Consider the following 144,179-nt stretch of genomic DNA (forward strand, 5'->3'; position numbering starts at 1 on the left):
TCTGTAATTTCCCTGCAAATTTGCTCCTCTATATCCTTCCCAGTAGTTGGTGGCCTATAGAATACACCCAGTAGTGTAATGGCACCTCTTTTGTTTCTTAACTCTAACCAAGGATGGAGGTATGGCACCAAAAGACTTAGGAGAAAGAATTAGTCCAAGTGTTTCCTGTACAGGGTCCCAGGGTCCTGTACAGGCAGAACTAAATAGGCTGAATGGACTTTCCACACTTAGACTAGTGTTGCTTTCATCATTATGTGATAAAAACAGAACTTGCATTTATAAAGTGCCTTTAACATAAAAAAATGTCCCAAATGCATAGGGAGATCAGATGATAAGCCAGGAGAGATTAGCAGGGGTAACCAAAAGGTTGGTTAGGTTTTGAGGAGATTTTTAAAGCAGAGGTGGTGAGGCAGAGGGGTATAGGGACGGAATTCTAGACTCTAGGGCATAACCAAATGAAGGCTGTATCTATCAAAGGGAAGAGGATTGCACAAGAGGCCAGAGTCAGAGGAATGGAAAAAAGAAAGCCTTACATTCATATTGCTCCTTTCACGACCTCAGGACGTTCCAAAGTGCTTTACAGACAATGAAGTACTTTTTAAGTGTAGTCATTGTTGTAATGTAGGAAACATGGCAGCCAGTTTGTGCATAGCAAGATCCCACAAACAGCAATGAGATAATGACCAGATAATCTGTTTTTTAGTGATGGTTGGCTGAGGGATAAATATTGGCCAGGACAGCTGGGAGAACTCCCTACCTCTTTGAAATAGTGCCATGGGATCTCTTATATCCACCTGAGAGGGTAGATGGGGCCTCAGTTTAACATCTCATCCAAAAGACAGCATTTCCGACAGTGCAGCACTTCCTCGGTACTGCACTGGACTGTCAGCCTAGATTTTGTGCTCAAGTCTCTGGAGCGGGGCTTGAACCTACAAACCTGACTCAGAGCAAGGTTCTACCACCGAGCCACAGCTGACATCTAATGCAGACTTCAGAGGGGATACAGGGTTGAAGAAAGATGTGAAGACGGGGACAAGACCATGGAGGGACTTAAAAGCAAGGATGAGAATTTTAAATTTGAGGTAACGAAGGAAACCAAGAGCCAATGTAAGCCAGCGAGTACAGGGGTGGTGGGTGAGCAGGACTTGGTACGGAATAAGATACAAGCGGCAGAGTTTCGGATCAGCTGAAGTTTACAGATGGTGTAGGCTGGGAGTCCGACTAGGAGAGCACTGAATTGGTCATATCTATTTGCAACCCCTCAGATGACGAAGCAGTCCGTGCCCATATGCAGCAAGACCTGGACAACATTCAGGCTTGGGCTGATAAGTGGCAAGTAACATTCGTGCCACACAAGTGCCAGGCAATGAACATCTCCAACAAGAGAGAGTGTAACCACCTGCCCTTGACAATCAACGGCATTACCATCACCGAATACCTCACCATCGACATCCTGGGGATCACCATTGACCAAAAACTTAACTGGACCAGCCACATAAATACTGTGGCTACAAGAGCAGGTCAGAGGCTGGGTATTCTGTGGCGAGTGACTCACCTCCTGACTCCCCAAAGCTTTTCCACCCTCTACAAGGCACAAGTCAGGAGTGCGATGGAATACTCTCCACTTGCCTGGATGAGTGCAGCTCCAACAACAGTCAAGAAGCTCGACACCATCCAGGACAAAGCAGCCCGCTTGATTAGCATCCCATCCACCACCTTAAACATTCACTCCATCCACCACCGGCGTACCGTGGCTGCAGTGTGTACCATCTACAAAATGCATTGCAGCAACTCGCCAAGCATTCTTCGACAGCACCTCCCAAATCCGCGACCTCTACCACCTAGAAGAGCCAGGGCAGCAAGTGCATGGGAACACCACCACCTGCACATTCCCCTCCAAGTCACACACCATCCTGACTTGGAAATATATCACCGTTCCTTCATCGTGACTGGGTCAAAATACTGGAACTCCCTACCTAATAGCACTGTGGGAGAACCTTCACCACACTGACAGCAGTGGTTCAAGAAGGCGGCTCACCACCACCTTCTTATGGGCAATTAGGGATGGGCAATAAATGCTGGCCTTGGCAGCGACGCTCACGTCCCACGAATGAATAAAAAAAAAATCTGGAGGTAACAAAGGCATAGATGAGAGTTTAACTGGTAGATGGGCTGAAGGGGCCGAGGCAAGCGATGTTAATGGAGGTGAAAGTAAGCTGCCTAGACACCGAGCTCTGGAAATCCCTCCTTTAACCTCTCTGCCTCTCTCTTTCTTCCTTTAAGACGCTCCTTAAAACCTTCCACTTTGACCAAGCTTTTGGTCACCTGTCCTAATATCTCCTGATGTGGCTTGGTGTCAAATTTTGTCTGCTAACACTCCAGTGAAATGCCTTGGGACATTTTACTATGTTAAAGGCACTATATAAATGGAAGTTGTTGTTATCGACCTTGACTTTGTGCGATATGTAAAACAATTCGGCAGACCCTTTTACATCTCTCCCGATTTTTATTTCAATTGACATTCAATGAAAATAAAAATCGGGAGAGATATGATAAAGGCTGCCAACTTGCTATCACCCGTTTTACACTATCGCACAAAGTAAAAATTACCACGGGGGTAATTTGCACCTTCTCAACGTGGGCGGTAATTGCGAGCAGTCCATTATAAAACCTGCCCGATATTGATCCCATCAATGGGTGGGTTCTACAACGGCTGGCCAATCCGCTGTGCCATAAGGTGGAGGTGACCCCCCCCCCCGGCCTCTCTTGCTCAAACAGGGTAAGAGCCACGTAGATTTGTGGCACTTTACTGCCATCTAGTGCTTTGTGTGAGATACTGCTTGATAAAACATTCACATCGTCCAAAGAGACTGTGATTTTGTACAGGATGTGCCTGAAGACTCACCGAACTGTCATTGTCGAGGCCATTCCGCAATCTGGATCTTCCAGCAGACACACTCCCGTAACCCCTCGCTGGTGGAGCCCACTGTTGAGATTAAAAAATAAATAATGGCTGGAGAAGGCAATATCAATGAACCTCTTTGCGGGAATAAGCCACGGTTTCTGCAAGGCCAGCTCTGATCAGAAATTCAGGAGCGCTCTGCTCAATTTCAATGAGTGGAAAATTACCGGCAAATTTCTGATCCAAGTTGGCCACACGTGAGGTCTCACGGAATTTCACCCATAATTTTAAAACGAAAACACACACGGTGATAACAACTTTTCTGCTCGCTACGTGTTCCAACATTGTGAAGATTTCTTCTGCTCACTATTTCTAGAGAAATCTGAAACACATTCTTTTATACATGGGAAGAATTTGCACAAAGGATGATCCCGCAAACAAGTGTTTTAGATGGTGTTGGTTGACTGAGGAACATTATCCGGGAGGCTGACACTCCAGTGCAGTACCGAGGGGGTGCTGCACTGTTGGAGGTGCTGTCTTTCAAACGAGATGCTAAACCGAAGCTCTGTCTGCCCTCTCAGGTGGATGTAAAATATCCCATGGCACTATTCTTAGAAGAGCACGGAGGTCTTCCAGTATCCTGGCCAACATTTATCCCTCAACCAACACCTAAAACCAGATGATCTAGTCATTTGTCTCATTGCTGTTTGTTGGACCTTGTGTGCAAATTGGCTGCCACGTTTCCCTACATAACACTTCCAAAATACTTCATGGCTGTGAAGCACTTCAGGACATCCTGAGGTTATGAAAGGAGCTTATGTAAATGCAAGTTCTTTCTAGAAAAATGAGAAATTGACAGAACTCAAAAGGATCTGGATAAGTTAAGTTAGATAGGTTTTAACATGGATAATTCTAAGGGAATGCATATTGCTCCCAAGCTAAGGAAAGGAAAAATTGCCACGTATGCAGACGCCCTGCTGGAGAGTACACCTGTGTGGGGCATCAGGTGAGGGCATGATGTGACTCTGGGATGCCCACCATGTTCGAGCAGCTGGCTGACTAGGCTCACGCATGAAGAATGGCCGCTTAGACGAGGAGGTTACTGAAGGTTACAGGCAAAATGTAACAGCACTGTAGCCCAGAATTCTGGTGGCTCCCAGAACTGAGCTCCCCAACCAGCGAGCTGCAGTCCTTTGGAAGTGAAATGGACACACTTTATGTAATCATTCCTGTCAGCAAACGGTTAATCAAATGGGCCTGCTATTGATTTTTGTGTCCAGTAACTTTTCAATTGGAACAGATCTCACTAGCAGTTTGATTATCCCTTTGATGTGGAGATGCCGGTGATGGACTGGGGTTGACAATTGTAAACAATTCTACAACACCAAGTTATAGTCCAACGATTTTATTTGAAATTTACAAGCTTTCGGAGGCTTCCTCCTTCCTCAGGTAAATGTCAGGAACTCCTCGAAGCCTACGCATTTATAAATCACAGAACAATACATGGTGATTACAGAAGTCTTTGCAACTGCCCGTTGCCAAGGCAATCACCGTGTTCAGACAGAGAGGTGTTACCTACAGAGCCCCCGAATATACAGTCAACAAAAAAAAAACAGAAAAAAAGAGGCAGAAACATCCGGAAGGCAGAGAAAGCCAGCAAATGACCCGTTATATTAAAAACAGATAGCTTTTGTTCGCTGGTGGGCTTACGTGTAGCGTGACATGAACCCAAGATCCAGGTTGAGGCCATCCTCATGGGTGCGGAACTTGGCTATCAATTTCTGCTCGACGATTTTGCGTTGTCGTGTGTCTTGAAGGCCGCCTTGGAGTACGCTTACCCGAAGGTCGGTGGCTGAATGTCCTTGACTGCTGAAGTGTTCCCCGACTGAACCCTCCTGTCTGGCGATTGTTGCGCGGTGTCCGTTCATCCGTTGTCGCAGCGTCTGCATGGTCTCGCCAATGTACCATGCTCTGGGGCATCCTTTCCTGCAACGTATGAGGTAGACAACATTGGCCGAGTCACAGGAGTATGAACCATGCACCTGGTGGGTGGTGTCCTCTCGTGTGATGGTGGTATCTGTGTCGATGATCTGGCATGTCTTGCAGAGGTTACCGTGGCAGGGTTGTGTGGTGTCGTGGACGCTGTTCTCCTGAAAGCTGGGTAATTTGCTGCGAACGATAGTCTGTTTGAGGTTGGGTGGCTGTTTAAAGGCGAGTAGTGGAGGTGTGGGGATGGCCATAGCGAGGTGTTTGTCGCAGCAAATTACCCAGCTTTCAGGAGAACAGCGTCCACGACACCACACAACCCTGCCACGGTAACCTCTGCAAGACATGCCAGATCATCGACACAGATACCACCATTACACGAGAGGACACCACCCACCAGGTGCATGGTTCATACTCCTGTGACTCGGCCAACGTTGTCTACCTCATACGTTGCAGGAAAGGATGCCCCAGAGCATGATACATTGGCGAGACCATGCAGACGCTGCGACAACGGATGAACGGACACCGCGCAACAATCGCCAGACAGGAGGGTTCCCTCCCAGTCGGGGAACACTTCAGCAGTCAGGGACATTCAGCCACCGACCTTCGGGTAAGCGTACTCCAAGGCAGCCTTCAAGACACACGACAACGCAAAATCGTCGAGCAGAAATTGATAGCCAAATTCCGCACCCATGAGGACGGCCTCAACCGGGATCTTGGGTTCATGTCACGCTACACGTAAGCCCACCAGCGAACAAAAGCTATCTGTTTTTAATATAACGGGTCATTTGCTGCCTTTCTCTGCCTTCCGGATGCTTCTGCCTCTCTCTCTCTGTTTTTTTTTCTGTTTGCTTTTTTTTGTTGTCTGTATATTTGGGTGCTCTGTAGGTAACACCTCTCTGTCTGAACACGGTGATTGCCTTGGCAACGGGCAGTTGCAAAGACTTCTGTAATCACCATGTATTGTTCTGTGATTTATAAATGCGTAGGCTTCGAGGAGTTCCTGATATTTACCTGAGGAAGGAGGAAGCCTCCGAAAGCTTGTAAATTTCAAATAAAATCGTTGGACTATAACTTGGTGTTGTAAAATTGTTTATGATTATCCCTTTGATATGGACGGAACCTGTAACAAGACCTTGGGAGGTTTTTTGATGCAAGTAGGTATGTAGACGAAATGGCATCTTGTAGATTATTTGCCTTTTAACTTTGCTGGGACACAGGAGAGATCTGACAATTTTATGATGGTTAGGTGCCTGTAAAGTTGAAGGTGGTTGTATTGATACATTATCGGCTGTATGCAAAGGCCAGCCTGGAAGGCAAGATCTGTCAAAAGGAATACGGCCTAGGGTAAAGAAAAACTAAGACCTGCACAAGAGTGTTAGAGGGCCTTTGATAGTTCATGAATTTCTGTAACCGTCTTGATTGACAGATCAATCAGGATGTGTAATACTAAAGTCATTGGCAAGGGACATGAAAGGAATAGTAGGTAATGCTAAGACCTAACAGGATTGGAAAAACCTATCTAAAATAGTTGCTGGGCGAGATCTCACAATTCAATAAGGCCTGATCAGCTGACAACTTAACGTGTGTGCATTCTCCAGTACACTCACAAGGTTTTGCCACAAATGCTGCTGTTAAGTGTGTGTTCAATTATTGTTAATAATAATTAAAATATGCTTAATAAATCTGTGAATATCTACCTGTAATGCTATGAACCCTATTATTTTGAGGAGTAACTTATAAGAACATCCATCCTCTAACAATTCCGAGTTTGAGAGTGCACTGATCCTGCAGTAAGTGGTTTAAGAGCTTTCTCTTCGGGTGCCCAATGACATCACATACTGTCATCTCACAAATCAACTTAATCTGTCACATAGGTTGGAAAAAGTGTCTCTCTTGTGTTGCTATTGTCAGTACTGCATCCAGAACACGACACTTAATCTAAGAGGGACTTTCCCCATTCATTCTGGGTAAATCTTATACAAAGAAGTTATTTTCTCTCGAGTTAACCCCAATCTTAACAACAGTGCAGGAGACGAGTATAGGAATTACAATGAGCTGTTAGAAAACAGACAGTTATCCGTGTTTCTCTCTTATCCTTTGCACTGCGGGAAGATAGTCCACTGTTCCAAAAGGGATTCTTCTCCCTGTAGGCAGCAAAGTGAATGACTTGTACCATTTAATTGGCTAAAATATTGAGAAGTCGTGGCTAAAATTAGAGTTACGAAACACGCCCTGTGACAGTCGTAACAAATGTTACAAATTTTGTATGAAATTCATCTCGTTGCTGTTGTAATGAAGGTGCCGACCCATTTATTTTAATCGTCCTTCCTTAAATAGAGATCAGAGGAATTTCATACAAATAAGCATTTGTTACTGAAGTCACACTAAGGAAGGGGAAGATTTCCTGTTAACTAGGCATTTACCAAAATCAGAACCTCGTTTATAAAGAACAGGATTGTGGGTTTTGTTACAAATAGCACATGGGGTGGTCTTCTTTCCTCCTACTCCAGAAGTTTTCAGCTGGAAAAATAAATATCAATCTCACACAAAGAACAATTGCAAAAATCCATTTTATTATTTTTGCATCTGTTTTCAGATAAGGCTTGCAAAGCCATGTTTATTGCCTATCTCCAGTTGCCCTGAGGATTTCTTTTTAACAACAAAGTTTCTGTTAGAAGGCTGGAAATGTTGGTTTCAGTTTGATTTCCAGTGAAATGAAATGCAAAGACAGAGGTGACATGTAGCTGATGGAGTTCAGCAAAGGCAGAAGCAGATCTTCTTTGTTAGATGGCTGCATCGACCTCCATAGGTCTTGCAGCTGTAAGATAATTGACAGGTTAATGGCGCCAGCCATTTGAGAAGTTGTAGCTCGGATGGCCAACTCCTCCGAGAACACTGTTGAGGAAAATGATCAAGTGATAACTAAAGTATTGAACCTCTGTCTACAGTTGAATGACTGAACTGACAGTTCAGCCAAGGTGAAGGCTTAAAAAGGTGGGAGTTAGAATAGATACTTCAGAATTCCACAAGACCTGATCAACCGTTCCCCTCAAGCTCGAGAACTGTAACGTGTGAATTCTCCGGTAACTTATATTATCGTAAGTGTGCTCTTAAGTATATGTGTAATTGTTACTAATAATAGTTATCATTGTATGTTTAATTCCACTGATTGCCAATAAATGCCTTTAACCCCTATTACCTTGAGGAATTACTTATAAACTTGAAAGAACATCCAATTGCTAACACCTCCTCAACCTCGTTGCCCTCGCTGGAACCTCTGACACAATGAACCACACTATCCTCCTCCTTCCATGCCTCTCCTCCCTTGTCCATGTGGGGTTGCCTTTACTTGGTTCCACTCTTGCCAGCTTGAAGTCAATGGGGAGTAAAATTGGGTGGGGGATGTAAAACGAGTGTCTGATCTGGACCCGCCCCACTCCCACCAGGCAATTTCCATCATTCTCGGTACATCACAGAAAGGTCGGTCCGTTGTCTTCCTCTTTCTTGCCTCCCCATCCCCCCATTTTTCCAGCTCTCCTCTCCCGAAGGCACCAAGTCTTACTGGTTCCACAGGTGCCACTTCCCGCCGATACTTTGCCTAAGGGGCCATTCTTCACGTTTGAGCCAAGGAAATGAATTTGAGTTGGCTGTTCAGTCATTAAGGGCATCACAGCTGAGCCCAGTCTTCTTGTCACCCAATGTCCGCAAGCACTTTCTAGCCTAAATTAGAAATTAACAAGAGCGGGCTGATTTTTTTCCCCACTCTCCATAGCTCAGGCTTTCTGAGACCAATCGCAGCAACGCTACTGTTAGATGAGATCAGTTAACTAAGCACAGCCAGTGGATCTAACCAGGGTCTTTCCCGATCTGTTTGGCCTTGTTCCAGACTGGGCGGTGCATCTACCCGCTCTGCCATCAGGGGAACTTGTCCTATTAGTTCAATTAGATGTCAGCTTCACTTAGTTGGCAGCACTCTCATCTCTGAGTCAGATGGACATGGGTTCAAACCCCATTCCAAGAGTTAAGAACACAGTCTTAGACTGACATTTCATTTCAATGCATTTACTGACAGAGTGCTGCCTTATTGTCGGAGGTGCCGTCATTTCAAACACGGTGTTAAATCAAGGCATCATCTGCCTGTTCAGGTGGATAAAAAAGATTCCATGGCACCATTTTAAGAAAACCAGGGGAGTTCCCTCCCTATCCTGGCCGATAATTATCCCTCAACCAACACCACCAAAAAAAATGAATTAATCTCATTGTGCAAATTGGCTGCTGTATTTGCTTACAAAATAACAGTGACTATAGTTCAAAAGGACTTAATTGGTCAAGAAATGCTTTTTGTGGGACCTTGCTGCGTACAAATTGACTTCTGATCACAAGGACCTCATTGGCTGTGAAGTGCTTTGGGGACGTCATGAGGACATGAAAGGTGGTATATAAATGCAAATTCTTCTTTCCAACCACTGTTGAATGAGGCAGTGCTGCATATGGCGAGTGTAACCATAGGGTTAAGGAATTCGTAAACAAAGTTTCATGGTCAGAGTTCCTGAAGAAAGATTTATTTATGTCTTTGGTGTTAAAGACTGTCAAATCAAGGCTAGTGAATATTTACCTCCTGCTAACTCTACGAGTTTCATCAACTGATCCCAGTATCTGTTTAATATTTTTAAAAAACATTCTTCATTAACATTCCACGGGATGCAAAAGAGAACTGATTGGTCAGAGTCCGATTAATCTGATTAAGCTTAAAGTCTTATTTTTAGTTGCTGTGTCTCTGAAGACAGAAGCAAGGCAGGTAATGCGCTTAATCCAAAGTCTCTGAATCCTGAAGGTGGTGAGCAAGGGAACAGGGAAAGTGCAGTACTTCAAAAGGAAAAATACTCCAGAATCTGCGTGGAGTAACAGTAATGTTTTTATTATGTTCTGAAGAATGACCGTCAAAGACTCGAATGTCAAACCTGTCAACCCGTGAAGGTTTGGAGAGCAAGGGGGACAACTGAAGTCACGTTGAACAAGAGCATCTGGAGATGACAGCAGCTGCTGGGTAACACCGTTCTTTCTTTTTGCTGATTACTTCGAGGTTTTCTTTATTTTTTGCTTCGATAGGAAAATCAACAATGGGGTGCGCGCCGTCTCAAAGGGAAATAATCCAGCACCTCGCAAAAAATACGTTGAGGCCTCTGAAGAAAGCCAAGGCCCTCGCATCTCCGGATAATACACCCACTGAGAGCCTAAACCACTCGATCAGCGAAGGATCAGGCATCTCTGACAGCGAATCGAACCTGTCCGAGGATGTTCGGGAGAACATCAGCAGGCCAGGGAGTAAAGGGGAACGGTGGCGAGCAGGGAGGGGCCGTTGCCAGGATCCGCCTCTCTCGACGGTTCCCGGCCGCCTGCCCGAGCTTTACAACGAAGAGATGAAGAGAGAAAAACTGGCGGCCGGCGCCAAGGTGGCGGTGTCAGAGGTCATCGCTTCGCAGAAGTATGTGCCCCGGAACATGCCCGTTCAGAAACCCCACACGTACACCGACTGGCACGGCAACGCAGCTCAGCAACCTAAGAGAACCAGGAAACAAAAGGGTCGTCACGCAGCCAAGCAGACAAAGAGCGCCAAACTGAGGGCAAGAAGCCATTCGAGAGGTGAAGACGAAGAGAAAGTAGATTTTCCCGCGTTATTGGTTAAAGCCCACCAGGCGGCCTATGCTTACCTCAACCCCAGCCTTTCCAAGTACGACGCCGTCTTGAGTCTAACTGACCAAGCCGCAGAGACTCAACTAATCCTCCAACAGATGGTGAGTTTCTTGGCCCTTCGCTTCGAGGAAGTCAACCGGATCCTGGAGGAAATAGCTACCGAAGGCGAGAGGCTGGTCGAGGACGTTGGACCACATCTCGCGTGGTCCGTTGAGAAAGGAGCCCCAGAAGAGCAGCCAGACCTCCTGCAACAGTTGCTGCAGTACACGGTCAACAAGATGCAGGCAACGAATGGAAAGGTAACCTCCCTAACAGCCACTGCTCTGCAGGAAGCCTGTGGGTATCTGCAGTCCGCTGCAGACACTTTTCAAAAGAGACTCGCAGTGAAACAAGAAGTGGACAAGCGACTGCAGAGACTGATCATTCAATTGGAGGCCTGCGCGTTGCAGCAACCTCACACCAAACCAGGGGACACGGCCCTTTATTCCGAGGATAGTGGTATCGGAGCAGATACTGATTCCATGAAGGAATATTGCAATCCTGATAAATGTGGAAGGCGGGTAAGTTGTGATTCCCGTGCATACCATTTATGCAGGGATTCTCTTCCGCATTCTTCTCATAGACATGCAAACCTTTCGCATGCGATGGTTTGTACTTCAAAGACTCACGACTGCGCTCTCGAGCATCAATTCAAAGACATATTTTATTCACCTCTTGAGGAGAAAGCTTCGTCCGCCCATCCCTCCGAATCAGTGAATGCATCTAAATCTTCATTAATGAAGGCCAGAACATCGTTAGACTCCTTTGAGTCGGCTACGAGCGTTGAGTGCGAGGCCTTGCTTCGCACAGACTCGATGGACTTTTGCTCACTAGATGAAGAGGATGATGAAGAAAGCGAATCAGAAACAACTGCCGACGGAATGCACCGCAGGCCGAGGTCGTCCCCTCCAGAAACCGAAGCCGTGCGGCCCGCCCCAAGAAGGATTGATAACCCGGAGAACGAAGAGATGACCATCAAAATAAAAGATGCAATCAGTGGCAAAATCCAGTTTGTTCCAGTCACCCCGGGGTCTAACGTTTGGTCAGATGAGGACAGTAAATCGTACCCCGTGAGGCCTAGTACTGCAAACGGCTGCAAAACCCAAGTCGCCAAACAGCGCCGATCGAGGTCCGCCGAGTCGCTAAAGAGCAAGGCGGAGGACCCAACTCTTCTGGAACTTCAGAGGACGCAGAAAGATTTAAGCAGGCGGCTGGAGAAGATGTTCCAAGCCAAAGAAGTTAACCAGGGACCAGCGGAACGACAAACGATGGCAAAACCAAAGATAACGGCCAACCTGCCCAGTGCAGAACAGACCGCGCCCACAAACAAGCTCAAAGCCTCCCTCAACAAAAATTTCAGCATTCTGCCCAGTCAGGAGAAGGTGTTGGTGAAGAGGAATGACCTTGGTAAGGGTAGGCAGGTGGAAGACAGGAGAGGCAAAACCGGCCCAGCCAAGGTCACGCCTTTAAAACGTGACTCGGCCAAGGTCAAGGAAAATGAGGCGCCCAAGCCTTGCGCTGGAAAACCCGGCGTGCGTCCGCAGCGTAAATCCGTGCGGGGACTGATCGATACCTTCAGCCGGGGAAGCGGCGGCGCCAAACCTGGGGATCCGACAAGGCCGCTGGCTGCACCGGAGGGGACCGTGCGCTTCGACGCTCCTACCTTGCCCTCGGTCCCTTCAAGCCCGCCGCAAGTGCGCCCATCTCGCACGGCGCAAGAGGCGAGCGGCGAGCCGGCTTCGGCCGAGGCCACCACCTTTCTCCCTCCCGTGCCGGCCGACGAAGGGGCGGCGGAGAGCGGACTGGACGCGGAGGATTTCCCGTCGCCACCGTCAGCGCTCGAGCTTCCGCCGGGCGGTTTAACGGCCGTGGCCGGGACAAGGCGCGCGGGAGCGGGAGCGGGAGCGGGCACGTGCTGGGAAGAGGGCGCATGCGCGGCGGAGCGAGCCCCAACCGCCATCTCCGCCGTTTCCAAGGCAACGGTGACGCAGAGGCTGCTGGCGTCGCTCGACTCGGTGGCCTTGTTGCCGAGCAAACACACGGGGATCGGGACCGGGACCGGGGCCGCAAGAAGGTTTCCGAGGCCGGCCGAGCGAGAGGCTGAAGGGCGGTTGAGTAATAGCGGTTCTCCGAAGAGCCAGAAACGGGTCCCTATCGCGGAGTCTCAGTGCAGGCTAAAGGCAGCGGCGGCAGCGGGCCAACACTGGCAGCCGTACAAAATAATAAACCTGCGGTACGCCGGAGAATCCTGCAGCTCACCGGAAAGCGGATCGGCGCAGTTCGAGCCACCGGCGGACCACCAGCCCGACAACGGCAGGCCCGCGGCCGCCTCGCCTCCCGCGGCAAGCCAGGTCCGGAACGCGGGCGATTCGTCGCCGAGGGGAGAGAGCGCTGGTGAAAATGGTAGCGCGACGCCTCTCGCCAAAGTTACGCCCCTCGAGCGACAGTGCCAACGCCCCGTCACCTCAGCACTCAGCAGCCCAGCCGTCGTCAGGAAAACGCCACCGACCAAATTTACAGCTCACTCGCCCCCAACGGATAGGAAACTTGACAGTCCGTCTTCGCAACCCGGGCACCTTTTTCAGGCAAGCAGGTGTCCAGCTCCCTCACCCCCCGCAGAGAAGAGATTCCCAAGTCCACCTTTGCAGCCCAAGCATCTCTTTCGACCAACCGGTCACGCAGATCCCTTGCCCTCTGAGCCGAGCAGATGCTCAAATCCGCTTTGGGAGCCCAGGCACCTTTCTCAGGCTCTCGCCAACAGACAGCCAAGTCCGCCGAGCCTTCGTAAGCAGCTGAGTCCTCCGGCCAGTCCGAAGAGGCTGAGTCCACCTCCTCTGCCAAGGAAGCTGCCTAGCCCTCCTCTGCCAAGGAAGCTGCCTAGCCCTCCTCTGCCAAGGAAGCTGCCTAGCCCTCCTCTGCCAAGGAAGCTGCCTAGTCCTCCAACGCAACGAAAGCTTCCAAGCCCACCGTCACAGCGGAAACAAGCAAGTCCTCCCACGCACCGTAAGTTGCCAAGCCCCCCAACCGGCCGCAGAGAAGCAAGTCCACCGCCGAATTCTAACGGTGCTTCTCCGCCCATCTCGCCTGGCGTGGTGCGGAAAGGATCTTCCAACCATTTTGAGACTGGCCCGGAGTCTCAGTCACCTACGAACGTTGGATCCAATGCTTTATCTGTATTCTGTCCCTCGTCCGACTCCATGTTTGAGGCCAAACCGCCTTCTCCACCAACATGTTTCGGCACAGCTAATGCGGCTGGCCAATCACACAGCATCATCCTTGGGGACGGTAGCCCAATGATATCCAGAGTAGCATGGAGGAACAGCTTCGTGCTCAGGCAGCCGGGAGACCAGCAGAGAAGGTTGACATTGAGTGGTGTCCACCCACAACCATTTGTTAAGAAAAGTTTCTTTCCAGATTGTAAAACCAGGGCTCAGTTTAGACTCCCTGTATCAGGTTCAGCGGGAAGTGAACCCACGCTACACAGCATTGGGTAAGTATTGCCCTGGCTTCAATCAGTACTGCTGTGGGCATCATTCATGTGTGAGCTTAAGCTGTGAATATCTGCAGGCTATCCAATCGTCAGCAGGTAGGAAAGAAAGAAAGAACTTGCATTTATATAGCGCCTTTCACGACCTCAGGACTTCCCAAAGCGCTTTGCAGCCAATTAAGTACTTTTGAAGTGTAGTCATTGTTGTAATGTAGGAAACATGGCAGCAAATTTATGCACAGCAAGGTCCCACAAACAGCAATGTGATAATGACCATATAATCTGTTTTTAGTGATGTTAATTGAGGGATAAACTTTGGTCAGGGTACCTGGTAAAACTCCTCTGCGCTTCTGCAAAATAGTGCCACAGGATCTTTTACATCCACCTTAGAGGACATACGGGTCCTCGCTTTAACATCTCAACTGAAAGAAGGCCCTTCTGACAGTGCAGCACTCCCTCAGTACTGCATTGAGATATCAGCCTGGATTATATGTTCAAGTCTCTGGAGTGGGACTTGAACCCACAACCTTCTGACACCAAGGCAAGAGTGCTACCACTGACCAAGGCTGACACCAGAAAATACATTGTAGGTCTCAATGAGGAGAAATAAAAAAATAAATCGCAATAAAACACCAGAAATATTACTTTAGATCGAACTGCGCCTAAAATTTCAGGAGTAAATTACAGCCCGTTTAAAACTGGTTTCAATGCAAGAAGCTCGCGTTCTCTGTTATGGGGGCGAAGCTATGTTAATGAGCGGCAGAGGGTTTTCGTGACAGTTTTACTGAATTGGTGCAAAAGATTGAGCAAACTTGGGTGAAACATAAATACCAGCGTGAATCACTTAACACATATTTCCTCAATCTTTTGCACTGAAAATCGACATTACACCGTACTTAAGCTGTTGTTTCATTACAAGTTTTTAGGAAATTCTGGGCCTAGCCACCAGTGGAATTCTTAGCCCACTTCAAGCCCCTGCGTGGTAATTTCCTCCACTCTTTTCCATTCAATACCAGATGCTAGCAGTTCACTTTATCCCCAGTTGATCTTGTGATGGTTTAACAGCATAGTGCACTGTATTGGTCATTTCTAAGTTGCAGTGCACTGAATATTGTAATTCTTTTTAATAGCTTTTGTTGTATTAGTTCTAACATGCTTCTAACCCGACTGATTGGTATTACCTCCAGGTTAGATGAAGTAACAGACATGACAATAACTGCCACTTCAGTTGGTGTTACATGGGGAGTCAGTGAAATGAGACCAGGTTGCTTATGGTGGGGGGGAGGCTCAGTGTGGGGGCAACAATGTATAGGTGCCAGAAATTATGATTTTTTTAAAAATTATTTAAGATGAGATTTTTTAATTGGTGGATTGGTAGCAGTAGAATTGCAATATTATCAAATCTACCACAAATATAAGTAGAGATAATGAAGGCTGTTCAGCCCATTTAGTGCATCCTTTCAAATTCTCCCATCACAGTGTCCAACTACCTTTTGAATGACTCCAGAGTTTTTGCTTCTATTATCCTTACCCTATCCAGAAAAGTTATTCCAAGTATCGATCATTCCTTGTGCGAAGAGGTGCTTCCGACAACAGTCTAGAACTTGCCTTGTGCAGGAACAGGAGTAGGTCATTCAGTCCCTCGAACCTGTTTGGCCATTCATCCAGATCATGCTTGATCTGTACCTCAACACCATTTACCCGCCTTTGATCCATATCCCTTGCTACCCTTACCTAACAAATATCTATCATTCTCAGTCTTGAAAATTTCAATTCAACAAGCATCGACAGCCTTTTAGGGGAGCAAGTTCCAGATTTCCACTATCCTTCGTGTGAAAAAGTGCTTCCTGCTTTCACTCCTGAATCCCATAGCCCTAATTTTACGATTGTATCCCCTTGTTCTGGATTTCTCCACCAGAGGGAATAGCTTCTCTTTATCTACCCTATCAAATCTCTTTATCATTTTAAACACCTCAACTTTCTAAACTCAAGAGAATACAAACCAAGTTTATGCAATCTGTCTTCCCGGTATCATTCAAGTGAATCTGCGCTGTACCCCCTCCAATATCCTTCCTGAGGTGCAGTGTCCAAAACCAAACACAGTGCTCCAGATGGGGTCTGACCAAGGCTTTGTACAGCTAAAGCATCATTTCCTCCCCTTAGTATTACAGCCCCCTTGAGATAAAGGCCAACATCCCATTAGCCTTTCTGATTACTTTCTGTACCTGCGCACTAGCTTTTAGTAATTTATGTACATCGACATCCAAATCCCTTTGTTCACCACAGATCCTAGTGTCTCACCATTTGGAGTACTGTGTTCTGTTTTGGGCACTGCACCTCAGGAAGACCTCCTCTTGGGAAATAAGGAAGGGCAGGTGACAGAAGTGTTAGTGAGGGATCACTTTGGGACCAGTGATCATAATTCCATTAGTTTTAAGATAGCTATGGAGAATGATAGGTCTGGCCCAAAAGTTAAAAGGAACCCTCACAACATTCAAGAAGCATTTGGATGAGCACTTGAAATGCCATAGCATACAAGGCTACGGACCAAATGCTGGAATATGGGATTAGAGTAGACAGGGCTTGATGGCCGGCGCGGACACGATGGGCTGAAGGGCCTCTATCCGTGCTGTATAACTCTATGACTCTAAATTGGGGAAAGGCCAATTTTGATGGTATTAGACAGGAACTTTCAGAAGTTGATTGGGAGAGTCTGTTGGCAGGCAAAGGGACGTCTGGTAAGTGGGAGGCTTTCAAAAGTGTGTTAACCAGGGTTCAGGGTAAGCACATTCCTTATAAAGTGAAGGGCAAGGCTGGTAGAAGTAGGGAACCTTGGATGACTCGGGAGATTGAGGCCCTAGTCAAAAAGAAGAAGGAGGCATATGACATGCATAGACAGCTGGGATCAAGTGGATCCCTTGAAGAGTATAGAGATTGCCGGAGTAGAGTTAAGAGAGAAATCAGGAGGGCAAAAAGGGGATATGAGATTGCTTTGGCAGATCAGGCAAAGGTGAATCCAAAGAGCTTCTACAAATACATAAAGGGCAAAAGGGTAACTAGGGAGAGAGTAGGGCCTCTTAAGGATCAACAAGGTCATCTATGTGCAGAACCACAGGAGATGGGTGAGATCCTAAATGAATATTTCGCATCGGTATTTACGGTTGAGAAAGGCATGGATGTTAGGGAACTTGGGGAAATAAATAGTGATGTCTTGAGGAGTGTACATATTACAGAGAGGGAGGTGCTGGAAGTCTTAACGCACATCAAGGTAGATAAATCTCCGGGACCTGATGAAATATATCCCAGGACGTTATGGGAGGTTAGGGAGGAAATTGCGGGTCCCCTAGCAGAGATATTTGAATCATCAACAGCTACAGGTGAGGTGCCTGAAGATTGGAGGGTAGCAAATGTTGTGCCTTTGTTTAAGAAGGGCGGCAGGGAAAAGCCTGGGAACTACAGACCGGTGAGCCTGACATTTGTAGTGGGTAAGTTGTTAGAGGGTATTCTGAGAGTCAGGATCTACGGGCATTTGGCGAGGCAGGGACTGATTAGGAACAGTCAGCATGGTTTTGTGAGAGGAAAATCATGTCTCACGAATTTGATTGAGTTTTTTGAAGGGGTAACCAAGAAGATAGATGAGGGCTGTGCAGTAGACGTGGTCTACATGGACTTTAGCAAAGCCTTTGAGAAGGTACCGCATGGTAGGTTGTTACATAAGGTTAAATCTCACGGGATCCAAGGTGAGGTAGCCAATTGGATACAAAATTGGATTGACGACAGAAGGCAGAGGGTGGTTGTAGAGGGTTGTTTTTCAAATTAGAGGCCTGTGACCAGCGGTGTGCCTCAGGGATCGGTGCTGGGTCCGCTGTTATTTGTTATTTATATTAATGATTTGGATGAGAATTTAGGAGGCATGGTTAGTAAGTTTGCAGATGACACCAAGATTGGTGGCATTGTGGACAGTGAAGAAGGTTATCTAGGATTGCAACGGGATCTTGATAAATTGGGCCTGTGGGCCAATGAATGGCAGATGGAGTTTAATTTAGATAAATGTGAGGTGATGCATTTTGGTAGATCGAATCGGGCCAGGACCTATTCCGTTAATGGTAGGGCGTTGGGGAGAGTTATAGAACAAAGAGATCTGGGAGTACAGGTTCATAGCTCCTTGAAAGTGGAGTCACAGGTGGATAGGGTGGTGAAGAAGGCATTCAGCATGCTTGGTTTCATTGGTCAGAACATTGAATACAGGAGTTGGGATGTCTTGTTGAAGTTGTACAAGACATTAGTAAGGCCACACTTGGAATACTGTGTACAGTTCTGGTCACCCTATTATAGAAAGGATATTATTAAACTAGAAAGAGTGCAGCAAAGATTTACTAGGATGCTACCGGGACTTGATGGTTTGACTTATAGGGAGAGATTGGATAGACTGAGACTTTTTTCCCTGGAGAGTAGGAGGTTTAGGGGTGATCTTATAGAAGTCTATAAAATAATGAGGGGCATAGATAAGGTAGATAGTCAAAATCTTTTCCCAAAGGTAGGGGAGTCTATAACGAGGGGACATAGATTTAAGGTGAGAGGGGAGAGATACAAAAGAGTCCAGAGGGGTAATTGTTTCACTCAAAGGGTGGTGAGTGTCTGGAACGAGCTGCCAGTGGCAGTAGTAGAGGCGGGTACAATTTTGTCTTTTAAAAAGCATTTGGACAGTTACATGGGTAAGATGGGTATAGAGGGATATGGGCCAAGTGCAGGCAATTGGGACTAGCTTAGTGGTATCAACTGGGCGACATGGACATGTTGGGCCGAAGGGCCTGTTTCCATGTTGTAAACTCCTATGATTCTAAGACTATATTGGCCTTGGAGGGGGTACAGTGCATATTCAACAGAATTTAACAGGGGCTTTAAGGGTTAAATATGAGGACAGTTTTGCATAAACTTGGCTTGTATCCCATTGAGTTCATTCAGGCTAAAGGCTTCGAATTAGTTGTCGTCTTATCCTACAGTCAAGGTCACCAACGGTCCCAGTTAAGATGCATCATTCAAGCTATTGTACAAGGAGAGATGCAGCCAGCGATATACTCACCCTTTTAATGGAACCATCATTGACTGCAGGCAATTCCTTTTTTTTGAGTAGTGGCATAAGAACTGGGGACAACTATAACAAGGAGCAATGTCTCAGGAGAATTGGTCCTGCTGGTTACTGGGAGCACAGAAGAACGTGGAGAATTTGTACTGGGCGGTGACTAGCCACACCAGAGTTTTTCCCTGGCCCAGTGCATGTTCCAAATGGCCTGGTTTAGCTAGTGATGGTTCACTCTGTGTTTGAAGTTCTGTGTATAAGAGGCAGAGTTCAGATAGTGACACTGTCCAAGAAAGAATCCCACTTGCTATAATCTGGGAAGTCAGGGTGCCTGCGAGAGAAATATAATTCTGTTGCGCAAGAATTTAAAGAAGAGAAAGGGGGAAGGGCAGGAAAGGGGTAAAAGAATCTACAGAGTTGATGAGGTTGAAGTTGTGCTGTGAAATATTGGTTACGAGGAGTGAACCGTTCGTGAAATTCCTCTGTTTGCTTTTTTAACAAAGGCATAACCCCATTTAAAAAATACAGGTTAATGCCCTTGTTAAATAGTGGACGCAGGAACTCATACAAACTCATTATAGAGTTTGTTACTAATATCACACAGAGAGACTTCAATCTCCATGGTTTTGTCACACTAAATGAGCCCTATCTCATTTCAGATTAGATTTATCAATAACATGCATCATTACAACATTTCCTACATTACAACTACATGTCAAAAGTATTTCATTGGCTGTAAAGGACTTTGGGACGTCCTGAGGTCGTGAAAGGCACTATATAAACGCAACTTCTTTCTTTACATCACATCCTCTCATAATAGCCAAACACATAAAAGACTTTTAAATTTCTGTTGACGTAATAAGAACTTAAGAAATAGAAGCAGGAGTAGGCCATACGGCCCCTCGAGCCTGCTCCACCATTCAATAAGATCATGGCTGATCTTCGACCTCAACACCACGTTCCCTCCCGATCCCCATATCCCTTGCTGTAACATGCCAAATATATCCAGACATTAGAGACAGTGCAAAAAAGGGCAACCCAATAATTCCTAACTCAATACAGCTGAGTCACGAGGAGAGGTTGGAGTGCCTGGAATTGTTTCCTCTGGAAAACAGAAGGCTGAGGGGAGATAGTATTCAAATACTATCTTACGATTCTTAAGGGAACAGATAAATCGAACCCTGATAACATGGATTTCTACACTGCCTCTAATGTCTGGATATACTTGGCATGTAGAGATAAGAAATAGTAAAGGCAAGAAGTCACTTGTGGGAGTAGTTTATATGCCCCCTAACAGTAACTACACTATAGAACAGGGTATACAGGAAGAAATAATGGAGGCTTGTGAGAAAGGAACAGCGATAATCATGGGTGATTTTAATCTACCTATAGATTGGAAGAATCTGATTGGCAAAGGTAGCCTGGAAGATGAGTTCATAGAGTGCTTTCGAGACAGTTTCTTAGAGCAGCATGTTCTAGAGTCAACCAGAGAGCAGGCTATTCTAGATCTGGTAATGTGTAATGAGACAGGATTAATTAATAACCTCATTGTAAAGGAGCTTCTAGGTAGCAGTGATCACAATATGACCTGGAATAAAAAACTAGTATCAGTAATGGTGGCCGTGAAACTACCGGATTGTCGTAAAAACGCATCTGGTTCACTAATGTCCTTTAGGGAAGGAAACCTGCCGTCCTTACCCAGTCTGGCCTATTTGTGACTCCAGATCCACAGCAATGTGTTGATTCTTAATTGCCCTCTGAAATGGCATGGCAAGCCACCCAGTTTTACAATCTCGCTACAAAAAGTCATAATAAGAATAAAACCGGACGGACCACCCGGCATCGGACCACTAGGCACCGGACACAACAAAGGCAAAGCAAGCCCAGTCGACCCTGCAAAGCCCCCCTCACTAACATCTGAGGACTTGTGCCAAAATTGGGAGAGCTGTCCCACAGACTAGTCCAGCAACAGCCTGAACTAGCCATACTCACAGAATCATACCTTACAGCCAACGTCCCAGACTCTTCCATCACCATTCCTGGGTGATCATTGCAAGAGAGATTGCAAAATTCTTAGGTACCGAGGGATCTGGGTGTCCTAGTACATGAATCACAAAAAGTTAGTCTGCAGTTACAGCAAGTGATTAGGAAGGCAAATGGAATATTATCATTTATTGCAAGGGGAATGGAATATAGAAGTAGAGATGTTTTGCTACAGTTGTACAGGGCATTGGTGAGATCACATCTAGAATACTGTGTGCAGTTTTGGTCTCCTTATTTAAGAAAGGACATAATTGCTTTAGAGGTGGTTCAGAGAAGGTTCACCCAACTGATTCCAGGGATGAGGGGGTTATCTTATACGGAAAGGTTGGACAAGTTGGGCCTGTATACACTGGAGTTTAGAAGAATGAGAGGTGATCTTATTGAAACATATAAGATCCTGAGGGGACTAGAAGGGGTAGATGCTGAGAGGATGTATCCCCTTGTGGGAGAGACTAGAACTAGGGGCTACAGTTTAAAAATAAGGTCTCCCATTGAAGACGGAGATGAGGAGAAATGTTTTCTCTGAGTGTCGTGAGTCTGTGGAACTCCCTTCCCCAGAGAGCGGTGGAGGCAGGGTCATTGAATATTTTTAAGGCTGAGTTCGATAGATACCTGATTAACAAGGGAGTTATAGGTTATAGTTGGTAGACGGGAAACTAGGGTTGAGGTCACAATTTGATCAGCCATGTTCTTATTAAATGGCAGAGCAGGCTCGAGGGGACGAATGGCCTACTCCTGCTCTTAATTCGTATGTTACAGCAATGCTGCTTCACGCCCGTTCCGGCTCGCTGAATGTGAAGTTGATTAATTGAATTGAATTTTTAATTAATTGAATCATTAAATTTGTTAATCTGTTAGACAAAGAACAGTAGATGGGATGGAGTGATTACCAAGCATTTATCTGCTTGAGGCAGATAGAATTAACTGAGAAAGCAAAGTTCAAGAGGTTTATAATTGTCTTCTGAACAGTGACAGCCTTAACGTTACTCTTTGATACCTGTGGTTATTTCTATTAGATATACTAGTGGATCAATGCAATGCTTCCTCAAATCCAAATATTATATTATGTAACACAACATGGGGCAGATGTTCTGTTCCTGTGTCTGAATGTATGGATCGCCTGAGCACAATGCATGGAGGAAAATCAAGCAAGGGGATCAGATGCCTGGAAGGGAGCTGGCCCGATTTTCTGTCAGAAAATCAGGCAGGTTTTCTTACCCGCATGTAATCCTTCCAGGCCAGATTTTCTTCTACACAGGCAATCCAATACGCCTAGATGCAGAAACGAACAGCTGCCCACCGTAGTATTCTGCTGCTAAGGTGGAGCTTGTTCTTTTAAGGCCACAAAATGTGATTGTTTTTTAACTAAACTCAGGCGTCAAGCAGTCAGAGCTTAATTGTTGTTTGGCCAGCGAACTTTGCAGCTTGGAATGTGCTCGTCAACATCAGGCACCAGGCCAGAAGCATTCGGCTTTAAATGACTGGCTTTATTTCTCTCGTGTAAACACCGTTTAGTATTTTTACGGACAAAATATGCACTGATCACAACAGCCCCAAAAATCCACAGTAGGCACATCCACCGGGATCTCCATTGCTGACCCTGCCAAGCTTTGCGGAGTAGTGGGGCGAGCTTTCTGAAGTAGTTATCTCCCTGTTGTGGGAAAATCACCACTCGGAGTCGGACTTAAAGATTCAACATGCAGTTTATTGGACAAAGTACTTTGGGAGAAGAACTGGACGCTCCGCAGCGCACGCAACTAACATCTCAACTTCAAAATGGTTGTCATGCTTTTTTTATACCTTTGAAATACAGATTTTCAGCAACTATTACATCATTAGTCTTTATTAGTGTACACATTAGCCAATTAAGCCCGCACAGCAACCACGGACCTCCAATCATATTAAAACAACTGTTATCACCTTAAGACAATATGGTCTTTGTCTATTCAGTCTGGTTTGTAGTTTTTATCAGCTCGTTGTGAAATGTCTTTTGTATTCCCAGACTGTAAGTCAGTTTTCTGAACATACAAACTCAGCATTTTAAAATGTCTTTTCCCACAGTCACAGAATCCATTTTGTTTAGTAGAGTCCATTTTGTTAGTAGTCAAGTGTTATGTTTAAGCTTTTAATTAGGGTTAGTCTGGTCTGCACAAAGCGCATTTCAGTGTGGTCTTGGGGCAATGACCGCAGCCATGCACACAATAGTCACTTCATCTTTGCCTTTAACCCAACAGCCCAAATTTTACCCTAACATCCCCAAGGAAGGGAGTTACAGGTGTTTCCGTAGCCCCTGTTGTATGGCGGCCATTTTAAAAACAAAATTTAAATGTGGCTGCCAAAGTTTCAGGATCCAGGTCACAATCCTAGCCCCAACACCCAAGAGGGTCCCACAACCACTATTTGGTCAGCCAGTGCACTGGCCATATTCCTGGTCCCAGTGAAGACTGGAATTCTGATGAGAGAATCTACACCCTTGGCCCTGAATCTCCTCACGACAATGCCCTCATAAGGGGTGGGCAAAGGCCCTGCCCCCATAAGCCCGTCCTGAATTCTTCGCCACTAGGTCATGACCTGGTGTATCCAGAATCAGGCCTAGTTTCCAGCTAGAAGAGCTTCAGATTTTCAACCCCATTGTTTTTAAATGTACGAGTAGAGAGTTTCAAAGCAATAATATAACAACTGGTGGGACTGAATAGACATGGGCAGTAGGTGCATGAAAACAACATCCCCTCCAAGTCACCCACCGACCTGACTTCGACCTATATCGCCATTCCTTCATCATCACTGGATCAAAATTCTGAAACTCCCTTCCTAACAGCACTGTGGGAGCACCTTCACCACACGGACTGGCAGCAGTTCAAGAAGAAGCTCACCACCAACTTCTCCAGGGCAACTAGGGAAGGGCAATAAATACCGGCCTTGCCAGCGATGCCCACAGCCCGCTAATGAATGTAAAAAAGGTTCAGAGAGGGCCTGAGGGGAGATAGGAGAGAAACTAGATGTTGGATCAGGACTAGAGCAGTGGGCGAGCCTGGGGAAGATTTGGTGGGCATGGGGAAGGGGGAAGCAGCAGATGCAGCTGAGTGGATGATCACAAACTTAATGACAAAGAATTTCATGAACTACTCACTTGTTGTTCGAGGTGAGGTTGGAGGAGTCAGGGGAGAGGGGTTTAAGGAAATGATTGGTAGTGGAGAAAAGTCAGGGGTTACCTTTGCTCTCCAGGATGATCCTGGAGTAGTGGACGGTTTTGGCAGAAGAGAGTCAGACCGACAGCACTTCATGTGGTCCAGCCAGATCTAGCGATGGATAGCTAAACCAATTGTGCACCAGATACACTCAAATCTGCACCCCTTGGACTTAACAGAGTGAAGATGTGGACCATACCAGGAAAAATGACCAGAATGGAAGAGATTAAATCTTTCACTAGGGACAAAGGCATCAACGGTGGAGGAGAGCAAGTGGTTGAGCAGATCGACAACTGCAGAAGTATTGTGGTGAATGGAGGGCCAAAGGCTGGGCAATTAGGAGTTTGAAATTGCAGTTGTATGTGGCTTGCGGTCGGGTTTTCTCCAGGGTGGATGCAGAAGGAAATGGGGTTGGAAGAGGTAGGGGAATGTGCGTGGTGAGAAATAGAAGGAAGTGTTCGGAGATGGTCTTGTCTGTGGGAATTAGGAAATTGCTTGAAAAAGAATATTAAAGGGTTACGTGGCGTGAGCAGGAGAGTGGGTGATTCATGTGGAGAAAGACTTGATAGGCCAAATGGCCTTTTTCAGTGATGTAATGTTCTATTATTCTAAAAAATTAGACACTTTGGAGTAGTTGTTGGCTTTGTGCGATAGTGTAAAACAGGCGACAGCGAGTCGGCAGCCCGTTTTACATCTCTCCCGATTTTTATTTCCATTGCCTTCAACCGAAACGAAAATCGGGAGAGAGTTAAAACGAGTTGTTGATTTGCTATCACCCGTTTTACACTATCGCACAAAGTCAAAATCTGTCTCTTTGTAGGATACAAAACAACAAAGTATGTGTTGCTTTGTGGATTACATTGAGGGTCCTGTACAGGTGTACAATTCTTTGCACTTTTCACTTGGCTGTAACAATTATTTGGCAAGGTTAGGGTCTTTTTTCTTGTCTGGGTGCTCAAGTTGCGTGGGTGAGAGGGGAGGAAGGAAGTCACATCGGACTGAAGAAGTTCTTGAGGGAGTTGAAGGGCTCTAGGGTGTGGTGATCCATCCGTTCAGACATTCCTTTAGCTGTAGGGTCTATGGATGGCTGGAGGTGAGCTTGCAGGACACCAATACCTCATGGTGTTTTCCTAATTCCAGGTGCCTAATGACTAGGCCCAACCCCATCTACTTATCTTCTCAGCATGCCAAACTGCCTCTTCTCTCTGAAGAAGCACACCCAGTTGTCTGCTGCAATGGCCCTCACTGTTGACATAATGCTTCCTTTATGTAAAACAGGTTGTGCCTAACATCCGTTCTTACCTCTAACCTTCTAATTTACAACTTTTGTCCCTGGCATTTGAACTCTTCATCTTAGTGAACACTTTGCCTGAATCATCTTTGTCAAGTCTTTTCATAATCGTGAAAACTTCATTCAGATCACCTCAATGTCTCGTTTCCAAACAGAACTTCCTTTTACGTTCCCCTCTAACTCATATTCCTGTCCTTTTCACTCTCAAGGGCAACAATAATTAGGTAACCAATAATTCAGAGTCTCATTCACCAACAATTTGATCTCCTGGACTGGTTTTGATTGCCTGAGTGGGCTGGAGAGGAATTTTTCAGTGTATTATTTCCTTTATTGTCCCTGGGTTTTTCTCTTTTTTTTGCATCTCCCAGGAAATTACATTGCTGCAGAGAGGTGGGTGGGGGGGTGGAGTATCTAGTCATGATGCTCCAGCCATCATGAATGTGGGGCAGGCAAAATGGACCAGCTGGCCTTTTCCTGCCCATCAATTTCATATGTTTCGTAACAATTCAACCTCTTTAGATTTGATAGGATGAGGGTGGGGGTAGGGAGAGGAAGTGGGTGAGGTCTGATTCCTGGTAGTTTACAGGTCTCAACTCTAAGCATGAAAGATTTGGATTGATCACCTCTCAAAGCGGTTCATATATGCTAAATTCCTTATTTAGTGGCTGCCATTATGTAGGCGAAGCGTTGCAGAGGTGAAACTTGTAGCCTCCTCATATTACACTGTACTGTTATATAACACACAAAACCACTGCAAACAGACATAGATGAAGTAGTTAAATGCACTCTAATGAGATTGGCATAGACATTAGCTTCTTATTCTAATCCCAGTGAACTATTTTTTTCTTCCCTCAACAGTTTAGATGGGAATTCTGAGAATGAAGGCGATCCGAGGAAGAGGCACTACATATCCGATCTGAGAGGGGCCAGCCGATCTGTCTCCCACCCAGAACTGTGCGTCGTTGGTCAGGGGCTGCAGTGAGACTTACACGGCAAACACTAAAGACTCTGTTGCACTGTGTGGGGTTTCCAATGCTTGCAGTCCAGGTCGAACTCAGATTATCTGGTCTTACAATAGCGTGACAAAGTAATCCTATCTGGTCTGTACTTATTGAGGATGACCTATTTAAAATGGTGTGCACAGCATATTGGAAAATATTTATTTTATTTACTTATTTCTAAATTGGTATTGGATGACTGTGATTTTGAGACAATGTCTTTTCATCTCTAGGAGAACTGTATTGGGATAGAATCAAGCCCCAACAGATGGAATTAAAATCTTTTGTCTGAGACTGAAGTGACTTTCATTAGCCATAATCCAGTTCTGAATGATCACACACATTCAAACCGACTTTGTCGCTAAAAGATAAATAAGCATGAGTAATATTTCAAACATAACTAAACATTTGTCACGGAATTTTCCTGACTGAATGAACGTGTTGTGATCCTTCAATTTGTGGAAGGATTAAACAAAATGCAATAGCTTACCTGCAAAGCCCAATCTTCCACTGACTGCCCCTTGCAAAGACTGAAAGGAAAATCCTGGAGAGGAAAGTTGATAATAAGGTTTGTGACCCAGTGCTCTTTCCAATACAGCCAACTGGCTTTCTCTTAACAATTTATTTTTGTTAAGTTTAGTAAACAACCTAATAAATTAAGGCATGGCAGGGCAGCTCACACCCATCGAATGCACGGCCTGTGCCATGTGAGAACTCCAGGACTCTTCCCGTGTCCTGGACAACCACAGGTGCAGGAAGTGTCGTCAGCTGGAGGAGCTCGAGCTCCAGATTTCGGAGCTTGAGCAGCAGCTGACGTCACTGCAGTGTATCCACGTGGCTGAGAGCTCCGTGGATAGCACATTTCAGAAGGTGGTCACCCCGCAGCTTAAGAGAGTGCAGGCAGAGAGGGACTGGGTGACCGCCAGACAGACAAGGAGGACCAGACAGATAGTGCAGGAGTCCCCTGAATGCATCTCGCTCTCTAACCAGTATTCAGTTCTGAATACTGGTGAGGGAGAGGGTTCCTCTGCGGAATGCAGCCAGAGCCAAGGGTGGCTCAGCTGTACAGGGGGCAGGAGAAAGGTCAGGAGTGCAATAGTGATAGGGGATTCTAGAGTTAGGGGAGCAGACAGGCGTTTCTGCGGCCACATACGTGATTCCCGGATGATATGTTGCCTCCCTGGTGCCAGGGTCAAGGATGTCACGTAGTGTTTTCTGGAGAGGGAGGATGAACAGCCAGAGGTCGTGGTCCATATCGGTACCAACGGCATACGTAGAAAGAGGGATGAGGTCCGGCAGGCAGATTTTAAGGAGTTAAGAAAGAAATTAAGAAGCAGGACCTCAAAGGTAGTAATCTCCAGATTACTCCTGGTGCCACACGCTAGTGAGTATAGAAAAGGAGGATAGGGCAGATGATGCGTGGCTGGAGAGATGATGCAGGAGGGAGGGTTTTAGATTCCTGGGGCATTGGGACCGGTTCTGGGGAAGGTGGGACCTGTATAAGCCAGACGAGTTGCAGCTCAACGGAGCTGGGACCAGTGTCCTCACGGGGAGGTTCGCTAGTGCTCACCAATGGTGAGGGGGGGTTTAAACTAATTTGGCAGGAGGATGGGCACCAGGATGTAGCATTGGAAAGGAGAAACAAGGTGCACAAAGGATCGGGAGAGAAAGATAGCACTAGAGCAAGTAATAGAACAGTATTAGGCAGGATCAGACGAAGAGAGAGTACAAGAAAGTCTAGGACTGGTTTACAATGCATGTGTGTAAATGCACGAAGCATGGTAAACAAGGTTGGTGAGCTGCAGGCGCAAATAATCACATGGGAATACGATGTGGCAATAACGGAGACCTGGCTCAAAAAAGGGCAGGATTGGGTACTAAATATTCCTGGATACAAGGTGTTCACGAAATATAGGGAAGGAAAGAAAGGTGGGGGGGTGCAGTATTGATTAAGGAGAATATTGCAGTACACAAGAGAGAGGAAGTCCTGGAGGGGTCAAGGACAGAATCTTTTTTTTTTATTCGTTCATGGTATGTGGGCGTCGCTGGCAAGGCCAGCATTTATTGCCCATCCCTAATTGCCCTTGAGGTGGTGGTGAGCCACCTTCTTGAACTGCTGCAGTCCGTATGGTGAAGGTTCTCCCACAGTGCTGTTAGGTAGGGAGTTCCAGGATTTTGACCCAGCGACGATGAAGGAACGGCGATATATTTCCAAGTCGGGATGATGTGTAACTTGGAGGGGAATGTGCAGGTGGTTTGTTCCCATGTGCCTGCTGCCCTTGTCCTTCTAGGTGGTAGAGGTCGCAGGTTTGGGAGGTACAGTCAAAGAAGCCTGCACTTGGCGAGTTGCTGCAGTGCATCCTGCAGATGCTACACACTGCAGCCACGGTGCGCTGGTGGTGAAGGGAATGAATGTTTAGGGTGGTGGATGGGGTGCCAATCAAGCGGGCTGCTTTGTTCTGGATGGTGTCGAGCTTCTTGGAGCTGCACTCATCCAGGCAAGTGGGGAGTATTCCATCACACTCCTGACTTGTCCCTTGCAGATGATCGAAAGGCTTTGGAAGTCAGGAGGTGAGTCACTCGCCGCAGAATATCCAGCCTCTGACCTGTTCTTGTAGGCACAGTATTTATGTGGCTGGTCCAGTTAAGTTTCTGGTCAGTGGTGACCCCCAGGATGTTGATGGTGGGGGATTCGGCGATGGTAATGGCGTTGAATGTCAAGGGGAGGTGGTTAGACTCTCTCTTGTTGAAGATGGTCATTGCCTGGCACTTGTCTGGCGCGAATGTTATAGAGTCATAGAGTTATACAGCACGGATAGAGGCCCTTCGGCCCATCGTGTCCGCGCCGGCCATCAGCCCTGTCTACTCTAATCCCATATTCCAGCATTTGGTCCGTAGCCTTGTATGCTATGGCATTTCAAGTGCTCATCCAAATGCTTCTTGAATGTTGTGAGGGTTCCTGCCTCCACAACCCTTTCAGACAGTGAGTTCCAGACTCCAACCACCCTCTGGGTGAAAAAGTTCTTTCTCAAATCCCCTCTAAACCTCCCGCCTTTTACCTTGAATCTATGTCCCCTTGTTATAGAACCCTCAACGAAGGGAAAAAGCTCCTTAGTATCCATCCTATCTGTGCCCCTCATAATTTTGTACACCTCAATCATGTCCCCCCTCAGCCTCCTCTGCTCCAAGGAAAACAAACCCAATCTTCCCAGTCTCTCTTCATAGCTGAAGCGCTCCAGCCCTGGTAACATCCTGGTGAATCTCCTCTGCACCCTCTCCAAAGCGATCACATCCTTCCTGTAGTGCGGCGACCAGAACTGCACACAGTACTCCAGCTGTGGCCTAACCAGTGTTTTATACAGCTCCATCATAACCTCCTTGCTCTTATATTCTATGCCTCGGCTAATAAAGGCAAGTATCCCATATGCCTTCTTTACCACCTTATCTACCTGTTCCGCCACCTTCAGGGATCTGTGAACTTGCACACCAAGATCCCTCTGACCCTCTGTCTGCCTAGGGTCCTCCCATTCATTGTGTATTCCCTTGCCTTGTTAGTCCCTCCAAAGTGCATCACCTCGCACTTTTCCGGGTTAAATTCCATTTGCCACTGTTCCGCCCATCTGACCAACCCATCTATATCGTCCTGCAGACTGAGGCTATCCTCCTCGCTATTTACCACCCTACCAATCTTTGTATCATCAGCGAACTTACTGATCATACCTTTTACATTCATATCCAAGTCATTAATGTAGACCACAAACAGCAAGGGACCCAGCACCGATCCCTGTGGTACCCCACTGGCCACAGGCTTCCAGTCACAAAAACAACCTTCGACCATCACCCTCTGCCTTCTGCCACTAAGCCAGTTTTGTATCCAAAGTGCCAAGGCACCCTGGATTCCATGGGCTCGTACCTTCTTGACCAGTCTCCTGTGGGGGACTTTATCGAAGGCCTTACTGAAATCCATGTATACCACATCCACTGCGTTACCCTCATCCACACGCCTAGTCACCCCCTCAAAAAATTCAATCAAATTAGTCAGACATGATCTTCCCTTGACAAAGCCATGTTGACTATCCCTGATTAATCCTTGCTTCTCCAAGTGGAGACTAATTTTGTCCTTCACAATTTTTTCCAATAATTTTCCTACCACTGATGTTAGGCTCACTGGCCTGTAGTTCCCCGGTTTTTCCCTACTCCCCTTCTTGAATAATGGTATTACATTAGCGGTTCTCCAGTCCTCTGGCACATCCCCTGTGGCCAGAGAGGTTCTGAATATATGTGTCAGAGCCCCCGCAATCTCCTCCTTTGCCTCACACAGTAGCCTGGGATACATTTCGTCCGGGCCTGGGGATTTATCCATTTTTAGGCCTGCTAAAACCGCCAATACCTCCTCCCGCTCGATGTTAATATGTTCGAGTATATCACAGTCCCCCTGCCGTATTTCTATGTCTACATCGTCCTTCTCCATAGTGAAAACAGATGCAAAAAATTCATTTAGAACCCCTCCTACATCTGCCGGCTCCACACACAGATTGCCATTTTTGTCCCTAATGGGCCCTATTTTTTCCCTAGTCATCCTCTTACCCTTAATATACTTATGAAACATCTTAGGATTTTCCTTTATTTTGCTCGCCAGTGTTATTTCATGGCCCCTCCTTGATCTCCTCATTTCTTTTTTAAGTATCCCCCTGCACTTTTTGTACTCCTCTAGGGCTTCCTCCGTCTTTAGCCTTTTGTATCTGCCAAAAGCCCTCCTTTTTTTCCTAATCCATTCTCGTATATCCCCTGACATCCAAGGTTCCCTGGAGTTCTTGGAACCACCCTTGACCTTTACGGGAACATGTTGCCATTGTATGGTCTCAATCTCCCTTCTGAAAGACTCCCATTGCTCCGATGCGGATTTTCCTACAAGCAGCTGATCCCAGTCCATTTTGGCCAGATCCTGCCTTATCCTATTAAAATCGGCCTTCCCCCAATTTAGAACCTTTATTTCCGGCCCCTCCCTGTCCTTTTCCATGACCACCTTAAATCTCACCGAATTATGGTCACTCTCACCAAAGTGCTCACCTACTAGCACTTCTTCCACTTGGCCGGCCACATTCCCTAGAATTAGGTCCAGTACCGCCCCCTCTCTTGTAGGACTTTCTACATGCTGGCTCAAAAAGCTCTCCTGGATGCACGTTAAGAATTTTGTACCCTCTAAGCCTTTTACACTCTGAGTATCCCAGTTAATATTGGGGAAGTTGAAATCCCCCACTATTATTACCCTATTATTTGCACAATTTTCTGAGATTTGCCTACATATCTGTTCCTCTATCTCCCCCTGACTGTTTGGGGGCCTATAGTACACTCCCATCAAAGTGCTTGCCCCCTTTTTGTTTTTAAGCTCCACCCATATGGCCTCATTAGAGGAACCTGCTAATATATCATCCCTCCTTATGGCAGTAATTGATTTTTTAATTAATATTGCGACCCCCCCTCCTCTTATACCTCCCCCTCTGTCTCGCCTGAAGATTCTGTACCCCGGAATATTGAGCTGCCAGTCTTGCCCCTCCCTCAACCATGTCTCTGTGACAGCAACAATATCATACTCCCATGTGTTTATCAACACCTTCAGTTCATCCACCTTATTCGCAAGACTCCTTGCATTAAAATAGATGCCATTCAGCCTTGCCCTCACATATTTGCCCTGTCTTCCAAGCTGACTTGTTTTTTTCTCTATATTTGGCTGCACATCACCCCCTATTGTAGCTCCACTCTGTATCCCATCCCCCTGCCAAGTTAGTTTAAACCCCCCCCCACTTACTTGCCACTTATCAGCCCAAGTCTGGATGTTGTCCAGGACTTGGGCTGATAAGTGGCAGTGCCCTGGGGCTGAGATGATTGGCCTCCAACAACCACTACCATCTTCCTTTGTGCTAGGTATGACTCCAGCCACTGGAGAGTTTTCCCCCTGATTCCCATTGACTTCAATTTTACTAGGGCTCCTTGGTGCCACACTCGGTCAAATGCTGCCTTGATGTCAAAGGCAGTCAGTCTCACCTCACCTCTGGAATTCAGCTCTTTTGTCCATGTTTGGACCAAGGCTGTAATGAGGTCTGGCGCCGAGTGGTCCTGGCGGAACCCGAACTGAGCATCGGTGAGCAGGTTATTGGTGAGTAAGTGCCGCTTGATAGCACTGTCGACAACACCTTCCATCACTTTGCTGATGATTGAGAATAGACTGATGGGGCGGTAATTGGCCAGATTGGATTTGTCCTGCTTTTTGTGGACAGAACATACCTGGGCAATTTTCCACATTGTCGGGTAGATGTCAATGTTGTAGCTGTACTGGAACAGCTTGGCTGGAGGTGCAGCTAGTTCTGGAGCACATGTCTTCAGCACTACAGCCGGGATGTTGTCAGGGCCCATAGCCTTTGCTGTATCCAGTGCACTCAGCCGTTTCTTGATATCATGTGGAGTGAGTCGAATTGATGAAACATTAATAGGGATGGTCAGAAAATCATATTGCAAACCCAGTATCTTTTAAGGGTAAATTCAAGCCTACCCCTCTGAGTTTAAAAGTGCCGTCTTAGCCAGTTAGAGACTTCTAAATTGACAGCACACACTTAATGGATCTGTCGGATCCCTCTGTCCAAAATTTACTTTAACAGAGCGTATGCAGAGGCTGTAGGAGGGGGCAAACTGAAATGAAAGAACCTCTATCACCTCCAACTAGATTTTGAGTTAACCCACAGACACAAGATTACTAAATCAAGGAACATGGGAACAAGAGCAGGCCATTCAGCCCCTCAAGCCTGTTCCGCCATTGAATTGGACCATGGCTCATCTGTATCTTAACTCCATCTACCCGCTGTTTTCTGTTTTTATTGAGAAGCCTGAGTGAAGGCCAAGGGCCATAATACAGGAAATCACTGAGGGCGAAAATATGTGACCGTCCGTGATAATAGCAGAGGAACGTTTAATGTGTCCCTATCACACTCCTCCGTGTGCTTTTTTTTAAACAAAGCACGCTCACACTGATCTCCCTGACATTGTTCCCTTTACTTAAGTCAAAAAAGACCAGGGGGGTTAAATTGATTAACCCCCGTATCCGGTCGCGGGCATCGCGGTGCTCGATTCATCCGCGCCCGGTGGTTCCGATGCAGGCAGCACATGAGATTCGAGCAACCTGGTCGTTTACCTGATTGTAGGCCTGTCTGCGTTGTTCTCACCAGCTTCTCACATCTTACTAGCAGGGGAGCCCAGATATCGCGTGAGTTGCTCGCACCTCTTAAAGGCAGCCTGCACCTCTTATGTACAAAATATAAGCTACGGGTCTGCATGGAGTCTGAACAGAGATCAGACATCACTCATGTAAAGCACAGATGCAGATCCATCCCTATGTTTACAAACTGTTGAGTTAAGTTAAAACATTGAATAAAGGTCGCGCACCACTAAATCCCACATCCTCCAATCTGCATGCAAGACCTCACCAATCTGCCGATCGAAGTTTGTACCAGGCCTGCGAGAAAGCGTGCACCAAGGTTCTCTGCCAAGAGGTGGACAGAAGGAGGGTCATCCTATATCCACAGTGGGGCAAGAGGCCCTCCAGACATATGCTCCCAAGGAAGTGGGAGGCAGTAGGGGACAAAGTCAATGCCAGGTGCATAGCACCACAAACTTGGATGCAGTGCAGGAAGAAGTTCAATGCTTTGACACGAGTGGTCAAGATGAGTGAGGTCAACTGTCAAGTGGCATCTCTGACCAACTGCACCACCAGCCACATCCACTGCTCCATGCACTGCACCCCCCATCACCCACATACCAACAAACTCTTTCAATCAGTACTCAACTCCTCCAATCAGATGCTTTCTCTCACCCTCACACATTACCACTGTTGCAAGCAACCCCCCCACAACTCACAGGCCACACACACTGGCAGCTATTCAACCATGATAGACACATCACCCAAACATCCTGCAGGACACTCACCGACACGCGTCCCACTTTCTTGCAGGAGAAGGTGGCGCATAACAGGAGGCAGCAACTTGCAGAGGCATTTAGCCCCTCGAGCCTGTTCTGCCATTCAATGAGATCATGGCTGATCTGTGTCCTAACTCTATATCCTTATCCCCATATCCCTTAATACTCTTGGTTAACAAAAATCTATCAATCTCAGATTTAAAGTTAATAATTGAGCGAGCATCAACTGCCGTTTGCAGAAAAGCATTCCAAATTTCTACCACCCTTTACGTGTAGAAGCGTTTCCTAACTTCACTCCAGCAAGTCCTGGCTCTAAATGTTAGGCTATGTTCCCAAGTCGTAGTTTTCAAATACAGGTACGAATGTACCAGCAGCCAGAAGCAATAATCCAGCAACTAACCTGTAAATCTTGCATGGTCCCTTTAAATAGTGCTGGTGGGGGGTCCTCCAGGCCGTCTAGGACATGATCATGATTAAGACTGGAGCGTTGAGTACCAAAATGGTATCTATCCCTTTAAATCAGCGTAGCACACTGATCTAACGCATATTCTCCTTACTTTACATGCTGCAGGCATTCGTTACCTGTGTCTGCGCGAACCCCTTTACCATGATGACGTCTGGTGCACGTCACGTTAGAAGCGTGCGTGTGCATTCCGAATGCCATTTTGGGACCTCAGGGGGCCACGTAGTTCCTATACAATGGGCGCTATACGTCCCAATTTCTAGCCGCAGGAATTCTGTCCTGCATTTAAACTTATATCTATAATCCCTCGTTCTAAACCCCTCAACTACTGGAACAGTCTGCTGCTATGTACCTTGTCCCATTCTTTCAGAATTTTAAACATTTCTTTCATATTACCCTTTGATCTGCATTGCTCTAACAAAAAAAAGTCCAAATATTAAAAAAATTACACCTCAAACATAAATGTTTATTTACAATAAAATAACAGATAGCAGTGTGCAAACTACACATGATTTTAGTTTAGAAGGTTCCAATAAATTACAAATGAGTCCATAAAGTTTCTCTAACTTTGTACATAAGGTTAAATCTCATGGGATCCAAGGTGAGGTAGCCAATTGGATACAAAATTGGCTTGACGACAGAAGACAGAGGGTGGTTGTAGAGGGTTGTTTTTCAAACTGGATGCCTGTGTCCAGTGGTGTGCCTCAGGGGTCAGTGCTGGGTCCGCTGTTATTTGTTATTTATATTAATGATTTGGATGAGAATTTAGGAGGCATGGTTAGTAAGTTTGCAGATGACACCAAGATTGGTGGCATTGTGGACAGTGAAGAAGGTTATCTAGGATTGCAACGGGATCTTGATAAATTGGGCCAGTGGGCCGATGAATGGCAGATGGAGTTTAATTTAGATAAATGTGAGGTGATGCATTTTGGTAGATCGAATCGGGCCAGGACCTACTCCGTTAATGGTAGGGCGTTGGGGAGAGTTATAGAACAAAGAGATCTAGGAGTACAGGTTCATAGCTCCTTGAAAGTGGAGTCACAGGTGGATAGGGTGGTGAAAAAGGCATTCAGCATGCTTGGTTTCATTGGTCAGAACATTGAATGCAGGAGTTGGGATGTCTTGTTGAAGTTGTACAGGGCATTGGTGAGGCCACACTTGGAGTACTGTGTACAGTTCTGGTCACCCTATTATAGAAAGGATATTATTAAACTAGAAAGAGTGCAGAAAAGATTTACTAGGATGTTACCGGGACTTGATGGTTTGACTTATAGGGAGAGGTTAGACAGACTGGGACTTTTTTCCCTGGAGAGTAGGAGGTTAAGGGGTGATCTTATAGAAGTCTATAAAATAATGAGGGGCATAGATAAGGTAGATAGTCAAAATCTTTTCCCAAAGGTAGGGGAGTCTATAACGAGGGGGCATAGATTTAAGGTGAGAGGGGAGAGATACAAAAGGGTCCAGAGGGGCAATTTTTTCACTCAAAGGGTGGTGAGTGTCTGGAACGAGCTGCCAGAGGCAGTAGTAGAGGCGGGTACAATTTTGTCTTTTAAAAAGCATTTGGACAGTTACATGGGTAAGATGGGTATAGAGGGATATGGGCCAAGTGCAGGCAATTGGGACTAGCTTAGTGGTATAAACTGGGCGACATGGACATGTTGGGCCGAAGGGCCTGTTTCCATGTTGTAACTTCTATGATTCTATGATTCTATGATAACAAACAAGGCAGATATTACTTACATTATACACATTACTTTATCATTAACAGGATGTGCTACAGTGCCAGTGAAACATCCTAAATGATACCGACTATGGGGGAAGATTTTCTCCATGCCCTGGGTTTAGATAAAGTAAATAAAGAGAAACTATTCCCATTGGCGGAAGGGTCGAGAACCAGAGGACACAGATTTAAGGTTATTGGCAAAAGAATCAAAGGTGACATGAGGAAAAGCTTTTTTACAGTGAGTAGTTATGATCTGGAATGCACTGCCTGAAAGGGTGGTGGAAGCAGATTCAATCGTGGCTTTCAAAAAGGAATTGGATAAATACTTGAAGGGAAACAATTTGCAGGGCTCCAGGGAATAAGCGGGGGAATAGGACTAACTGGATTGCTCTTACAAAGAGCCGGCACAGGCTCAATGGGCCGAATGGCCTCCTTCTGTGCTGTAACGATTCGATGATTTGCCCCCCCCCCCCCCCCCGAGCTGACATGTCATTGGGACCTGCTGATCTCCATCAGCGGCCAGAAGGCATCAATCTCAGAGCCCTGAAAACATTTCCTGCCCTTTCAGCCAGCTCATGGCCATGCCGGAAGTAGGCCTGCATTGGGTGGCGGGGGGAGGGGGGGGCGCGGGGTACACCTGAGCCATGTTATTGGCCTAGAACAGGAAACCCTCTGTGTTCCTGGGCCTAAACAGCACTGGGACCTGGGAGGGGAAATCTGCCCAATTATGTTCAATATCCACTGATGAAAATACACAGAATTATGGTTTTAATTTCTCTTTTTTTTTGCTTATTCTTCGCCCTTTAACTGCTATGCTGGTAAGATAATAGTAGTTACACCAGATAATTCATACTTTTTAAAAGTGTCGTTCCCTGGGGAATCTACCAGTTTTCCACTGTAACTGCGCCAGTCCACTGCTGAGAACAAGATCCACAGGTTACAGCTTGAGTTTGGACAATCTGGCAAAGGCAAGTGATAATAATTACATAATAACGTCAATTTAGTTTATTTTTTTAAATGCTCGGTCCAAATTCGGGTCCCATATGAAGTGCAAGCCCCTCTTGGCCAAGAAAACTAAATTTATAAAGTGCGTTGATGATAAAGCATTAGAAAAAATAAGTATATTAAACTCTAACGAACAGAAAAATTCTGGAGCTGACTGAAAGTCACTTTGCTTACAGTTTCTATGTATATATATATATTTTTTTAAATTGTCATAAAAGTTGACAGAGAGTCACAGCCAGTCAGTTAGTGCCTGAAAGGGAATTATGAATTGACTTTAGGCTCACCACGATCCACTTAACCCAAAACATGAACCTATCTTTCTCTTTCAGATGCTGAGTGTCCTGCATTTTTCCTTTTTCTCTCATTTCAGATTTTCAGTAGTCGATGATTTTTTCTTCCTTTTCCCGTAAACATCTGTTCTTGTTTCGTTTTGTGCATCTGTAGTTTATAGATTTTCCCAGTGGTTCGAGTAGGGTTGCCAACTCTGATTTTGGACGTATTCCTGGAAGTTTCATCAGATGATCCCCTGCCTCCAACCGCCCCGTTCTCCCCGCCCCCCCCCCACCCACCACCTCCGCCATTGGTCGTCGGACACATCCATCCTCACATTGGACCGCCTTCCCACACCAATTGGAAAGTGAACAGACTCTTCATTACCCGATTGGATGACTTTTGACTGTCATTCAAACAGCCTCCCCCCCCCACCCCACCACCTCCAATATGTTTACAACTAAGAAACAAAAGGGTTCAAGGAAAATTAAAATATACATTTTTTAACGACCATATGATTTTTCTCCGATTGCTCCCAGCTGTCCTGGAGATTAATCTTTAATTCCTGGAGACTCCAGGATAATCCTGGAGGGTTGGCAACCCTATAGGTTCAAGATTGTCCTGAAGTGATGGGCCGTGTGATTAAAGTTCCTTCTCTGTAAGTTCCCGCAGGGTTTTGATGACGTGGGCTGGCTGACTCGAAGCGTATTCCTGCAGGTCAGCGCCCATCATTTGGTGCAGGCTGGCGGCCAGCTTGGCGGTCACCGCCCGCACATTTCCACTTCCGCCCTTGATCACGCCGCTCCCGGTCATGTTGCTGAGCAGGTACCAGAGCACGGGCAAAACGTGCCTCTCCACCGTTTGAGGCTTCCGATGATACACCGGCAGCACGAGGACTGCAGTCAAGAAAGAAATGAAAGGTACATCATCGAAGGCCTTGTCGCGCCATAGCCTGCAACAATTTTAACCCGGCAACGGGCAGTTGGAAAGATTATCAGTAATCACCAGGTATTGTTCTCTGACTATAAATGCAGTAACCTTCCATGGAATCCCACTCTCGCTCACCTGACAAAGGAGAAAGCCTCCGAAAGCTTGTGATTTTCAAATAAAACAGCTGGACTATAACCTGATGTTGTAAGATTCCTTACATTAAAAAATGTAGCACAGGAAGGATTTTCAGGCAGGAGTACATCCAAATTCCACAACATTACTGTGGTGCATTTCTAAATCCTAACCGGTTTTCTTTTTTTGAACCCCGTCATAGTTTCTTGTTCTCCCGCCTGTTCCGCACATTTATCACCCTTTTTACTGAAAACGTTGTGTCAGCATTTCTCACTTTCTTTTGTCCTTAATTTGAAACTGTGACCCCCTCCCCCACCCTTGTCGATGAATTTTGTACACGGCAGAAAACAAATTATCTGAGTCCAAACCCCTCACAATCTTAAACAGCTCTATTAATCAGCTCTCCTCAGTCTTTATCCAGCAAGAAAAGTCCGAGGGTAGCTAACCTCGCCTCGTATGTCGGTCCCATTAGTTTTGGAATTGATCCAATAACTCTCATTTGCACCCCATCCAATAACTAAATATCCTCTTTAAAATAGGGAAAGCAAAATAGCACATGGTATTTCAGATGTAGCCCCATTAAGGCTAGATCTAAGTTTAGAGCTACCTCTCTTGCTCTAAGATACACCCCTGACTATACATTCCAAAATGATGGGTGGTAATCGCCTCCTTATCCAGTCTCACCTGCCAGTCGTTCTGTGATGTCCTGCATCGCCCGGCCACTGATGAACTGCACTCTGCTGGCGAAGGGTTGAAGTAGCAGCAAGTTGTCTTTACAGAGAGAGTAAAGCGATAGCAATCAGTGTTACAGGACATGTGTGTTAGATTACTGACCAACATAGAGAGAGAACACTAACAAACTTAATCGGGTCACCTCCATACTAGCGAGATATTGGGCGCCCAGCGTTATGGTGGGTGCAGGAGGGTTGAATTCTCTAACCCTCTGTATCTTTGCACAGTGTCAGTTAAATATGTAAAATACTGTTTGATGGGGCTCCCTGCATTCCAATTTGCCAAAGTCACCCTTTTCATCTGAATTTATCAGAAATGGAAGATGAATCAGAGGCTCCATCCCCCTGCTGGCATTTGCCCGATTGATTTTTATTTCAAATCTTCATCTGCTCACCTTCTGCCGTTCTTGTACCACTGAAGATAAGAGCCATTCACTGGCTGACAATAAAAAAAGGATCGAGTGGACACCACTTGTTGGAGACAATATTAATCCAATTGGTACTAGCAATGCTGTCCCAACTTCATAGCTCTAATGACTGAGGTATTGGTAATGTTGCTTTAAAGGTGTTAGAATCATAGAAAGGTTACAGCACGGAAGGAGGCCGTTTGGCCCATCGAGTCCGCACTGGCTCTGTGCAAGAGCAATCCAGCTAGTCCCACTCTCCCGCCCTATCCCCGTAGCCCTACAAATCTTTTCCTTTCAAGTACTTATCCAATTCCCTTTCGTAGGCCAGGATTGAATCTGCCTCCACCACCCCCTCGAGCAGTGCATTCCAGATCCTAACCACTCGCTGTGTAAAAAAGCTTTTCCTCATGTCACCTTTGGTTCTTTTGCCAATCACCTTAAATCTATGACCTCTGGTTCTTGACCCTTCCACCAATGGGAACAGTTTCTCTCTATCTAAACCCTTCATGATTTTGAATACCTCTATCAAATTTCCTTGCAACTGCCTTTGTTCCAAGGAGAACAACCCCAACTTCTCCAGTCTATCCACGTAACTAAAGTCCCTCATCCCTGGAATCATTCTATTAAATGTCTTCTGCACCCTCTCTAGGGCCTTCACATCTTTCCTAAAGTGCGGTGCCCAGAACTGGACACAATACTCCAGTTGTGGCCGAACCAGTGTTTTATAAAGGCTCATCATGACTTCCATACTTTTGTGCTCTATGCCTCTATTTATAAAGTCCAGGATCCCATATGCCTTTTTAACCGCTTTCTCAACCTGCCCTGCCACCTTCAACGATTTGTACACATATACCCCCAGATCTTTCTGTCCCTGCACCCCTTTTAGAGTTAAGCCCTCTAGTTTATATTGCCTCTCCTCATTCTACTTACCAAAATGTATCACTTCGCATTTTTCTGCGTTAAATTTCATCTGCCACGTGTCCTCCCATGCCACCAGCCTCTTGAAGTCTATCATTATCCTCCTCACTGTTTACAACCCTTCCAAGTTTGGTGTCACCTGCAAATTTTCAAATTGCCCTGTACACCCAAGACCAAGTCATTAATATATACAAGAAAAGCAGTGGTCCCAGCACCGACCCCTGGGGAACACCACTGTACACATCCCTCCAGTCCGAAAAACAACCGTTCACCACTACTCTCTGTTTCCTGTCACTTAGCCAATTCTGTATCCATGCTGCTACATTCCATGGGCCACAATCTTGATATCAAGCCTACCATGTGGCACTTTATCAAAAGCCTTTTGAAAGTCCATATACACAACATCAACTGCATTGCCCTTATCTACCCTCTCTGTTACCTCATCAAAAAACTCTATCAAGTTAGTTAAACACGATTTGCCTTTAACAACTCCATGCTGGCTTTCATTAATCAATCCACTGGGATTCTGGGATTGTTGTATCCTGTCTCGCTGTTAGATCATTAATCTACAAGCTTTGAGAGGACAGACATAAATCAGTTATACAGTGAGTACAGGATAAAGCAGAGTAAAAGATCCAAATTACACAACCTGTGTGGTTTCTGTACTAATTTTAAGCTATAAGAACACACACACATACACTGTAAATAGGAAGAGGCGTTCACACTTTAGGATGAATGTCCAATGAACACCCAACATGGCTTGTATCAATACCATCGGTTTAAAATATTAAATTTCATATTTGAAAGTTTTCAAGTGTTTTACATAATATAGGGAGATCCTGATAAACACACGAACTGATTTGAAGATATTTTATGCCTGGATCAGGTATTTGGTGGAACGGCAATGGTGCACACTTAATTTTGTTCTGGGATCAATGGATTCATGAGTTTTCACTCTCTGACCCCATTGGCGACATCTGTTAACGACAGCTCGCGAGGAGCCTGAGGCCTACCTATATGATCGATCAGCGTATCGAGGACGTGCACGGCTGCAGTGTAAATGCCCGCGTTCTTCGAGTTCAAGTTGTCAGTAACGACAGTGACTGTTGAATGGAGGACCCGGTGCAAGTCATCTTTCAGCACTGGGATCATGGTTGCCATGGACTGCAGCGCAAACTGGTTCACTTTTTTATTGGAGTCCTGGAGCCGTGGGATGAAGGAATCAAAAATCTGAAACGTTGAGAAGACAAAAGACAGGGAATCAGAGAACACAGGACACTCTACTCGAGGCCTAGTCACTAACGAGTAATGTACTCCCACATTCCAATTTTTATTTTAAATTCTAGTGCCATCTTATCCTGAACTTCTCTGAAGGGTATTAGGGAACCTGTTGGGTGCTTTGATGGTTTATTGGTACCTCTTCAACTTCACAACTTCCCTGGGAGGGATTATAAACTCATAGCCTTTAGCAGCCCAGAAGAGGGCCAGGCCAGCAAGGTATGTTTTAAAACATTCTTTTTTTTATATGTTTCCTGGTTTTTCCAAGAGGAGTAGAAGTACTTCCCTGAACCCCACAAGGAAACCTTGGGCCACCCCTCCCCCAGGACCTCCAACCCCCCCCCACCTCTCTCCCCAGGCCAGGAACCCCCTCCCGGATTACTTACCGCGTGCCGGGGACCGTTCCTCCAGGATCCCAGTGGCGGTTTCCACGCTGCCCGATTTTAAACAGCCGGGTGGCCGCTTCCCGCCGCCATCCCGGCCATTTTGGTCAGGGAGCCGGCAAGCGGCACGTTAATGCCTGGCCAAGCCTCCCTGCTACCCGCACCCGGGAGGGGCACGGCCGCTTGCATCTAGAAACATAGAAATTTACGGCACAGAAGGAGGCCATTCGGACCATCATGCCTGTGCCGTCCGAAAAAGAGCTACCCAGCCTAATCCCGCTTTCCAGCTCTTGGTCCGTAGTCTTGTAGGTTACGGCACTTCAAGTGCACATCCAAGTACCCTTTAAATGCAATGTGGGTTTCAGGCAGTGAGTTCCAGACCCCCACCACTCTCTGGGTGAAAAAATTTCTCTTCAACTCCCCTCTAATCCTTCTACCAATCACTTTAAATCTATGCCTCCTGATTATTGATCCCTCTGCTAAGGGAAATAGGTCCTTCCTATCCGCTCTATCTAGGCCCCTCATAATTTTATACACCTCAATTAAATCACCCCTCAGCCTCCTCTGTTTCAATGAAAACAACTCCAGCCTATCCAATCTATCCTCATAGCTAAAATTCTCCAGTCCTGGCAGCATTCTCGTAAATCTCCTCTGTACCCTCTCTAGTGCAATCGCATCTGCCACGTTCCTGCCTGGGAGTTAAAATCGAGGCCCGTGATTTTGTACTTGTCGGACTCCAATGTTCCATTTAGCGACCGGGCGGAAAGATCGCTGACTGGAAAGAGCGCTGAATCCAAATTTCTACCCCAAAGAGTCTTTTCCTTGTTTTACACCCTCTCGTGTTCTTACGCTCAACAGTGTTTAGGCCTTACATTCACAATATTGGAGCTGACGAATCCTGGGTTGTTCTCACAGTGCTGCAGCAGTAGTGAAATGCCTTGCGTTCTCTCCTGGAACTCTTTGGCAGACAGCAACTTGTTCAGTTGCTTCACCTGCTCCACTGATTCCACGCTGCGTATGGTCGGTCTGCGGGTCATCAGCCTCAGCTGCCGTGGCGTGTCCATATCCACCCTACAAAGAGAAAGTACAACGTGCTACCGCATATTTCACTCTACGCTACATATTGGGACAAATTCTCCATCACAGAGCTTCACCCACTGTGAACAAAAGTAATGCATTTATATAGCGCCTTTAATGTCCCAATGTAAAATATCCCAAGCTGCTTCACAGGAGCGTTATTAAACAAAATTTGACACTGAGCCAAAGGAAGTTACAGAGATAGAGAGGGGTGAGGCCATGGAGGGATTTGAACACGAGGATGAGAATTTTAAAATCGAGTCGTTGGTGGAACGGAACCAATGCAGGTCAGCGAGTACAGGGGTGACGGGTGAACGGGACTTAGGATACGGGCAGTGGAGCAACATATAAATCGGGAATTCAGGTCCGGAGGCTAGTAGGCCATGCAGGTATTCCCGCCCATATGGACAGGATATGCTGCAGGGCTCACTGATCACCAGTGGAAATGAAAATTGGGCAGTTTCTATAACAGGCAGCCAATCCGCAACATCAGTTTTACATCCTTGTGGCAAGTTGACAATCTACCCCTATGTGTCAGCTTGGCTCAGTTGGTAGCACTCTTGTCTGTGCATTAAAAGATTGTGGGTTCAAGCTCCAGGACTTGAGCACATAATCCAAGCTAACACTCTAGTGCAGTGCTGAGAGATTGAAAATGCTGTCCTTTGTATGAGAGATTAAACTGAGGCCTGACTGCCTGTTCCAGTGGTTCTGATAGATGTTAAAAATCCCGCACACTACTCAAAGAGAAGCAGGGGGTTGCTATTCAACAACGTTCCTCCCTCAATCAATAAAAAGAGAGTTTAATTGATCATTCTTTAACTGGGACCTTGCTGAGTGCAAATGGCTGTTACATTTGCCTCCATAACAACAGTGCCTGCAGTTGAGATGCAATAAAGCATTATATAAATGCAAAAATTTCTTTTTCCTGCCAGTATGAGTTGGGTGGGGGCGTGGGGGGGGGGGCGGTGATAGGGATGAATTCAAGAACAATTTGATGTTCTTCAGATATTTACCAAACATTATTCTAGGGAGCTTACTGCAAAAAAATTGAGTTAACTTGCTTTGAAATTTGAGGGTGAGCTTCATCTGTTTCTCCCCTGGTCTTTCTGGGCCATGGACCAACTAAGCCAATCACAACTAAGTCAGTAGCAGTGTGACCTGGTACTAGGGCTCCACCAATGTTGCTGTCAGGAAGTCTGTGAGCGCTGCCCTGGGGAACATCTTCCCTCCAATCTGTGCTTGGCACTTCCAAACAGTGATTTGGCAAAGTTTGAGATCACCGTGGTCTAGGAAGGAGTGGGAGTCTTACCCACTAATGTGCTCCAATGTACTGCACCGTTGCTGCATTTTATTCTCAATTGAGAAATATAGGTGAAGGGGTCATGGCCAATAGCGCAGAGCGCTGCCAAATTTGAAAGGAGTAGGAGAGAAGACAAAGTCAATCAAGAACTACTGGTTAGTTGATGCCAAGATTGGGTTTTGGAGTAACAAAGCCAAATTTAAGTCAAATAAAAATGGAAAATTTAGGAAATATCATTTTACTATAGGAATATATTTGGTCTAGGCTAAAGTTATAATTCACCTTCCAGTATTAAGGCCATTTTCCTGAGAGTTCGAGGAGCTGTTGACCCTTGACCTTCTACCCTTTGGCGAGTAAGGATCTGAAGAAGCATCTCCAAGCCCCTGAAAAACAGTAAAAAAAACACTAATTAAAGTTCAACATTTTACCACTTCTCACTCACTAATTCAAATAACATCTGTCCGAGACTGGAAGCTGTGGCTTATTGATTATACAGCTGGCCAAACTTGGACCACTTTGGGCTTTTAATTTAGCTTGACGCTCACACCTAAGAGCTGCTGACTCAAGGTACAGGAAGAAAACACACGATAGAATTGTGTTGAGAACAGTCCTCGGAGTTTAGCAGGATTGGCACCCTCTTCACTTCGAGGTGTACGCGTGACCCAAGGCAATCTTCACCATCGCTAGAATTCTGTTAACTAACGTTGGAATTTGTTTTGTCATGTCTTTGCTGGGTTGCTTGATGATCTTGGGCAACTGTCACAGGAAATTTGGGATGGGGGGTTCTGAGAAAAAGCAAGAAACTTTCCACGAGAGGAGGGAGAAAATCTAAAGAGAAAATCAGCCTGGGCTGCTCACATACATCTCCTAATAGCTCAAGACAAGGACCGGCAGAGACCTAGGAGCAGATGTTCCCTGCCCCCAACCCCATTTCCATCACGGAATGCTGTATCCTAGGGAGAGACCCAATGAGGAGATGCCTTGCTCACAGGTTTCCACATGGCAAGTTATCAATCTCATCAATGGTGGGCAGTGGCCAGATATCACTTTAGAGAAGGAAGAAAAATCAGAGATTCTTTCACCCAGGCATCTTGCAGGCTCCTACTAGAGGCTGGTCTAGAGTAGTATTGATGAGGTCAGGGAGTAGGCCATCTGCCTGGCCTCCAGCTGCCGATAATATTTTCATTGCCTTAAAACATTGAGCATTTAAGACACTGACTGTGACAGTGACATTTTTTTTAATTCACTTTCAAGATGTGGGCATCACAAGCAAGGCCTGGCTGCCCTGAAAAGGAAGTAGTGGGCTTGCTAGGACACTTCAGAGAACAGTGAGTCAACCACATTGGTGTGGGACTGGAGTCACATATAGACTAGACTGGGTAAGGACGGCAGGTTTCATTCCCTAAAAGGGCATTAGCGAACCAGTTGGGTTTTTAATAACAATCCAACAGCTTCATGATTGCTTTTACTGATACCAGCTTTTTATTTCCATATATTTTTTAACTGAATTCAAAGTCTCAAACTGCCATGGTGGGACTTGAACTCACATCCTGGATTTAATCCAGGCCTCTAGATTATTAATCCAGTAATTTAACCACCACATTACTGTACCCTGACTGTTTAAAACATTATGTGGAGATGCCGGTGATGGACTGGGGTGGACAAATGTAAGGAATCTTACAACACCAGGTTATAGTCCAACAGTTTTATTTGAAAATCACAAGCTTTCGGAGCTTACCTCCTTCGTCAGGTGAGTGAGTGAAGGAGAAAGCCTCCGAAAGCTTGTGGTTTTCAAATAAAACTGTTGGACTATAACCTGGTGTTGTAAGATTCCTTACGTTTAAAACATTGACCAATACAGTGACCATTTGTTAAGACAATGACTTGTATGAGGACAATTGTTCAGAGTCTGACCTGTACAGTGACCATTTATCTAGGCACTGACCTGTACAGAGATCATTTAGTCAGTGTCAGCCATGGCTCAGTTGGTAGCACTCTTGCCTCTGAGTCAGAAGGTCATGGGTTCTCAAGTCCCACTCCAAGGACTTGAGCACAAAATCTAGGTTGACACTTCAGTGCAGTACTGAGGGAGTGCTGCAATGTCAGAGATGCTGTCCTCTGGATGAGAGGTTAAACCAAGGCCCTGTTTGCCCTCTCAGGTGGATGGAAAAGATTCCATGGCACTATTTTGAAGAGGAGCAGGGGAGTTCTCCCCGGAGTCCTGGCCAATATTTATCCCTCAACCAACACCTCAAAACAGATTATCTGGTCATTATCATATTGCTGTTTGTGGAACCTTGCTGTGTGCAAATTGGCTGCCGCGTTTCCTAAATTACAATAGTGACTACACTTCAAATGTACTTCATTGGCTGTGAAGCATTTTGGGACATTCTGAGGACATGAAAGGCGCTATATAAATGCAAGTCTTTCTTTCTTTAAGATCCTGGCCTAGACAGTGACCATTTAAGTTGCTGACCTGTACAAAGACCATTTGTTAAGACACTAATGGTAAAGTGACTATTTGACCAGCACAGTGATCTGTACAAGGATGATTGTTAAGAGGCTAACCTGTACAGTGAACATTTGTTAAGGAGCTGATATCAAAGTACCCTAAAACTATGAATTATTGTCAATTGCATCAGAAGCTGCAGTGGTATCTCCTTCTTACCTTAATCTACTACTTCCTGAGTTACCAATTAATGAGCCCTTGAGGTACCATCTTGGACTGATAGGTACATGCCATGTTGCTCAACTTTAATCCTGGTACCAAGTACTGCAGTGAATGAGAAGCTCAAAGTTACAGGGTCAAACGCACCCTCTGTGATGAGACTCACCCTCTGTTTTATGGCTGTGATGATATGGTGTAGATCCTGAGACAAAAGTGAGCGTTCCAAGTATCTCTCAAACTCCGGGTGGGACACCAAAATGTTCAGCATCTTCCGACCGTAAAACCTGGTCAGACAACGAGAAATGGACTTCACTGTTTGCACCCAATGGATGTTATAGAGCGTCACCTCCACAAAGCTGATAAAATTCACAGGGAGGGATGAGCATTTGGATCAATAGAGGCTTTGGCGAGTCTACCATCCCTAAATCTGATTCTCCATCCCACTTTAGAAGCAGCTGGAGCTTTCAGTCCCATCACTATTGCTGAGACTGAGAGATCAGTCACATCCCCCAGTACACTAACTCTACTGTCAGACTCATCACTATCACTGAGACTGAGAGATCAGTCACATCCCCCAGTACACTAACTCTACTGTCAGACTCATCACTATCACTGAGACTGAGAGATCAGACACATCCCCCAGTACACTAACTCTACTGTCAGACTCATCACTATCACTGAGACTGAGAGATCAGTCACATCCCCCAGTACACTAACTCTACTGTCAGACTCATCACTATCACTGAGACTGAGAGATCAGACACATCCCCCAGTACACTAACTCTACTGTCAGACTCATCACTATCACTGAGACTGAGAGATCAGTCACATCCCCCAGTACACTAACTCTACTGTCAGACTCATCACTATCACTGAGACTGAGAGATCAGACACATCCCCCAGTACACTAACTCTACTGTCAGACTCATCACTATCACTGAGACTGAGAGATCAGTCACATCCCCCAGTACACTAACTCTACTGTCAGACTCATCACTATCACTGAGACTGAGAGATCAGACACATCCCCCAGTACACTAACTCTACTGTCAGACTCATCACTATTGCTGAGACTGAGAGATCAGTCACATCCCCCAGTACACTAACTCTACTGTCAGACTCATCACTATCACTGAGACTGAGAGATCAGACACATCCCCCAGTACACTAACTCTACTGTCAGACTCATCACTATCATTGAGACTGAGAGATCAGTCACATCCCCCAGTACACTAACTCTACTGTCAGACTCATCACTATCACTGAGACTGAGAGAGATCAGACACACCCCCCAGTACACTAACTCTACTGTCAGACTCATCACTATTGCTGAGACTGAGAGATCAGACACCCCCCCCAGTACACTAACTCTACTGTCAGACTCATCACTATCACTGAGACTGAGAGATCAGACACACCCCCCAGTACACTAACTCTACTGTCAGACTCATCACTATCACTGAGACTGAGAGATCAGACACATCCCCCAGTACACAAACTCTACTGTCAGACTCATCACTATTGCTGAGACTGAGAGATCAGACACATCCCCCAGTACACTAACTCTACTGTCAGACTCATCACTATCACTGAGACTGAGAGATCAGACACATCCCCCAGTACACAAACTCTACTGTCAGACTCATCACTATTGCTGAGACTGAGAGATCAGACACACCCCCCAGTACACTAACTCTACTGTCAGACTCATCACTATTGCTGAGACTGAGAGATCAGTCACATCCCCCAGTACACTAACTCTACTGTCAGACTCATCACTATCACTGAGACTGAGAGATCAGACACATCCCCCAGTACACTAACTCTACTGTCAGACTCATCACTATCACTGAGACTGAGAGATCAGACACACACCCCAGTGCACTAACTCTACTGTCAGACTCATCACTATCACTGAGACTGAGAGATCAGACACACCCCCCAGTACACTAACTCTACTGTCAGACTCATCACTATCATTGAGACTGACAGAGATCAGACACATCCCCCAATACACTAACTCCAACACCTGCTCACACCTCGTTTCCTGATTCCCATCCTGTGAAAATTTCACCATGGTTTGCACGATCTGGTCTATATTGTCCTTGGTCCCCGACAGCAGTCTCTCAGCTCCAAGATGTTCAACAACGAACAGCAGGTTCTCAGCGGTGCACTTCCGAACAGTGGTGTTACGGTGGCTGGATAATGAGAGACAAACAGAATAAGCAACGCGTTCGGCAAACATGTCTTTAACCCTTTGAGAACTGATGGGGCATTTCAACAGAAAGTGGAAAGGGCGCATCTTTCCTGATCTAACCACTGCCACCGAGTTAAGCACCAAAGGTGATTTGAAGATATTAGGAAGGAGGGATGAATTGTGACGGAAGGCTAAAGAAGTCAGGCTTGTTGACTTTGGTAAATGGTAGACTTTGAGGTAACCTAACTGAAGTGCTTAAGATTATGAAGGGAGCTGGGAAATATTGAACAGGGCAGATTGTTCGCTATAGCGAAGGGTTCAAATGCTAGAATTTAGGGACTTAGTGAAACTATAACATAGAGCTACCTACATGCTAAACACCAAGACCAGCCAGCTATAGGCAGAGCTAAGTGGTCCCACAACCAAAGGATCAAAGCAAAACTCTGAAGCCCTACCACTTCCACTCTAAAATGGTGGTGGACAATCAGGGAGGACAAAAAGGGAGGAGGAGGCTCCATAAACATCCCCAACCATGGTGGAAACCAACAGGCGAGTGCAAGAGACAAGGCTGAAGTATTTGCAAGTGTCTTCAGCCAAAAGTGCCAATGAAAGAAAGAACTTGATTTATACAGTGCCTCTCACATCTTCAGGACATCCCAAAGTGCTTTACAGCAAATTAATTATTTTTGAAGGGTAGTCACTGAAGGGTAGTTGTTATTTGCACAGCCAATTTGCACACAGCAAGGTTCCACAAATAGCAATACGATAAATGGCCAGATAGTCTGCTTTGGTAATGTTGGCTGAAGGGTAAATGTTGATCAGGAACCCCTGCTCTTGGAAAAGTGCCATGGAATCTTTAACATCCACCTGAGGGGGCAGAGTTCAATGTCTCATTAGTATTGGACTGGGATGTCAGCTTTGATTATGTGCTCAAGTCCTGAAGTGGGACTTGAACCAACGACCTTCTGACTCAGAGACAAGAGTGCACAATCCTACCCAGCCTTTTTCTGAGGTCCCTTCATCTTAGAGGCCAATATCCAGCCAATTTGGTTCACTCCATGCGTCATTAGGAAGCAGCTGAGTACACTGAACACAGCAAAGTCTATTATGCTGGCTGCAGTGTTATGCAGCAGAGTTGCCATTCCCCTAGCCAAGTTATCCCAGTGCAGCTGTGACACTAGCATCTACCCAACAACGTGGAAAATTGCTTAGGCATGCCCTATGCATTAAAATCAAGATGAGCAATAAATGGGGCCTTGCCAACATGGTCTGCATCCCAAGAACAAATTTTTTTAAAGTTACAACAATTTGCACTGATGTAGCAACTTTAACGTAGAAAAATGTCCCAAGAAGCTTCACAGAAGTAGAAGGAAAATACTAGATGTTGAACCAAAGAAGGAAATGTAAGGATGGGTGTTCAAAACCTTGGACAAAGACGTTGGGTTTTAAGGAAGGTCTTAACAGAGGAGTAGGAGGTGGAGAGGCGGAGGGGTTGAGGAAGAGAATTACAGAAGATGGGCCTTACATGGCTGAAGGCATGACTGCTAGTAGTGGGGAAAGGGGAAGAGGGTGACTCAAGAGTCAGAGGAATGGGGAGTTTGGAGGGGGTTGTAGCATTGGAAGACATTACAGAGGTAAAGCCATGCAAGGTTTTAAACAGATGGATGAGAATTTTAAATTTGAGGTATTAGTTGGGAGTAAGAAGGAAAGTCAAGATGTAAGAGGCAATTAGATACATTTCTGGAGAGAAGGGATTGAGGGATACATTTGATCTATCAAAAAGGGATAGGCTTGTTGAACATAATAGCCTTTTCCCGTTCTTAAATATTTTTACATTCTATGAGACAAACAAAGACCCTTCAGTAATTAACAGGAATCCCACCCTGTACCCCTTTTATGCATAGGGTTACTTGACAGAGTAGCACGCAGAAGCAAAGCTATCTCAGAAGGAATGGACTCTATGAGTTGCCTTGCCCCAGAGGGACACTTCTGGCCAGCTGGTCATAGGGAGGTCCTAAAGATGGATAGAGGAAGTCCATAAGTTAGACCTATTCCTATTCTTGCTGGACAATGTAGTGTGGTAGTGAGTGGCCCACAAAGGTTAAAACAAGAATTAATTCCATTAAATCATGCTGACGTTGACACCAGCACAAAGAACCAGTTTGCAGTGTGAGTATCTGAAACACTCCCTAAACCCCACCCCACAGCTTTTCACACATTTCTGAGTGCTGCTTACACACTTGCTTACTTTAAGCCGCCTGCGATGAGGGCAGTCAGTGCCCGCGATGGGCTCACATTCTCCGCCATAATGGTCAACGCCTTGTCCGCCTCCTCTCGGATGAACTCATTAGAGTCGCCCGTCTTGTGGAGCAGGATTCTCGTCACCTCGTCCACTTCCTGGTCCATGTTTCTCTTCAACTGAGAGAACAGTTCACTGAGAGACGATATCGCGGGGCGGGCAACCTTAGAGCGCAGGTTATTAACCTGGAGAAATCAAAACCTTTACCGTCATATAGCGAAGTTCTGCCGTAACTTGTTCATCAGTTTTTCCAGGCCATACCATAGAGTTACTACAATGACAATTCATACTGTAATGACTTACCGTCGGTGAAGTTACGGTTCTGCCATCTTACCACCAGGCAGCACACTCACCAATACTCAATCCCACATACAGCAATGAGGTGATTAGCTGCTTAATGTTGCTCAGTTGGTAGCACCCTAGGTCAGAAGGTCATGGGTTCAAGTCTCACTCCAGAGATTTGAGCCCATAATCTAGGCTGACACACCCAGTGCAGTACTGAGTGAGTGCTGCACTGTCAGAGGTGCAGTCTTTAGGATGAGACGTTAAACCGGGGCCCCATCTGCCCTCTCAGGTGGACGTAAAAGATCTCATGGCACTATTTCAAAGAAGAGCAGTGGAGTTTTCCCCAACGTCCTGGCCAATATTTATCCCTCAAAAAAACAGATTATCTGGTCATTATCACATTGCTGTTTGTGGGACCTCACCATGTGCAAAATTGGCTGCCGTGTTTCCTACATTACAACATTGACTACACTTCAAAAAAGTACTTTAATTGGCTGTGAAGCATGTGGGGTTGTGAAAGTTGTGAAATAAATGCAGGTTCTTTCTTCTTTTCTTCCTTTCTTTTTAATCTATTTTTTTTTTGGTGGCTTGTTGGTTGAGGGAGGGATGTTGGCCAGGACATTGGGACAACTCCCTGTTCTTCTTCAAATAGTGCCATGGGATCTTTTACCTGAACAGGTACCCAAGGTTCTGTTTAAAACCTCATCCGAAGGGTCAAAACCCCCTCAGTACAGTCAGCCTAGATTAATCCTGGAGTTACACTTGAACCAACAACCTCTCGACCCAAAGGTGAAAATGTTACCAACTGAACCAAGCTGGTAATATAGAGAAAGGAATAAGGTGCTTGAGTTAGAGGGATAAGTGGTGGCAGATGATTACAGAGATTGCAACGGAACCACGGAAATGAGGTGGGAGGGGCATAACGGAACCTCCTGCCACATTTTCCTCCAGGTTCACTGGGAGCGTAGGCTCAGGCACTTGGGCAACAAATTAAATTGGTGGTAGGCCTGCCCCACCCCACCACCCCATTGGCGCTTCACAGGTAGATGTAAGGAGATCTATTCACCATCTTATATAGCTCTATGCTGTGACCCCCCCTCAGTCGCATCCTTTCAAGGCATCAACAAGTTCAGATCTTAACTGCCCCTGTGTCTCTGCCAGATTCTCCCATTCACATTCCACTTCATTCCTGTCCATTTTGGAACTGTTTGTCCAGGAATAGTGGTGTCACTATATGCAGCCCTGATTTACTCATCTGTTGCCTTTCCAGTGCCTTTTCACAGCCTGACAGAAATGACCTTTGTATACAGAATCATAGAATCACACAGCCCGGAAAGAGGCCATTCGGTCCATCGTGTCTATGTCGACTCTTTGAAAGAATCATAGAATCACACAGCACAGAAGGAGATCATTCAGCCCATCATGCCTATGCTGGCTCTTTGAAAGAGCTATCCAACTAGTCCCACTCCCCTGCTCTTTCCCTGTTGCCCTACAAATGTTTCCTTTTCAAGTAAATAACCATAGACCTCTTTCTATCATGTTAAAATCTATCCACAGACCATTGTAGAAGTAGCCAGCACATCTGTATTCTTGACCATTACCACTTGTTTTCCCCTCGTGTAAAGGGGCTCTCTTCCTTGCTCATATTAGTACTGTGGAAAGGACTGACCCAAAACATTAATCTGTCTTTTTTTGCTTTCTCACATGCTTTCAGACCTGCAACGCCTAAATTCTTATTATTTTAAATCTAGAAAAATGCCTTCCTAGGCTGGGGTCTCGGAGACTTGGGGCCCGTTTGCGGAGGTGGAGCTGGTCTCTTGGTACATCACCCACCTCCTTCGTCACTGCTAAGCAGACGTCATGAAGCCTGGTTAGAAGAAGCTCCTGGTGAAATCGAGCCAAGCGTCGAACACTGCACAATCCTCTCCTCTTCATCTCCCTGAAAGGACAAAACCAAAAAGAAAAAACTGAGAATTTGCCTCAAATCAGATCAAAAGTAATCTTTCAATCTCAAATAGTGATATGGATAGAAAAACTGTATTAAATTAAACCTTTCACCGATTAAAGATATGGTTAAGGCAGACAAGGTTAAGGCGACCCTTTGATTGACGGCACAGGTTAAGGCGGCCCTGTGATTGACGGCACAGGTTAAGGCCGCCTGTGATTGACTGCACAGGTTAAGGCAGCCTGTGATTGACGGCACAGGTTAAGGCGGCCCTGTGATTGACTGCACAGGTTAAGGCGGCCCTGTGATTGACTGCACAGGTTAAGGCGGCCCTGTGATTGACAGCACAGGTTAAGGTGGCCCTGTGATTGACGGCACAGGTTAAGGCAGCCTGTGATTGACGGCACAGGTTAAAGCAGCCTGTGATTGACAGCACAGGTTAAGGTGGCCCTGTGATTGACGGCACAGGTTAAGGCGGCCCTGTGATTGACGGCACAGGTTAAGGTGGCCCTGTGATTGACGGCACAGGATAAGGCAGCCTGTGATTGACGGCACAGGTTAAGGCGGCCCTGTGATTGACGGCACAGGTTAAGGCAGCCTGTGATTGACGGCACAGGTTAAGGCAGCCCTGTGATTGACGGCACAGGTTAAGGCGGCCCTGTGATTGACGGCACAGGTTAAGGCGGCCCTGTGATTGACTGCACAGGTTAAGGCGGCCTGTGATTGACGGCACAGGTTAAGGCGGCCCTGTGATTGACAGCACAGGTTAAGGCGGCCCTGTGATTGCCTTTTCTAAAACACCCGTTGTGAAGGATAATGAAGTGTCATCCTGATAACCCTCTCACTCAGAGCTGCCTGCCATTAAATAATGACTATTTTTAAATCCAGGAATGTTTCTGACCAGTCGTTGTTAGCCAGGAGTTTCAGTGCCTCGGTCAGTCCTTGCTCCTGACGGGAGAATGAGTTCATCTCCAGGGATTCCTCCTCGTCCGATTCCTCGACTCCTTCCGGAGAATCCAGGGGAAAACCAGGTAGTGAGTGAGCTGAGGAACAGCCGGCAGGTTAGGGAGTGTCACACTGACAGATCTCAGAATAAATTAAACTCTATACATAGTAACATAGGAATTGCTAGATGAGAACCAAGGTCCATCTAGTTCACCTTCTACTATCCTGGTAGTCACATGGTAGAATGGTAATGGTGTTGTTGACTAATCACAGCAATCAATCTCTATCAATTAGTCTACAACAGACCCAGACATGACAGGAGGAAAAACCCCAGTGGTGGAAAGCTTTGGGAACCATAAGTCTAAAATCACCTGTTCCTCCCAACCACTTACCACATGTCATGTCTCAAATTATTCATATACTGTATCCCAAATTATTATTTTCTGTATTAAATCTATCGAATTTGAATGAATCAATATTAACTGCTTCCACCGACTGTTCCATCAATTAATCACTCGGTCACTGAAATATTGTTTCTGCAGATTAGTTTTGAATTCACACCTCTTCAAGCACAGTCCCCTGGTTCTACTGTCCTGGACAAGGTGAAATAACTTGTCGCGATCCACATTATCTTTAGAATCCTAAAAGGAGCGATCATATCAACTTTCTCTTTTTCAGTGAGAACATATCCAATCAGTGCCCTGTGATCAGTGTGGGAATGAACACCTCACACCAAGGTGAGGGACACTAACCTGGAGGAATGAACATTTTTCCATTTTGGGCGGGATCTACAACGTGTGAGTGAACCGCTCCACCGGGCAGTGAAAACAAAAAATTTACACCCCCCCTCCCCACCCCCACCCCGCCCGTGGCCCTATTAGAAGAAGAGCTGGGAGTTAGCCTACAGACCTGGCCAAAATTATCCCTCAACCCTCACGAAGAAATAAACAGATCCACTGGTTATTTGTCTCATTGATGTTTATAGTGCACAAATTGGCTGGCGTGTTTCTCTACATTACAACAGTGACTACCCTTCAAAAGTACTTCATCGGCTGTGAAGCACTATGGGATGCCCTGAAAGGTGCTAGAAAAATGCAACTTCTTTCTTTCTTCTTCCTAAATTAGTGAAGAGTAAATTTAAAACAGGTAGTAGAAAGTATCTCTGTTCAAAGGGTGATAAATGTTTGGAATAGTCGGCCAGGTTTAATAAAAGAGGCAAAGGCATTAGGGCCATGGAATGAAACACCTGGAGCACAGGCCCAGGTGAAGCATTCCAAAAGAAAGGAAAAGGATCGATTCCTGATCTAAGAGCGAGTCGAGGGGTAAAGGCTGGAGCAGATGTGAACAAATGGTTAATGTCACCGAGACCCAATTATAGAATGAAAAATTCTCCCAATAAATCCAGGGGAGTGTAGACTAATCTGTTGCTTCCTTCCATTTAACCCGACTTCCCTTCCCCCCTCCCTCTCACACCAACTAGAAAACACAAGCACTATGAATTAATCCAGCTGTGGTCAGATAGTGCTGGTCAGTTTAGACCCTTTTCTTACCGGAGAAATGTCGAGGCACATTGTACATCTGAGTAATATTTGGGATGCTTGGCAGCGAGGGACGGTTGATTCGTTTGCGCAGTGAGCTGCCGTTATTGAGACTGGAAGAGCCGAGGTTGATCTTGCTGATGTCCCTGCTGTTCACCAACTCTGGAACTGCGCACAAAGCACAAGAACGTGACACACTGTGCATCATTTTAATGCGTTTTTCATATTAACCCCAACAACAACACCTTGCATTTATGTAGCACCTTTAACACAGTGCAACGTCCCGAGGTGCTTCACAGGAGCATAATCGGACAAAAATCAACACTGAGCCAAAGAAGGAGACATTAAGACAGGTGACCAAACGCTCGGTCAAAGAGGTAGGTTTTAAGCAGCGTCTTAAAGGAGAGAAAGAGATGGAGAGATGGAGAGACAGAGAGGTCTGGGAGGGCATTCCAGAGCTCAGGGCCTAGACGGCTGAAAGAAGTGAGTGATACGTAAGACAACAGAGTAGCAGGTGCCATTTACAAGTTAAGCCACTGATTTTGTACAGTCCATTACAATTAATCAGTGTCCCCAATGCAACTAAAATATAGAACAAAACTAACTAGTCCCACCCCTAGTCTGGGAACACTGAGGCGAACTGTATCAGCCCTGTCGCTGCCCAAATTCAACTAACTCAGCAGGAACCGAGGATCTACTTGGCCTGTTGGCTCAGTGTCACATCATATATTGAATCTACTGGGTAGCCTAACCTAGGGCTTTAGCCTTTCTCCGCTATAATACACTTTACCCTGAGTTTGATCAGTTTTGAATTTTCCCCTCATTGCGCTCCTCTCCTGAAGTTACCGACTCCTGCTAAGGTTCAGTTCTACAGGTGTCTGCCAGCCGTCCCTCCCGCACCTCAACTAAGGGGATCGTTCCTCACGTGTGAGCCTAGACAGTCAAGTGTCAGAAGTCTGCTTGATATTGGACGGGAAGATGGACTCCTGAATATAAGAGGCGTGTGATCCACTTACAGGAGGGAAACACGCTGCTAAACTCGAAAGAATGTCTAAGGCAGACTTGAAATTTGTCACATTGGCAGAGCCTTCAGTCACCTTGGTCCTACTCTCCGGACCTCCCTCCCTAAACCCCTCCACCTCTCTCTCTCCACCTTTAAAGATCTTACCAAAATCCATCTTTCCAACCAAGCTTTCAGTCACCTGGTGAAATCTCTCCCTCATGGTGTGGTGTCCATTCTTTTTATTGATTCATTTCTAGTTCTTTTCCCCCTCACACCTTGGAATGTTTTCTCCATTGAAGGCACCGTATAAATATCACCCCCAATATCACCCTCCCCACAATCTCTCCCTCCCGATCCACCCACAATCTTCTCCTACCCCCAAGACAATATTAAGCAGAGATTTGTCAGGCTGGTGTTACTAGTGGTGGAGAAAGGATGTTTGACCAACAGACCTCCCGCTTTTGGTTGTTCTCAGCCCGATGGTTAACTTTACTGGGATTAATTTTTTTTGTCACCAGTAACTCTGCTGCAATTTAGGTTTCGGTTTAAGTTCAAACTAACACCCCACCCCCCCACCACAATCTCCCCCTCCCTCTCAACCTCCCATTCCCCCCAATCTCCCCTCTCCAACCCATCCACAACCTCCCCCTCCCCAATATCACCATCCTCACAATTTCCCCCCCAAACTCCCCCTCCTCTCAATCCACCCACAATCTCCCCTCCCCAATCCACCATCTCCCCCTCCTTCCACAATATACCCTTCTCCCAAACTCCCCCTCCTCTCAATCCACCCCCACAATATACCCCTCCCCCTCAAACTCCCCTCCTCTCAATCCACCCACAATCTCCCCTCCCCAATCCCCCATCTCCCCTTCCCTCCACAATATACCCTACCCCCAAACTCCCCCTCCTCTCAATCCACCCACAATCTCCCCTCCCTCAATCCCCCATCCCCCCTCCAAAATATACCCTTCCCCCCAAACTCCTCCTCCTCTCAATCCACCCACAATCTCCCCTCCCCAATCCCCCATCTCCCTCTCCCCCCACAATATACCCTTCCCCCCCAAACTCCCCCTCCCCCAATTAGCCCTCAATTTCCCTCCCCCCACAATATCCCCCTCCTCTCAATCTCTTCCCCCCCACTCCCCCATCAGCATGTCCCTGACTACCGCCCGGTTACCAGGGAGAGAGACACTGTGAGGGTCGATATCCTGCAGTCGGTCCCTCAGCTGCTGGGCCAGTTCTCTTTCTTTCTGTTGCTGTCGCTGCTCCAACTCTTCCCTTCGTTTCTGACACATTTTCTCCTGAGCTGATTTTGAGATCGTCACGTGGCATAACTGTGGCGAATTAAGGGAAAAACAAGATTTAGTGTCGAAACACTTAGGCCCGGAATTTCCATTCACTGGGATTCCACTGCACTTCCGACGAAGTCATGAAATGAGACCTCCGTACCATAGATCAGTGGAGTGTCCAGCACTGTGTTACCTGAGGCTTTAATTACTTGTGTAAAGACACCTTTATACCCGGGGAAAATTCAACACATTGGGAACAGATCTCAGGAAGAACTACTTCACTCAAAGAGTGAGAACTATTGTGGAATAACGTGGCAGTAAAGACAAAAACCATTGAGGATATTCAAAACCCTTTTTGGGGTAGGATACTGGAGCCTTGATGGGCCAAATAGCCTTTTTCCTTTTTTTCTTACCATCTTCTATTTTTAAGACTTTCCAACAGCAGTCACTGAACAGTGAGCAGGAGTGGGGACCCTGCCTGAGTTTGCCTCTCCCTAGGAGAGGAGCTGAGGACAATTGTTGCCCCCCACACCCGCCGAGCCAATGCCCTGTCTGAAACCAACTAAGTCAAGAAGGACCAGGTATCGAACCTAGAAACTGCTGGATATATGGCTCACTGGTACACTCTGCGGTGTCTGAAATTGATATCCCATTCAGTTATAAAAACTCAGTCCCAGAATATTCTTATGATGAATGAAAAAATAAAATATATATATATATATATAACGAGAGCATAACAGAAACACCCAAGAACAGAACCGATGGGGAGATGAGGAGAATTTTTTTACTCAGCAAGTTGTAATGATCTGGAATGCACTACCTGAAAGGGTAGTGGAAGCAGATTCAAAAGTAACTTTCAAAAGGGAATTGGCTAAATACTTGAAAAGGAAAAAATTGCAGGGCTATGGGGAAAAAGCAGAGGGGAGTGGAATTGGATAGCTCTTTCATGAGCACAGGCACAATGGGCTGAATGGCTTCCTTCTGCGCTGTGTGAGTCTATGATTCTAATTTGAAGTCACAAAATACCACCTTCAATCAGGTTGCCATTCTACTCACCCTCTCTTCATTCTCCGTTTCCTCGTCCTCCACTGGCGTTTGTCTGCTCACTTCTGTAGCCAGCTCCGTGCTCAGCCTGAACGAGATGACCGTGGTCTGGCTCCGGGTTGACCCCTTACCTTTGTCCTTCTCAGCTGCTGATGGCGGACTCTGGACTGGACAGCTTCCTGCTGGAGTGATGGCAGAAGGAATCAACGGAAGGAAAGAGTTGCTGGCGCTTTTGCCTGTTGTGTTTTCCAGATTTGACATTTCTGTTTTAAAAACAGGTCTGATGCTGAGTCGGGCCTATTTTTAGGAATGGATACTAGTGGGCTCCTAGCAACCAACCTCTCAAACAACCTGTGCCAAACCCTTAAGGGCCTGTTACCAGCGCTAGCAAACAAGGCCCAACATTAGCAACTGTACCCTAGACAGTCCATCTGTGTGGGGGACAAAGAACAGAATTTTGATAATCAGGTGAGGAGCACTCCTGAACCTTATAAATCCTGGAACGCCCACAAATAAACAATTTGTATAATCCTAGAAGTAAGGTTCTTGTTTGAAACTTGTTAATGCAAGATTAAATGAAAGGCAATAACATAATTAAAGTTTTAACAAAAACATTCATTATGCACAGCAACATTCTGTAAATAACTCCCCATCTTCAGCCTCCTGACTGGAGCAGTCTGCCTCAAACTGGTTGGGCTATTGACATATTGGACCAGATTTTGCTGCCAGCGGCGAACGAGCGGCGCCCGCCATTGGTTAGTCTTGCACATGCCCATAGACTTTCTGCACGGCAAGTTACTGTCAATGGGACAGCCATTCAGCACAGCGCCCTCTACAGGGCATCTGGGACCTGTGTGAACAGGGCAAGCAACTGTGTGTCTCCTTAACCAATCAGATTGAAGCATCGTTAATGAGCGGAGCAGAATCTGAACCAGGAAGTGTAAGTTAGAATAGCGAATTCAATGTCAAATCAGGTACAGAAAGCAAAATAAAAGAGAGGGTAAGAAAGATTGGATTAAAAGAGAGAGAAAAGAGACAGAAAGAAAAAGTAAAGAAAAATTCTACTGAAAATTTTATTAAATAAATTTGATTTAATTTTTCTTTAAATGTCCAACAATTAAGCATTGCTGTTGCCATTTACAGCTCCGCTAGATCCATCTTTTGTTTCTTAGCTTCTCCCATTACCACCTTCCTTCCTTTGACCATCAGCCCTTTTGTCATTTAATCACTCTTGCCCTCCGACCTTTTTGTTCTTTGCTCCCCTCCCTCGCCCCTCCCCTTTCCCTGGCTCTGCACTTGCTTAAAAAGTGTTAACTCTTCAGCTTCTTCCAGTTCTGACGCAAGGTCTTCCACCTGAAACTTTAACTCTGTTTTTTTTCTCTGCAGATGCAGCCTGACTTGCTGAGTATTTCCAGCATTTTGTGTTTTTATTAGCAATTAAGCATTGCCTTGGTGGAGCCCAGAAAGGATAGTCTGCTGGGGAGGTTCACGCAGGACAATCAATGGAAGGACAATCAGGTGGGATCTGTTACCAGCGAGCTAACCTCCCGCCAGGTGTTTCTTTCTGTGATCCGCCCAGATGATGCGTAATGCCCGAACGGTAAAGACAGAAATCTACCCTGATAAGTTCTCCCACAGCCTAGTCATCCATATGTAAAGCTCACCAGTGCTCTGATGGTTTTTAGCTTGCGGAGGGCTTATCTCCTCCCGCGATGTCTCTCCTTCAGTCAAAGGGGCAGATTTCACATGGTTCCTGTTCTTCTTATTCCCTCTCAGTTCTGTGGTGGAGTCATCTTTACTGTCAGCTGTAATTTAAAAAAAAATACTTCTCTTTCGGAGCCATTATCTTAAAGGGGCCAATTCCGACAAGTTTATTAAGTTGCGATATTTGAGCATTATACGTCTTAAAGCTAGGACGGTGCAGTCGTGGGCTACTCTGATATGTCAGCAGCAGTGTGCAATGGGATGTAGCTTCATGCACCAAGCCCCTCTTGCGGCACGTCTACTGTCTCAGCCGTGTCATCAAAACTCATGAGACTAGCAGACCTTCCGTGACATTGCTCACAGTGATTGAGGTCTGGTTGGGACATTTGGATGCTAAGATGGCGTCGCGTTTAAGCTGGCTCGTTCCTTGAAAGCCATTGGCGGGAAGGTGGTCTGAACAGGCCAATCTTGATGTCACTTAGTTTGTAATGGCTTGTAAATCCCTGGCTGCTGCCCCCCGGGCGAGGCCAGGTTGTCACGGTCGTAAAACCAGCAGGAAATGACTGCCTTTCCTGATGACATAAGAACATAAGAAATAGGAGCAGGAGTAGGCCAATCGGCCCCTCGAGCCTACTCCGCCATTCAATAAGATCACGGCTGATCTGATCCTAACCTCAAATTTAAATTCATGTCCAATTTCCTGCCCGCTCCCCGTAACCCCTAATTCCCTTTACTTCTAGGAAACTGTCTATTTCTGTTTTAAATTTATTTAATGATCTAGCTTCCACAGCTTCCTGGAGCAGCAAATTCCACAGACCTACTACCCTCTGAGTGAAGAAGTTTCTCCTCATCTCAGTTTTGAACGAGCAGCCCCTTATTCTAAGATTATGCCCCCTAGTTCTAGTTTCACCCATCCTTGGGAACATCCTTACCGCATCCACCCGATCAAGCCCCTTCACAATCTTATATGTTTCAATAAGATCGTCTGAGGTGTGATGGGTGCAATTCTCTGAGATATACAGATAGTTTGATTGTATGTGCCTAACCCACGTTCAGCACATCTCTGATTGGTTATATCTCAACTGAGAATCTGGCCAATTTTTATTCCTGTTGATATCGGTCGGTTTCTCTCACGAGCGACTGATCCTTAAAGCCAGCTTTACACCCGAGCGGCAAGTCGAAATTCTACCCCGTGGTGTCTGGAAAGACATCGAAGGAGCCCACAACGTGCTTCCCTACTTTCCTTCGAGCCTGTGCAGAGATGGCAGTCCTAGAGGGAGAGAAACAAGAACTAATGCAGAAGACAGAGAGTCCTACCTGGAGGGTGTGGATCCTGCCCCTCACAACCTTTGCTCGGCCCCTGAGTGACAGTGTCTCTCTCAAAGAGGGACCTAACAAGAAAGAAAGACAATAGTTTGACTCTAATGCATGGGTAAATGAGAGTAAAAATGGAAAAGGGGCACAGAAACATAGAAAATAGGAGCAGGAGTGAGCCCTTCGAGCCTTCTCCCCCATTCAATATGATCATGGCTGATCCTCTATCTCAATACCATATTCCCGTTCTCTCCCCATACCCCTTGATGCCTTTTGTGTCTAGAAATCTATCTAGCTCCTTCTTAAATATATTCAGTGACTCGGCCTCCACAGCCTTCTGTGGTAGAGAATTCCACAGGTTCACCACCCTCTGAGTGAAGAAATTTCTCCTCATCTCAGTCCTAAATGTCCTACTGCGTATCCTGAGACTGTGACCCATCGTTCTGGACCCCCCCCCCCAACCCTCAGCCAGGGGAAACATCCTCCCTGCATCCAGTCTGTCTAGCCCTGTCAGAATTTTATATGTTTCAATGAGATCCCCTCTCATTCTTCTAAACTCGAGTGAATACAGGCCGAGTACATTCACCCCTAAAGATGAACAAAACACAAATTTATATCAAAAAAGCAAGAGATATTTAGAGAAAAACAAAAGAAAATGATGGGAGGAGTAAGGGAAGAGAGAGAGAGAACAAACATTGCTGGATCTTGGAGAACTTCATACCGACACTGGGAGGGGGTTTCGGGTGGGCGGGTGGAGCGAGACAAACGTCAAACCCCGCCCCCCCCCCCCACTCCCCCTTCTCCCCGACATCATTGATTTGAGGCCCGGGCCATTTTAACTCATGGGGCTCATTTACATCCGGCTGGCCCGAAACGAGCATAAAGAGTCAGCTAGTGGGCTGGCAGCCGTTGAAGATCGAGCAGCCCAGAGCTCGCTGGCCGCCGACTAAGGGAGCGGGAGGGGGGCCGGGGGGGGGGTTTTCGCCGGGGTCTCACGGGTGGGAAGAGAAGACCCCCGTGGTAACCAAAGGCCCAGATGTTGCTGGTGGAGACCCAAAGATACACTCCTGCCCTTTCCTGGCCCCCCCCCACTAAAAAAAGTTTAACATTTACCTTACATGGCCTCTTCTTCCTGCAGACCAAGGGGGTGATTTTAACCCACCTCGCCAGGGTCTTAAATTAACACACATCTCGTCCCCCCCAACCCTCCTAAGCTTTGACTGGGCACCCTGCTCAGTCGCTGATTAAAATACCATCTGAGTCCTAATGACATCAAGGGAGGTTTTTTAACCCCCTTAGGGCGGGCGAGACAGTGGCGGGGGGGCGGTTAAATTGTTAAAAATGGGAAACCCAACCCCAACCCAAAATAACAAAGAGGGAGTAAATAGATGATGAGAGTAAACTAGCAAGAAATATAAAAACTGACAGTAAAAGCTTTTACAAGTATATAAAAAGGAAGAGAGTAGCTAAAGTAAACATTAGTCCCTTAGAGGATGAGACTGGGGAAATAATAATGGAAAACAAGGAAATGGCAGAGGCATTGGACAGATATTTTGTATCTGTCTTCACAGTAGAAGACACTAATAACATACCAATAATAGTAGAAAATCAAGGGGCAAAGGGGAGAGAGGAACTAAAAACAATCACTATCACTAGAGAAAAAGTACTAGGTAAACTAATGGGTCTAAAGGCTGACAAGTCCCCTGATCTTAAAGGAAGTGGCTACTGGGATAGTGGATGCATTGGTTGTAATCTTCCAAATTCACTAGATTCTGGAAAGGTCCCAGCGGATTGGAAAACCACAAATGTAAAGCCCCTATTCAAAAAAGGAGGGAGACAGAAAGTAGGTAACTATAGACCAGTTAGCCTAACATCTGTCATTGGGAAAATGCTAGAATCCATTATTAAGGAAGTAGTAGCAGGACATTTAGAGACTCAAAATAAAATCAAGAAGAGTCAACATGGTTTTATGAAAGGGAAATCATGTGTTTGACAAATTTATTAGAGTTCTTTGAGGAAGCAACGAGCAGGGTGGATAAAAGGGAACCAGTAGATGTAGTGTATTTGGATTTCCAAAAGGCATTCGATAAGGTGCCACATAAGAGGTGACTGCACAAGATAAGAGCTCATGGTGTTGGGGGTAATATACTGGCATGGATAGAGGATTGGCTAACTAACAGAAAACAGAGAGTCGGGATAAAGGGGCAATCTGTAACTAGTGGGGTGCCGCAGGGATCAGTGCTGGGGCCTCAACTATTTACAATATATATCAATGAGTTGGATGAAGGAAGCGAGTGTACTTTGGCCAAATTTGCTGACGATACAAAGATAGGTGGAAAAGTAAGTTGTGAGGAGGACACAAAATGTCTGCAAAGGGATATAGACAGGTTAAGTGAATGGGCAAAAATTTGGCAATGGAGTATAATGTGGGAAAATGTGAAGTCATCCACTTTGGTAGAAAGAATAAAAAAGCAAAATATGATATAAATGGAGAAAGATTACAGAATGCTGCAGTACAGAGGGATTTGGGTGTCCTCGTACATGAAACACAAAAAGTTAGTGTACAGGTGTAGCAGGTAATTGGGAAGGCAAATGGAATATTGGCCTTTATTTCAAGAGGGATGGAGTATAAAAGCAGGGAAGCCTTGCTACAACTGTACAGGGTGCTGGTGAGACCACACCTAGAGTACTGCGTACAGTTTTGGTCCCCTTATTTAGGGAAGGACATACTTGCATTGGAGGCGGTTCAGAGAAGGTTCACTAAGTTGATTCCGGGTATGGAAGGGTTTTCTTATGAGGAAAGATTGAACAGGTTGGGCCTATACTCACTGGAGTTTAGAAGAATGAGAGGAGATCTTATTGAAACATATAAGATTCTGAGGGGACTCGATAGAGTAAATGTTGAGAGGATGTTACCCCTCATGGGGGAATCTAAAACTAGGGGGCATAATCTCAGAATAAGGGGTCGCCCATTTAAGACAGAGATGAGGAGAAATTTCTTTTCTCAGAGGATTGTGAACCTTTGGAATTCTTTACCCCAAAGAGCGGTGGAGGCTGAGTCATTGAATACATTCAAGGCTGAGTTAGACAAATTTTTGATCAGCAAGAGAGTTAAAGGATATGGGGAAAGGGCGGGAAAGTGGAGTTGAGGTAAAAATCAGATCAGCCATGATCTCATTGAATGGTGGAGCAGGCTCAAGGGGCCGAATGGCCTACTCCTATCTCTAAAAAAACCCCGCCGTGAATGCACCTACTTCCAGTTTAACTGGCTGAGTAAACCGGCCTAGAGAGGTGGGTCAGTGATTATTATATTTAAATGAGGCTCCGTGCCTCAGGTTTTGTCAGCGATTTGGAATTAACGCCTCCAGCACGCGTTTCCCGAGCTCAGGAAACATGGCAGCTAAAGGGAGGTGAGAACTGCTGGCTCCAGCAAGTAAGTGCTTTTTAGAGCACTGCTCGTGTGCCAGGAGGAGCAGGAGTGCTTCCCACCCCCGGCCCCCCAAGCAATCTGCCACGATCTGCAGATCCCCCCCCCCCACCGGCGATCTCTCCTCCCCCGCAATCTCTCCCTCCCTCCTCTCCGTTTCCCGGCTGTGGCCTTGTACCACGGGTTTTCCCACCCAGCAGTCGGCCAGCCTCTCAATCTGGCCGGCTGCCAGGCAGGAAATGGAGTAAAAGAATTCAATGAAGTTCTGACGTTAAATTCGGCAGGACCTCCACCTGTCCAGGTTTTTCCAGGTTTCACAGCCGCTGACAGATACCCCGTTGCCTCCCCGTCTTCCTGGAAATATCGGGCCCCAAGCCTCCATTGTTTGATGGCTGTAAAAGAGCGTATCTAATGAAGCAGCTTCAACTCTGATTCTCAGCAGTCTCACTCTGAGAGGCCATGACGTCACTGGCTTGTGTAATGGGAAAGTTTAAATTGTGGCAGTGCAGGGGTGCTCTTCTGAGGTTGGCATTAGGGCAGAGTAGCGGGTGCTGTACATTGCATCAAGGGGGCAGAAGTTATGCTGCAGCTATATAAAACCCTGGTTAGGCTGCACCTGGAGTACTGTGAGCAGTTCTGGGCACCGCACCTTCAGAAGGACATATTGGCCTTGGAGGGAGTGCAGCGTAGGTTTACTAGAATGATACCCGGACTTCAAGGGTTAAGTTACGAGGAGAGATTACACAAACTGGGGTTGTATTCTCTAGAGTTTCGAAGGTTAAGGGGTGATCTGATCGAAGTTTATAAGATATTAAGGGGAACAGATAGGGTGGATAGAGAGAAACTATTTCCGCTGGTTGGGGATTTTAGGAGTAGGGGGCACAGTCTAAAAATTAGAGCCAGACCTTTCAGGAGTGAGATTAGAAAACATTTCTACACACAAAGGGTTGTAGAAGTTTGGAACTCTCTTCCGCAAACGGCAATTGATACTAGCTCAATTACTAAATTTAAATCTGAGATAGATAGCTTTTTGCCAACCAAAGGTATTAAGGGATATGGGCCAAAGGCAGGGATATGGAGTTAGATCACAGATCAGCCATGATCTTATCAAATGGCGGAGCGGGCTCGAGGGGCTGAATGGCCTACTCCTGTTCCTATGTTCCTATGTTTCCTATGTTGTGCCATGCCTGATATGAGAATGCTGGTTGTGGACACTGGGTGCGAATCGTAGCAGAGTGTTCCATTTCCCAACAATGATATTCCTCACCTTGATGGGCACAAAAATTGATTGGAAAAAGGTAAATGTAATAAACGATTCCAGTCTGTTTACCAATAAGCACGCTGGGATTACAACTGAGCATTGGGTTGAAGCGACAATTACCTCGCACAATACATGAAGTATAATGGGTCGGTAACAGTAAACACGGAACTTAATGAATATATGGACTGGTGGTCCTCAGTCCCTTACATGGTGACGTGGTGCATCTGCGTCTGGGCTTCTGGCTGCACAGGTCTGGAAGGCACCGGCTGAATGCTGCTCCGTGCTGAACTTGTTAACTTAAAAGAAGACCGAGATAAACTGGCTCCCAGTAACTTCCGCTTCTTCTCAGCGCTGCTCCGCAGATGCTGAAGGGAGATCTTAACCTAGAAAATAAACAAAGAATAATGGATCCCCAGACTACAGGGCTGGAATCTAATCGAGGGGCTCAGATGGTTTATACGTAGAGTAATGGATACCTGAGAGTGATCATGTACAGAAAACTGCCACAAAGGCACTAACTAGTGCACTTGCCTTTTTATTTTGTTTAATTTTAGTGCTTGTCAAAGTGTTCAACAAATGCTGCTATGCAATGTTAAACCTGCTGGTTTCGTGTCAGGGTAGAGTCACTGAATTCTGTGCATAAACGTCAATTAATGTTGTTACTTCTGTGTCTCCAGAGGCTGAACTACAGACACCACAGTGAGTGTAAGAATACCTCTCTAAGGCTCGGGGATCGGGATTGGGCTTTAACGATCACAGCGATAAACAGCACCAACTGTTTCTGATAAACTGCAGACAAAAGATAGAGAGAATATTTTTTAAAAATTTATGTTTAAGGTTTTCTATTGTCACCTATCTTATTTGGTCGTCAATGACGAGTTGGATGACAACATAAGAGATATCCTCAGCGTGTCTGTTCCAGGCATTTCTGAATAGAAATTATTGCGTTCCTTGCCTCAGATGGCACAGTATTGTGGGCAAACTGCCCTGGGGTTCTGCCCACCATGAACACTGGGCTAACCAGTGAGCTTTACTGGTGGATGCCCCCTTGTTCAGTATTATGAGCAGTGTAAGGAGAATCTCTGTGAATAAAGGTTGGAAGCAACTAAATACCAGGCTCTAGTAGTCTATCCTGCACCACATGGATATCCAATTTTAACAGTGGTGTTGGCTTTCTCCTTTATTCTCCTGAGTGGCTTGCTAGGCAGTTAAGTGTCAACCATTACTGAACCAGTTGGGCTTTTACAACAAAGCATCACAGTCACTTTTACTGATACCAGTTTTTTAATTCCCAGATTCTTTAAACTGAATTCAAGTTTTTAACCTGCCATGTTGGGATTGTGAACTCACATTCTACTGGATTTAGTCCAGGCCTCTGGATTAGTATTCGAGTGACATAACCACTACACTACCGTATCCACAGCACCCCTCAAGGAGCTCTTTGTACCTGCTGCCCACCTTGTGAGGGCTCAAACCCGGGCTTCTCAGTTGTTTAATGACCAACTGGTGACTAGTTACCTTGAGGAGAGGTGGTCTTTTGGAGTCAAAATAGGTTCAAGTTGACAGGTCCGGTGGTAGGAAATTGGAACCAAGTCAACCTTCCGTGGTAAACTTTGTAATCTGATATCAGAGACGGGTAGGCCCGCAGTATTCCAGGGCACTGTTGATGATTGACCAACCTGTCTGCCTTAATAACAGGACTGGAGGGGTAAACCTGCCACTGGGGACTGAGATTCTTTCCACTCGGCTCCAGGTAGTCCAGCAAGTCAAAGATCTAATGGGGTAGGGTGGCCCTGACTGGACATGCAACTGGTCTCTAAACTAACCACCCCTATAAAATAAAAACTGGAAATACACAGCGACTCAGTCAGCATCCGTCAAGAGAAAAGACGGGTTACTGACGTTTTGGGTCTGTAATTCCTCATCCGAACTAAAGACTAAAAGATAAACATAACTGAAGGCTGAAAGATAAACATAACTGAAGGCTGACTAGACAGACATTTTAGTAAAGTTGAAAAATATTGAGAGAAAATGGGGGCAAGGGAGGGGAGAGAACCAACCAATACTCCAATCGTGGAGAGGGAGTTAATGGGCTGAAGGCCTGAAAAATGCTTAATAGAACACCGATAGATAATAGAAAGATTGTCAGAGAGCTAACGGAGAGGCAGTGAAAGGCTAAACGAATGTGCAAATAGTCTAGGGTGAAAAGACACAGGAGAGGCTCGCACAAAGAAAAATGTGAGACAATAAAGAAACAGAAAAAAAAAAGAGAGGGAAAGGCAAGTGTGGCACAAATTCAGAAAATGCTAGTGAAAAATGATGGGTCCACCGGTCCTGAGAAGAGGATAAAACTGGTCCACATCGTGAGCTCAGAGCCATGAACTTGGGTGCTGATGGACAGTTTCCACTCATTCCGCCTGACTTCACCCAATGGACTTTCTTGGGATTACTGATCACCTGTGGGCCTTGTACAAAACTGGAGATTTTTGCTTAACTTTGAGTTTCATTTCAATTACCTCCTCAGGAATTGTTACAGGTTCGGCATGTCCCTCTCCAGCTTCCGCACACGGGCGTCCCGGCAACTCACCAGCGGAAGCCTCTTCGTTCTTGTCCTCGGAGGGCAGATCCTTATCAGGGGCGCCATTGGTTTGCGAGCTAGCTCCCCTCTCGATGGGTGGGACGGGTCTAGTGGCGTGCAGCAGCCGCTGTGAGGCAGAGCGAGCGAGCGCGGGCTTCAGCGGAAGTACGGTCTCAAACGGGCCTACTAGAGAACATCGCATGTCAAGATTGGTCATTCTAAATTGTGTTCATTAGCAGCTTCCAATGGAAGAGGTTGGAGGATTCCCACCCGTACAGTTCTAGAACAGACCGTCCAGTTTTTTTAAATGGTCCCTGCCGGAAATTTCTAAAATGTAAACCGGATGACAAAAAAAAATCTAATTTTAAAATTTGCAGTTCATTCTTTTTTCCACTTGCCGCTGTGTTTCCTAGTGTAAAGCCATTAATTATTAAGATTTTCAATGAATTTTCATGGACAGCAAAACAAACCGCAGCATTCGCACTATGACCCCATAGCCAGACTCACGATTAACCTTCCCTCCATCCAATTTTGGAATTAACAAAAGATGGTGACCTTACAACAGAAACCTCCAGTGTCTCAGGGATCAATTCACATTTTTTTTCCACTAAAAGAAAATTACATTTGTTTTTCATTTTGTAGAAGAATATATCTCCCCATGACCTACATTTTAGATTACAAGATAATGATGGACGAGGAAGACCATTCTGCTCGTCTTAATTCATCCAACCAGAAAGATCCTTAAGTCTTCCCCATTACATAGAATTTCCAGCGCAGATACAGGCCATTCGGCCCAGCGGGTCTATGCCGGCATTTATGCTCCACATGAGCCTCCTCCCACCCCTCTTCATCTAATCCTATCAGCATACCCTTCTATTCCTTTCTCTTTCATGTACTTATCTAGCTCAGGCCTTCTCCTTGAGTATATACAAATCAGTGGCTTGCTTGGCCACTTCACAGGGCATTGAGTCAACCACGTAAAATGGACTAGAGTCATGTGTGGAACAGACCAGGTAGAGGTGATAGGTTCACTTCCATGAGGGACATTCATGATCCAGTTGGGTATTGACAACAATCCAGCAGCACTTATGATTTTTTTTGATGCTGACCCCCAAGTTACCATATTTATTGAACTCAATTTCATAATGTACCTTGGTGGGGTTTAAAGTCACAGCATCTAGTCCAGGTGGTAGAAGTTTGGAACTCTCTTCCGCAAACGGCAATTGATACTAGCTCAATTGCTAAATTTAAATCTGAGATAGATAGATTTTTGGCAACCAAAGGTATTAAGGGATATGGGCCAAAGGTGGGTATATGGAGTTAGATCACAGATCAGCCATGATTTTATCAAATGGCGGAGCAGGCACGAGGGGCTGAATGGCCTACTCCTGTTCCTATGTTCCTATGTTCCTAGGTCTAGCGCAGGATCCTGGAATTTCCCCATTAGTCAGTTCATTTGCTCCCCACATGGAGCTCCTGCCATAAAGCCCCGCATTCTGTGGCAGAGAGAGCCCCCTCCCGACGCTCCACCATTGTTGCTCGGCCAACAGCTGGCAGGAAGTGTGCGAAGGCAGGTGCTGGCTCACTTTCTGATATATCCTCAGTTTTTGATCGGGGTGGGGGGGGGCAGCACCCCATTATCTGCCATCTCCCCCACTTCCCGCAACAGTTTGCCTACAATCAGAATAGTCAACTTGCTGGGAAATCTATCTCCCTGTCATTCCACAGTGCAGTACCCCAGTAGAAGAAGAAGGAAAAGAAGGGCTTGCATTTATATAGCACCTTTCACGACCTCAGGATGCCCTAAAGCACTTCACAGACAATAAAGCACTTTTGAAGTGTAGTCGCTGTTGTAATGAAGGAAACGCACAGCCAATTTGCGCACAGCAAGATCCCACGAACAGCATTGTGAAAATGACCACATAATCTGTTTTTTTAGTGATGCTGGTTGAGGGATAAATATTGGCCAGGACACCGGGAGAGCTCTCTTGTCCTTCTTCGAAATAGTGCCATGGGATCTTTTACATCCACCTGAGAGGGCAGACAGGGCCTCGGTTTAACGTCTCATCCAAAAGACAACACCTCTGACAGTGCAGCACTCCCTCAGTACTGCACCAGAGTGTCAGCCTAGATTTTGTGCTCAAGTCTCTGGGGTGGGACTTTGAACCCAGAGGAAAGAGTGCTACCAACTGAGCCCACGGCTGAAACTAATACAGAGGAGCAGGCCGCCAGTTATGTATCCCCATACAACAGCACTGGAATATAAACCATTTGACTATGGAAATGGTCTGCGATGACTTCAGCCACCTGGTAGTTGCCAATGTGGCCTTGGGCCAGGCCAGACAATTGCTGGAGCGTTGCAGTCCTGAGAAGAATGGATGTCACGCTTTGCTGAAGTGATTGTATTGCTTTTTCCTAAAGGCTATTGTGTGGTGAACAAAGAAAATCACAAGTGGAACTAAGTGAGTCCCAGCTTTATGTCTCAATTGTAGTTGGGGGCCTGGACTGGAAAGTAGCGTTTGGAGGCTGAAGGTTAGATTTTTCCACCCATTGAATGAATAGGAAAAAAAATGATTGCTCTCAATTGAAACCAACTGCTTTACACAGCTGGGCGGTTTCCCCAAAGTGGGAGGGAGGCCAACATGGCCACCACCAGGCCTCTTGTTTCTGTCCCGTCCTCCTTTTAATTAGCTTCAGCGGGGCTTACCTCAGGTCTGACCTTTATGAAGTGGTTCAGATAAGGAACTCTTTTCTAAAGCCACATATCCACCAATACGCTGCACAGTTACATCGTATGTTAACGCATCCTGGGGTCAGTTAGAGGTTAATTGCTGTTGGCCGCTGGTTATAGATTCCTGGCTCCGGTTTAGAAAATAAAAAGAAAGAAAGAAAGAAGAACTTGCATTTATAAAACGCCTCTCATGAAATGAAGTACTTTTGTAGGAAACGTGGCAGCCAATTTGCACGCGACAAGGTCCCACAAGCAGCAATGATTGTCTTTCTCTTTTTTTAAAATTACTTTTTATGCCTTAAAATGATCTACCTGAAGTATAGGAACGCATGCTAGATACATGACTTTTATACAGATATATTCTGGGAGGAGAGCGATACGAGTGAGAAAGCTTTGGACTCCCTGTGGGAAAGGGGCCTGTGCTACACAAAGCCTGAGGTAAGAGACTAAACGGAGAAATCAAAAATGAATGTTGAAGACAGAATTGTTTTTTTCTTCTTCCCTCATTAAACAAAGGTGACTTTGAAAGCCTGATAAGCTGGAGGATAATTTAAACAATAAAACCACTTCTTTCAGTGAAACACGTCTGTGACGCTCCAGCAAGTATTATCTTGCCACGGGCCATACTGGCAATTACAGACACTTGGGATAGTTCACAATTATGAGACATTTGTTTTGTGCCCTGCATTAATGTTCTGAGGTGGAATCAAATAGAGGGAGGGAAAGAGGATGAGTAAGAGGGGAGAGAAAGGGTGTGGAAAAAGAGGAAGGAAAATGAGTGACAGAGGAAACAGAGAGAGGGAAAGAAACAGAAGAGAGCAAAAGAGAGAGGAAGAGAGTAAGAAGAGAAAGTGAGAGACTGCGAGGAGAAAGGAGGAAAGGGAGAAAATGAGTGAGGAAAAAAGGGAGAGAGGAAAAAGAGGGGGGGGAAAGGGAGTGAGGAAAGAGAGAGGGTGTAAAACAGCAGGAGTGAATAAGGGAAAACGATTGAAGAAAGTGACAGAAATAGAAAGGAGTGAGACATCAAGTGAGGAAAGGAGAGGTAGAGAGAGTGAAAGATACAGGGAGCGTGAGGAAAGAAAGGCAGAGATAAAGTGAGCGATAGTGAGGAAGGAGAGACAGAGTGAGAGGAGAGTGAGGAAATACAACAGAGAAAGCGAAGAAAGAGGGGCAAAGAATAGGAGGAAAGAGAGAGTGAAGAAAGACAGAGAGCGAATGAGATAAAAGAGGGATATAGAGTAAGGAAAGAGAGTATTAGAACTTCCTGGGGGTTCCAGTCACGTCAGGTCCACCATGTCTGGGAGTTTGCTGGTTGTCCTGAAATTCCATAGGGGTGTCCGGTCTCCTGCTGTAACTCCAGAGAAACATCCTTTAAACCGTTTCTCTGGGCGTTCTGCCGGTCTCCTGCTGGAGTTACGGAGAAAGACCAGAGCCTGAGAGGGTGAGGAAAGAGAGATAGTGACAGTGAACAAAGAGAGGGAAAGAGAAACAGAAAGTGAGAACAGGGAGGGTGAGGAACGAGATAGAGTGAGGAAAAAGAGGGAGAGAGAAACAGAAAGTGAGGAACGAGAGAGGATGAGGAAAGAGAGAGTGACAGTGAGGAAAGAGAGGGGAGAAAAACAGAGAGTGAGAACAGGGAGGGTGAGGAACGAGATACAGTGAGGAAAGAGAGGGAGAGAGAAACAGAAAGTGAGGAACGAGAGAGGGTGAGGAAAGAGAGAGTGACAGTGAGGAAAGAGAGGGGAGAAAAACAGAGAGTGAGAACAGGGAGAGGGTGAGGAAAGAGAGAGAGTGACAGTGAGCAGAAAGAGGGAGAGAGAGGACAGAGAGAGTGAAGAAAGAGAGAGAGAGCAACAGTGAGCAGAAAAAGGGAGCGAAAGGACAGAGAGAGTGAAGAAAGAGAGAACGACAGTGAGCAGAAAGAGGGAGAGAGGACAAAGAGAGTGAAGAAAGAGAAAGAGAGCAACAGTGAGCAGAAAGAGGGAGACAGGACAGAGAGTGAGGAAAAAGAGAGAGTGACAGTGAGCACAGAGAGAGTGAGGAAAGAGAGAGAGAGTGACAGCGAGCAGAAAGAGGGAGAGAGAGGACAGAGAGTGTGAGGAAAAAGAGAGAGAACGACAGTGAGCAGAAAGAGAGAGAGAGAGGACAGAGAGTGTGAGGAAAGAGAGAGAGAGCGACAGCGAGCAGAAAGAGGGAGAGAGAGGACAGAGAGAGTGAGGAAAGAGAGAGAGAGCGACAGTGAGCAAAGAGAGAGAGTGAGGACAGAGAGAGTGAGGAAAGAGAGAGAGAGCGACAGTGAGCAGAAAGAGGGAGAGAGAGGACAGAGAGAGTGAGCGACAGTGAGCAAAGAGAGAGTGAGGACAGAGAGAGTGAGGAAAGAGAGAGAGAGCGACAGTGAGCAGAAAGGAGAAAGAGAAAAAAAGAGGACCAAGATAGTGAGGAAAGAGGACAGCGAGCAACCAAAGGGGAGAGAGAGAGAAAACCAAAGAGAGTGAAGACAGAGAGTGTGAAGAAAGAGGGGGTGAGGAAAGAGAGAGACAAAGAAAGAGCGAGGAAGTATGGAAACAGTAAGGAGAAAGAACATGGGAAGAAAGATAGATGGAGGGAAGAGAGAGGCAGTCCCAGGGAGTAAGGAAAGTCAGAAAGAGGAATGAGATGGAAAGAGACGAGCACAGAGAGAGAGGAAATAGAAAATGATATATTTTCCAGATGTTGTTGGACTTACTCTTTTGTGGCAGGATTTCCGACATTCGTCGTTTGAGTTTGTTTTTAAGTTGAAGCGTGTCGAGGGCAGGGTGTCCTCCCTCCGTCTCTGTCTCTGTCTCAGCCCAGTCCACGTTCACACTGTAGCCACGAACATGAGAAGCAGCCTGCGACCTGCTGCCATCGAACAAGTGGTAGAAATTATTATTGTCCAAAACCCAGCCAGCCGCGGACTGCTGACCTCCCTCGATGCTCCGTACAAAACAGGTTTTCTTCAGGGGCAAGTTCAGACTGGACTGAAGAAAGGCTGCGGGAAAACAAGAGGGTTTAGTGGAGTCCTCAGCACGCCCTCCTCTTTAAAAAGCAAACTGTCCCATCAGTAAACAATCGAAACAATTCCCATCAACTTTAATAAAAACAGTAAGTGCTGGAAACACTCGGCAGGTCGGGCAGCATCTGTGGAGAGAGAGAGAGAGGTCACCGACCTGAAACATTAACTCTGTTTCTCTCTCCACTCAGATGTTGAGTGTTTCCAGCATTATCTTTTTTTACTCAGCAAGTCAGGCAGCATCCGTGGAGAAAGAATCAGAGTTAACATTTCAGGTCGATGACCCTTCGTCAAAGGTCTTCGACCTGAAACGTTAACCCTGTTTCTTTCTCCACAGACGCTGCCTGACCTGCTGAACATTTCCAGCATTTTCTGTTTTTATTTCAGATTTCCAGCATCAGCTGTATTTTGTTTCCCATTAAATTTAACGTCTGTTGATTTCTGATCATCTGAATATTAAAGTTTACATTTTTAAAAAACTGATATCATAAAAGGGTTAAGGGGAGATTTGATAGAGGTGTTCAAAATCATGAAGGGTTTTGACAGAGTAAATAAGGAGAAACTGTTTCCAGTGGCAGTAGGGTTGGTAACCAGAAGATACAGATTTCAGGTGATTGGCAAAAGAGCCAGAGGCAACATGAGGAGAATTTTTTTTACACTGCGAGTTGTTATGATCTGGAATGCACTGCCTGAAAAAGTGGTGGAAGCAGATTCAATACTAACTTTCAAAAGGGAATTGGATAAATACTTGAAGGGAAAAAAATTTGCAAGACTATGGGGAAAGAGCAGGGAAGTGGGACTAATTGGATAGCTTTTTCAAAGAGCCAGCACAGGCATGATGGGCCGAATGGCATCCTTCTGTGCTGCAAGATCCTCTGATTCTATGATATCATGAGGAAAACTACCTTGGAGAGGTTACCGACCCTCACCACCTTGGTGCTGGAGGGAGCGCTCGCGAGAGGAACGCATGTCGGCAGAATGTAAAGGAGGCAGGAAATTAATTAGATGAGGGTCCCCCGTGCGCTGCGTGCAGGATGCGCTTGCCATTTTGGACCGTCCCAGCAAATAGTCCGCCACGTGCTGACCTCGCTCAGCAAAATGTGACGCTAACCAGCATGAAGGCCCCCTCGCCAGGGCTACTTAAAGCGATCATGCAGGACTTACAGGTTAGATGCTGGTTTACAATTTCTGGCTACTGTTGGACTTCTAGGCATCTTTTGCTGAGTTCTACTACAGTTCAACACCTCGGTAACACAGGACGCTGTGGTCTGGAATTAAGCCTAGGTGTTCGAGGGTGAAGGGTCAGTGTCTAACCCATGGCAATACCCAGTCCCACACACGCACAGATCTTCACCTTTCCCTTTGGACATCCAACTCCTTGTCTGTAAATGGAGATCGGACCCGACACTGTTGCTGCGGATGGGTTTGAATCCTGCCCCGCTATTCCGTATGGTCCCGCAGTACACCGCCAAAGGTGACCCGTACTTGCCTGATTTGTGGAGAGACAAAAGTAGTGAAAGTTTATCACTGCAAATGGTAAAAGCAACATTTCATACACCTCCATTATATAAGAGAGTCAGCCCTGCAATGTGACCAGGATATAGCTCGATCCTCCTGTCAGGTTCTTTTTATTCATTCTCGGGTAGTGGGCGTCGCTGGCAAGGCCGGCATTTATTGCCCATCCCGAGTTGCCCTGAGAAGGTGGTGATGGGCCTTCTTCTTGCACTGCTGCAGTCCATGTAGTGCTGATGTCAGGTAGGGAGTTCCAGGATATTTAGCCAGGGATGGTGAAGGAATGGCGATATATGTCCAGGTCAGGATGGTGTGTGACTTGGAGGAGAACCTGGAGGTGACGATGTTCCCATGCACCTGCTGCTGTTGTGGTGGAGGTTCGAGGGAAGGGAGCTGCTGTTGTAGTAACCTTCTGCAAAAAGAAAAACCTCCTGGACACCTAGCCCAGATTTATGCTTATGTAACTGAACTGACCTCTCTAATCTATTTAATGCAAATAGTCTATCCACATAGACACAGTTTAGTCCCTTCATTAATTTAAAGGCAGATTTTAAGGAGCTAGGAAGGAGATTGAAAAGCAGGACCTCAAGGGTAATAATCTTCGGATTACTCCCAGTGCCACGCGCTAATGAGTATTGAAATAGGAAGATGGAGCAGATGAATGCGTGGCTGGAGGGATGGTGCAGGAGGGAGGGCTTTAGATTCCTGGGGCATTGGGACAGGTTCTGGGGGAGGTGGGACCTTTACAAGCCGGACGGGTTGCACCTCAACAGGGCTGGAACCAATATCTTCGCTGGGAGTTTTCTAGTGCTGTTGGGGAGGGTTTAAACTAGCTTGGCAGGGGGATGGGAACCTGAATGTAGATTCAGAAGGGAGAGAAGCTGAGCTGGAAATGGAAGGCAGAAAATGAGTAAGTGAGTTTGGAAGGCCGAAGAAACAAAGATCAGATAATAGACAACAAAAGAGTTCAGCAGTGCTTAATGGTATATACCTCAATGCAAGGAGTAGAGTGAATAAGGCAGATAGACACGTGGGTATCATAGCTATTACTGAAACATGGCTTAAAGGCAGCTCAACATTCCTGGTTACAGGATGTTCAGACGAGATAGAGAGGGGGATAAAAAAGGAGGGGGTGGTGGCAATATTGGTTATAGAAACAATTACAGCCGTGAGGAGGGATTGTATGTTAGAAGGATCATCAAATGAGGCCATATGGGTTGAGCTAAAGAACAAAAAAGGGGCAGTCACACTGCTGGGAGTGTACTATAGACCCCCAAACAGTTAGAGGGAGATAGAGGAGCAAATATGTAGGCAAATTTCTGAGAAGCACAAAAACAATAGGGCAGTAATATCGGGGATTTCAACTAGCCTAATATTAACTGGGATACAATCAGTGTGAAAGGTATAGAGGGCGCAGATTTCTTAAAATGCATTCAGGAGAACTTTTTTAGCCACTACGTAGCAAGCCCAATAAGAGAGGGGGCAGTTCTGGACTTAGTTTTAGGGAATGAAGCTGGGCAGGTGGAAGGAGTATCAGTGGGAGAGCATTTTGGTGGTAGTGATCATAATTCAGTTAGATTTAGAGAAGTTATGAAAAAGGACAACAGTAGTACAGGAGTAAAAGTTTTCAATTGGATAAAGGCCAATTTTACTAAGCTGAGAAGTGATTGAGCAAAAGTGGACTGGAAACAGCTACTTGAAGGTAAATCAGTGTCAAAGCAGTGGGAGGCATTCAAGGAGGAGATAGTGAGGGTTCAGAGCAAATATGTTCCCACAAAGAAAAAGGCAACAAAAGAGCTCAGCAGAGCTTAATGGTATTCACCTCAATGCAAGGCACTCCTAAATCTAGAACCCGCTGGATGTCAAGGAGCATACAGGGTAAGATAAGGCAAAACAGTGAAGCTTATGTCCGATACCGAGAGCTCAATACTACAGAAAGCCTAGGGGACTATAGAAAGTGCAGGGGTGAAATTAAAAAGGAAATTAGGAAAGCAAAGAGAGGGCATGAAAAAAAATTGGCAAGTAAAATCAAGGAAAACCCAAAGATGTTTTATAAATACATAAAGAGCAAGAGGATAACTAAGGAAAGAATAGGGCCTATTAAAGACCAAAAGGTAACCTATGTGTGGAGGCGGTAGATGTGGGCATGGTTCTTAATGAATACTTTGCGCCTGTGTTCACAAAAGAGAGGGATGATGCAGAGATTGTAGTTAAGGAGGAGTGTGAAATATTGGAGGAATATTGGAGGAATAGTGAGGGAGGAAGTATTAAGGGGATTAACATCTTTCAAAGCAGATAAATCACCAGACCCATATGAAAAGTTTCCCAGACTGTTAAGAGAAGCAAGGGAGGAAATAGCGGAGGTTCTGACCATCATTTTCCAATCCTCTCTGGCTACAGGCGTGGTGCCAGAGGACTGGAGGGCTCCTAACGCTGTACCGTTGTTTAAAAAGGGAGAAAGGCATAGACCAAGTAATTACAGGCCAGTCAGCCTAACCTCGGTGGTGGGCAAATTATTGGAAACAATTCTGAGGGATAGTATTAATCGTCATTTAGAAAGGCACTGGTTAATCAAGGACAGTCAGCATGGATTTGTTAAAGGAAGGTCATGTCTGACAAACTTGATTGAATTCTTTGAGGAGGTAACAAGGAGGGTCGATGAGGGTAGTGCATTTGATGTAGTCTACATGGATTTTTGCAAGGCTTTTGACAAGGTCCCACATGGCAGACTGGTCAAAAAAGTAAAAGCCCATGGGATCCAAGGGAAAGTGTCAAGCTGGATCCAAAATTGGCTCAGTGGCAGGAAGCAAAGGGTAATGGTCAGTGGGTGTTTTTGTGACTGGAAGGCTGTTTCCAGTGGGTTTCCGCAGGGCTCAGTACTAGGTCTCTTGCTTTTTGTGATATATATTAATGATTTAGACTTAAATGTTGGGGGCATGATTAAGAAGTTTGCAGATGATACAAAAATTGGCTGTGTGGTTGATAGTGAGGAGGAAAGCTGTAAACTGCAGGAAGATATCAATGGACTAGTCAGGTGGGCAGAAAGGTGGCAAATGGAATTCAATCCAGAGAAGTGCAAGATAATGCATTTGGGGAGGGCAAACAAGTCAAGGGAATACACAATAAATGGGAGGATACTGAGAGGTGTAGAGGAACAGAGGGACCTTGGAGTGCATATCCACAGATCCCTGAAAGTAGCAGGACAGGTAGATAAGGTGGTTAAAAAGGCATACAGGATACTTGCCTTTATTAGCCAAGGTATAGAATATAAGAGCAGGGAGGTCATGATTGAACTGTATAAAACACTAACTAGGCCACAGCTAGAGTACTCCATACAGTTCTGGTCACCACATTACAGGAAAGATGTGATTGCACTAGAGAGGGTACAGAAGAGATTTATGAGGATGTTGCCAGGACTAGAGAATTTTAACTATGAGGAAAGATTGGATAGACTGGGGTCGTTTTCTTTGGAACAGAGGAGGTTGAGAGAAGATTTAATTGAGGTGTATAAAACTATGAGGGACCTAGATAGAGTAGATAGGAAGGACCTATTTCTCTTAGCAGAGGGGTCAATAACCAGGGGGCATAGATTTAAAGTGTTGGTAGAGGGGAGCTGAGGAAAGTTTTTTTTACCCAGAGGGTGGTGGGGGTCTGGAACTCACTGCCTAAAAGGGTGGTCATGATGTGGAGATGCCGGTGATGGACTGGGGTTGACAAATGTAAACAATCTTACAACACCAAGTTATAGTCCAACAATTTTATTTGAAAATCACTAGCTTTCAGAGGCTTCCTCCTTCGTCAGGTGAATGTCAGGAAATCCTTGAACCTTTCGAATTTATATTCAGAGAACAATACCTGGTGATTACAGATAATCTTTCCAACTGCCCGTTGTCAAGGCAATCAAAGTGTTCAGACAGAGAGGTGTTACCTACAGGACCACCGAATATACAAACGACCAGAACACAAAACAGAGAGAGAGAGGGAGAAACATCCGAAAGGAAGAGAAAGACCGAAAATGACCCGTTGAATTAAAAACAGATAACTTTTATTCGCTGGTGGGGTTACGTGTAGCGTGACATGAACCCAAGATCCCGGTTGAGGCCATCCTCATGGGTGCGGAACTTGGCTATCAATTTCTGCTCGACGATTTTGCGTTGTCGTGTGTCTCGAAGGCCGCCTTGGAGTACGCTTACCCGAAGATCGGTGGCTGAATGTCCTTGACTGCTGAAGTGTTCCCCGACTGGGAGGGAACCCTCCTGTCTGGCGATTGTTGCGCGGTGTCCGTTCATCCGTTGTCGCAGTGTCTGCATGGTCTCGCCAATGTACCATGCTCTGGGGCATCCTTTCCTGCAACGTATGAGGTAGACAACGTTGGCCGAGTCACAGGAGTATGAACCGTGCACCTGGTGGGTGGTGTCCTCTCGTGTGATGGTGGTATCTGTGTCGATGATCTGGCATGTCTTGCAGAGGTTGCCGTGGCAGGGTTGTGTGGTGTCGTGGACGCTGTTCTCCTGAAAGCTGGGTAATTTGCTGCGAATGATGGTCTGTTTGAGGTTGGGTGCCTGTTTGAAGGCGAGTAGTGGAGGTGTGGGGATGGCCTTAGCGAGGTGTTCGTCATCATCGATGACATGTTGAAGGCTGCGGAGAACATGGCTTAGTTTCTCCGCTCCGGGGAAGTACTGGACGACGAAGGGTACTCTGTTGGTTGCGTCCCGTGTTAGTCTCCTGAGGAGGTCTATGCGATTTTTCGCTGTGGCCTGTCGGAACTGTCGATCGATGAGTCGAGCGTCATATCCCGTTCTTACGAGGATGCAACCAACAGAGTACCCTTCGTCATCCAGTATTTCCCCGGAGCGGAGAAACTACGCCATGTTCTCCGCAGCCTTCAACATGTCATCGATGACGACGAACACCTCGCTAAGGCCATCCCCACACCTCCACTACTCGCCTTTAAACAGCCACCCAACCTCAAACAGACCATCGTTCGCAGCAAATTACCCAGCTTTCAGGAGAACAGCGTCCACGACACCACACAACCCTGCCACGGTAACCTCTGCAAGACATGCCAGATCATCGACACAGATACCACCATCACACGAGAGGACACCACCCACCAGGTACATGGTTCATACTCCTGTGACTCGGCCAACGTTGTCTACCTCATACATTGCAGGAAAGGATGCCCCAGAGCATGGTACATTGGCGAGACCATGCAGACACTGCGACAACGGATGAACGGACACCGCGCAACAATCGCCAGACAGGAGGGTTCCCTCCCAGTCGGGGAACACTTCAGCAGTCAAGGACATTCAGCCACCAATCTTCGGGTAAGCGTACTCCAAGGCGGCCTTCGAGACACACGACAACGCAAAATCGTCGAGCAGAAATTGATAGCCAAGTTCCGCACCCATGAGGACGGCCTCAACCAGGATCTTGGGTTCATGTCACGCTACACGTAACCCCACCAGCGAATAAAAGTTATCTGCTTTTAATTCAACGGGTCATTTTCGGTCTTTCTCTTCCTTTCGGATGTTTCTCCCTCTCTCTCTCTGTTTTGTGTTCTGGCCGTTTGTATATTCGGTGTTCCTGTAGGTAACACCTCTCTGTCTGAACACTTTGATTGCCTTGACAACGGGCAGTTGGAAAGATTATCTGTAATCACCAGGTATTGTTCTCTGAATATAAATGCGAAAGTTTCAAGGATTTCCTGACATTCACCTGACGAAGGAGGAAGCCTCCGAAAGCTTGTGATTTTCAAATAAAATTGTTGGACTATAACTTGGTGTTGTAAGATTGTTTACATTTAAAAGGGTGGTAGAGGCAGAAACCCTCATTGCATTTAAAAGATGCTTGGATGTGCACTTGAAGTGCTGTAACCTACAAGGCTACGGACCAGGAGATGGAAAGTGGGATTAGGTTGGATGGCTCTTTATCGGCCGGCACAGACACGATGGGCCAAATGGCCTCCTTCTGTGCCGTAAATTTCTATGATTCTATGAAAGACCCCAATCAAATCTTTCCAAAGCCTACGCTTTTCTAGAGTAAAAACACGCAACTCTCTAAGCCTACTTGATAACTAAGGGCATTTAAGCCAGTTTCCAACTTAGGGGACTCTCTCTAAACCTTTTCTCAGGCCTTTATATCACCCACCATGTGAGGGGACCAAAACTGAACACAGTATCCTAGATGAAGTCTAACCAAGGTCTTGTACAAGGACACTATTGTACTTTTTATTTTATACTGGATCCACCTAACAATACATCCTGGTACTCCATTCACTTTTGCTCTAGCCTCTCGGCACTGCTCGTGAACCTTTAGAGACTAGTGCACTATATCACCCAGGTTTCTTGCCCTCCCAACAGATTTTAATTCAGAGCCTAGCATGGTATACACATGCTTGGCATTCGCCCAGCCCACATGCATTACGCTCTGTTAAACGTCATCTGCCAGGTGCGGTCCCATTCCCTCATTGAATCTAGATCTAATTGTAGTTGTTTCTTCTCATCCAAGGTTCTAACACCTGCATAAATCTTTGTATCATATAACATCAAATTTACAGCACAAAAACAGGCCATTCGGCCCAAATGGTCTATGCTGGTGTTTATGCTCCACATGAGCCATGTGTCACTTGTGAACGTGTGGTCAGTTCAACCAACACCTCCGTCCAGATCACTCAAGAGCCAGTCACTATGTCATGCAGTGGGGAGTGGTGGCTTTGCTCTGTAGTCCCCCACTCGATGAGTTCCTACTCTCAGTGGTGTCAGAGATGGCACTGGCCAGAGAGCAGACACCCTCCCACGGAGCGATAGTCACCCGCAGGCTGATCCTGTGTGCCCCCCCACACTCCCCACCGCCCACATTCCCCCCCACCGCCCACGTCCTCTGTCCCCCCCACCCCCCATTATCCCTACCTCCCCAGCTACCACCCCCCTCACCCACCCCCCCACCCACCCCCTCACCCACCCCCCCACCCACCCCCCCACCCACCCCCCACCCTCCCTACACACCCACCACCCCCCCAGCCCCGGTCCCAAAGTGCTGATGGTGGAGGCCTGGGAGCAGATAGCCTACACTATAGGTGAGGGGTGTGGGCAAACCAGGAACCCCCAGAATAAGTCAACAACTAGCTTGATACTGCAGAGTCCCACATTAATGGCGTTGCTGTATTCCTGCCAGTTGACAGCTCTTACCTCCTGTGATGTCTCCACTCATATCCGTGATCTACTTGACGCCACTTTTCTCAAAAGACTGGTGGGTGTTCTTAATCCCGCCTTGCCACTGGTCTGACCTTGAGCTGTCCCCAAAACCTTCAGATGGCTAAGGGGCAAAAGAGAGAGAGGGGAATACAACGAGAAATTGCTTCACGAAATTGGGGGACAGGAAAAGACCAACTGGTCCATCCAGTCTGTCCCATACAGTTGTAAGGAATCTTGTGAGTCACCTGACGAAGGAGATAATCTCCGAAAGCTTGTGATTTTCAAATAAAACTGTTGGACTATAACCTGATGTTGTAAGATTCCTTACATTTGTCCACCCCAGTCCATCACCGGCATCTCCACATCATGGCTCCTATACAGTTGTGATGCCTCATACATTACAATATACATCACAATACACACACTCTCTACCTACCCAGAGCCATGTAATCTCCTGGGAGAGGCAAAAAAACCCCAGGCCAATTAGGGGGGAGAAACCAGGAATTTTCCTTTCCGACCCCTTTAAGCAATCAACTGGAGATCATGTTGGCCCTGATTAAATTACAGGATAGCGACCTCTTGTACGAGGATCTCCACCCCACCAAGAAACAGATCCAGCTCTTGCTCAGATCCACTGTGAGCTACAACACTGTCCTTCTTTTTCTTCTTTTCTTTTGGTGACACCCCTCCCCACAAAAGACATTGACCTGTTTCTAGGACGCAGTTCCACAGGTACCAGTCCCTCTCAATACCTCGCTCTGGTGGGCATTCTTCCTGTGTGTGTGCAGTCTTATTTGACCACAGTGAGCAGCATGGATCAGCTCAATCCTGCTCTCACCCTTTGTCCATAGACTTGTACTTCCAGCAGGGGGCGAGGAGATGAGGAGGTCACTATCCAGTGATCAGGACTGGGAACCTGTGCTCATTTTCTCCTCCATAACCCTAAGGCTCCTCAGCCAATTGTAGTACACTCTCAGCTGTGTTTCAGTGGGTAGCACTCTCGTCTCTGCTGTCAGAAGGTTATGGGTTCAAGCCTCACTCCAGAGCATAATCAGTGCTGCACTGTCAGAGTTGCTGTCTTTCAGATGAGATGTTAAACCGAGGCCCCGTCTGCCCTCCTAGGTGGACATAAAAGATCTAATGTCACTATTCAAAGAAGAGCAGGGGAGTTCCCCCTGGTGTCCCAGCCAATATTTATCCCTCAACCAACATCACTAAAAAACAGATTATCTGCTACCCTTCCAAAGTACTTAATTGGCTGTAAAGTGTTTTGGGACATCCTGAGTTGTTGGAAGGCTCTGTATAAATACAAGTTCTTTCCTTTTTTATTGCAGGGTTTAAGAACATAATGTAATGCCACATATGTCCAGCAGAGGGGGAATGTCACGGAAACAATGTTACCACATTTATTGGGTAAGTTCCTAGCTGTGATATGTGGGCAGAAAGTAAACAAATGAGACAGTTCAATTTAACATTGTTGCGCTGGTTTCAAGGGCGTAAAACAGTCAAAACAATAACCAGTTTAACAGGACAGAAGCTTGCTCCCGATCTGTACAGGCGTTCGGGACACTGCTAATTTGGTCGGGCTCCTTTTTTTTTTAGGTGGCCAACAGGCCTCACATTAATTTTGAAATGAGTCTCCTGTGCCCATTTCCAACCCGGATCCCTAAATTCAGTTAAATTGTATCCTTTAGATGCTGCAGTGAGGACTGTATCCTTTATAGAACAACAAATGTTAGTCTTTCATTCCAGTTGAGGTAAGGAGCAAAGACGGGAGGGCACGGACACAGTTACCGCAATCATAGTCCCCTGAAGACTGAGGTCACCAACCAAAGGCCCACTCAAGCCTCCATAGCAAAGCACTATTTACCGAAACCTGGGTGATTACAGTTCCCCTGTGCATAATCTCCAACAACCTTTACTATCTCACCATCATAGTGACAGCTAGGTAATTGGCTGCAGTCACAACAATAAAGACAGGGGGGGCGAAAATACTGGGTCCCCCGGTGGCGAATCCCGAGTGGAACTCAAGCATTAGAGGCCCGGTGAAGTGCTAAACTCGGGCGGAACCCAGGAAGGCCTAATCTCCACCCAGAAGATTGCTGCCTCTCAATTGCCACAGGGACCTGGGGTGGATCTCCTATCAGCTCCAAACATGGCCCACCAGGTGAGAGCAGGTGGGGCCGAGAGGAGAAATATCCTACAGTGGGAATTTCCTCGGCCTTGGCCTCCCTATTGCCCAGTAAATGAAACCAGCCGGCAGGTTGCTTCAGCCTCATGAAGAGGGCTCATCTGGGAGTCCACCCCCTTGTTTCCCACCCCTCCCATTCCCAAGGAATGCCAGCATAAAGTCCTTTTATAAGGAGCCAGTTGTCCGTAATAGTACAGGTTAGTGGAGCCAATGTCACCAGCTGGCCGTGGTGAGGCTTCCTCCTCCCTGTAGCAGGTGGCCAAGAGGCGCCCACATTGGTGCAGGTGACTGCCGACAACATTCCTTGACCCCCCCCCACCCTGACCTCGGATAATGTAGAGGGTCACAAACTCTGCTGCACTTGTACCAGTTCTCCAGTTTCACTTTTAATTTAAAATAAACGAACTAGGGGTTAAATGTGAGTCTGATGGTGAGCCCCATAAAAGTGAACGGTGTAAATAATTGTGTGTTGTCATTTCGTTTACAAATCCCTTATTTGGTTTCTTGGGCTTCAGCCATGTTGAAAATAAAATTGATTTTCTCCGAATTCCCAGGTTTTTTTTCTGTTGTACAGATTTCCCCGGACTGATTTTCTCCCGTTTATTTTTCTACACTAAAAACAAAACCTGAAAAAAAAAACCTGGGGTTTTGGAATTGGTAATATAAACCCACTTTAAGGATCTTTGTACATGACCAATTCCTCGCTGTTCTAACCAATGGCAGGGGACACTGTACTTTTTGTGAAGTTTATGTGCATCAAGGTGAGGGATGTTAGTGCTGGGGAATTGAAGACTCTCCACAGTGAGCAGCCGGTGTCAGCATCAGGCAGTCCAGGACCTGATGTACCCTACAGCTGCCTTTACTCTGCCCCAGTAACTTGCCCCAGTGTGAATCTTTCCCATTTCCCATGCCATTCTCTCCGAATCAGATTGCCCATTTAGATTCTTCCAGCTCTGATCAAAGGTCGTCGACCTGAAATGTTAACTCTGTTTCTCTCTCTCTCCACAGATGCTGCCTGACCTGCTGAGTGTTTGAAGCATTTTCTGCTTTTATTTCAGATTTCCAGCCTCCGCAATATTTTGTTTTTGCCCATTTAGTGCCAGTCCAGTTAATGCTAATGCTCTTTTACCTCTGGTAAAAGAAAGAACTTGCATTTATATGGCGCCTTTCATGACCTCAGGACGTCCCAAAGTGTTTTACAGCCAATTAAGTAATTTTTTTGAAGTGTAGTCACTGTTTTAATGTAGGAAATGGCGACAGCCAATTTTGTGCACAGAAAGGTCCCACAAACAGCAATGTCATAAAAAGAACATAAGAAATAGGAGCAGGAGTAGGCCATATGGCCCCTTGAGCCTGCTCTGCCATTCAATCAGATCATGGCTGATCTTCGACCTCAACTCCACTTTCCCGCCCAATCCCCATATCCCTTGATAGTCCAAAAATCTATCCATCTCAGCCTTGAATATATTCAACGACTCAGCATCCACAGCCCTCTGGGGGTAGAGAATTTGAAAGATTCACAACCCTCTGCGTGAAGAAATTCCTCCTCATCTCAGTCTTGAATGACTGACCACGTATCCTGCGATTATGCCCCCTAGTTCTAATGACCAGATATTTCTGTTTTAGATGTTGGTTGAGGGATAAATATTGGCCAGGACACCGGGGAAAACTCCCCTGCTGTTCTTCAAATTGTGCCATGGGATCTTTTATGCCCTACTGAGAGGGCAGACGGGGCCTCGGTTTAACGTCTCATCTGAAAAATGGCACCTCCGACAGTGCAGCACTCCCTCAGTACTGCACTGGAGTGTCAGCCTAGATTATGTGCTCAAGTCTCTGGAGTGGCACTTCAACCAACAACCTTCTGATTCAGAGGTGAGAGTGCTACCACTGAGCCACAGCCAACACCTGTGACCTGTGTACGGACCAGATGGATGAAATGAAAGAAGGTCTCTTCTGATAATCTTTATTGGTCTATGAGTAGAATGGGTTTCAATCCCATCATCAGTGGACGTGACTCTATACAACAACAAAACTACCAATAATTGATGCTATCTGGTGGGAATGAACTGTCAGCCAAGTTCAGCAGCGGCATTTGATACAAATTCAACCCGTTGCAGTTTATTCTGGCCATTCTCCATAGCAATCTCTCCTCCACTAACCAGCCAACCCTATCCACTCCTTGTCTGGCCTACTCTTTTCAACCTTGGTAGGTTTTACACTATGCCATTGGCCCTTCATCTCCTTAATAATAATTTAAAAATCACAATGGTCTGCATTTCACTTTATTTCAGGGTAGCTACTGGCAATCCCCTTTAAAAGTTTGCATCAAGCTTCTGCCAAAGCAACAAAATTCCTGCACAAGTTTGCTATCTTCTAACATTATGGCAGTTGCCGACACTCTATACCTGTAGCCACTACAGTTATAGAGTGTGGGCAACCACCATAACCCTCAAATAATGAAGCAGTCCGAGCCCACATGCAGCAAGACCTGGACAACATCCAGGCTTGGGCTCATAGGTGGCAAGTAACATTCGCGCCAGACAAGTGCCAGGCAATGACCAGCTCCAACAAGAGAGAGTCTAACCACCTCCCCTTGACATTCAACGGCATTACCATCGCCCAATCCCCCACCATCAACATCCTGGGGGTCACCATTGACCAGAAACTTAACTGGACCAGCCATATAAATACTGTGGCTACAAGAACAGGTCAGAGGCTGGGTATTCTGCATCGAGTGACTCACCTCCTGACTCCCCAAAGCCTTTCCACCATCTACAAGGCACAAGTCAGGAGTGTGATGGAATACTCTCCACTTGCCTGGATGAGTGCAGCTCCAACAACACTCAAGAAGCTCGACACCATCCAGGACAAAGCAGCCTGCTTGATTGGCACCCCATCCACCACCCTAAACATTCACTCTCTTCACCACCAGCGCACCATGGCTGCAGTGTGTACCATCCACAGGATGCACTGCAGCAACTCACCAAGGCTTCTTCGACAGCACCTCCCAAACCCGCGACCTCTACCACCTAGAAGGACAAGGGCAGCAGGCACATGGGAACAACACCACCTGTACGTTCCCCTCCAAGTCACACACCGTCCTGACTTGAAAATATATCGCCGTTCCTTCATTGTCGCTGGGTCAAAATCCTGGAACTCCCTTCCTAACAGCACTGTGGGAGAACCTTCACCATACGGACTGCAGCGGTTCAAGAAGGCGGCTCACCACTACCTTCTCAAGCGCAATTAGGGTTGGGCAATAAATGCTGGCCTTTCCAGCGACACCCACATCCCATGAACGAATAAAAAAAAATTACACTAAGGTAGATTAATTGAATTCTATTTTGCCAATCCCTGGTAATTTAGAGGACTGCATGTAGTGACACCACTATTCCCGGCCAGAATGGAGATGATTGGGTAATTCCCACATCAATCACTCCTGAAGACTGCACTGCTATAAGTGATAAGGATTGATTTTACGCACATAATTTGTATTATGTAACTATCCTCCACTCGCTGCATTTTGCTGGAGAAATCACCCTGCTTTTATCGGGTGAAGTTGCTGTCGTTTCAGTCATGAGTTGTGTCTCTTTTTAAATAGACTCTGTGAATAGACTTTGTTCGCTTTGCTGTAAAATACACTGTTTGCTGTGAATATCCGCTCCATCAGCAAGACAGCCTACTTCAGCCTCCATAACATCACCCGTCTCCGCCCCTGCCTCAGCTCATCTGCTGCTGAAACCCTCATCCCTGCCTTTGTTACCTCTAGACTTGACTATTCCAATGCTCTCCTGGCCAGTCTCCCATCTTCCACCTTACATAAACTTCAGCTCATCCAAAACTCTGCTGTCCGTATCCTAACTCACACAAAGTCCCGTTCACCCATCACCCCTGAACTCACTCACCCACATTCCCGGTCCGGGAACGCCTCAATTTTAAAATTCTCATCCTTGTTTTCAAATCCCTCCATGGCCTCGCCCCCATCCTATCTGTATCCTCCTCTAGCCCTACAACCCTCCAAGATTTCTGTGCTCCTCCAGTTCTTGCCTCTATCCCCAATCTTAATTGCTCCAGCGTTGGCGGCCGTGCCTTCAGCTACCTAGGCCCTAAGCTATGGAATTTCCTCCCTAAACCTCTCCCTCTCTCTCCTGCTTTAAGAAGCTCCTTGAAACTTACCTCTTTGACCAAGCTTTTGGACACTTGTCCTAACATCCCTTTATGTGGCTCAGCGTCAAATTTTGTTTGATAATTGATCCTCTGAAGCGCCCTGGGACCTTTTACTATGTTAAAGGCGCTGTGCAAATGCGAGTTGTTGTTGTTGTTGATGATGATGATGATGATGATGATGATGATGATGATGATGATGATGAGTCCTGTCCCGCCTCCAACTCATTGGCAGACACAGTGGTGTCAATAGACACTCCGAATTTGGAGGGGTAAATTTAAATGATAGATGGTAGATGAATGGGGCTGTGGGTCTCAATATCCTTGGCAGTGTAAAAAAAAGCGTATGTGCCAACCTAGTTGACTGGCATCCATCTTTGGCCTAATTACAGAGCCCTACAAGTGGCCTCTTTGCCGAGGCGCTGGGAGACGCAACATAATAGTGTGGCAACGACATCTCCTTCTAATTCACCACCCCACCCCCCACTACTGCCACCTGCCACAAGAAGATGATCGGGCTTCTACCCAACATTTTTCTGCTCAATGCAGGCCAGGAACTGAGAGTAATGAGGAGCTGACCCAGTGTCTTCTCACTACATGGTGCTATGCGGAATTCCCCCTTGTCATCCTTTAGACGAATGAATAGATTGTCCTGTTTGAGGCGTTATCATCAAACACAGAATGTTACTACAGCTGGGAACATACCAGTAATTACCACCGGTCCTCACCAGCGCTAGTGCTGTACCCAGCAATGCTCCAATAATTGTAAAATCACAGTGGGATCTCTCTAGCTGGAATGAGCTTGGGACAGTAGGCCCAGAGCATAATCCAGCAGTAACTTGAGTTACATCGAGTCTACAGCACAGAAACAGGCCATTCAGCCCAACTGGTCTATGATGACGTTTATGCTCCACCCAAGCCTCCTCCCTCCCTACTTCACCTACTTTATAGGATACCCTTCCATTCCTTTCTCCCTCATGTGCTTATCTAGCTCCCCTTAAAATGCATCTCTGTTATTTGCCTCAACTACTCCTTGTGGTTGTGAGTTCCACATTCTAACCACTCTCTGGGTAAAGAAGTTTCCCCTGAGTTCCCTACTGCATTTATTAGCGACTATTTTATATTTATGACCTTTAGTTTTGGATTCCCCCCCCACAAGTGGAAACATGTAACTGCCACTACATTAGTCGGAGAGACTGTAAAAATGGTTTGTGTGAGAAACAAACTGGTGCAGTAGGAGGCTGGGCTTCTGGCATTTTGTTTGGGCAAAGTACATAGAACTTTACTGAATGATACTTGGAATGCTCAGCCTCGAGAAGAGGTAATGAGTTCAGGCAGGTATATAAGATTAAATCTAAATCATTACTTCAAACTAAACAGTGGCAGTGAAGCCAAAAGGGTCACAGGTTCAAAGTGGTTAAAAAGTCAAATTTCGGTTCCCGAGGATGATGCCAGCGATGTGAGGTTATAGTTATGATGACAGACTTGATAAACTGGGGATTATGCACTGGAGCGGAGAAGGCTGTAATAGGAGTGTTCAAAGTTCTGAAAGGGTTAGAGCAAATAAAGATAAAACTTGCATTTATATAGTGCCTTTCATTACCTTAGGGTGTCCCAAAGCGCTTTGCAGTCAATGAATTATTTTGAAGTACAGTCATTGTCATAATATAGGAAACATGGTAGCCAAGTTGTGCACAGGAAGGTCCCATAAACAACAATATGATACACGACCAGATAATCTGTTTAGTGATGTTGGTTGAGAGATAAATATTGGCCAGGACACCCCTGCTCTTCTTCAAATAGTGTTATTGGATCTTTTACATCCAGTTCAGAAGGCAGACAGAACCTCAGTTTAACGTTTCTTCTGAAAGCAGGCACCTCTGACAGTTTGGCACTCCCTCAGTACTACACTGGAGTGTCAGCCTAGATTGTGTGTTCAAGTTCCTGGAATGGGACGTGAACCCACAACTTTCTGACTCAGGCAAGAAAGATTATTTCCACTGGTGGGTGCATCGGTAACAAAGAGGCACAAACTTAGGATTGGGAGTAAAAGCAGAAAGGAGGAGGTCAGAAGGAGTTGTTCTTGGCAAAGGATTATTACACTATGAAACATATTCCCATAAGTGTCTGTTGAAGCCAAGTCAATCACAACATTTGAGAGGGAATTAGATAAACATTTGAGGCCCCGATATTCCAGGCTCCTCTGCTCCGCCACAGTGGAAGACCAGTGGGTTGGGCCTTGCGACTGCCAGTGTGCCCTGAGTTTGACCCCGCCCCAAATCATGGGGACAGGCTCACTTCCACCGTAAAGGACAGGTAGACCCGTGCCTGTAGAAACTCGGCAGAACCTGCTGTGCTGGTGGTTATCAATGAGGCAACCCCTCCGTTCCGACAGGTGGAGGCCGAGACCCGGGAATGGTCAAAGACAAACAGCAAGCTATTTCTTTTCCCCAATGCTTCTAAGGGAACAAAAGGGGGCCATTAGTTCAAAGGTCATCAATCCTCTCAGAAGACCGACTATCTTTGTTTCGGGCAGACTTGGGGCCTTCTTGGTGCCCAATATGGGACCCGTGTCTGTCCTCAGCAGGCAAGAGTTCTGCTGGGTCTATCGGAGAGCGTGCCGGTCACAATTTCCAGGGTAGCCAGGAAACGCCGTCCCTCCCACCCCCCCCCCCCCCCCCCCCCGGACATGCCCACAATGGTGGCTACGGAAGACTCATTCACCTGGGCACCCCCCCGCCCCAACCAATAGAAATTTTGGATGGAGCCTACATGGGAAAGATATCTGGTGCAGCCGGAGTTCTATCCTAAATTCCTGCCCCCACCCCCCACCCTAGGGCTGATCCACCTCCTTTCTCCACTCAGGAATTTTGGCCCCCGCTGACAATAAAATCATGAAAGGATACGGGGGAAAACAGCAGGGAAATAGGACTAGAGTAGTTGGCCCTGACATGGAGCAGGCAGCAATACAGGCACAATGGCCTCTGTCCATTCTTAAATGCCCTTGATTTATTACTGGTTCCTGTAATTTGCTGCGCTGTGTTGCTGCTGATCAGCACCAGCCAAATCACTCAGGTGTAGTTTACACAAAAGCAATACTCCAGGGCTGTCCAGTAGTTTCAAGCCCCATAAATTCAGCCTGGTCTAGACAGCTGTTATAGATGGGCACAAATCGGAGTGGGCGTAGGCACTGTCACATCTGTTGTTGTGGCAGAGCCAAGGTTCAGGTGCCCTGAAAGAGCCAGCAATCACCAGCTAAGCTGCACCCACTTTTGACCACAAATTGAAGAAATAAATAACTATTCAGAGCACATCGAAAACAAACTTGGCAGCTCAATGATCTCCAAGGGCTGATTCAACAGAGCACTTTAAATTTAAACAGATCTGTGGATAGTGTCCAGTAACTTTTACTGAATGGAAACATACCCATATAAGAACATATTGATGCTGTGCAAGGGAGCATGTGTGTACGTGTGCGTGTGTATACATAGTGTGTGCGAGTGTGTACATGGGTATGTCTGTGTTTGCATGAGTGTACTTGTGAGTGTGTCTCCGTGTTTGTGATTATGTACATGTATGTGCATGATTGTGTACGTAGACTTGTATGGTGATTGTTGCATGAGCACACAGCTATGTATGTGTGCGTCTCTCTGCGCAAGTGTGTACGTGTTTGTGTGCACCTCTGTATGCACAATGTGTCTGACTCTGAGACTGTATACATGTACATGAGTGTGTATATTTGTGTAAGAATGTGTGCATCTGTATGTGTGTATGTACTCGTGTGTGTTCGAACATGTCTATGCATCTATGTGCGTGAGTGTTGATGTGTCTGTCCATCTGTATCATCAACAAAAACACCAACTTGCATTTATATAGCACCTTTAACATAGTAAAATGTCCCAAAACATGTCACAGGAGCGGTTATCAAACAAAATTTGACACCGAGTCACATAAGGAGATATTAGGACAGGTGACCAAAAGCTTGGTCAAAGAGTTAAGTTTTAAGGAGCACCTTAAAGGAGGAGAGAGAGGTAGAAAGGCAGAGAGGTTTAGGGAGGGAATTTCAGAGCTTAGGGCCTAGACAGCTGAAGGCATGGCCGCCAATAGTGGAGCGATTAAAATCGGGGATGTGCAAGAGGCCAGAATTGGAGGAGCGCAGAGATTTCGGAGGGTTATAGGGCTGGAGGAGGTTACAGAGATAGGGAGGGGCGAGGCCATGGAGGGATTTGAAAACAAGGATGAGAATTTTAAAATTGAGGCATTCCCGGACTGGGAGCCATGTAGGTCAGCGAGCACAGGGGTAATGGGTGCTCGAGACTTGGTGCGAGTTAGGATACGGGCAGCAGAGTTTTGGATGAGCTGAAGTTTATGGAGGGTGGAAGATGGGAGGCCGACCAGGAGAGCATTGGAATAGTCGAGTCTTGAGGTAACAAAGGCATGGATGAGGGTTTCAACAGCAGATGAGCTGAGGCAGGGACGGAGACGGGCGATGTTACAGAGGTGAAAGTAGGCAGTCTTAGATGTGTTCATATGTGCATCTGTATGTGTGTACGTATTTGTGTGTGTGTTTGAACATGTATCTGTATCTGTGCAAGTGGGTACACAAGTCCTACATTACTATAGTGACTACACTTCAAAAGTACTTAATTGGCTATAAAGCACTTTAGGATGTCCTGAGGTTGTGACGAGCACTATAGAAATGCGAGTCTTTCTGTGTTTGCACGTGTGTATGCGGTCTCTGTATATGTTCGCCTGTACGTGCATGTCTGTAGGTGTGTGTACATGAATATGTATTTATGCATGCATGTATATGTGTGCAAATGTGTACATGTGTGCTGCTCTGTATATGTGTGAGTGTATGTATGTGTGTGCACTGGTGAGTGTGTACAATTTGTGCCTGTGTGCATCTCTGTGTATGTGCGTTTCTGTATGTGTGCATATGTACCCTGCTCTTTAGAACCTTCGACATCAACCTAACTCTCGGCCTTCCTTCAATATCCTCTTAAAACACCTTCTCAACAATTAGGAGTTCATCTCCTCCACTGTAACCTTTCTGGTCCAAAACATTTTTTTTACATGAGGCAAACCTTATAAATGTAAGTTATTGTCGTTTGTGTATGTGTTCATGTGTTGCGTGCGTGTGTACATCCGTGTGTCTGTGTGGATCTACATACCTATGCATTTGTGTACATATGTGTATCATTGTATGGGCGTGTGTATTTGTATGGATCCTTCATGATAGCCGAGCAGTTAACACTGTAATCAGGATTCAGGCAATAACTTGGTAAGACTTAGTATACAGATTGTAATCATTACCCTTCACCCGTGTTTATTTTCACCCTGCGGTGTAATTCCTTTAGCTGAGTTAATGAGGGGTAAATTTTATAGATTTGCACTTGCAGGAATTCCTGACCTCCATGCATGAATTTCCGATATGCACTTCCAGTAGGAAAAGCTTTGTGCCAACAGCGGGGATCGGTAACATGTACCCGATAGTATGGGAAGTCACGTGACCTCCTACCCCACAGTAAACATGGGACCACGGCACCTGTGAGGCATTCGTCAATCTGAGCACAGGCCGCACGTCGAGCTGGGAAAGCACCAGGAGGCCTTTGAAAGGCCCACTCTACTCCTCAGCGAAAGAGAGCCAGGATTAATGGACACCCGGGCAAGTCTTTGGCCTTGCATCCACTTGCTGACAGCTTTGGCCTGATGGGGAATCCGCCATTAATTCCCTGCTCAGACCTCAGGTAAAAATAGCAGTCGGGCCCAGATGACATCATCAGAGCCCGATCTGCATATTTATATATATATATATATATATATATAGAGAGAGAGAAAGGACCCCTTCGGCTTCACAAATACTTGAAGGGAATGTACTTCCAACATTTTCTGTTTGTTTGACAAATACTCGAAGAGAAAAAATTTGCAGGGCTACAGGGAAAGAGCGGAGTAATGGGGCTAACTGGATTGCTCTTACAAAGAGCCAGTACGGGCTCGATGGGCCAAATGGCCTCCTTCTGTGCTGTAACCATTCTATGATTCAGGCAGGTGTCGTTTGCCTCCTGCAATTTAAAAGTGTTGTTGACCAGATTGGGGGGGGTGAAGCCAGTGGGTAATTCCATCACTCCATTTTAACTGCACCCTCCCCGGTTCTGCTGGGTGAAGTGCGGTTAAAATCACACCCTCAATAAGACAGGTAAAGGTTTCGGGTGCAAAAGGGTTCGGTGAAGGGTCTCCACCCGAAATATTAATCTGTCTTTTCCCTCTCGGAAGCTGACTGACCTCCTGTGTATTTCCAACATTTTCTGTTTGCTTTAGGGTCGCCAACCCTCCAGGATTGCACTGGCATCTTTAGGAATTGAAGATTAATCTCCAGGAAACTGCTGCCAGCAAAACCTGGGAGAAAAATCATAGCGGCATTAAAATAAAGTGGGGTTTTCTTCATTTTCTTTGAAGACTTTTGTTTATTGGTCATGAAAATACCGAAGATGGGGGAAAAAGGGTTGTTTGACTGGGTGGGGCGGTTCGAGGCAGAAAGTCATGTGATTAAAACCTCCAGGAATATGTCCAACCAGAGTTGGAAACCCTAGTTTGGTTCCAAATTGTTTGAGAAGGGGCCTTGCTGCACTTGTATAGTGTTAGGTTCCAATTGGGGATGGGGTTTTCAGGCCAGTATATGTCATGCCCTAAGCTTTCACTTTCCATGGACTCTTCTCTTCAGTTTTGAAAGCAGGTGAATGGGGAGGGACCTTTCCCTATATCACAACGGTGACATTGGCTGTAAAACACTTTAGGACGTCCTAAGGTCATGAAAGGCGCTATAGAAATACAAGTCTTTCTTTCTTATATATGAGATATCAGTAGGATAGAAAAGGTTAGCCCAGATCACTCTTTGAAATTAAACCATAACTACGGGGACAAACCAGTGAAAGGCAAGTTCTAGACTGATGTTGGGAAGTACTTCATCACACAAAGTGATCAACACTGGCTTTCTGGTATGGTGGAAGGCAAGAAGTCTGCAGTCATTTAAGAGGTGATTGGACACTAATGGGGAGGCCATAGGTTACCATGGAAGGATGAGCTGGAGTAACTATCCAGGCGGCCTTTCCTCCCAAAGTTGGACGGATAACAGGATATGTTTGCTGGAGAGGCAGTTTATTTAACCAAATACATGGCAATTTGGCACAGAACGCATCACACATCACTTTGCACCTACACAACCTGTTGTATAAGTGACGATATCAAATGATACTCCCAGCAGCAGGCTGACCAGTGTAGGGAGTGAAGCACATTGATCTTCCACTTCCAGGAGATGGCTTCAAATCCAGCCCAGGGACGAAGGTCTCCAACAGTAAGGGGTCGATAGCCGCCCGTCCCAGTAGTGAAGAGGTGGCCGAACCTGATTTACACCGGTGAGCTGAGGGGTGTCAAACAGGCATTCCAAAGCAACTCGCCGGATTAAGTCTGGCCAATATCGGACTGGTCTGGCTGGCGGCAAGGTAAGTGTGTGGTGGGGAGGGTCACGATTGCAGTGGGGGGAGGGGGAGTCACGATCGCAGTGGGGGGAGGGGGAGTCACGATCGCAGTGGGGGGAGGGGGAGTCACGATCGCAGTGGGGGCAGGGGGTCCCGGGATAGCAGCGGCCCAGATTATTTCTGTGGGGCCCTGAAGAGTGCTCCTGCTCCTCTTGTCTCCACAAAAATAATTTCAAACTTTGCTGGGCCTCTGCGGCTCTATCGCCAATGAAACCAGTTGGAGAACGCACGGTGCAGGCTCTGACCACTTCGCTCCTAAAATGGCAATCCAGGTCCTGTGTCCATTTTAGCACCGTGATTTGCATATCAAAAGGGGCCCATCGCCTGAAACCGGCAAGTGCATCGACCGCCAAGCACGTTGGCCCCTTTCAAAATGGCGGCGGCTGCAACAAGGCGGTAAGTATTGCACCACCATCTTAACCTTATTATCGCCCCGTTTGCACCAGTCGGGACCATAAACGGCCACTAAGGGTGGAGTTTATTTCCAATCAGCAGATGCCAGAGAACAAGCTGAAAGGTGGTAACATAATCTACAGGTTCAGATAACGGCTCTAACTTGTCAAGCCCGGGATGTGTTAAGAACCTTGCACCATGTACTCCCAGGTATCCATTTACCTTGTGCATAATACAGTTTGAATGTGACTAGAAATAGATTGTGCACTGGAATGTGGACCTCCTGCTGAAGAGATTAGAGTTCTGGAATCTGCTGCATTCCTCCCTGTATGTGTGGCACACTGTTCACTGACTGACTCATAACCTGATGTTCACAGGACATTTCAATGTTGCTTTGATGACAGGGCTCACAATCAGACCAAATACACCTCCAGTGCTGTGCTGTGCTGTGCCATATCTCAACCTCTAGGCCCAGAGACAAGAATGATGAGCAAAGGTGGGCCGAATGGCCTGCCCTGGTCCATATTCATCTTCCTGACCAGACCATTAAAGAAAAACTTGCATTTCTATAATGCCTTTCGCGACCTCAGGACGTCCCAAAAGCACTTTACAGCCGATGAAGTACTTTTTGAAGTGTAGTCGCTGTTGTAATGTAGGAATCACGGCAGCCAATGTGATAAAGGCCAGATAATCTGTTTTACCTGTTCTCCTAACAGCCTTTTGCCCGGTGTTTCTCCTCCTTCAAGTATTAAGCCTTTAATATCACCTCAGGTCACTGAGTGCATTGCAGGTATGGAACTGAAAAGGCACTCCACCATCAGAGGAGCAGCACACAATAGGGAATCACTCGGTAACGGCAAGTTTGGGGGAAAAATCCCGCCTCCAATTGAGTGCTTTGGATTGATGTTTCCAATCAGAATGTCAGGATCAAAAATAAAATCCAATTGTCTCATTGGTTATTGTGAATTAGCAACAGGAATGAATAGGGACAGGAAGCCAGCCTTCCCTGGAGTGGATCCAGTGCTTATCAGACTGGCTGTTAAATGGAATGGCCTGTACACAATCTGCTCCGGAGTTTTATTCATGGTTCAAAATATTTCCAGGAATACAGCTTCTGAAGCCCAGCCCATTCCCTGGCCTCTCAGGTCTCAGTGTTCCTCCTTACCCGTACTAGAAACACCAACTTGCATTTATATAGAAACTTGCATTTTTATACTGCGCCTTTCACGACCTCAGGACGTCCCAAAGCACTTTACAGCCAATTGAATGCTTTTGAAGTGTAGTCACTGTTGTAACGTGGGAAATGTAGCAGCCATTTTGCACACAGCAAGATCCCACAAACAGCAATGAGGTAATTGACCCGATAATCTGTTTTAGTGATGTTGGTTGAGGAACGCACAACCTTCTGACTCAGAGGCGAAAGTGCCAGCACTGAGCCACGGCTGACATGGTTTAGTATATATAAGGGAGGCCATTTAGCCCATCCAATTCATCTTTCCATAGAAACCCAATCCCGTCCGATCGCAGCATTCAACTAATTAAGCACAGCAGGTTGTAGAGTGACGTTCCTCCAACACTGTGCCAGTGATGTACATTTTACAATTTCACTGCATAGAAAGAGGCCATTCGGCCCATCTTGTCTGTGCCGACTCTCTTTGCTACAGCAATTTAAAACTAATCCCACTGCCCTAGTCTCTTCCCTTTAGACTATATCTCCCTCCGTCGCAAATATTTGTCCAACTTGTGGTTTCCAGAGGTACTGAGACCCTCCTGGTCACCGGTTCCTTCAGTGGAAGCAGCGTTCTGGTGGCTTTTTAATCACTGTCAACAACAACTTACATTTAATTAGCGCCTTTAACGTAGTAAAACGTCCCAAGGCGCTTCACAGGAGCGTTATCAAACTAAATTTGACACTGAGGCACATAAGGAGAAATTAGGACATAGAAATATAGACAATAGGAGCAGGAGTAGGCCATTCGGCCCTTCGAGCCTGCTCCGTCATTCAAAATGATCATGGCTGATCCACTATCTCAATACCATATTCCCACTCTCTCCCCATACCCCTTGATGCCTTTTGTGTCTAGAAATCTATCTAGCTCCTTCTTAAATATATTCAGTGACTTGACCTCCACAGCCTTCTGTGGTAGAGAATTCCACAGGTTCATCACTCTCTGAGTGAAGAAATTTCTCCTCATCCTGTCCTAATTGTCCTACCCCGTTTCCTGAGACTGTGACCCCTCGTTCTGGACCCCCTGGCCAGGGGAAACATCCTCCCTGCATCCAGTCTGTCTAGCCCTGTCAGAATTTTATATGTTTCAATGAGATCCCCTCTCATTCTTCTAAACTCGAGTGAATACAGGCCGAGTACATTCACCCCTAAAGATGAACAAAACACAAATTTATATAAAAAAAAGCAAGAGATATTCAGAGAAAAACAAAAGAAACTGATGGGAGGAGTAAAGGAACAGAGAGGGTGAATACAGGCCCAATCTCTCCCCATATGACAGTCTTGCCATCCCAGGGCTCAGTCTGGTGAACCTGACAGGTGACCAAAAGCTTGGTCAAAGAGGTAGGTTTTAAGGAGCGACTTAAAAGGAGGATACAGAGGCGGAGAGGTTTAGGGTGGGAATTCCAGAGCTCAGGGCCTAGGCAGCTGAAGAAGATAGCACCATTTTTTCTGGCAACATACTGCCTATATTGCCCGACCACTGAGGACGGCACATCAGCCACGAATCGCGACTTCAGAGGAACTGTGTGTGTGAGCCGTTGTCTTTTCTGTTGCTCCAGAATCTGCCCCGCTACATAGCCCAGAGGGAATGTTCACAGCCCAAACAACCAACTGCAGCTTTGTAGAGCTTACGTGGCGCCTTTTAACATTGAAACATCTCAGGGCGCTGTTCAAATGATATAAAGGCATGATAGCTCTTTATCGGCCGGCACAGACACGACGGGCTGAATGGCCTCCTTCTGCGCCGTAAATTTCTATGATACGTTGCCCATGAACCCTAGAGCCAGGGGACACAAGCTCAAGATTAAAGGCAGAGGGCGGGGGGAGGGGGGAGGGGGGAAAGAGAAGGTACACAGACAGTTTAGATTTAAACATGGTGTAGAGGGTGTTGGAGGTCTGGAATGGACTGTCCAGGAAGGGGGTGGGCAGATAGTGTGGAAAAATTTAAAGGAGAAGTTGAATGGATTAATGGGAGAGTGGGCGATTGAGGGGTATTAGTTTTGGGGATGGACTGCAGAGTTTTTTCCAGTCCTGACACTGACTGATGTTACGTGGCCAAACACAGCTGCAATTCTGCACCTGCACCATCCCACAAACAGCAGTGAGATGAACGCACAGTTAGTTTATATTTGATGGCACTGATTGAGGGGAGAATGTTTGCCGGGACATCAGAACTCTTCGGATTAGTGCCTTAGGATCTTTAATATTCAACAATATCCCTGGAACATCAAATTGGACTTCAGTTACTCGTCTCATCTGAAGGACCGTACCTCTGACAATGATGCATTCCTCCCACCCCAGTAATGAAGTGAAGTGTCAGCCTAGGCTCTAGGCTCAAGTCTCAGGGTGGGGGGTCTCAGAACAACAGTCTTCTCACCCAGAGGCAAGAGTGTTGCCAAATGAACCACGATGGATGAAGAAAGAAAGGAAAGAAAGAGAAAGATAGAAAAAGAACGAGAGAAAGAGAAAGAAAAAAAAGAGAGAAAGAGAAAGAAAAAAAAGAGAGAAAGAAAGTTTATATTCACACATCGGTGTTCACAATCTTGGGATGTCCCAAAGCGCTTTACAGCCAATTAAGTACTATTGTAATGGAAACATGGCAGCCAATTTACAGCCAGCAAGATCCCACAAACACAACCAGCTAATCTGTTTTCGGTGTTGGTTGAGGGATAAATATAGGCCAGGACACTGGGGAGAACTCTCCTGCTCTTCTTTGAATAGTGCCTTGGCAGCCAGGACCTCAGATTAACATCTCATCCAAAAGAGGGAAAAACAGAATTGCTTGTTGAAATTGCCAATGGAACACCTCAGACAAGTAACCGGTAAAGTTTCACAGTCTGTAGGCCGTAACTCACAAGGCATTAGAACCAATTATTCCCACACTCAATTACCTTAAACACCACATTCACACTGACCTCTGTGACTCCCCGCTCTACGATCATTTGTTCCTTGCCGTTTGCAAATTCCACTCCCCTCACATTTCTCTTTCATCTCGTTTCACACTGGCCAGAATGAGTCGAATTCCTTAGCTGCACACTGAACTCGATGTCTCGTCACATGCGGGTCCCCACTTGTGTGTGGGAGAAAAGAACTTTTTGTAGAATGCAGCCAGATAATCAGTAAAGGTAAAAGTAAACAGGAACAGGTACAGAACAAACAGCGTTGCATAGCAACCATGAATCAAAGTAGGCTCTCAGAATTTAGCAAGGATTAGGTATGAAAGGGCAAACAGATCATATAATTATTAAACAAAGGTAGTTAATCGTCTGTGTACCTGACTACTTATGGAGCAGCCTTTATTCTGCTCTCACCAGGCGTTTTCCATTGCTCTGTACATAGACAATCATTGACCGGAATATTCCGAATATTAAGTGGCTGAAAACTGCTCTCTGGGATTCAGGAGCCTCCCAGAGTAGAACATATCTATGGAGCAGGGCTGTATGTGTGTTTGATGTGTCTGTAGGTGAATCTGTACCGTGCGTGTCTGTGTGTGAATCTGTACCGTGCGTGTCTGTACGTGAATCTGAACCGTGCGTGTCTGTACGTGAATCTGTACCGTGCGTGTCTGTACGTGAATCTGTACCGTGCGTGTCTGTGTGTGAATCTGAACCGTGCGTGTCTGTACGTGAATCTGTACCGTGCGTGTCTGTACGTGAATCTGTACCGTGCGTGTCTGTACGTGAATCTGTACCGTGCGTGTCTGTATGTGAATCTGTACCGTGCGTGTCTGTGTGTGAATCTGTACCGTGCGTGTCTGTACGTGAATCTGAACCGTGCGTGTCTGTACGTGAATCTGTACCGTGCGTGTCTGTATGTGAATCTGAACCGTGCGTGTCTGTACGTGAATCTGTACCGTGCGTGTCTGTACGTGAATCTGTACCGTGCGTGTCTGTATGTGAATCTGTACCGTGCGTGTCTGTGTGTGAATCTGTACCGTGCGTGTCTGTATGTGAATCTGTACCGTGCGTGTCTGTATGTTAATCTGTACCGTGCGTGTCTGTACGTGAATCTGTACCGTGTGTGTCTCTATGTGAATCTGAACCGTGCGTGTCTGTATGTGAATCTGTACCGTGCGTGTCTGTATGTGAATCTGTACCGTGCGTGTCTGTGTGTGAATCTGTACCGTGCGTGTCTGTATGTGAATCTGAACCGTGCGTGTCTGTATGTGAATCTGAACCGTGCGTGTCTGTATGTGAATCTGTACCGTGCGTGTCTGTATGTGAATCTGAACCGTGCGTGTCTGTATGTGAATCTGTACCGTGCGTGTCTGTACGTGAATCTGAACCGTGCGTGTCTGTACGTGAATCTGTACCGTGCGTGTCTGTATGTGAATCTGTACCGTGCGTGTCTGTATGTGAATCTGTACTGTGCGTGTCTGTACGTGAATCTGTACCGTGCGTGTCTGTGTGTGAATCTGTACCGTGCGTGTCTGTACGTGAATCTGTACCGTGCGTGTCTGTACGTGAATCTGAACCGTGCGTGTCTGTACGTGAATCTGTACCGTGCGTGTCTGTATGTGAATCTGTACCGTGCGTGTCTGTATGTGAATCTGTACCGTGCGTGTCTGTGTGTGAATCTGAACCGTGCGTGTCTGTGTGTGAATCTGTACCGTGCGTGTCTGTGTGTGAATCTGTACCGTGCGTGTCTGTGTGTGAATCTGTACCGTGCGTGTCTGTACGTGAATCTGTACCGTGCGTGTCTGTACGTGAATCTGTACCGTGCGTGTCTGTACGTGAATCTGTACCGTGCGTGTCTGTATGTGAATCTGTACCGTGCGTGTCTGTGTGTGAATCTGAACCGTGCGTGTCTGTACGTGAATCTGTACCGTGCGTGTCTGTATGTGAATCTGTACCGTGCGTGTCTGTACGTGAATCTGTACCGTGCGTGTCTGTACGTGAATCTGTACCGTGCGTGTCTGTGTGTGAATCTGTACCGTGCGTGTCTGTGTGTGAATCTGTACCGTGCGTGTCTGTGTGTGAATCTGTACCGTGCGTGTCTGTATGTGAATCTGTACCGTGCGTGTCTGTACGTGAATCTGTACCGTGCGTGTCTGTACGTGAATCTGTACCGTGCGTGTCTGTGTGTGAATCTGTACCGTGCGTGTCTGTACGTGAATCTGTACCGTGCGTGTCTGTGTGTGAATCTGAACCGTGCGTGTCTGTATGTGAATCTGTACCGTGCGTGTCTGTGTGTGAATCTGTACCGTGCGTGTCTGTGTGTGAATCTGTACCGTGCGTGTCTGTATGTGAATCTGTACCGTGCGTGTCTGTATGTGAATCTGTACCGTGCGTGTCTGTGTGTGAATCTGTACCGTGCGTGTCTGTGTGTGAATCTGAACCGTGCGTGTCTGTGTGTGAATCTGTACCGTGCGTGTCTGTGTGTGAATCTGTACCGTGCGTGTCTGTATGTGAATCTGTATATTGCGTGTGTGTGCACATGAATACATGCTGTAGTGCGCGTGGGTTTATCAATTTCAAATAGTTAATTGAAAATCTACTTGTATCACATTTAGAATTAATAATCACGTGTTGGGAGTTAAGAAAATGAAGGGAATAGTTAATTACTTTTGGGGTTATCTTTATTCTTGACATACACACACTAAACACATACACTTGTGTGTACATAATAATCACGCAGACCCGCTATGTGAGGGCTGGAATGTGTATACATGTATGGTTTGGGTTTATCATGTGCGTACAGGTATTGTGTGTTTAATGTGTGCGTGCACATGTGTATTGTGTACTTACTGTGTATGTATATGTGGGCATTCATTGCATGTATACATATGGGTATTGTGTGTTTACTATGAATGTGTGTGTATTGTGTGTTTATTGCATTGTACACATGTATAGCGTGTTTATTGCATTTGTACACATGTATTGTGTGTTTATTGCATTTGTACATATGTATTGTGTGTTTATCACATGTCCAGATGTATTTTGTGTTTATTGCATGAATGAACATATACATTGTATGTTTAATTCGTGTGTATGCATACATGTCTTGTGTGTTTATTGTGCATGCACATGAGTACATCTTGTGTTCAAATCCCTCCATGGCCTCGCCCCTCCCTATCTCTGTGACCTCCTCCAGCCCTACAATTCTCTAAAAACCATGGGTTCCTCCAAATCTGGCATCCTCGATTTCCCTCGCCCCTCCATTGGCGGCCATGCCTTCAGCTGCCTAGGCCCTAAGCTCTGGAATTCCCTCCCTAAATCCCTCCTTTAAGACACTCCTTAAAACCTACCTCTTTGACCAAGCTTTTGGTCACCTGTCCTAGCGCCTCCTTCTTTGGCTCGGTGTCAATTTTTCCGTCTGATGACGCTCCTGTGAAGCGCCTTGGGACGTTTTCCTATGTTAAAGGCACTATATAAATGCTGTTTATGAGTTCATGCATTGCCTGTGCACGTGGGTTGGCTATGGGTTAACACTGTCACCTTTACTTGTGTCCCAGCTGCATTTATCTCCACTCCTCCCAATTCCCTCAGCAGGATCAAAAGTCACATTGATGATAACCTTCTTGACCCAGAGTCAAACACTACTGCAACCCTGAGTGATGGGGCGAAGTGAGGCCTGTAAATCACGACGACCTAAATTGGGCATATTCTCACGGGAAAAGAGAAGGCTGAGAGGTGGGACTTGATTGCTGCTTTTTCGGATTCTACAGAAGCTAGATAATGTAGACTCTGACAAGCTGTTTCGCCTTGTCCAGAACAGTAGAACCAGAGGACAGAGCCCGCGCTTGAAGGGGGATTAATTCGAAATTAATCTGCGGAAACAGTGGCCTTGATTTTAACTCCCCCCCACCTGACGGATACCAGGTGGAGGGTGGTGGGGTGGGGGGTCACAGTTGAAATGGAGCGGGGGCTCACCCTCTCCTTTCACAGCCCAATCTAACTGCAATTTTAAATTGCAGATGGCACGGGCAGGAGTGCTCCTCCGATCCCCACAAAGAGACCTTGGGCCTCCCCCCTCGATCCCGTCTGGACTCCATCCCCCCCATCTCTTAGCTGACTGCCGGAGACCGTTCCCGTGGAGCCCCAGCAGAGGCCTCCTGCCACCCGAGTTCCTGCTCCCGTCCGCAGGCCAGGCAGTGATTCCTGTCGGGTTCGGGCGGGAGTCCAAGCCTGAATATGGAAATGACCCCTGTGCTGCTCTATTACTCCTCCCCCCATGCTCCTCTTTCACCCTCTGACCCCTGTGCTCCTCTATCACCCCCTCCCTCCATGCTCCTCTATCACCCTCTGACCCCTGTGCTCCTCTATCACCTCTGACCCCTGTGCTCCTCTATCACCCCCTCCCTCCGTGCTCCTCTATCACCCCCTCCCCCGTGCTCCTCTATCACCCCCTCCCTCCGTGCTCCTCTATCACCCCCTCCCTCCGTGCTCCTCTATCACCCCCTCTCCCCGTGCTCCACAATCACCCTCTGACCCCTGTGCTCCTCTATCACCCCCTCCCTCCGTGCTCCTCTATCACCTCTGACCCCTGTGCTCCTCTATCACCCCCTCCCTCCGTGCTCCTCTATCACCCTCTGACCCCTGTGCTGCTCTATCACCCCCTCTCCCCGTGCTCCACTATCACCCTCTGACCCCTGTGCTCCTCTATCACCCTCTGACCCCTGTGCTGCTCTATTACCCCTCCCCCATGCTCCTCTATCACCCTCTGACCCCTGTGCTCTTCTATTACCCCTCCCCCGTGCTCCTCTATCACCCTCTGACCCCTGTGCTGCTCTATTACCCCTCCCCTGTGCTCCTCTATCACCCTCTGACCCCTGTGCTGCTCTATTACCCCTCCCCCGTGCTCCTCTATCACCCTCTGACCCCTGTGCTGCTCTATTACCCCTCCCCCGTGCTCCTCTACCACCCCTGATCCTCGTGCTCCTTCATTGCCTCCCCTTCCCCCAACACAATTGAAAGTGGTCCCTGGGATAACAAAGAGAGGATCGCCATCCCGGGACCCCTGTCGGAAGCGTGTGTGTCCGTACACGTGGCCATTGGATGGGCAAAGCATTTGGCCTCCACTGTGATGCCCTCCACAGGGGAATAGCTGCCCCCCCCCACCACCATCTAGGCTCAATATGTGAAGAATAGCCTTGGGTGAGATACCAGAGAGTAACCACCAACCAGGCAAATACAGGGAGAGGAGGCGAGAAAAACTTGGATAATAAACATCGCAACCTAATCCTGTCGGTGGACTGACTGATCCAAATCTCCAACCCATGCACTGCTTACTCTGGCCGTGTTGATTAATGTTTTAGAGAGATAACATCGGGCTCAGCTGGCAACGGGGATTGCTCAGCAGGGGACCTTTTTATCGATTTCCTGAGTCATTATCTCCAAAATATCCCTCCCCCCAGTGAGGGGTTGGATTTTACAATCAGATCTCTTATCGTTGTTTGATGGTAGTTACTTATTCCAGTTCTAAACAATGTCTATTCACCCCTGGCGATGACTGAGCTCCTTGTATTCATTTCCTGCCCTGCTATCCTGAAGGCATTGACTCTTGAGTGTCCAGCGAGGCTGGGGGAACAAATCGTCCAGGATTTTAATCCATCTTCCCCCTCCTTCCCTTCTCACTTAAACGTTATCTTTACTCATGATGCGTACAGCCACATCGGCCCTGATTTTAAAGGGGGATCAGGCGAGGTGCTCGCGAGTCCTGAAACGGGCGGAGAATCCGCGGAGTCCGGGGACGTGGAGGCTCGACCTATCTTTGAATAAATCCAATAGGGAATTCGGGAGAAACTTCTTTACCCAGAAAGTGGTTAGAATGTTGAACTCGCTACCACAAGGAGTAATTGAGGCGACTATCACAGATACATTGAAGGGGAAGCGAGAAAAACACATGAGGGAGAAAGGAATAGAAGGATATGGTGATAGGGTGAGATGAAGAGGGGCGGGAGGAGGCTCATGTGGATCATAAACACCAGCACAGTCCTGTTGGGCCGAATGGCCTGTTTCTGTGCTGTAAATTCTATGGAATTCTATGAATAAATTTTCCCGGAGACCTGCCCGAACCTGACCTGATCCACTACCTGCCCAGCGGGTGGGATCGGGAATTCACGGGCAGAAGACCACAGCCGGAACCCATAGGAACAATCCCCAGCGATCAGTTGTGGGGAGGGAGTGGATCTCTGGCCGCGATCGGAGGGAGGAGAGGGGGAGCCCAGTGCAAGGGAGGCCCAAGGCTTCCTCGTGAGGCCTGGAAAGGCACTCCTGCTCCTCCTGGCCCACAAGGAAACTTAAAATTAAATTTATCAAACTTACCTGGGGGAGGGGAGACGGCGGGGGTGGGGGAGGGGAAGACGGAGGGGGAGGCGGCGGAGGTGGGGGAGACGGCGAGGGTGGGGGAGGGGAGACGGCGAGGGTGGGGGTGGAGGAGGGGAGACGGCGGGGCTGGGGGAGGGGAGACGGCGGGGGTGGGGGAGGGGGAGACGGCAGGGGTGGGCATGGGGAGACACTGGGGGAGGGGAGACGGCGGGGCTGGGGGAGGGGGAGACGGCGGGGGTGGGGGGAGACGTGGGGGCAGGGAAGGGGAGACGGCGGGATGGGGGAGGGGGAGACGGCGGGGGTGGGGGAGGGGAGACGGCGGGGGTGGGGGTGGGGAGACGGCGGGGGTGGGGGTGGAGGAGGGGAGACAGCAGGGGAGGGGAGGGGAGACGGCTCAGGGGGAGGGGAGACGGCGGAGGTGGGGGAGGGGAGACTGCAGGGGTGCGGGAGGGGGAGACGGCGGGGGTGGGGGAGGGGAGATGGCGGGGGTGGGGGAGGGGGAGACGGCAGGGGTGGGCATGGGGAGACGCTGGGGGAGGGGAGACGGCGGGGCTGGGGGAGGGGGAGACGGCGGGGGTGTGGGGAGACGTGGGGGCGGGGAAGGGGAGACGGCGGGATGGGGGAGGGGAGACGGCAGGGGTGGGGAAGGGGAGACGGCGGGATGGGGGAGGGGGAGATGGGAGGAGGGGGAGACAGCGGAGGTGGGGGAGGGGAGATGGCTCGGGGGGAGGGGAGACGGCTCGGGGGGAGGGGAGACGGCGGGGGTGCCTAATCGCCAATGTTCTCCCCTCTCCATCTTCGACACAGTTACAAAGCGACACGAGTGAGTGGTGTAAATGTGTGCCTGGTGCAGTCGATATTCTCCTGAGCCTGACTCAGTGAGCTATTTACACAGACTGATTGGCTGGAGATATTAAACAGCACTGTTTGTTTATTAACGCGCTCGACTGACTGAATCACATCCAGTCCTCGATGGTTCCGTCTGATACCAGAAAATCAGAGCAAGATTAAAACTATCGATAGTGCTCGAACTGAGATAGACTGGGTGCTTTGTGTTATATCAGCAGCTATAGGACACACTACAGCAGCCATTAACAGAGTGCCTGGAGTTCCCAATACACATTCACAGACATAAAAGCACAGACCCTCCAGTACTATTTTTCAATGTTTTTGATTCCTTTGATGTGACAGGGGATTAAGAGCTGAGAGTGGGTAAAATTTGGGGGCTTTTTTCAGACATAATTGTAAAATTGAAATGAAGAAAAGGAGTTTCTGAAGGTGGGGGGCCGAACAATGTAGGTGTAAGGAGGAGTCCTGGCTATGCCGGTCACTTGTTAGGGGAGTCCCATCTTCACCGCCTGTGCTTCATAAGACAGGCTGCCACAGGGTTGTGCCCTCTGATGCACGCAACGCCCGAATCAGTGGTGGCTCTCCCTGTAGAGGCGAAGGTTATCAAAGCATACGGCTTCCACCGCCAGGGGGCTGCTGACCCCGACGAGAAACCCCCAACAGCGGTGGAGGAGCTCGAGCTAAAAGCCCGAGCAGATGTTTACAGCTGTGTATCCGCCACCTCCACTTGCAAGGAAAGAGTGCCAGGCAGCTCGGGGACAATGGGGGAGAGTGTGCGACATGTTGTACACAATGCTTGCCGTGGTACTCCCAGAGGGCTGGAGAGTTTCCAGCTCAGGTTTGGGCCTCCCAAGGAACGTGTGCTAAAATGAGGACATAAAATGAAAGGCTAAAACCTTCGCTTTGCTCCTCAGATCGGGACACATCTTCCTCATTTGCAGCAAGGTGTGGAGATGCCGGTGATGGACTGGGGTTGACAATTGTAAACAATTTTACAACACCAAGTTATAGTCCAGCAATTTTATTTTAAATCGTTCACCTGACGAAGGAGGAAGCCTCCGAAAGCTTGTGAATTTAAAATAAAATTGCTGGACTATAACTTGGTGTTGTAAAATTGTTTACAATTTGCAGCAAGTACAAGGGAGCCGGGTCCTATTTCTCCTTATATTTCTTACTTGAAACATGTATTCCGAGAAGTTTGGAAGGGGATTTTTTTTATATATAGTGCTGTTGCCACGATGCTTCAGGGTGTTAAACCCCTTCAGACCTATTTTCACGATGTTCATAATATCATAGTATCATAGTGTGGTACAGCACAGAGGGAGGCCATTCGACCCACCGTACCTGTGCCAGCTTTTTGAAAGAGCTATCCAATTAATCTTTGTTAAATCCCTTGCTCTTTGTTAAATCCGTTCAGGTGTATCTTGAGGATGATAAAAGGGACAGAAACCCGTAATGCCGAGTCTAAACTCTGTTTGCACAAGGCGTGCAGGAGGAGAAAGCTCTTGCTTGAAACAGGCAGGATCTTTAGTGGAATATTTAAGTGATGCAAGTGTGCCATTCTGATGCTTCCCACATTGTTTCCCCCTCCCCCTGCAGCCATTAGTGACATATCTACGGCACGTCGTTCCTTCATCGTCGCTGGGCCAAAATCCTGGAACTCCCTACCTCACAGCACTGTGGGCGAACCGTCACCACACGGACTGCAGCGGTTCAAGAAGGCGGCTCACCACCACCTTCTCAAGGGCAATTAGAGCTGCGTCATAGATACTGGCCTTGCCAGCGAAGCCCATGCATGCCCTGTGCCCAATCACCGGTACCCGCACGCCCGGGGAGGTTTGCTAGCACTGTTGGGGGGGGGGTTTAAACTAACTTGGCAGGGGGATGGGATACAGAGTGGAGCTACAATAGGGGGTGATGTGCAGCCAAATATAGAGAAAAAAACAAGTCAGCTTGGAAGACAGGGCAAATATGTGAGGGCAAGGCTGGATGGCATCTATTTTAATGCAAGGAGTCTTGCGAATAAGGTGGATGAACTGAAGGTGTTGATAAAACACATGGGAGTATGATATTGTTGCTGTCACAGAGACATGGTTGAGGGAGGGGCAAGACTGGCAGCTCAATATTCCGGGGTACAGAATCTTCAGGCGAGACAGAGGGCGAGGTATAAGAGGAGGGGGGGTCGCAATATTAATTAAAGAATCAATTACTGCCATAAGGAGGGATGATATATTAGCAGGTTCCTCTAATGAGGCCATATGGGTGGAGCTTAAAAACAAAAAGGGGGCAAGCACTTTGATGGGAGTGTACTATAGGCCCCCAAACAGTCAGGGGGAGATAGAGGAACAGATATGTAGGCAAATCTCAGAAAATTGTGCAAATAATAGGGTAATAATAGTGGGGGATTTCAACTTCCCCAATATTAACTGGGATACTCAGAGTGTAAAAGGCTTAGAGGGTACAAAATTCTTAACGTGCATCCAGGAGAGCTTTTTGAGCCAGCATGTAGAAAGTCCTACAAGAGAGGGGGCGGTACTGGACCTAATTCTAGGGAATGTGGCCGGCCAAGTGGAAGAAGTGCGAGGAGGTGAGCACTTTGGTGAGAGTGACCATAATTCGGTGAGATTTAAGGTGGTCATGGAAAAGGACAGGGAGGGGCCGGAAATAAAGGTTCTAAATTGGGGGAAGGCCGATTTTAATAGGATAAGGCAGGATCTGGCCAAAATGGACTGGGATCAGCTGCTTGTAGGAAAATCCGCATCGGAGCAATGGGAGTCTTTCAGAAGGGAGATTGAGACCATACAATGGCAACATGTTCCCGTAAAGGTCAAGGGTGGTTCCAAGAACTCCAGGGAACCTTGGATGTCAGGGGATATACGAGAATGGATTAGGAAAAAAAGGAGGGCTTTTGGCAGATACAAAAGGCTAAAGACGGAGGAAGCCCTAGAGGAGTACAAAAAGTGCAGGGGGATACTTAAAAAAGAAATTAGGAGATCGCATGACTTTTCCAACACAAATTCCACTTACGGTGCGCTTAGGGTTGCAAACCCTCCCGAATTGTCCTGGAGTCTCCCGCTGAGCTGATATCAATCGCAGGGTACACTCGCTGAGCTGATATCAAACACAGGGTACACTCGCTGAGCTGATATCAAACACAGGGTACACTCACTGAGCTGATATCAAACACAGGGTACACTCGCTGAGCTGATATCAAACACAGGGTACACTCGCTGAGCTGATATCAAACACAGAGTACACCCGCTGAGCTGATATCAAACACAGGGTACACTCGCTGAGCTGATATCAATCGCAGGGTACACTCGCTGAGCTGATATCAATCGCAGGGTACACTCGCTGAGCTGATATCAAACACAGGGTACACTCACTGAGCTGATATCAAACACAGGGTACACTCGCTGAGCTGATATCAAACACAGGGTACACTCGGTGAGCTGATATCAAACACAGGGTACACTCGCTGAGCTGATATCAATCGCAGGGTACACTCGCTGAGCTGATATCAAACACAGAGTACACTCACTGAGCTGATATCAAACGCAGGGTACACTCACTGAGCTGATATCAATCGCAGGGTACACTCGCTGAGCTGATATCAAACACAGAGTACACTCACTGAGCTGATATCAAACGCAGGGTACACTCACTGAGCTGATATCAATCGCAGGGTACACTCGCTGAGCTGATATCAAACACAGGGTACACTCACTGAGCTGATATCAAACACAGGGTACACTCGCTGAGCTGATATCAAACACAGAGTACACTCGCTGTATAGATATCAAACACAGGGTACACTCGCTGAGCTGATATCAAACACAGGGTACACTCACTGAGCTGATATCAATCACAGGGTACACTCACTGTATAGATATCAAACGCGGAGTACACCCGCTGAGCTGATATCAAACGCAGAGTACACTCACTGAGCTGATATCAAACGCAGAGTACACTCACTGAGCTGATATCAAACACAGGGTACACTCACTGAGCTGATATCAAACGCAGAGTACACCCGCTGAGCTGATATCAAACACAGGGTACACTCACTGAGCTGATATCAAACACAGGGTACACTCACTGAGCTGATATCAAACACAGAGTACACTCACTGAGCTGATATCAAACGCAGGGTACACTCACTGTATAGATATCAAACGCAGAGTACACCCGCTGAGCTGATATCAAACGCAGAGTACACTCACTGAGCTGATATCAAACGCAGAGTACACTCACTGAGCTGATATCAAACACAGGGTACACTCACTGAGCTGATATCAAACACAGGGTACACTCACTGAGCTGATATCAAATGCAGAGTACACCCACTGAGCTGATATCAAACACAGGGTACACTCACTGAGCTGATATCAAACACAGGGTACACTCACTGAGCTGATATCAATCACAGAGTACACTCACTGAGCTGATATCAAACGCAGGGTACACTCACTGAGCTGATATCAAACGCAGGGTACACTCACTGAGCTGATATCAAACGCAGAGTACACTCACTGAGCTGATATCAATCGCAGAGTACACTCACTGAGCTGATATCAAACGCAGGGTACACTCACTGAGCTGATATCAAACGCAGGGTACACTCACTGAGCTGATATCAAACGCAGGGTACACTCACTGAGCTGATATCAAACACAGGGTACACTCACTGAGCTGATATCAAACGCAGAGTACACCCGCTGAGCTGATATCAAACACAGGGTACACTCGCTGAGCTGATATCAAACACAGAGTACACTCGCTGTATAGATATCAAACACAGGGTACACTCGCTGAGCTGATATCAAACACAGGGTACACTCACTGAGCTGATATCAATCACAGGGTACACTCACTGTATAGATATCAAACGCGGAGTACACCCGCTGAGCTGATATCAAACGCAGAGTACACTCACTGAGCTGATATCAAACGCAGAGTACACTCACTGAGCTGATATCAAACACAGGGTACACTCACTGAGCTGATATCAAACGCAGAGTACACCCGCTGAGCTGATATCAAACACAGGGTACACTCACTGAGCTGATATCAAACACAGGGTACACTCACTGAGCTGATATCAAACACAGAGTACACTCACTGAGCTGATATCAAACGCAGGGTACACTCACTGTATAGATATCAAACGCAGAGTACACCCGCTGAGCTGATATCAAACGCAGAGTACACTCACTGAGCTGATATCAAACGCAGAGTACACTCACTGAGCTGATATCAAACACAGGGTACACTCACTGAGCTGATATCAAACACAGGGTACACTCACTGAGCTGATATCAAATGCAGAGTACACCCACTGAGCTGATATCAAACACAGGGTACACTCACTGAGCTGATATCAAACACAGCGTACACTCACTGAGCTGATATCAATCACAGAGTACACTCACTGAGCTGATATCAAACGCAGGGTACACTCACTGAGCTGATATCAAACGCAGGGTACACTCACTGAGCTGATATCAAACACAGAGTACACTCACTGAGCTGATATCAATCGCAGAGTACACTCACTGAACTGATATCAAACGCAGGGTACACTCACTGAGCTGATATCAAACGCAGGGTACACTCACTGAGCTGATATCAAACGCAGGGTACACTCACTGAGCTGATATCAAACGCAGGGTACACTCACTGAGCTGATATCAAACGCAGAGTACACCCGCTGAGCTGATATCAAACACAGCGTACACTCACTGAGCTGATATCAAACGCAGGGTACACTCACTGAGCTGATATCAAACGCAGAGTTCACCCGCTGAGCTGATATCAAACGCAGGGTACACTCACTGAGCTGATATCAAACACAGGGTACACTCACTGAGCTGATATCAAACACAGGGTACACTCACTGAGCTGATATCAAACACAGGGTACACTCACTGAGCTGATATCAAACACAGGGTACACTCACTGAGCTGATATCAAACACAGGGTACACTCACTGAGCTGATATCAAACACAGGGTACACTCGCTGAGCTGATATCAAACGCAGAGTACACCCGCTGAGCTGATATCAAACGCAGAGTACACTCACTGAGCTGATATCAAACGCAGAGTACACTCACTGAGCTGATATCAAACGCAGGGTACACTCACTGAGCTGATATCAAACACAGGGTACACTCACTGAGCTGATATCAAACGCAGAGTACACCCGCTGAGCTGATATCAAACACAGGGTACACTCACTGAGCTGATATCAAACACAGGGTACACTCACTGAGCTGATATCAAACACAGAGTACACTCACTGAGCTGATATCAAACGCAGGGTACACTCACTGAGCTGATATCAAACGCAGGGTACACTCACTGAGCTGATATCAAACGCAGAGTACACCCGCTGAGCTGATATCAAACGCAGGGTGCACTCACTGAGCTGATATCAAACACAGGGTACACTCACTGAGCTGATATCAAACACAGGGTACACTCACTGAGCTGATATCAAACACAGGGTACACTCACTGAGCTGATATCAAACGCAGGGTACACTCACTGAGCTGATATCAATCGCAGAGTACACTCACTGAGCTGATATCAAACGCAGGGTACACTCACTGAGCTGATATCAAACGCAGGGGACACTCACTGAGCTGATATCAAACACAGGGTACACTCACTGAGCTGATATCAAACACAGGGTACACTCACTGAGCTGATATCAAACACAGGGTACACTCGCTGAGCTGATATCAAACGCAGAGTACACTCACTGAGCTGATATCAAACGCAGGGTACACTCACTGAGCTGATATCAAACACAGAGTACACTCACTGAGCTGATATCAATCACAGGGTACACTCACTGTATAGATATCAAACGCGGAGTACACCCGCTGAGCTGATATCAAACGCAGAGTACACTCACTGAGCTGATATCAAACGCAGAGTACACTCACTGAGCTGATATCAAACACAGGGTACACTCACTGAGCTGATATCAAACGCAGAGTACACCCGCTGAGCTGATATCAAACACAGGGTACACTCACTGAGCTGATATCAAACACAGGGCACACTCACTGAGCTGATATCAAACACAGAGTACACTCACTGAGCTGATATCAAACGCAGGGTATACTCACTGTATAGATATCAAACGCAGAGTACACCCGCTGAGCTGATATCAAACGCAGAGTACACTCACTGAGCTGATATCAAACGCAGAGTACACTCACTGAGCTGATATCAAACACAGGGTACACTCACTGAGCTGATATCAAACACAGGGTACACTCACTGAGCTGATATCAAATGCAGAGTACACCCACTGAGCTGATATCAAACACAGGGTACACTCACTGAGCTGATATCAAACACAGGGTACACTCACTGAGCTGATATCAATCACAGAGTACACTCACTGAGCTGATATCAAACGCAGGGTACACTCACTGAGCTGATATCAAACGCAGGGTACACTCACTGAGCTGATATCAAACACAGAGTACACTCACTGAGCTGATATCAATCGCAGAGTACACTCACTGAGCTGATATCAAACGCAGGGTACACTCACTGAGCTGATATCAAACGCAGGGTACACTCACTGAGCTGATATCAAACGCAGGGTACACTCACTGAGCTGATATCAAACACAGGGTACACTCACTGAGCTGATATCAAACGCAGAGTACACCCGCTGAGCTGATATCAAACACAGGGTACACTCACTGAGCTGATATCAAACGCAGGGTACACTCACTGAGCTGATATCAAACGCAGAGTTCACCCGCTGAGCTGATATCAAACGCAGGGTACATTCACTGAGCTGATATCAAACACAGGGTACACTCACTGAGCTGATATCAAACACAGGGTACACTCACTGAGCTGATATCAAACACAGGGTACACTCACTGAGCTGATATCAAACACAGGGTACACTCACTGAGCTGATATCAAACACAGGGTACACTCGCTGAGCTGATATCAAACGCAGAGTACACCCGCTGAGCTGATATCAAACGCAGAGTACACTCACTGAGCTGATATCAAACGCAGAGTACACTCACTGAGCTGATATCAAACGCAGGGTACACTCACTGATCTGATATCAAACACAGGGTACACTCACTGAGCTGATATCAAACGCAGAGTACACCCGCTGAGCTGATATCAAACACAGGGTACACTCACTGAGCTGATATCAAACACAGGGTACACTCACTGAGCTGATATCAAACACAGAGTACACTCACTGAGCTGATATCAAACGCAGGGTACACTCACTGAGCTGATATCAAACGCAGGGTACACTCACTGAGCTGATATCAAACACAGAGTACACTCACTGAGCTGATATCAATCGCAGAGTACACTCACTGAGCTGATATCAAACGCAGGGTACACTCACTGAGCTGATATCAAACGCAGAGTACACCCGCTGAGCTGATATCAAACACAGGGTACACTCACTGAGCTGATATCAAACGCAGGGTACACTCACTGAGCTGATATCAAACGCAGAGTACACCCGCTGAGCTGATATCAAACGCAGGGTGCACTCACTGAGCTAATATCAAACACAGGGTACACTCACTGAGCTGATATCAAACACAGGGTACACTCACTGAGCTGATATCAAACGCAGGGTACACTCACTGAGCTGATATCAATCGCAGAGTACACTCACTGAGCTGATATCAAACGCAGGGTACACTCACTGAGCTGATATCAAACACAGGGTACACTCACTGAGCTGATATCAAACACAGGGTACACTCACTGAGCTGATATCAAACACAGGGTACACTCACTGAGCTGATATCAAACACAGGGTACACTCGCTGAGCTGATATCAAACACAGGGTACACTCGCTGAGCTGATATCAAACGCAGAGTACACCCGCTGAGCTGATATCAAACGCAGAGTACACTCACTGAGCTGATATCAAACGCAGAGTACACTCACTGAGCTGATATCAAACGCAGGGTACACTCACTGAGCTGATATCAAACACAGGGTACACTCACTGAGCTGATATCAAACGCAGAGTACACCCGCTGAGCTGATATCAAACACAGGGTACACTCACTGAGCTGATATCAAACACAGGGTACACTCACTGAGCTGATATCAAACACAGAGTACACTCACTGAGCTGATATCAAACGCAGGGTACACTCACTGAGCTGATATCAAACGCAGGGTACACTCACTGAGCTGATATCAAACACAGAGTACACTCACTGAGCTGATATCAATCGCAGAGTACACTCACTGAGCTGATATCAAACGCAGGGTACACTCACTGAGCTGATATCAAACGCAGAGTACACCCGCTGAGCTGATATCAAACACAGGGTACACTCACTGAGCTGATATCAAACGCAGGGTACACTCACTGAGCTGATATCAAACGCAGAGTACACCCGCTGAGCTGATATCAAACGCAGGGTGCACTCACTGAGCTGATATCAAACACAGGGTACACTCACTGAGCTGATATCAAACACAGGGTACACTCACTGAGCTGATATCAAACACAGGGTACACTCACTGAGCTGATATCAAACGCAGGGTACACTCACTGAGCTGATATCAATCGCAGAGTACACTCACTGAGCTGATATCAAACGCAGGGTACACTCACTGAGCTGATATCAAACGCAGGGTACACTCTCTGAGCTGATATCAAACGCAGGGTACACTCACTGAGCTGATATCAAACACAGGGTACACTCACTGAGCTGATATCAAACGCAGGGTACACTCACTGTATAGATATCAAACGCAGAGTACACCCGCTGAGCTGATATCAAACGCAGAGTACACTCACTGAGCTGATATCAAACGCAGAGTACACTCACTGAGCTGATATCAAACACAGGGTACACTCACTGAGCTGATATCAAACACAGGGTACACTCACTGAGCTGATATCAAATGCAGAGTACACCCACTGAGCTGATATCAAACACAGGGTACACTCACTGAGCTGATATCAAACACAGGGTACACTCACTGAGCTGATATCAATCACAGAGTACACTCACTGAGCTGATATCAAACGCAGGGTACACTCACTGAGCTGATATCAAACGCAGGGTACACTCACTGAGCTGATATCAAACACAGAGTACACTCACTGAGCTGATATCAAACACAGGGTACACTCACTGAGCTGATATCAAACACAGGGTACACTCACTGAGCTGATATCAAACACAGGGTACACTCACTGAGCTGATATCAAACACAGGGTACACTCACTGAGCTGATATCAAACACAGGGTACACTCACTGAGCTGATATCAAACGCAGGGTACACTCACTGAGCTGATATCAATCGCAGAGTACACTCACTGAGCTGATATCAAACGCAGGGTACACTCACTGAGCTGATATCAAACGCAGGGTACACTCTCTGAGCTGATATCAAACGCAGGGTACACTCACTGAGCTGATATCAAACACAGGGTACACTCACTGAGCTGATATCAAACGCAGGGTACACTCGCTGTATAGATATCAAACACAGAGTACACTCGCTGAGCTGATATCAAACGCAGGGTACACTCGCTGAGCTGATATCAAACACAGGGTACACTCACTGAGCTGATATCAAACGCAGGGTACACTCGCTGAGCTGATATCAAACACAGGGTACACTCGCTGAGCTGATATCAAACGCAGGGTACACTCGCTGAGCTGATATCAAACACAGGGTACACTCGCTGTATAGATATCAAACACAGAGTACACTCACTGAGCTGATATCAAACACAGGGTACACTCACTGAGCTGATATCAAACGCAGGGTACACTCACTGAGCTGATATCAAACACAGGGTACACTCACTGAGCTGATATCAAACACAGGGTACACTCACTGAGCTGATATCAAACACAGGGTACACTCACTGAGCTGATATCAAACGCAGGGTACACTCACTGAGCTGATATCAATCGCAGAGTACACTCACTGAGCTGATATCAAACGCAGGGTACACTCACTGAGCTGATATCAAATGCAGGGTACACTCACTGAGCTGATATCAAACGCAGGGTACACTCACTGAGCTGATATCAAACGCAGGGTACACTCACTGAGCTGATATCAAACGCAGGGTACACTCACTGAGCTGATATCAAACACAGGGTACACTCACTGAGCTGATATCAAATGCAGGGTACACTCGCTGTATAGATATCAAACACAGGGTACACTCGCTGAGCTGATATCAAACGCAGGGTACACTCGCTGAGCTGATATCAAACACAGGGTACACTCGCTGATCTGATATCAAACGCAGGGTACACTCGCTGAGCTGATATCAAACACAGGGTACACTCACTGAGCTGATATCAAACGCAGGGTACACTCGCTGAGCTGATATCAAACACAGGGTACACTCGCTGAGCTGATATCAAACGCAGGGTACACTCACTGAGCTGATATCAAACACAGAGTACACTCACAGAGCTGATATCAAACACAGGGTACACTCACTGAGCTGATATCAAACACAGGGTACACTCGCTGAGCTGATATCAAACGCAGGGTACACTCACTGAGCTGATATCAAACACAGAGTACACTCGCTGTATAGATATCAAACACAGGGTACACTCACTGTATAGATATCAAACGCAGGGTACACTCACTGTATAGATATCAAACGCAGGGTACACTCACTGAGCTGATATCAAACGCAGGGTACACTCACTGAGCTGATATCAATCGCAGGGTACACTCACTGAGCTGATATCAAACGCAGGGTACACTCACTGAGCTGATATCAAACACAGGGTACACTCACTGAGCTGATATCAATCGCAGGGTACACTCACTGAGCTGATATCAATCGCAGGGTACACTCGCTGTATAGATATCAAACACAGGGTACACTCACTGTATAGATATCAAACGCAGGGTACACTCACTGAGCTGATATCAAACACAGAGTACACTCACTGAGCTGATATCAATCGCAGGGTACACTCACTGAGCTGATATCAAACACAGGGTACACTCACTGAGCTGATATCAAACACAGAGTACACTCACTGAGCTGATAACATTGTCTTCATCCCCGCCACAAACTTTGTTCCCCAGCCACCGATTCCATTCCTTCCTGGCCACTGTCTCAGGTTGAACCAGACTGTTCTCGGTGTCCTATTTGATCCTGGGCTGAGTTTCCGTCCCCATATCTGCTCCATCACTAAGACTATCTACCTCCACCTCCGTAACAACACCTGTCTCTGCCCATGTTTCTGCCCATCTGCTGTTGAAACCCTCATCCATGCCTTTTGTTACCTCCAGACTCAGCTATTCCGATGCTCTCCTGACCGGCCTCCCATTTTCCACTCTCTGTAAACTTGACCTCATCCAAAACTGCCTGTATCCTAACTCACACCAAATCCTATTCACCCTTCACCCCTGTGCTCATTGACCTAAATTGGCTCCCAGTCCAGCAAAGCCTTGAATTTAAAACTCTCATCCTTGTTTTCAAATTCCTCCATGGCCTCGCCCCCTCCCTATCTCTGTAACCTCCTCCAGCCCTGCAACCCTCCGAGATCTCTGCGCTCCTCCAATTCAGGCCCCTTGCGCATCCCCAATTTCCTTCGCCCCTCCACTGGTGGCCGTGCCTCCAGCTGCTTAGGCCCTAAGCTCTGGAATTCCCTCCCTAAACCTCTCCGCCTCTCTACCCCTTTAAGACGGTCCTTAAAACCTACCTCTTTGATGAAGCTTTAGGTCGCCTGTCCTAATATCTCCTTTGGCTTGGTGTTAAATTTTTGTCTGATTGCGCCCCTGTGAAGTGCCTTGGGGAAGTTTTACTACATCCCTGTCCACTTTTGGACTTGGGAAAATGTAGCAAATGTAAACCATGCAGCGCCTGACTTTCAAACACCAATCCTTCATTAATTGTCAATTTTTAAAAATAAATTATATACACACACATACAAGATTATTTTATACGTATACAAATCTCTTCAGCACAGGCTCAGCATCCTTTAATCATGCAGTCGTAGGACACAGACTCACTGCTGTAATTCCCCACAGGGAACTTATATGATTTTGGCTAAATTTCTTTGTAACGTTGATACATCATTAGCCGTGTTATATTCCCATATTACGCTGTCTAGTGTGTACAAATTATTGTATGTGAATATGGGACTTAAGATATCACCTCTCCTCCTCGACAGCGTTCAACCCAAGGGCTGCTGCTGTTAACAGGTCAACGTTTATTGACTACCTGAGGTTGCAGCAGTTTCGGGGGGATTTGGTGCCATCTTCTGGATAACTACTCAAACAGCATAAAGAAATAAAAAAAGAACTTACATTTATATAGCGCCTTTCACAACCTCAGGACATCCTAAAGTACTTTACAGCCAATGAAGTACAATCACTGTTGTAATGTAGGATACACGGCTGCCAATTTGCGCACAGCGAGGTCAATGAGATCGATAACCAGGGAATCTGTTTTAGGTGTTGATTAAGGGGTAAATGTTGGGCAGAACTCTCCTGCTCTTCTTCAAAAAGTGCCATGGAATCTTTTACGTCCACCTGAGGGGGCAGACAGGGCCTCGGTTTAACAGCACTTCTGACAGTGCTGCGCTCCCTCAGTGCTGCACTGGAGTGTCGGCCTAGACTTTGTGCTCAAGTCTCTGGAGCCGGACCTAAACCCACAACCTTCTGACTCAGAGGTGAGAGTGATACCAACTGAGCCATACTGACACCTAATCTTAGCATCTTCCCTCTTTCTGAAGGGCAGTGTGAGCATTGCCTCATGTACTGACGGCGTGGTATACCATTTCCCAGTGTGCACCCACACAAGCATTTGTGGCGTACTACTGAAATATGCATTTTGTGTAACTGGGATTAAAATGCGAGCAATTGCTACCCAATCCCGATTTTCCATTTTAAAACCAACACCCAGTAAAGGATGTCAGTGTGCAGAAAACATAAAGGAAACACATTAGAGTAAGAATTAGGATTAAAACCTATTGGAGGCGTCAGGGTTACAACTCAAGTCTTTAATACACAGGAGATTGTTATAAGCCTGTTTCTGTGTTCAAGGTGTTGGTTAGCAAATAAACAGGACGTAGAGGAAACAGGGCAAAAATATTATTATTGGACCTTGGAAACATCACCTAAATGATACCCCTATGGTTGGATGGTTCCTGAGGAAATCTTTTTGACGATAGGCCAAAGCAAAATCTCTCCCCTCGTGTAGCTTACAACTGTTGATAGTAAAGAAAGAAAGCAAGAAAGAAAGACTTGCATTTCTATAGCCTCTTTCACATCCTCAGGACAACCCAAAGCGCTTTACAGCCAATGAAGCACTTTCTGAAGTGTAGTCACTGTAAATGATAAATCCTGATAAACAGACATCGGCTGAAAGTACCAGTCAGGGTGCCAGCTCCTGACCATTACCCCAGTGGCCCCCTGTGGGAATTGCACAAGTGTGGATTGTCCACAAGGACAAGGTCAAGGTTGGCTGTGATGCTGCCGTGGTTGAATAGCCTGTCAATACTGACGGTCAAGGCTCACTCATTAATAATAAGTGTGGTTGGAATGCGACCAGTGCCCAGGCAACCATTTCCTAGCAAGGAGTCAATGCCTGCAGGAGAGGAGGGGAGGGAAGTACCTGGAGATATGTTTGATTTACCATTCAAAATCTAGAGAAAGCACTAGTTTGAATGTTTCCACTGAGAAGTGGATAGAATTACACAATCCCCAAAACACCGGTTAAAATCACAGAAAATCCTGGAGTCCAATGTAAAAAAAAAGGAATGTGGCTTTTTCAGCCAAAGTAAAGCAGGTGGAATGTGATCCTCAAATCTGGTTAAAATCTCATGCAAGATAAACAGACTTTGATTTATCCAGTGGCCCTGATTAAGTGCAAACAAAACAATTAGTGCTAAATAAATTATTCACAATGTAATTGACAGAAAAAGTAAATTTTTAAAAATCAAGTAGCTCTGAGCTGCACAGGTTGGTTCAATCATTCCCATCCTTATAGAATCACAGAATAGAATCATAGAACCATTCGGCCCATCGTGCCTGTGCCGGCTCTTTGAAAGAGCTGTCCAATTAGTCTCACTACCCTGCTCTTACCCCATAGCCCTGCAAACTACTTCTTTTCAAGTACATGTCCAATTCCCTTTTAAAAGTTACTATTGAATGCGATGCATCCTAGGTTACTGAGGGAAGGGTAGAAATTGCGATGGCTCTGACCGCAGTCTTTCAATCCTCTTTAGATATGGGGGCGGTGTTAGAGGACTGGACGATTAAAAATGTTACACCCCTGTTCAAAAAAGGGGAGGCACTTGGAAAAGTGTGGGCTAATAAATGAAAGTCAGCACTGATTTGTTAAAGGAAAATCGTGTTTGACTAACTTGATTGAGTTCGTTGATGAAGTAACGGAGAGAGTTGATGATGGTAGTACGGTAGATGTTGTTTATATGGACTTTCAAAAGGCATTTGATAAAGTGTCATATAGTAGACTTGTTAGCAAAATTCAAGTCCATGGGATTAAAGGGACGGTGGGAGTGTGGATACAAAATTGGCTAGGGGACAGAAAGCAGACAGTAGTGGTGAATGGTTGTTTTGCAGGCTGGAGAGAAACATACAGTGGTGTTCCCTAGGGGTTGGAAATGGACCACTCCTCTTTTTGAGATATATTAATGACCTGGACTTGGGTAGTGAAAGGGTGATAGAAGCAGATTCAATAATAACTTTCAAAAGGGAACTGGATAAATACTGAAAGGGGAAAAAATTACAGGGGCTATGGGGTAAAGAGCAAGGGAGTGGAACCAATTGAATAGTTCTTTCATAAAAGTCAGCACAGGCACGACGGGCCAAATGGCCTCCTCCTATACTGTACCATACTATGATACTAAGTATTTATCCAATTCACCTTTTTGAAAGTTACTATTGAATCTGCTTCCACCACCCTTTCAGGCAGTGCATTCCAGATCATTACAACTCACTGCTTTAAAAAAATGTTTCCTCATGTCGCCTCTGGATCTTTTGCCGATCACCTTAATTCTGTGTCCCGTGGTTACCGACCCTTCTGCCACTGGAAACAGTTTCTCCTTATTTACTCTATCAACACTCCCTGACTGAGGTCTTGTGGACATGGTGGGCCCCACCAAAGCGTCTCATACCATAATGTCTTCATCTCGGACTAGACGAGCTGCAGCCAGGAACATAGGAACAGGAGCAGGCCATTCAGCCCCTCGCCCTGTTCCATCATTCAATTAGATCATGGCTGATCTGTATCTTAACTCCATCTACCCGCCTTGGTTCCGTATTTCTTAATACCCTTGCCTAACAAAAATCCATCAATCTCAGTTTTGACATTTTCAATTGCCCCCCAGCCTCAACAGCTTTTTTTTTTGAGGGGGGAGGTGTTGGAAAAAGAGGGGGGGAAAGAGTGTTCCAGATTTCCACTCCCCTTTGAGTGAAGAAGTGCTTCCTGACATCACCCCTGAACGGCCTAGCTCTAATTTTAAGATTATGCCTCCTTGTTCCGGACTCCCCCCACCAGAGGAAATAATTTCTCTAGTGGCTCTGATTCCTAGATTGTAACTAAAGACATCAGCAGTGACTGACAGGTCTTCATAAAAAGTTAACAGCTTACATTTTATATAGAACAATGGAACCGGAGTGTGTTACAAGACAGTTGCACAATTGAGATGGCTCAGGTAACATAGCAACCACCGAGTGTGAACCTCAGGCAGTGTGCTTATATTTTTTTAATATCCAACCCCCTCCCCCGCCCCAAGATGGAGTTACATGGCTGATGTGTAACGGTTATGGCCTCGAAATTGGACGCTGTCGCACCCGTTTTACGAGGGCTAAACGGGCACCTGAGCCTCCAATATGATGGGCAGGAACCGCACGGTCATTACGAGCCGGATGTGCGCCACCCACCACATTGGTGTAAACAAAATAATAGGCGACCGCTACGCACCCTCCCGGTCGCGCCCCCACCCACCCACCCACCCACTGTAAGACTTACCTGAAGGCCGCGGCTGGTGTGGCAGAAGTCCAATCTTTGAGACCTCTTCTCTGGCAAGCTGCCCAGGTCGCCGGTTTGATGATAATGAGGCCCGAAAACCAATATTGGGTGCACCTCGGGCCTATCTGCTCAGGCGCAGGGATCGTTCTCTAAGCCCTTGTTTCCGGGCGCAATCGAATTCCTAGCGCCTGTGGGTTTTTATGGGTAGTTATTTATTGAGACCCCGAATTGAAGGACTGAGGCTTACAGTGCAGAACACCCCTAAAGTTGAAGAGTAAGAGCGAAGACAAGGTTAATCAGGAAGCAGTTGTTAGAAGAACCAAAAGGGTGGGAGGTGAGGGCAGCACTGGACACGGCAGAGATGATATGAATCAGGTGGAGGGAGAGAAAGTAAAATGAGAAAGGAGCTGGTGACTAAACAGGACATTGGGAGATCCTGTGGGACTCGGCAATGTCTATGAGCTGTGGGGGTGGTGCTATTCCAGGCCATCTGTTTGTTCTGAGGTCAGCAATTGGTTGCTGTCCATCTCCTGAAGGAGTGGCAGTCGTTATATCAACAGACATCCATAATTATGACAAAAAGTCAAGGATTTCTTCGTACACATGTAGGCCAATGGTAGGTCGTTCTACCTCTCTGCCTCCTCTATCAGTCAATCCTAAGGTTGCTGCTACACTCTCCAATTGCCTGTCTGGCATTAAGACCCAGATCAACTGAAATTTCTTCCAGCATCCAAACCAAAAATAGATCATCTTGGGCCCACACCAGCCCCTGTGCATCTCTAGCCTTAAGTCCATTAACCTCAGGCTAAGTCTAACGATGTAGGACCTTATATACTGCTCGGGCCCAAACTCAGCTTCCACCTCCACATCTGATCCATCGCCTTGAGCATCATCAACTTGTAAATTGTTGGTTTGATTCTGGGATTTACACTGTTCTATTCAGTATATCAATACTAGAATTAAAACTACTCTTCAATACTGTAATGCAAGTTGGCTTGAAATTGTATCGCCAGAATGGTAGGAAATACTCAATCCAATTACTAGGTATCATTGCCCTTGGACCCATCCCAGGTGGGAGGATCTCCATATCATCTCATTTAGAAACCGGTTAGCTTTCCCCTTTGGGATGTCTACAGTTCCCATTTTAAACACTTGAAACACTCCTGTCCAGATCTGATTACCCGCATTAATCTAACTGAAGAAAATTCCACTGTCCACAGACTCTTATTAAACAAAATCCCCCATTCTGCATTGCTTGCAATGCAAAGTCTGAAACTCTTGTGGGGAATATAGTTTGCAAGAGACAAGATATAATCAGGTTTGGTACAAAGAATTCATTAGGCGCAGGACTACAGTGAGGAAAAAATATAAACTTTACCTTAAGGATTAGAATATTACAGGTGAGGTCAACTATCGCTTTAACTGTAAAACCACTATACAGATCGGTGTATATAAATATAGCACCAAGGGTAGGCCATTAGGTCCATTGACCTGCTCCAACATTTTGTGAACCATGGCAGCTCTATCCTTGAATGGGAGTTCCAATGACCAGCCCCCGATCCAGGACACTTCCACGGTCAGGATCATTTACATTTCTTTTTGTTGAGGGGGGGGGGGGCTCCCAGTGGGATTCCTGCCTCCATTGGGGGAGCCTGCCTGTGGGGGGTGGGGGAGGTATAAGGGAAGGTGGACAGTGGCTTTGGCAAGCCTTGGAGGTAAGCTGTAGTATAATGAGGTCACAGGGCTCTGTGCCAGCCTGAAAATGTTAACTTTTTTTTCTTTTACTTTTGTCAAAAAACATGCCTCAGCTTATGCAATCAATCACCGTGCGATTGAGTGCACAGGCAAAGGTGGCCCCTTAACTATTTAAAACCCTTGTAGCTAGGGCACAAAAGACAGGAATTTGCACGGGCCATTACAAAACGTCCAGACGTATCACAAGTTCAACGTCACTTCCAAAATTATACATCCAGAAGAATAGGCAGAGGCCCAAGTGTACGGTTCCCACCCTACTTTGAGGGTAATAAATCTCAGGTTATGTATATCAATCCTTCTCCTTGAACACCTCAATTGGTCCTCTGAGGCAGTGCATTCCCCATTTTTGCAGCTCCTTGTGCAAATGTTTTTAAAATTTTGTCTTTAGTATTAGCTCCATTTATGGGCTTGGACTGAGCAGTCACTGGCACCATCATTATTCCATGTCAGCTGTGGAGCCTAGTTCAAGTTCATTATTCCCATTTATCACGGCGGCATTTTGAGTAATCAGACCTGAGCAGATGCCCTTTTTTTCCTGCAATTTTCTTCCTTCCTCTTCGGGGATTGTCGGGGATTGGCTCCACTGGTGCCAGCACCGCTCCAATATCACAACCGACTCACCGTTTTCTCATGTAGCAATAGAATCCCTACCAAAAAATGACTCTCTTGCCCTGTATAATTGCCAAATGTTTCAAACTACTCAACAATGGAAAGACTACAATGTTCAGAATTAAACAGTGCAATAATTACCCTTGGTAATTAAAACTCTGTTCCCCAGCCACTGACTCCATTCCCCTTCCTGGCCACTATCTCAGGCTGAACCAGACTGTTCGCAACCTCAGTGTCCTATTTGGCCCCGAGCTAACCTTCCAACCCCACATGCTCTCCATCACAAAGACCGCTCATTTCCACCTCTGTAATATCGCCGTCTCCACCCCTGCTTCGGCCCATCGCTGCTGCTGAAACCCTCATCCATGCTTTTGTTACCTCCAGACTTGACTATTCCAATGCTCTCCTGGCTGGCCTCCCGTCCTCCACACTCCACAAACTTAAGCTGATCCAAAACTCTGCTGCCTGTATCCTAACTCACACTAAGTCACATTCTCCCATCATCCCTGTGCTCCCTGACCTACTTTGGCTCCTGGTCCAGCAACACCTCGATTTAAAAATTCTCATCCTCGTGTTCAAATCCCTCCAAGGCCTTGCCGCCATCTATCTCTGTAACCTCCTGCAGCCCTACAACCCTCCATGATCTCTGCATTTCTCCAACTCTGGCCTCTTGCGCCTCCTTCACGTCCTTCGCCCCACCTTTGGCAGCTGCGCCTTCAGCTGTGTGGGCCATAAGCGCTGGAATTCCCTCCCTAAACCTCTCTCCTTCTCTCTCCTCCTTTAAGATGCTTCTTAAAATCTATCTCTTTGACCAAGCTTTTGGTCACCTGTCCTAATGTCTCTTTCTTTGGTTCAGTGTCAATTTTTGTCTGATTATTACGCTCCTGTGAAGAGCCTCACCACGTTTTACTACCTTAAAGACACCATATAAACACACGTTATTAGTACAACCCCAAAGGTACATGGACATAGACCTGTTTCAACTTTTGCTGGTGACCTTTGACCAAATGTGAAAATGCCAACAATTACCCAAGGAACAGACATGTTTAGCACTACAGTTTTGACCTCGACTGTGCCAACTAATGTCCGTTGAGACACACTCACAATCCACATCAATAATCAGTGACATTTGTACATGTTAAAAGAAAGGTACAGGCAACATATATCAGCTCAAAGACACCAGTGAAGTGCATCACTGCCCCGAAATTAACAACTTGCCCTCATATACAATGAGCAAATCTTTCAGAAAGTTTAAATGAGATCCATTTCCCACTTGTCAACTTGACCAGGCAGGATGAATAAAAATAAGTCGCCAAATGGGAATCATTTTGCACAAGGACCTCGGATTTCCATTTAGTGGGTTGCAGGGGAAGGGAGGGGAGGGGGCTTCACATTGATAACAGCACCGGGAACCTTCCTTTCCCAGCAATACCCAAAGATCTAAATCTGTAAATGTCCACCTTGCTGCCTTCGTGTATTGATGTGGCTACTTTATTTTAGCAGTCGCTGAAGTGCAGTTTTGTTTTTAATGAAGAAGGCCGGGCCAAGGCCCATAGAGCCAAGAATGATGAAAAGAGTAGGAGAAATTAGATAAATCAAGGAGTAGTGGTTAGGTAATGCTAGCTTGGGTTTTAAAAGCATGGAGATTGTAGGAGCAAAAGACTGAGGGAGGTAAAGAACTCCACAGCTATGATGTCCTGGGACTGGGTGAGTTAGAATGCATTTGGCATGGTGAAGATTGCAAGGAGGAGACATGTGTAACTGGCTTGTTGCACACTCCTGTATGTGTGCTGTCCAACATGCAATATCCATGAATATTTTAATGCTCTCATGCTATAACACTGTATTTTTTTTGTGTGTCTGACATTGTAACACACAATATGCATGGGATCCTGCACATCTGCTTAGTTTTGGCTGCACAAAATGCCCAATTAACATTGTAAAATCAGCCATGCTGCTAATTATAAGATGCTCTGAGTGAATGTTCACACTGAAGCAATGGCAGTAAAGTGATGGGGAGTGCAGACCAGACTCCCTCCCTACAAGGCGAAAAGGAACCTGACAAACGAGCCATCCCTTCTCATTGCCCCTCTTTCCACTGTGGCTAACGCACCTGTCATCGGATATCACAGCACATTAGCAGGGGTCTCAGAACAGACCATTCTCTGACCCTCCTGGAGAGACAGCACCAGGAGGAAGAAAAAAATTAATCCAGCAAGTCGATCAAACAGTCTTGTTGCTGATCACTGCTGACTTGTATTATGTGGAGAATCTGCTACAGCAACTATGTACAAATGAATGTGGGAACGATGGGAAATCTGTAAAATGGAGGACAGTATTGATATAGAATCATAGAAAGGTTACAGCACGGAAGGAGGCAATTTGGCCCATCGAGTCCGTGCCAGCCCTTTGCACGAGCAATCCAGCTAGTCCCACTCCCCCCGCCCTATCCCCATAGTCCTGAAAATTTTTTCCTTTCAAGTATTTATCCAGTTCCCTTTTGAAGGCCATGATTGAATCTGCCTCCACCATACCCTCAGGCAGTGCATTCCAGATCCTAACCACTCGCTGTGTAAAAAAGATTTTCCTCATGTCACCTTTGGTTCTTTTGCCAATCACCTTAAATCTATGCCCTCTGGTTCTTGACCCTTCCGCCAATGGGAACAGTTTCTCTCTATCTACTCTCTCTACACCCTTCATGATTTTGAATACCTCTATCAAATCTCCTCTCAATCTTCTCTGTTCCAAGGAGAACAACCCCAGCTTCTCCAGTCTATCCACGTAACTAAAGTCCCTCATCCCTGGAATCATTTAGTAAATCTCTTCTGCACCCTTTCTAAGGCCTTCACATCTTTTCTAAAGTGCGGTGCCCAGAACTGGACACAATACTCCAATTGTGGCCGAACCAGTGTTTTATAAAGGTTCATCATGACTTCCATACTTTGTACTCTATGCCTCCATTTATAAAGCCCAGGATCCCATATCCTTTTTTAACCGCTTTCTCAACCTGCCCTGCCACCTTCAACGATTTGTGCACATATACCCCAGATCTCTCTGTTCCTGTACCCCTTTTAGAATTGTGCCCTTTAGTTTATATTGCCTCTCCTCATTCTTCCTACCAAAATGTATCACCTTGCATTTTTCTGTTTTAAATTTCATCTGCCACGTGTCCACCCATGCCACCGGCCTGTCTATATCCTCTTGAAGTCTATCTGTTCACTGTTCACTACACTTCCAAGTTTTGTGTCATCTGCAAATTTTGAAATTGTGCCCTGTACACCCAAGTCCAAGTCATTAATATATATCAAAAAAAGCAGTGGTCCTATTACCGACCCCTGGGGAACACCACTGTACACCTCCCTCCAGTCCGAAAAACAACCGTTCACCACTACTCTCTGCTTCCTGTTACTTAGCCAATTCTGTATCCATGCTGCTACTGCCTCTTTTATTCAATGGGCTTCAATCTGGATGACAAGCCTACTATGCAGCACTTTATCAAATGCCTTTTGAAAGTCCAATATCACAACATCAACCACATTGCCCTCATCAACCCTCTCTATTACTTCATCAAAAAACTCAATCAAGTTAAACATGATTTGCCTTTAACAAATCCATGCTGGCTTTCCCTAATCAATCTACACTTGTCCAAATGACTGCTAATTCTGACCCAGATTATCATTTCTAAAAGTTTCCCCACCACCAAGGTTAAACTAACTTTCCTATGATTCCTGGGTTTATCCTTACACCCTTTTTTGAACAAGGGTGTAACATTTCCAACCCTCCAGTCCTCTGGCACCACTTCAGTATCTAAAGGATGTTTGGAAGATTGCGGCCAGTACCGTTGCAATTTCCACCCTTACTTCCCTCAGCAACCTAGGATGCATCCCATCCGGACCGGGTGTCTTATCTACTTTAAGTACAGCTAGCCTTTCTAGTACCTCCTCTCTCAATTTTTAGCCTATCAAGTATCTCAACTACATCTTCCTTTACTGAGACTCTGGCAGCACCTTCTTCCTTGGTAAAGACAGATGCAAAGTATTCATTTAGTACCTCGGCTATGCCCTCTGCCTCCATGCGTAGATCTCCTTTTTGGTCCCTAATCAGCCCCACCCATCCTCTTACTATCAATTTGCTGTTTATATGCCTATTGAAGACTTTTGGATTCCCTTTTATGTTGGCCACCAGTCTATTCTCAAATTCTCTCTTTGCCCCTCTTATTTCCTTTGTCGCTTCCCCTCTCAACTTTCTATATCCAGCCTGGTTCTCACTTGTATTATCAACCTGATATGTGTCATACGCCCCTTTTTTCTGCTTCATCTTACTCTCTATCTCTTTTGTTTTCCAGGGAGCTCTGGCTTTAGTTGCCTTACCTTTCTCCCTCGTAGGAATGTGCCTAGACTGTACCCAAATCATCTCCTGCTTAAAGGCTGCCCATTGTTCAATTACAGTTTTGCCTGCCAGTCTTTGATTCCAATTTACCCGGGCCAGATCTGTTCTCATCCCATTGAAATTGGCCCTCCTCCAATTGAATATTTTTACTTTAGAGTGATCCATGTCCTTTTCCATAGCTATTCTAAACCTTATGATACTATGATCACTGTTCCCTAAATGTTCCCCCACTGACACTTGCTCCACTTGGCCCACCTCATTTCCTAGAACCAAGTCCAGCAATGCCTCCTTCCTCGTTGGGCTGAAAATGTACAGGTCAAGAAAATCTCCTCAACACACTTCAAAAATTCCTCCCCCTCTTTGCCCCTTATATTATTATTGTTATCCCAGTCTATATTAGGATAGTTGAAGTCCCCCGTTATCATTACTCTATGACTTTTTCAACTCTCTGTAATTTCCCTGCAAATTTGCTCCTCTATATCCTTCCCACTAGTTGGTGGCCTATAGAATACCCCCAGTGGTGTAATGGCACCTCTTTTGTTCCTTAACTCTAACCAAATAGATTTTGTCCTTGACCCCTCCAGGACATCCTCTCTCTCCAGCACTGCAATATTCTCCTTAATCAACACTGCCACCACTCCACCCCCCCCCACCCCCACCACCACCTTCTTTCCTTCCCTTTCCTTCCTGAACTCCTAGAATCCAGGAATATTTAGTACCCAATCCTGCCCTTTTTTGAGCCAGGTTTCCGTTATTGCCATGACATCATATTCCCATGTGACTATTTGCGCCGGCAGCTCACCGACGTTGTTTACTGCACTTCGTGCGTTATGTATAAATAAATGCAAATGTTATCCAGTTAAACTTTGTTCCTCATACTGTGAGAATGAGTTAAGATTCATTTAAATTGCACTTGCATTTATTTAGCAACTTATCACTTTGAAACATCTCTGAGCAACTTATGTAAGGAAACATGGCCGCCGTTCAGCTCCAGCAACATCCACAACAGCAATGGGATGAATGACCAATGAATCTTTTTGTTGAAATTGGTTGAGGGTGGAATATTGAACAAGGCACTAGGAGAACGAATAGTGCCAAGAGAACTTTAAGATCCACCTGAATCTCTGGAGCAGACAGACGGAATCAGTTTAATGTCTTGTCGTAACACCACTTTCAACAATGCAGCACTCCCTCGATACTGCAGTGGAGAGCCAGCCTACATTATAATAAACTTTAAACTCACAACTCTCTGGCCCAGAGTTGCCAACTGAACCAAGCTGACACAAAGTGCTTTTCTGTTGAGTGTTGGGGAGAGGGGGGTGGGGGTGGTCTTTAATAGGAATAAAACACTCATGAAAATGAAGAGCCTTTATGTAAGTGAGACTTCAGATTGTGATTTAGCCAAGATCAGTTGATCACTGCTGATACCTGAGCTAACTGGTTCCACTGTTTGATGGAGGAAGGCAGCTCACTCTTGAGCCTTCTCCTTCTATATCATGATGGCCAAAGATCAATGAGAGAATGAAAGCACAAAAGAGCAAGACATTGAACTGATAGGTTCAAATCGTTGCTATTTAAAGAGCCAGTCTGGGAGGGGCTCAATTTGGTCTCAACAGTTCCATTAGTATGGGGAATCCATTATTATGTGATGGTAAGTCCTGGCCCAATATTCAGCACCCTGATCTAGTGAAATGCGTTGTTTTGAGCACACAGGACAACTCACTAGGGCTCCCGATATATTATACATCTCTTTAAATCACTATCACAACTTGGGACAGATACAGAAGAATGGCCATTGCTTTGCCTGATTGGAAATCACAAGTGATTTAAAGCAAGTGATGCACTGTACTCGGAACACAGGAACAGGAGGAGGCCATTCAGCCCCTCGAGCCTGTTCTGCCATTCAATTAGATCATGGCTGATCTGCATTTTTTTTTTATTCGTTCACAGGATTTGGGCGTCGCTGACGAGGCCGGCATTTATTGCCCATCCCTAATTGCCCTTGAGAAGGTGGTGGTGAGCCGCCTTCTTGAACCGCTGCAGTCCGTGTGGTGACGGTTCTCCCACAGTGCTGTTAGGAAGGGAGTTCCAGGATTTTGACCCAGCGACAACGAAGGAACGGCGATATATTTCCAAGTCGGGATGGTGTGTGACTTGGAGGGGAACGTGCAGGTGGTGTTGTTCCCATGTGCCTGCTGCTCTTGTCCTTCTAGGTGGTAGAGGTCGCGGGTTTGGGAGGTGCTGTCGAAGAAGCCTTGGCGACTTGCTGCAGTGCATCCTGTGGATGGTACACACTGCAGCCACAGTGCGCCGGTGGTGAAGGGAGTGAATGTTTAGGGTGGTGGATGGGGTGCCAATCAAGCGGGCTGCTTTATCTTGGATGGTGTCGAGCTTCTTGAGTGTTGTTGGAGCTGCACTCATCCAAGCAAGTGGAGAGTATTCCATCACACTCCTGACTTGTGCCTTGTAGATGGTGGAAAGGCTTTGGGGAGTCAGGAGGTGAGTCACTCGCCGCAGAATACCCAGCCTCTGACCTGCTCTCATAGCCACAGTATTTATATGGCTGGTCCAGTTAAGTTTCTGGTCAATGGTGACCTCCAGGATGTTGATGGTGGGGGATTCGGCGATGGTAATGCCGTTGAATGTCAAGGGGAGGTGGTTAGACTCCTATCTTGTTGGAGATGGTCATTGCCTGGCACTTATCTGGCGCGAATGTTACTTGCCACTTATGAGCCCAAGCCTGGATGTTGTCCAGGTCTTGCTGCATGCGGGCTGGGACTGCTTCATTATTTGAGGGGTTGCGAATGGAACTGAACACTGTGCAATCATCAGCGAACATCCCCATTTCTGACCTTATGATGGAGGGAAGGTCATTGATGAAGCAGCTGAAGATGGTTGGGCCTAGGACACTGCCCTGAGGAACTCCTGCAGCAATGTCCTGGGGCTGAGATGATTGGCCTCCAGCAACCACTACCATCTTCCTTTGTGCTAGATATGACTCCAGCCACTGGAGAGTTTGCCCCCTGATTCCCATTGACTTCAATTTTACTAGGGCCCCTTGGTGCCACACTCGGTCAAATGCTGCCTTGATGTCAAGGGCAGTCACTCTCACCTCACCTCTGGAATTCAGCTCTTTTGTCCATGTTTGGACCAAGGCTGTAATGAGGTCTGGAGCAGAGTGGTCCTGGTGGAACCCAAACTGAGCATCGGTGAGCAGGTTATTGGTGAGTAAGTGCCACTTGATAGCACTGTCGACGACACCTTCCATCACTTTGCTGATGATTGAGAGTAGACTGATGGGGCGGTAATTGGCCGGATTGGATTTGTCCTGCTTTTTGTGGACAGGACATACCAGTACTAGCCCAAGTCTGAGCTGTCGCATCCTCCGCCTGAACACTTTCACCTCTCAGGGAACATAAAGATGTTGGGGAGGAAACTGAAGAACGTCTACATCTTGAAGATTGATGGCTGCTTGGTGGGAGTGTACTGTAAACCCATGGTCCCTCAGCTCCAGCAACACGGCCAATTCAGTCTGACTGCACTTGTATTTCTTATTCACTGGTATTGCCCTACTTGAATTTTATTGGCCTGGAGATTTGGAGAGGACCGTGTTGTGGTCTTATTGGTGGATAAATCCTAAATCAGAACGCTGAGATCTACTAGTATCAGCAATTTGATGGGAACACGCACGTCGATGATATACTCGACCCCTGAGGCTCCATGCAGTCCACTATGGAAAAGCTTGGACACCTCAGCTATAAGCTATTATTCACATTCATTTGACTGTAGTTACGTAAAACAAATATTTATATGGTTATATCAAGTATTCAAAAAAACAAGTAAATGTAAAAACCAATGAGATCACCAGCTAGCTCCCTTTATTCTGTCACCTCAGCTACTTCTATGTGCATTTTCTCTGGATAAGTCCAGGTTGAATCATTCATAAAAAAAAGTAAATTTGAGGAATATTAGTCAAAGTGACTAAAAATGCCAGCAATGACATGTAACTTGTACATGCTTTGTTAAGGCTCAGTTGGCAGGGCTCTTGCCTCTGGTTGCGTGCAAGCCCCATAACCAGGGTTTGAACGAAGAATCTAGGCTTACACTCCAATGTAGCACTGAGAGAGCCCGCCTACTTCCACCTGCCTAACATTGCCCATCTCCGCCCCTGCCTTAGCACACTGGGCATCACTGGCAAGGCCGGCATTTATTGCCCATCCCTAATTGCCCTTCAGAAGGTGGTGGTGAGCCGCCTTCTTGAACCGCTGCAGTCCGTGTGGTGAAGGTTCTCCCACAGTGCTGTTAGGAAGGGAGTGCCAGGATTTTGACCCAGCGACGATGAAGGAACGGCGATATATTTCCAAGTCGGGATGGTGTATGACTTGGAGGGGAACGTGCAGGTGCTGCTGTTCCCACATGCCTGTTGCCCTTGTCCTTCCAGGTGGTAGAGGTCGCGGGTTTGGGAGGTGCTGTCGAAGAAGTGTTGGCGAGTTGCTGCAGTGTATCCTGTGGATGGTACACACTGCAGCCACAGTGCGCCGGTGGTGAAGGGAGTGAATGTTTAGGGTGGTGGATGGGGTGCCAATCAAGCGGGCTGCTTTGGCCTGGATGGTGTCGAGCTTCTTGAGTGTTGTTGGAGCTGCACTCATCCAGGCAAGTGGAAAGTATTCCATCACACTCCTGACTTGTGCCTTGTAGATGGTGGAAAGGCTTTGGGGAGTCAGGAGGTGAGTCACTCGCCGCAGAATACCCGGCCTCTGACCTGCTCTTGTAGCCACAGTATTAATGTGGCTGGTCCAGTTAAGTTTCTGGTCAGTGGTGACCCCCAGGATGTTGATGGTGGGGGATTTGGCGATGGTAATGCCGTCGGATGTCAAGGGGAGGTGGTTAGACTCTCTCTTGTTGGAGATGGTCATTGCCTGGCACTTGTCTGGTGCAAATGTTACTTGCCACTTATCAGCCCAAGCCTGGATGTTGTCCAGGTCTGCTGCATGCAGGCATGGACGGTTTCATTATCTGAGGGGTTGTGAATGGAACTGAACACTGTGCAATCATCAGCGAACATCCCCATTTCTGACCTTATGATGGAGGGAAGGTCATTGATGAAGCAGCTGAAGATGGTTGGGCCTAGGACACTGCCCTGAGGAACTCCTGCAGCAATGTCCTGGGGCTGAGATGATTGGCCTCCAGCAACCACTACCATCTTCCTTTGTGCTAGATATGACTCCAGCCACTGGAGAGTTTGCCCCCTGATTCCCATTGACTTCAATTTTACTAGGGCCCCTTGGTGCCACACTCGGTCAAATGCTGCCTTGATGTCAAGGGCAGTCACTCTCACCTCACCTCTGGAATTCAGCTCTTTTGTCCATGTTTGGACCAAGGCTGTAATGAGGTCTGGAGCAGAGTGGTCCTGGTGGAACCCAAACTGAGCATCGGTGAGCAGGTTATTGGTGAGTAAGTGCCACTTGATAGCACTGTCGACGACACCTTCCATCACTTTGCTGATGATTGAGAGTAGACTGATGGGGCGGTAATTGGCCGGATTGGATTTGTCCTGCTTTTTGTGGACAGGACATACCAGTACTAGCCCAAGTCTGAGCTGTCGCATCCTCCGCCTGAACACTTTCACCTCTCAGGGAACATAAAGATGTTGGGGAGGAAACTGAAGAACGTCTACATCTTGAAGATTGATGGCTGCTTGGTGGGAGTGTACTGTAAACCCATGGTCCCTCAGCTCCAGCAACACGGCCAATTCAGTCTGACTGCACTTGTATTTCTTATTCACTGGTATTGCCCTACTTGAATTTTATTGGCCTGGAGATTTGGAGAGGACCGTGTTGTGGTCTTATTGGTGGATAAATCCTAAATCAGAACGCTGAGATCTACTAGTATCAGCAATTTGATGGGAACACGCACGTCGATGATATACTCGACCCCTGAGGCTCCATGCAGTCCACTATGGAAAAGCTTGGACACCTCAGCTATAAGCTATTATTCACATTCATTTGACTGTAGTTACGTAAAACAAATATTTATATGGTTATATCAAGTATTCAAAAAAACAAGTAAATGTAAAAACCAATGAGATCACCAGCTAGCTCCCTTTATTCTGTCACCTCAGCTACTTCTATGTGCATTTTCTCTGGATAAGTCCAGGTTGAATCATTCATAAAAAAAAGTAAATTTGAGGAATATTAGTCAAAGTGACTAAAAATGCCAGCAATGACATGTAACTTGTACATGCTTTGTTAAGGCTCAGTTGGCAGGGCTCTTGCCTCTGGTTGCGTGCAAGCCCCATAACCAGGGTTTGAACGAAGAATCTAGGCTTACACTCCAATGTAGCACTGAGAGAGCCCGCCTACTTCCACCTGCCTAACATTGCCCATCTCCGCCCCTGCCTTAGCACACTGGGCATCACTGGCAAGGCCGGCATTTATTGCCCATCCCTAATTGCCCTTCAGAAGGTGGTGGTGAGCCGCCTTCTTGAACCGCTGCAGTCCGTGTGGTGAAGGTTCTCCCACAGTGCTGTTAGGAAGGGAGTGCCAGGATTTTGACCCAGCGACGATGAAGGAACGGCGATATATTTCCAAGTCGGGATGGTGTATGACTTGGAGGGGAACGTGCAGGTGCTGCTGTTCCCACATGCCTGTTGCCCTTGTCCTTCCAGGTGGTAGAGGTCGCGGGTTTGGGAGGTGCTGTCGAAGAAGTGTTGGCGAGTTGCTGCAGTGTATCCTGTGGATGGTACACACTGCAGCCACAGTGCGCCGGTGGTGAAGGGAGTGAATGTTTAGGGTGGTGGATGGGGTGCCAATCAAGCGGGCTGCTTTGGCCTGGATGGTGTCGAGCTTCTTGAGTGTTGTTGGAGCTGCACTCATCCAGGCAAGTGGAAAGTATTCCATCACACTCCTGACTTGTGCCTTGTAGATGGTGGAAAGGCTTTGGGGAGTCAGGAGGTGAGTCACTCGCCGCAGAATACCCGGCCTCTGACCTGCTCTTGTAGCCACAGTATTAATGTGGCTGGTCCAGTTAAGTTTCTGGTCAGTGGTGACCCCCAGGATGTTGATGGTGGGGGATTTGGCGATGGTAATGCCGTCGGATGTCAAGGGGAGGTGGTTAGACTCTCTCTTGTTGGAGATGGTCATTGCCTGGCACTTGTCTGGTGCAAATGTTACTTGCCACTTATCAGCCCAAGCCTGGATGTTGTCCAGGTCTGCTGCATGCAGGCATGGACGGTTTCATTATCTGAGGGGTTGTGAATGGAACTGAACACTGTGCAATCATCAGCGAACATCCCCATTTCTGACCTTATGATGGAGGGAAGGTCATTGATGAAGCAGCTGAAGATGGTTGGGCCTAGGACACTGCCCTGAGGAACTCCTGCAGCAATGTCCTGGGGCTGAGATGATTGGCCTCCAGCAACCACTACCATCTTCCTTTGTGCTGGGCATGACTCCACCCACTGGAGAGTTTTCCCCAATTTCCACTGACTTCAATTTTACTAGGGCTCCTTGGTGCCACACTCGGTCAAATGCTGCCTTCATGTCAAGGGCAGTCACTCTCACCTCACCTCTGGAATTCAGCATTTTTGTCCATGTTTGGACCAAGGCTGTAATGAGGTCTGGAGCCAAGTGTTCCTGGCAGAACCCAAACTGAGCGTCAGCGAGCAGGTTATTGGTGAGTAAGTGCCACTTGATAGCACTGTCGATGACACCATCCATCACTTTGCTGATGATTGAGAGTAGACTGATGGGGCGGTAATTGGCTGGATTGGATTTGTCCTGCTTTTTGTGGTCAGGACATACCTGGGCAATTTTCCACATTGTCGGGTAGATGTCAGTGTTGTAGCTGTACTGGAACAGTTTGGCTAGAGGCGCAGCTGGTTCTGGAGCACAAGTCTTCAGCACTACAGCCAGGATGTTGTCGGGGCCCATAGCCTCTGCTGTATCCAGTGCACTCAGCCGTTTCTTGATATCACGTGGAGTGAATCGAATTGGCTGAAGACTGGTTTCTGTGATGGTGGGGATATCGGGAGGAGGCCAAGATGGATCATCCACTCGGCCCTTCTGGCTGAAGATGGTTGCAAACGCTTCAGCCATCATTGAGGCTGAGGATATTTACAGAGCCTCCTCCTCCCGTTAGTTGTTTAATTGTTCTCTACCATTCACGACTGGATGTGGCAGGACTGCAGAGCTTTGATCTGATCCGTTGGTTGTGGAATCGCTTAGCTCTGTCTATAGCATGTTGCTTCCGCTGTTTAGCATGCATGTAGTCCTGTGTTGTAGCTTCACCAGATTGGCACCTCATTTTTAGGTACACCTGGTGTTGCTCCTGGTATGCTCTTCTACACTCCTCATTGAACCAGGGTTGATCCCCTGCCTTTTTGGTAATGATAGAGTGAGGAATATGCCGGGCCATGAGGTTACAGATTGTGCTGGAATACAATTCTGCTGCTGCTGATGGCCCACATGGATGCCCAGTTTTGAGCTGCTAGATCTGTTCTGAATCTATCCCATTTAGCACGGTGATAGTGCCACACAACACGTTGGATGGTGTCCTCAGTGCGAAGATGGGATTTTGTCTCCACAAGGACTGCGTGGTGGTCACTCCTACCAATACTGTCATGGACAGATGCATCTGCGACAGGTGGATTGGTGAGGACGCGGTCAAGTAGGTTTTTCCCTCGTGTTGGTTCGCTCACCACCTGCCGCAGGCCCAGTCTGGCAGCTATGTCCTTCAGGACTCGGCCAGCTCTGTCAGTAGTGGTGCTACCAAGCCACTCTTGGTGATGGACATTGAAGTCCCCCACCCAGAGTACATTCTGTGCCCTTGCTACGGTCAGTGCTCCCTCCAAGTGGTGCTCAACATGGAGGAGGACTGATTCATCAGCTGAGAGAGGTAATCAGCAGGAGGTTTCCTTGACTATGTTTGACCTGATGCCATGAGATTTCATGGGGTCCACAGTCAATGTTGAGGACTCCCAGGGCTATTCCCTCCTGACTGTATATCACTGTACCACCACCTCTGGCGGATCTGTCCTGCCGGTGGGACAGGACATACCCAGGGATGGTGATGGAAAAGTCTGGGACGTTGGTTGAAAGTTATGATTCTGTGAGTATGGGTATGTCAGGCTGTTGCTTGACTAGTCTGTGGGACAGCTCTCCCAATTTTGGCACAAGTCCCCAGATGTTAGTGAGGAGGACCTTGCAGGGTCGACTGGGCTTGGTTTGCCTTTGTTGTGTCCAGGTGGTCCATCCGGTTTTATTCTTCTGACTTTTTGTAGCGAGATTATGCAACTGAGTGGCTTGCTAGGCCATTTCAGAGGGTGATTAACAATCAACCACATTGCTGTGGGTCTGGAGTCACATATAGGCCAGACCGGGTAAGGACGGTGGGTTTCCTTTCCTGAAGGACATTAGTGCTTGCTGCACATCCGTGCCTTTGTTACCTCTAGACTGGATTATTCCAATGCTCTCCTGTCCAGTCTCCCATCTTCCACCCT

At 46.6% G+C, this 144,179-nt stretch overlaps 2 protein-coding genes across 6 annotated transcripts; one reads left to right on the forward strand and one right to left on the reverse strand.

Moving 5' to 3' along the window:
- Nucleotides 1-9,944: 9,944 nt before the first annotated feature.
- Nucleotides 9,945-27,005, forward strand: LOC137322068 (photoreceptor cilium actin regulator-like). The gene is made up of 2 exons (XM_067985129.1): nt 9,945-14,114; nt 26,572-27,005. The coding sequence occupies exons 1-2, from the start codon at nt 10,012-10,014 to the stop codon at nt 26,693-26,695; spliced, it is 4,227 nt and encodes a 1,408-aa protein (XP_067841230.1). The 5' UTR covers nt 9,945-10,011; the 3' UTR covers nt 26,696-27,005.
- Nucleotides 27,006-38,463: 11,458 nt separating this feature from the next.
- Nucleotides 38,464-103,884, reverse strand: LOC137321508 (TOG array regulator of axonemal microtubules protein 2-like). Of its 5 annotated transcripts, none has more exons than XM_067983905.1 (22): nt 103,696-103,884; nt 97,907-98,020; nt 85,261-85,387; nt 77,913-78,047; nt 76,253-76,537; nt 70,735-70,979; nt 68,426-68,601; nt 63,534-63,607; nt 62,177-62,317; nt 60,525-60,691; nt 59,357-59,513; nt 57,186-57,341; nt 55,592-55,733; nt 54,579-54,684; nt 52,410-52,645; nt 50,004-50,162; nt 48,131-48,248; nt 45,579-45,679; nt 43,792-43,990; nt 42,272-42,488; nt 39,887-39,973; nt 38,464-39,036 (listed from the first exon to the last, which is right to left on the reverse strand). In XM_067983905.1, exons 3-22 carry the CDS (start codon nt 85,280-85,282, stop codon nt 38,783-38,785), a joined length of 3,177 nt encoding a protein of 1,058 aa, XP_067840006.1. In that variant the 5' UTR covers nt 85,283-85,387; nt 97,907-98,020; nt 103,696-103,884; the 3' UTR covers nt 38,464-38,782. The 5 variants fall into 5 exon arrangements, with proteins under 5 accessions (XP_067840006.1, XP_067840005.1, XP_067840004.1 ...); XM_067983904.1 differs by having other exon boundaries at nt 60,525-60,694; XM_067983903.1 differs by having other exon boundaries at nt 70,735-70,982.
- Nucleotides 103,885-144,179: the final 40,295 nt, after the last annotated feature.

Source organism: Heptranchias perlo, chromosome 5 (assembly GCF_035084215.1).
Source record: "Heptranchias perlo isolate sHepPer1 chromosome 5, sHepPer1.hap1, whole genome shotgun sequence".
Taxonomy (NCBI): domain Eukaryota; kingdom Metazoa; phylum Chordata; class Chondrichthyes; order Hexanchiformes; family Hexanchidae; genus Heptranchias; species Heptranchias perlo.

What these genes read in the sequence shown, in the direction of transcription:
- LOC137322068 (XM_067985129.1), top strand. Translation starts at nt 10,012, where the DNA reads ATGGGGTGCGCGCCGTCTCAAAGGGAAATAATCCAGCACCTCGCAAAA. An exon ending in CCCACGCTACACAGCATTGG is followed by an intron (nt 14,115 to 26,571) that starts GTAAGTATTGCC and finishes TTCCCTCAACAG; the next exon opens with TTTAGATGGGAATTCTGAGA.
- LOC137321508 (XM_067983902.1), bottom strand. Translation starts at nt 85,282, where the DNA reads ATGAGTGGAGACATCACAGGAG. An exon ending in CTGTAACAATTCCTGAGGAG is followed by an intron (nt 68,602 to 70,734) that starts GTAATTGAAATG and finishes TTTATTTTCTAG; the next exon opens with GTTAAGATCTCCCTTCAGCA. An exon ending in GCTTAGCAGTGACGAAGGAG is followed by an intron (nt 52,646 to 54,578) that starts GTGGGTGATGTA and finishes TGATTTCTCCAG; the next exon opens with GTTAATAACCTGCGCTCTAA.